Here is a 144,179-nt window from a genome sequence, read left to right as displayed (position 1 = left end):
AGACGGTTGTGCTAACCACTAGGCCACCGTGCTGCCCCTACTCCTGCTCCTAATTGATATGTTTTAAAAAATAATTAATTGGCCATAAACGCTTTGGAGCATTCTGAAGCCTTGTCATTGACGGGATGTCAAAGGCTTCACTTGCTAGGCCAGCATTTATTGCCCATCCCCAACTGCCCATGAGAAGATGGTGGTGAGCCGCCCTCTTGATCTGCTGTAGTCCGTAGTGTAGGATCCCGGCGAGATAAAAGGAATGGTCATATATTTTCAAGTCAAGATGGTGAGTGGCTTGGAGGGCAACCTGCTGCCCTAGCCCTTCTAGATGGTAGCAGTCCTGGGTTTGGCAGGTGCTGTCTAAGGAGCCTTGGTGAGTTCTTGCAGTGCATTTTGTAGCTGCTGCCACTGTGCAGTTGGTGGAGGGAGCAAATGTTTGTGGATTGAGTGCCAACAAAGGTGCTATACAGATCTGAGCTTCTTGAACACTGCAGCAGTTTCCATTTAAAGAGACATAGCATTGCTTCACAGAGGCTTGAGGGAAAATAACACTGCAGAGCAGTAGCACTTCAACTTTGTGTCCAGCCTCCTGAATTGATTCAGTCAGATTAGTATTACAAGTTTACACAGGCAGTGTAATCACAAAAACATACATAGGAATTTATTTATGGATTTTTTTTAAAAAGGAGAGAATACATGAATTTAAAATGGGAAATTAAATTATGTCTGCATCCCCAGGTCCAGTCAGCCCCTGCTCTCTCTCTCGAGACTACACTGGTTTAGACTTCCCATGTCTGACACCACAGGATAGGGATTCAGAACACATTATATCAGCTGCCCTGACTATTCTTCTGTTACTACCAGCCTTACGTCCTGATTCCCTGATAGGTTTTGTATGTTAATTTGAACAGGTTGAAATGCCCTAATTATTTTACTGGAAGTTACTGGGACTCTAGTACTGCAAACTCAATCCACCAGCTCAGCTGCATCTTTCTTTTTCAATAAACACATGCTTAACTGTGATGACCAGATAGGAGAGATAACTAACTCATAAATCACCAGGTTGAAATCCAACAGGTTTGTTTCGAATCACTAGATTGCGGAGTGCTGCTCCTTCCTCAGGTGAGCTGCTCTCCGAAAGCTAATAATTCGAAAGAAACCTGTTGGACTTTAACTTGGTGCCCACCCCAGTCCAATGCCGGCATCTCCACATCATAACTCATAAAAGTAGAGGATATTTTTGGAACTTACTAAAATTCCTAAATATTTAACCGATGCAAGAACAAAATGTCTGTTCTGCATGAAGGACCAGCTATGAATTTAAATTGATAATTGGTCTATCTTGGAAGCTCAGGAGACCCAAGAAAGTTGAATCAAAAGGGCAGTTTATTTTCAGCCAAAAAGGAAAGGCTGCATTGCAGCATACAGCACACAGGTCCCAACTGGGACATACCGATCGTGCTGGTCCCAATCCAAGCCAGCTTTTAAGGGTTGAATCTATGAGCCCCAACTGATGCCCATCAGCAGGTGAGCTCATATTCCACAAGCCCCACAAGGAGATTAATCGGGTCATCCCCATGGATCTCATGAAAAGGTTCTTCAACAGAAACGCCATCACTGTGAAACCTCAAAATAGTAGCAGATACATCTGCTTCAACTGCAAGCACCATTCTATCAAACTTGAGCAGTTACACTAATTATCCTGTAAACCTCTCCTGTATCCCTGTTCCACTGCCTGTGTCCTCCCATTCCCTCCCCCTGCCCACCTACTCCTGTTCTTTACATATCACCCCTGCTGGATCGGTCCCAGAAATGGAAGGCCATTCATTGCGGGCTGGTCTTGCTGAAGTGTAGTGTCAGTAAGTGGGAGAATAGGGGGCTGGGAGCGGGCTCCAACGCCGGAGTGAAACACTTCGTTTTTCACTCCGGCATCGGCACTTAGACTCCCGTTGGGAGAATTGCGCCCAGTAGTCCTGATCTAAGTGAGCACAATGGGGGCGGGTGGAGGGCGGGTGGGGGGTATTTCAACCTCCTGCGAAGTCTGGGGAATTCAGAAAAAACTGGCATCGGAAATGGATGGTGAAACTGTGGAGATATTGCAGGGTCATTTCTCAACTAAACCTTTGGTCATTGCCGAGAGGTTCAAAGGTAACTGTGGTGATGTGCATCACTGTAGATGCACAAGGGGTTAATGTAAGTACACGTAGACTAGCTAGACACTAGAGGGAGCACCAGAGACATGACACACAGACACTCAACCAATAGGTCAGTAAGATAGGACACGACCAATGGGCATTCATGATACACACAGAGGTGACACTACCACAGGGGGGCATTACACCAACCCATATAAAAAGGACACAGCACACATGATCTTCCTCTTTCCAGTGGAGACACTCAGTGAGTACAGACACAGGGTTGATTCAATATCACACCCACCACGTGGATTGTAGCAGACTGGTTTGTCAGTCTGAGTAGCTATAGAGGGATTAATAGTAGTGGCGAACCCGAGTAGGAGAATTGTAGATAGTTCAATAAACGTGTTGAAGTTATCTCCACGTCTGAACCTTCCTTTGTCAGAGTGAACATCAAGGAAGCCGCTTATGCTACGTCAAGAGCATAAAAAGACATTACATTAACCCCTTGTGTATCTACAGTGATGCATATCACCACAGTAACCAATAAGATTGTGAATCAACCACATAATTTGAAGCTATTTTCAAGAAATGAGCAGAATACTGTGAATTTAGAGATGTCTTGAGAGAGACAGTCTTCTGTGGGCTAAGAAGCAAAGTTATCCAGAAAAGGCTGTTAGCAGAAAACAACTTGGACCTAAAGGTGGCTTTAGAAGTCACAATCTCAATGGAACTAGCAGCTAAGGAGGCGCAACAATTAAGCTCAAGCACTACAGAAATCCAAATACTGACACAGGTTCAAAATTGCCATTGATATGCAAAAACTGGGCACACAGCAACTGATTGCTGAAGGAATGATGCAAAACGCAAGAATTGTGGGAAAATGGACATGTCAAACGTGCTTCTTGGAGAAAGAAACAAAAATAATAAAAAGTGCTGTCCAAAGTTGTAGAAAGTTTGGAGGCCGGTTTTCCTCACCATGTCGGCGAATCAGCACGTGGATTTTCAGCCCAGTTCCCTGGGAGCCATATTTGGGCTGTGGGACTTTGTGGAGTTACAGACAGGACCGGGCAGAGGTTTTAGCCTTCGCCTTGCTGATTGCTCGCAGGCGGGTACTGTTGGGGTGCAGGTCAGCTTCTCAAATGAAAAACTGAATAGATAGAAAAGCATCCTCGTGATACAGAAAGGACGTAAACAGTGGCCAGAGTTACAGTCAGATGACGAACTGTCATTGAACGTACTGGCCATTGCGGACACAACGAATCATTACTGGGCAACTCCTTTACTGGATGGAAAACTGGTGAAAATGGAGGAGGACACTTACGCAGCCGTTTCATTGGTACCAGGAGCTGTTTACCAAGAGAATCTACGACATATGGCATCAAAACCCTCAAAGATAACACTTAAAAACTATACCGTGGAAGGTGTGGCTGGATTGATGTAAATGTAAACAGACTACAGACTTGTCCCTGTACGTTGTTAAACATAGCTATCCGACCCTAATGGGGAGAACCTGGCTGGAGAGAATCAAGCTAAACTGTGCTGAGGTAAATCTCATATCAGATGCCGAAGCAGGACCGAAAGGAACAGAAAAAGCTCTAAATACAGATGTGGTCAAGGTTCAGACTAGTAGTGCTGGGAACAAGACAACAAAGGCTCAGCATGCTGTAACAAATGTGGTTCAGGATCGAGAAACAAAGGGGTTTCTCTCGGGGTTTGGGGTTTCTCTCTCTCTCTCTGGGTTTGGGGTCTCTCTCTCTCGGGGTTTGGGGTCTGTCTCTCTCTTGGGGTTTGGGGTCTCTCTCTCTCTCGGGGTTTGGGGTTTCTCTCTCTCGGGGTTTGGGGTTTCTCTCTCTCTCGGGGTGATTATTTGGGGTTTCTCTCTCTCTCTCTCTCTCTCTCTCTCTCCCTCTCTCTCTCTCTCTCTCTCTCGGTTTGGGGTTTCTCTCTCTTGGGGTTTGGGGGTCTCTCTCTCTCGGGGTTTGGTGTCTTTCTCGGGGTTTGGGGTTTCTCTCTCTCGGGGTTTGGGGTCTCTCTCTCGGGGTTTGGGGTCTCTCTCTCGGGGTTTGGGGTCTCTCTCTCTCGGGGTTTGGGGTTTCTCTCTCTCGGGGTTTGGGGTCTCTCTCTCTCGGGGTTTGGGGTTTCTCTCTCGGGGTTTGGGGTTTCTCTCTCTCTTGGGATTTGGGGTTTCTCTCTCGGGGTTTGGGGTTTCTCTCTCTCTTGGGGTTTGGGGTTTCTCTCTCTCGGGGTTTGGGGTTTCTCTCTCTCGGGATTTGGTGTTTCTCTCTCGGGGTTTGGGGTCTCTCTCTCTCTCGGGGTTTGGGGTCTCTCTCGGGGTTTGGGGTTTCTCTCTCGGGGTTTGGGGTTTCTCTCTCTCTCTCGGGGTTTGGGGTTTCTCTCTTGGGGTTTGGGGTTTCTCTCTCTCGGGGTTTGGGGTTTCTCTCTCGGGGTTTGGGGTTTCTCTCTCTCGGGGTTTGGGGTCTCTCTCTCGGGGTTTGGGGTCTCTCTCTCTCGGGGTTTGGGGTTTCTCTCTCTCGGGGTTTGGGGTCTCTCTCTCTCGGGGTTTGGGGTTTCTCTCTCGGGTTTGGGGTCTCTCTCTCTCGGGGTTTGGGGTTTCTCTCTCTCTTGGGATTTGGGGTTTCTCTCTCGGGGTTTGGGGTTTCTCTCTCTCTCGGGGTTTGGGGTTTCTCTCTCTCGGGGTTTGGGGTTTCTCTCTCTCGGGATTTGGTGTTTCTCTCTCGGGGTTTGGGGTCTCTCTCTCTCTCGGGGTTTGGGGTCTCTCTCGGGGTTTGGGGTTTCTCTCTCGGGGTTTGGGGTTTCTCTCTCTCTCTCGGGGTTTGGGGTTTCTCTCTCGGGGTTTGGGGTTTCTCTCTCTTGGGGTTTGGGGTTTCTCCCTCGGGGTTTGGGGTTTCTCTCTCTCGGCGTTTGGGGTCTCTCTCTCGGGGTTTCGTGTTTCTCTCTCTCGGGGTTTGGGGTTTCTCTCTCTCGGGGTTTGGGGTTTCTCTCTCGGGGTTTGGGGTCTCTCTCTCTTTCGGGGTTTGGGGTCTCTCTCGGGGTTTGGGGTTTCTCTCTCTCTCTCGGGGTTTGGGGTCTCTCTCTCTCTCGGGGTTTGGGGTCTCTCTCGGGGTTTGGGGTTTCTCTCTCGGGGTTTGGGGTTTCTCTCTCTCTCTCGGGGTTAGGGGTTTCTCTCTCGGGGTTTGGGGTTTCTCTCTCTCGGGGTTTGGGGTTTTCCCTCGGGGTTTGGGGTTTCTCTCTCTCGGGGTTTGGGGTCTCTCTCTCTCGGGGTTTGGGGTCTCTCTCTCTCGGGGTTTGGGGTCTCTCTCCCTCGGGGTTTGGGGTTTCTCTCTCTCAGGGTTTGGGGTCTCTCTCTCTCGGGGTTTGGGGTTTCTCTCTCTCGGGGTTTGGGGTTTCTCTCTCTCGGGGTTTGGGGTTTCTCTCTCTCGGGGTTTGGGGTTTCTCTCTCTCGGGGTTTGGGGTTTCTCTCTCTCGGGGTTTGGGGTTTCTCTCTCTCGGGGTTTGGGGTTTCTCTCTCTCTCGGGGTTTGGGGTCTCTCTCTCTCGGGGTTTGAGGTTTCTCTCTCTCGGGGTTTGGGGTCTCTCTCTCGGGGTTTGGGGTTTCTCTCTCTCTCGGGGTTTGTGGTTTCTCTCTCTCGGGGTTTGGGGTTTCTCTCTCTCGGGGTTTGGGTTTCTCTCTCGGGGTTTGGGGTTTCTCTCCCTCGGGGTTCAGGGTTTCTCTCTCTCTCGGGGTTTGGGGTTTCTCTCTCTCTGAGTTTGGGGTCTCTCTCTCGGGGTTTGGCGTTTCTCTCTCGGGGTTTGGGGTTTCTCTTGGGATTTGGGGTTTCTCTCCCTCGGGGTTTGGGGTTTCTCTCTCTCGGGGTTTGGGGTTTGTCTCTCGGGGGTTTGGGGTTTCTCTCTCAGGGTTTGGGGTTTCTCTGTATCTCGGGGTTTGGGGTTTCTCTCTCGGGGTTTGGGGTCTCTCTCTCTATCTGGGTTTGTGGTTTCTCTCTCTCCGGGTTTGTGGTTTCTCTCTCTCGGGGTTTGGGGTCTCTCTCTCTCGGGGTTTGGGGTCTCTCTCTCTCGGGGTTTGGGGTCTCTCTCTCTCGGCGTTTGGGGTTTCTCTCTCTCGTGGTCTTTGGTTTCTCTATCTCGGGGTTTTGAGGTTTTCTCTCTCTCAGGGTTTGAGGTTTCTCTCTCGGGGTTTTGTGTTTCTCTCTCTGTCGGGGTTTTGTAGCCACCGAAGTCGGACATTCCCTAAATACTAAATGGAGGAACGCAAAGCTTGCAGGTTAAAATGGACAATGTTTGCAGCACAAGCAGGCTGCACCAAGCCAATGTGTATTCTGTCTGCTAAGAGAGCAGACAGCACCAAAACAAACATTCCGCATACTAATGAGGCAATCTCCGGGATAGTTAACATAGTAATGGAACGCGCCCAGGGACAATGGACACAAATAGAGAAGTGATTGCAACATTGTATGGGAAACCAGACACCCCGGCACCAGCGGGGTTCGAAAACAAAGCACCTGAAGGCCCGCCCAGTAGCCGAGGGACAGCCTCAGTATTGGGGGGATTGAAACAAATCAATTGGGAAGAGACCCAATCGATTCCCAGAAGGAAAAGGGTCCGCCCAAAAGGGCGCGAAGCCCTAGGACCTATAAAAGACAGGTCCCACACTTAGTTCATTCTTCTTAACCAGCCCTCCTCTCTGGACCAGCATCTCGACCAGCTTTTGCCAAAGAAGACCTGGAACGAGAAAGAGGAGAGGTTTGGGACAGCAGCCGCCAGCAAGTAAATGTCTCACAACAATCGCTACCAGAGATAGACACTCCTGACCCCTTTTAACCCGTACCAACCTGAAGTCTGCAGACCAGAGCAGAGCAAGAGGCCTTGTCCCCTGATCAGGCAGTTCCCTTTGAGATAAGTATTGGTTTATTTAGTGGTAGGAATAGTTTAATCATCTTAGCGTGTGCATGAGTAGTTTATAATTGTATTATAATAAACTCATTTGTTTGAACTTACTAATTGGTGTAAGGTTTTATTGCTTTGAACTTGACCTTGAAACTTGTGGCGGTATCTTAACGATACCTGGCAACTCCAGAGCTAAGTAACGAAACAGAGCCAAATTGAGTGTTAAGCACACTCACCCAGAACGAGCAACATTTAGTGCCGACTCCGCCGGGACTCGATTAGAAGTCCGAGAGAACCCAGAAATTTGAATCAGAAATCCAATTGGGAAAAGGAAAAGGAAAAACTACAAGTGTTCAAGGAGTTCAAATCAATAATCATAATCATGTTTTTGCATGCGTAACTAACAGGGTTGTAAGGTTAAACCAAGAGATTTTTGTTGCGACAAACTGTCGGGAGTTTTATAAGTTGGAACATAGCGAAAGCCGTACCCGTATTTTAGAAGCATTGCCTTATCATCCCTCGTTCGAAATTAAAGAGAGCATAGAGAAAAGGAAATGGCCATGCAGGCAATGGAACGCCTCATGAACCCAGAGCAGTTCGTGGTCGCAGCGACCAACAGTAGCAGAGTAGGCCAGTGTCCCGTATGGGAGCTGGAACTCAGGAAGTACCTCAAAGGGAAAGGATGGCCCCTTTGGAGTGAGTTTTGTTTGAATGAGGAGACAGGTCCCAGGAGTATAGGACATACTTGGTGGGAGAACCTATCTCAAATTCATAAAAAGAGTTTATGTAAAGCACGCAAGCCGATGGCAATTGTGTCCTGCTTGGCACAATTGCGAGGCACAGAGGAGGTCGTTCGGACGCTCCGCAAAGAATTAGAAGAGAGGAATAGGATGAGCAAAGTGGATGTCAGGGAGATCGAAAAGAAGAATCTAGGTTTAAGGCAACGACTGGCAGAGAAGGATAGAGAGGTGGATGATGCCCAAGAGGGCACATCAGTCTTGTCTAGCCCATCTGAACAGTTCCCAAGCCTATCAGGATGTGCAGCGCGCTGTTCTGATAAGGGAAGATTCAGAGAAGCAGGTAGAGGCACTGCAAAGGCAATGCTCTGACCTAAAGGCAGCTTTAAGAGCACTCCATGCTGCCATCACTGAGCAACAGCAAAGCACAGTGGATCATGCTAAATGTAGGAAGCAGATTGCGCAGCTGCAATCTCTGCTTTCTGTACAGAATGGGTTCCATGAGACATTTGGAACCCAGTTAGATGAGGAAAATGCCCCAGATTGGCAGGAATTAAGCGAGACAGCGCAGCGCTATGTTCAGGGAACATGTGCGCCAGCAGCGCAACAGAAACGGAAAGCACCCCAACCCCCCACAGATCAGATAGCACCCGCACCTATTAACCCAGTCACCACCCAAAGAAAGGCAACCACATAAGGCGCACCCGACATCACCTACACCACCCCCTTAACCGTAACACAACTCAGGGACGCGTGTGAGAAAATCACCCCGTTCCTCCCCACTGCAGACCCCCACGAATTCTTCGCAAGAGTGAAGCAACAGGCTACCATGTAGGGCCTGGATGAGCGAGAGCAGGTAAAGCTCACAGTGTTGAGTTTAGATTCATCGGTTGTAGCAGCCCTCCCCGACCCACAGAACGTTGGCGGAGGCACCCTCGAAGAGATGCATACAGCTATTTTAGACGCGATAGGGTACAACAGAGGAGACCCAGTCGAAAGCCTAAATAAGTGTAGGCAGAAGAGGACAGAGCACCCCACAGCATTCGCAGGAAGGCTGTGGATTCATTTCATTGCCGTTTTTGGCGATTTAGACCGCGCTCATTTAACCCGCGATAATATGGTTAAATGGACCCGCACCATCATCTCCCACGCCACAGATGCAGGACAGAATGACTGCAGCAGTTATGACCCCGCCCATAATGAAAAATGGGTTTTGAAAAGATTGTCCCATGCTTGGGAACAATCTGTCCAAGGCAAGGTTAAAGTAAAGACCCCAGAAGAAGCTCAGGCTGCAGCAGATATACAGGCAGTAAGAGCGCACCAAAACCCCGCATGGGTAAATGAAGGAAAGAACAGCCCCCCACAGAAGTTGCAGGAATGTTACAACTGCGGACAGTTAGGGCATTTCGCAAGGGAATGCAACGGCCCGCAGAAATCTCAGAGAGGCCAGCAGACAGGCACTCTGACCAGGAACAAAGCAAAGCCAATCCACAGTTTAGAGACGCAGTCAGGACAGACCAATGTGGACGGAACGGACTGACGGTGTTCGGGCTCCCCCATTTGGGTCTGTGACACCCTCTGGGACCGATCCGGAAGACCGGTGGTCACAGCAAAAATTAGAGGGAAGCCCATAGAATTACTTTGGGACACAGGAGGGTCCCGCACTACCATTAATTCCTCCACTACACCACAGGCAGACACGTGGCCCACTACAGCTTCAATTACACTCAGCGGATTTACAGGTCACTCACAGCAGGGACACATTACAGCCCCTGTATCAATTCAGACACCCCGTTGTTTTAGTTAATCTGCCCCGCACAGCAGAACACATACTGGGTATTGACTTCATGAATGCCCACAGCCTGTCGTTCGATCCAGTAAATCAGTGCGTCTGGCGAATGGAAAAATCTGACAGAGCACCCGCAACTCTCATAGTAGGAGAGTATGCGAACAGGATTAGCGCAGTAGGCAAATGGATTAGCAAAATTTCCCGACCCAAATGTCTGGTACAGTATGTGGACGACCTATTACTGCAGACAGACACCAAGGCAGAGCACATCACTCTTCTGTCCGAGCTCCTGGAACTTTTGCAAAGTATTGGATGTAAAGTTAACCCCAGAAAGGCCCAAATATTGGAGAATCAAGTGATGTATTTGGGTACAGTCATCACGCACGGCAAACGCGAGATCGAGTTCAAAAGAATTGAATCGATCGTCAAATTGCCCCTTCCCCAAGATGTTTCAGCCCTCCGGTCGTTTTTAGGACTGGTTGGGTATTGTCAGAACCATATCGATGGTTTTGCGACCAAGGCAGCCCCAATTAAGGCACCTCCTTAAGAAAGGAGCCCCATGGGAATGGCTTCCGCAGCATACAGAGGCTGTGGAAGAATTAAAGAAAGCCGTCAACGCAGCACCCGCGCTACAAGTTCCAGGCCCGCTCTCCCCCTATGCAATAGAGGTAGCTAGCACCGATCTGACCCTCTCGGCCGTGCTCCTTCAGGAACGGCACGAGCAGCTACGACCAGTGGCTTATGCCTCCAGACTGTTAGACCCCGTAGAACAAGGATTTCTAGCCTGTGAGAGGCACATACTAGCAGTATTTTGGGCAGTTCAGTACTTCTCGTACATTACCGGACTCAATCCCATCACCATTTTGACCGAACACACCCCCACACAGTTACTTTTAGACGATCGACTGAAGGACGGTTCAGTGAGCCAGATAAGAGCAGCTAGATGGACACTTCTGTTACAAGGACGGGACATAACAGTTAAACGAACCAAGACACACACATTTTTAGCGGACAACCTACAGTATCCAGGACAACCCCTGATTGCGAGATAGTAGCCCCCCTACACAACAGAGGACCCTTCATTGCCAAAACGCCCCCCAGGAAGATAGGGAATTCAAGCCAGAGCCCCCAGCACACAGGCACGTGTGCCCATTGAAAATATATGTGGACGGTTCATCCACAGTTTTAGATGGAGAACGCATCACTGGATGCGGGATTTATGTTGAGGATGCGCAGGGATGCGCTTTAGAGGAGATATCTCTAAAATTACCAGGTCACTTAGGCGCGCAGGCAGCAGAGCTCGCGGCCATTGCATATATAGTGGATCACCCAGATTCGTTCCCCAGCCCAGCAAACATTTATTCGGACAGTTTATATGTCTGCAACAGCCTCACAGACTTTCTACTCCTGTGGAGGACAAGAGGTTTTGTCTCCGCGGACGGGAAACCCCTTCCATCAGCCCCATTGCTCCGCCATATCCTAGAGAAGGCAAAGGATAGGACGTATGGCATTATCAAAGTTAGAAGCCACCATAGGTCATCCCCCCCGGAAATGTAAAAGCCGACGCACTGGCTAAAGCAGGTTCCAGGCGAGGTCATTTTTGGACACCCCCAGCTAGAGCACCAGCTAGCGCCCCTGTGAGTGCAGTTCAGGTCTCACAGACAGAAATAGAAGATTTAGTACAGACGCAGAAGCAGGACGAAAATCTCCGGGAGATTTTAAAAGGAAACTTTGTGGCCCAGTACGATAAATTCAAACACGCTTTGATTACACATGAGGGTGTGATCATTAAAGATAAATTGTATGTGGTTCCTGAAAAGGACAGGAATCAAATGATTGCCTTATTCCATGATGGTCATGGACACCAAGGGATCGACCCTACCACTACACACCTTAGACAACTCTGTTGGTGGCCCAACCTAAGACAAGATGTTACCCACTATATAGAGAATTGTTAAATTTGTGCACAGAATAACCCGGAGAGGTATTCAAAGAAGGCACAACTCAGCCACACTCGCCCCGTTAATGGCCCCTGGACAAACCTCCAGATCAATTTTATAGGCCCATTGCCCCCTTGCAGGAATGGCTATAAATATGTTCTGGTGGTCATAGATACCTTTACCAAATGGGTAGAGGCATTCCCTTCACGCACCAACACAGTAAAGACAGCTGCAAAGATCCTGACCCACCACATCTTTACGAGATGGGGACTCCCCAGAAGTATAGAATCAGATCAGGGATCTCATTTTACAGGACGGGTCATGAAGAACGTCCTGACCATATTCGGAATCAAACAGAATTTTTACATTGCGTATCACTCCCAGTCAAGCGGGATAGTGGAAAGCATGAATCGGACTCTAAAATCGACCCTTAGAAAGATGGTGCAGGAGAACAATTCGACTTGGGATTCAGTGCTCCCATTCACTCTTATGTTTATAAGAAACACTTTCATCATCTACAGGTTTCACCCCACACACACTCATGACCGGACGCCCTATGAAAGGATCAGAATTCCTTTTAGGACTCGACATGACCAGCCCAGAAGTGACGGCCCTCACACACGAAAAAGCAGTTAAACAATTAATTGAGACTGTAAGGTCTGCTCAGCTAGCAGCACAGTAAAATTGGGTAAAAGGAGGAAACAGAGCAAGGCCTGTTTCAACAAAAATGTCCACCCCACAGAATTTCAGGTTGGGCAACAAGTAATGTTATCTGTTTACAACCCCAGCATGTTTTTGGCACCAAATTTTCCGGCCCGTACTCAATTTCGGACAAAATCAGCCCCTCAGTATACACAGTTCGGTGGACCCCTGCCCCGCGCGCCCCCCCCCCCCTCACCGTCTGTAGCCTCGCGACTGTTGCTCTGTTTACTTGCTATAAATATAGCAATCAATATGGTCGCCTTCCTTAATCCGAATTATGTTTACAGTTAGAGTCGCCAGGTATCTCTCGATACCGCCACAAGGTTCAACCCAAATACTGATCAAAGAGCCAATGCCCCAGTTAGTTAGTTCAAAGTCAATACTATTTAATTACACACACAATAATATCTACTCATGCACAAAGTACTACAAACTAAACTATCTTGTTATAACCTGCCTGCTTACCATTGGCTGGGGATTAATGACAATCCCACAATCCTATGTAAGTATGAGCTTCCCCAATGAGGGGGGGCGGAGAAATCATTAGCAGACTCACTGCATAAATAGAGCTGGTCAGTTTGGAACCAGCAGAGAGAGAGGAGTGAGCAGCAAGGGAAGTTGCTGCTGCTGTTGTGTGTATATCTATGTTATTGTAAATAAATGTTATTTCTTTCTATCCTTCAACTCATGCTGGATTCTTTGTGGCCCTCACAAAACTGGCGACGAGGATTAAAGTGGATACCTGTCTACGCTGCTGAAGCCACCTCCCTGGATTTTTGTTGGATACAGGTTGGAAGTTGTTTTCTATTACACCATGCCTCTGTATGGACGTTTGGATGTTTTCGATGCTGCGCTGGAAAGCTGGAACCAGTACGCACAAAGGATGTGTTACTATTTCCGGGCAAACAACATCACTGAAAACAGCGCAAGGTGGTCATATTGCTCACCGCCTGCGTCCTGCATACATCTGGGGTGATTAGGAGCTGGGGTGTTTATTTGGGGTTTGGGGTATTTATCTCTTGGTTTGGGGTGTTTATTTAGGCTGGGGTGTTTATCTCGGGGTTTGGGGTGTTTATCACGGGGTTGGGGTGTTTATCTCGGAATTTGGGGTGTTTATTTGGGTTGGGGTGTCTATCCCGGGGTTTGGGGTGTTTCTTCGGGGGTTGGGGTGTTTATATCGGGGTTTGGGGTGTTTATTTGGGGTCGGGGTGTTTATTTGGGTTGGAGTGTTTATCTCGGGGTTGGGGTGTTTATCTCGGGATTTGGGGTGTTTATCTCGGGGTTTGGGGTGTTTATTTGGGGTTGGGGTGTTTATTTGGGTTGAGGTGTTTATTTGGGTTGGGTGTTTATTTGGGGTGTGGGTGTGTGTTTGGGTTTGGGTGAGTATTTGGGTTGGGGTGTTTATTTGGGTTGGGTGTTTATTTGGGGTGTGGGTGTTTGTTTGGGTGTCTATTTGGGGTATGGGTGTTTATTTGGAGTTGGGTTGGGGCGTTTATTTGGGGTTGGGTTAGGGCGTTTATTTGGTGTTTGGGTGTTTATTTGGGTTTGGGTGTGTATTTGGGTCGGGGTGTTTATTTGGGTTGAGTGTTTATTTGGGGTTGGGGTGTTTATTTGGTGTTTGGGTGTTTATTTGGGCTGGGATGTTTATTTGGGGTGTTTATTTGGTGTTTGGGTGTTTATTTGGGGTTTGGGTGTTTATTTGGGTTTGGGGTGTTTATGTTTTCCCGCTCTTAACGGTTGCCTCATCCGGGTCTTCTCCCCATGTGCGCATGCGTCGCCGCTAAGTCTCCTGGGAGTTGGTGTTCTCCGCAGAGACGGCCGGTAAAATAAACTGGGAATGGGGGCGGCCCTGGGGCCCGGGGCGGTGGTAGGCGGGCGCCGGGCTGGAGGCCGCACAGCCGGTATTTCTGGGTGTTGTGAGTCGGTGTTTGGCTGATTGAGGTTTGAGCGCTACCTTTCTGTGTCCGCAGGTTTCCGGGATGCTGCTGAGTTCCGGAGGCTACAGGTCATGTTGGAGGCTGCTGGCCGGTGGAGGCCTCCTGAAGCCACTGCCAGCCTGCTGGAGCGGGGATGGTGGCGCGGCCCTGAGCTCTGCCAGCTGCCCGACTAAAGGGGAGAGATGGCGTTTCCAGTCCACATCTGTAATCACTGATTGCAGCCAAAAGATGTTGGATCCCCTGGGCACTAACCAACTATATTGTTCCCCTAGCAGTGGAGAGCGATTGATTACTCAGAGTTTATCAATCCTGGCATCTCAGATCACAGCAACTCGACCAAACTGCCCACTGGAAAGTGTGCAATGTATCCCGCAACTAACACTCTGCAAAGCACCAAGTCAGCACACAAGAAAAATGCCGCAGTTCCAAACTGAGGGAAGGCTAATGACGAATCGCAGTTTACTCAGCAATTACTACCTGGCTCCCAGAATTGTGCACATTAGTCCCGGCAGTTCCACACTCCTGACCCACAGACCATTCTCACAGTCCAAATCAAATAGAAGCTCAAGGAGCCAAGTCGTGAGACCTCGGATCAGACTGCGGACTAAGTTCATGGTGATATGCCTCTTTGGGGCTGCAGTAATGGGATTGTGGTTCTATGTCCACTTGGAAAAAGAGCAGCAGCAAAAGATAAGACGCCAGGAGCAGTTAAAGAAGTTAGCACTTGGTCAAGGCGATTTCAATTTGTTGGATCAGACTGGAAAATCGAGAACTAAGAAGGACTTCTTTGGCCAGTGGGTGCTGCTATACTTTGGGTTCACCCACTGCCCCGACATCTGCCCTGATGAGCTGGATAAGATATCCAGCGTTGTGCAGATCTTGGATAAGGATGGAGCACTATCTCCAGTCCAGCCCATCTTCATCACAGTGGATCCAGAGAGAGATGGGGTCGAAGAGATGGCACGGTACATCAAGGATTTCCACTCTCGCATGGTGGGCCTGACGGGGACCGCCGAACAGATTAAAGATCTGGGGAAGGCGTTCCGGGTATATTACAGTGCCGGTCCCAAGGATGAAGACAATGATTACATTGTGGACCACACCATCATTATCTACCTTCTAAATCCAGATGGGCTTTTCACTGATTACTACAATAGGAACAAAAGTGATCAGGAAATTGCTGAGAGTATCCGCAGTCACATGAAAACCTATGTTCATCTCTTCAATTGATGGCAAATAAGAGGTTCTTGGAGAATGTTTGTGCCAGCATCTGTTACAGGAATGGAATTTGTTAAAGGCTGCTCACCCACCTCACCTTGCCAGACATATGTTTGGCCTTTTCATTCTATTGTGGCTTACAACCTGTTGCATTATGCTCTAATACCCAACCGCAACTCAACTGAATGGAAGACTTTGGCAGCAATTATAACTTAACAAGTTTAATTAACTGATTGATTAGAATATCAGACTATGCAAGGTAATGCTTGTACAAAATTTGGATGTTGACTTGCAGTTCGGTGCAGGATAAATTTAGTTACCAGAAATTTGAATGTCGGACAATGCTGCTCACACATTGCTGGACAAGTGAATGTGGGGGAAGGGGGAGTACTCCCTTAATAAATTCCACTGTAACTGTTTGGAATAGCCCTGTGCCAAAGCCTAATTTTAATATGGCAATTTAGTCACAAATTAACCACCAAGAATAATGTGAGGAGAAAGACTTGCATTTATACAGTAACTTGCATGACTTCAGATCGTCCCAAAGTGCGTTATGAGTGATGAAGTACTATTCAAGTGTTGTAAGAAATGCAGCAACCGATTTGCTTGCATTAAGCTTCCAAAAATAATAATGTGATGATAATCAGAAACTTGTTTATTGTGATGTTGATTGAGGAATAAATATCGTTCAGGACATACTCTTTTGCTCTTCTATGAAATAATCCACCTGAGAAGGCAATAGAGGCCTGGGTTTTATGTCTAATCAGAAAGATGGCACAGGAAGGCATACATTTCTAATCCCAAGCTGTAATTTGCCATCAAACTCTACTCTTGACTATCTTGGAGGACTGGATTCGAAATGGAACAATTTCAGGAGGTTCTGATGTACAGTTTATGCAGGTTTACCTATGTTCCCTAAGAGATAGAATGTCCAGGTATCTGCATCTTTTGACATTCCAATAAATTATATTATTAAATGTCAATTGAATTCTGAATGTAACTAATCTACCATTGACAATGTGAATTTAACCAACTGGTATATGAGGCATTTATATAATGGCTGTTTTCATCCAGGGTCTGTACACAGAATAAATTGAGAATAGATTAAAATAACACAAAGTAAAATGGTGAATTATGTTTCATAATGCTGATGTGCTGATCATTGCTCGGCACAACATCGAGGGCCGAAGGGCCTGTTCTGTGCTGTACTGTTCTATGTTCTATGTAAAAGGTCAGGGGTTGAGATAACAGGTAACGTTGCTAGTGCCAGGAATGTGACAGAATTTCTACCACCTTCTTACCCAGGATGGTCTAAAAACAAAGAACAAGGCATATTCGGTGAGAGAAATTGATCCAAAAAAATTATTCAGAGCAAATATATGTCTTGAGGATGTTTCGACTCATGGGAGAGACTAGAACCAGGGGGCACTGTGTTCTCTCTTTTAAGTCTCGAAATGAGAATTTATTTTCTCTGAACGTTGTTAGTATGTGGAGTTCTCTTCCCCAGAAAGCAGTGGAGGCTGGGTCATGGAGTTTATTCAAGGCAGAGTTGGGTGGCACGGTAGCACAGTGGTTAGCGTTGTTGCTTCACAGCGCCAGGGTCCCAGGTTTGATTCCCAGCTTGGGTCACTGTGCGGAGTCTGCACGTTCTCCCCGTCTCTGCATGGGGTTCCGGTTTCCTCCCACAAGTCCTGAAGGACGTGCTGTTAGGAAAATTGGACATTCTGAATTTTCCCTCACAGTAACTTAATTGCAGTGTTAATGTAAGCCTACTTGTGACAATAATAAAGATAAAAATATTTTTGATAGTCCAAGGGAGTCACGGTTATGGGACACAGACAGGAAAATGGAGTTGAGAGAGTTGAATGGTGGATCTTATTGAATGGTGGAGCAGGCTAAAGGGGCCGATTGCCTACTCTTGCTCTTGAATCCTATGTTATTGTGTTCTAATACCGCTACATTTCTGAATTTTTACCCACCAGTAGGTCAACTTTTTTGCAGCTGGAAGTTCTAAATGAAACCAAATTATTGAAACAAATTTCATAAAATCAGATGACAGGCAGGCACTAACTAGACTCTGGGATTAACGCAACTTTGCCTTCGGAGCGGTCTATACCAATCTTGCTCCCCTGCCCATTCCTCTTACAGTTTTTCAAATACTTGTCTAGCTGGAGTATTGCATTTAATTCTGGGCAGTTCACTTTAGGAACGATGCTAGAGAGGGCGTGTAGGTGATTTACTAGAATGGTATTGGGGTGAGCGACTTCAGTTATGTGGAGAGACTAGAGGACATGAGGTTGTTCTCCTTAGAACAGTGAAAATTAATAATACAGTAGCAAGAGCAGAACCTTCAGAGGTCATCAAAAAAAAAGTAAATGAGGGAAAAAATAAAATGAGAATAGATTAACAACTAATATAAAGCATATAAATAATATAAATAGTAATCGAGTGAAGGGCAGGCAGGTTAGCCTCCAAAAAGCAAATCTTCTTGAGGCAAAAGGCATGAATGAGGTACTTAATCAATACTTCACATTTGTCTTCACTAATGAAGAGGATGTTGCTAATGTAGTCGTAAAATACGATGCAGTAGTGATATTGAATAGGATAAACTAGGTGAAGAGGGTGTATTCAAAAGGTTAGCAGTCCTGAAACTACTAAAGTCACCTGGTTTGGATGGGATACTGAAGGAAGTGAGAATGTAAATTACAGAGGGTCTGACCATGATCAATAACCACTTGCATTTCTATGAACAAGGAGCAGGAGTAAGCCATTCACTCTCTCAAGCCTGCTCCACCATTTAATAAGATCATGGCTGATCTGTTAACCTTAAATCTGCATTCCGCTTACATATGACAACCTATCACCCACTTGCTTACCAAGAATTTATCCACCTCCATCTTAAAAATAGTTAAAGACTCTGCTTCCACCTTTGCAGGAAGAGAGTTCAAAAGACTGATGATACTCTGAGTGAAAAAAATTATCTTAATCTCCGTTTTAAATAGGCGGCCTTTTATTTTTTAGTGGATTCTCCCTCAAGAGGAAACAGCCTCTCCACAACTACCCTTTAAAACGTGTGGAGCATGATGTGCTATCTGTGTTGGTCGAACATCGACTGCAACTGGATGCAGTAAAATGAGAAACAGGCTTCCGGCACAGGAGATGGTCCAACACTGTTTTATTGAACCTGCTGATTGCTGTACATAATCTGCTGTGGGTTGACACTCTATTAACCTAACTGATAACCTCCTACTGGCTTGACCAGACTAGCTCTCTATCACATGGTGATGATGTTCATTGGCCTGTGCACTGCGACTATCTCCCTGGCCGTGTCCTGTGAGAGAGAGAGAGCCTTAATGTCCTGTGAGCTTTATAGTGGTGGTGTCCTGTCTGGTGATTGGTTGTTCTGTGTCGTGGGTGTTCATTGGTTATCCTGTGTGTCAATCACTGCCTGTCTGCATCTCATGATATACATGAGTAGATATTATGACATCTCCCCCTTTTAAAATAAATTTTGGAACGTGGCTGTATATGCATGCATACCTATGTACAAGTGGGGAATGAATGAACATATGTACATGGGAAGGTGTGTATCGTGCGGATACAGAACAAACTGAACAAAATGTACAAGATTTAAGTCTATAGATTCAGTCTTTGTGGTGGGCGACGGATTTGTGTCGATCGCCACAGAGGTGGAGGGGGGGATACCGTGTGCACCTAGACAGGCGGGATGGCTTCCATCTCTGTGGCCTTGTGGACAGGTGGGATCGCTGCCAGATCGGTGGCCTCGTGGTGCAAGACGTCCTGAGGAGGCATGATGACATGCGGAGAAGTGCAGTCGGATGATGGGCAGGGAACTTTACGCAGCGCCCTCCTGTTGCGCTGTAAAATGGAGCCATCAGCCATTTGGACAACAAAAGACCTGGGAACAGCCTGTCTGACAACAACAGCTGGGGCTGACCAACCTCCCTCAGGCAGCTGAACGCAAACAACATTGTCTGAAGCCAGCGCAGGCAGATTCGTGGCATGAGCATCATACGTGTTCTTTTGCTGGTCCCTGGATCGCTGCACCTTCTGCAGCACCGTGAGGTGGTCAAGGTCTGGAACATGGATGGCTGGAACAGTCGTCCTCAGGTTGCGGTTCATGAGCAACTGCGCCGGAGACAAACCAGTTGACAGAGCGGTTGCCCTGTATGTCAATAGATCCAGGTTGAAATCCGAGGCTGAGTCTGCAGCCTTGCACAGCAACCGCTTGACAATGTGGGCCCCTTTCTTGGCCTTCCCGTTTGATTGCGGGTAATGGGCACTGGATGTGATGTGACTAAAGTGGAAGGATCGTGCAAAGTCGGACCACTCTTGGCTGTAGAAATATGGACCGTTGTCACTCATTACCGTGAGTGGTATCCCATGCCTGGCAAACGTCTATTTGCAGGCTTTGATGATGGACTTTGACGTGAGGTCCAACAGTTTCACCACTTCCAGGTAGCTGGAGAAGTAGTCGACCAGGAGCACGTAATCACGCCCATTGGCGCGAAAGAGGTCTATCCCCACCTTGGACCACGGAGAGGTCACAATCTTATGCTGTTGCAGCGTTTCCTTTGGCTGAGCTGGTTGAAACTTCCGGCATGTTGTGCAGTTGAGGACTGTGTTGGCAATGTCCTGGCTGATGCCAGGCCAGTAAACTGCCTGCCGAGCTCTGCGTCGACATTTATCGACCCCCAGGTGACCCTCATGGATCTGTCTGAGCACCATGTTTTGCATGCTTTAGGGAATGACGATTCTATCTAGTTTAAGAAGGATCCCCTCAACAACCGTCAGCTCATCCTTAACGTTGAAGAACTGGGGGCACTGCCCCTTTTGCCAGCCGTAGGCGAGGTGCTGCATCACGCACTGCAGAAGGGGATCTTTGGCAGTTTCTTCGCATATTTGTATAACTCGTTCATCAGTGGCTGGGAGGTTGCTTGCACACAGCTGCACCTGTGCTTCAATGTGGCGAATGAAGTCGCTCTGTTCACATGGCATGGTGATGGACCTGGATAGGGCATCCGCGATGATCAGCTCCTTGCCCGGAGTGTAGACGAGTTCAAAATCACATCGGCGAAGACAAAGAAGAATTAGCTGCAGCCGAGGTGTCATGTCATTTAAATCCTTTTGGATTATATGGACTAAAGACCTGTGGCCTGTTTCCAACGTGAACTTTGGCAGGCCGTATACATAGTCATGAAACTTGACTATTCCTGTCAGGAGACCCAAGCACTCCTTTTCGATCTGGGCATACCGTTGTTCGGTAGGAGTCATGGCCCTGGAGGCGTATGCCACTGGAGCCCAGGATGAGGAGTCGTCTCGCTGGAGGAACACCGCCCCAATGCCGTCCTGGCTTTCGTCTGTGGATATCTTGGTATCCTTGGTTGGGTCAAAGAATGCCAGTACTGGAGCTGTGGTGAGCTACACCTTCAGCTCAAGCCACTCCGCTTGATGTGCGGGAAGCCATTGGAACACTGTCGACTTTTTTACGCGATGCCGAAGGTCTGTGGTATGGGATGCCATGTTCGGAATGAATTTCCCGAGAAAATTGACCATCCCGAGGAAACGGACGACCGCTCTTTTGTCCTCTGGGGTCTTCATGGCATTGATTGCCAGCACCTTGTCAGCATCAGGTTGCACACCCTGCTGTGAAATGTGGTCACCCAGAAACTTGATAGCGGACCTACCAAATGAGCCCTGTTGAGCTGGAGGCCGTTTTCATGAATCCTCTGGGAAACATGTTTGAGGCGAGCGATGTGATCCTTGGGCGTCGTGGACCAGATGATCACGTCGTCCACATAGACTCGCACCCCCTCGATGCCCTCCATCATTTGCTCCATATGTGATTAAATACTTCAGAAGCTGATATGATACCAAAAGGCATGCGGTTGTAGCAATACCTGCTGAACGGAGTGTTAAACGTGCACAGCTTCCAACTGGACTCATCCAGCTGTATCTGCCAGAACCCACGGGAGGTGTCCAGCTTGGTAAAGAATTTGGCATGAACCATCTCAGAGATTAATTCTTCACGCTTTGGGATCGGGTAGTGCTCGCGCATGATGCTGTGATTCAGGTCTTTGGGATCAATGCAAATGCGGAGTTCACCAGAGGGCTTCTTGACGGAGACCATGAAGCTGACCCAGTCTGTTGGTTCCGTGACCTTTGAGATGATACCCTGGTCTTGGAGCTCTCGTAGCTGCGTTTTCAGACCATTCTTGAGAGGAGCCGGCACCCGGCGCGGTGCATGGATGACTGGGATGGCATTCGGTTTGAGCAATATCTTGTAACAATATGGGAGAGTGCCAATTCCATTAAACACGTTGTGGTATTGTGTGAGAATGTCATCTATCTCAGCCTGGAGATTTACATTGGGTGAGGCAGTCGCCGGTGTCGAGGACATGGCATGGATGCGCTGGACCAGATTTAGGAGTTTGCATGCGTGAGCACCGGGCAGGGATGTCTTATCAGGTCGGACGATCTCGAATCGTAACGTCACTTTGATTTCCTTGTGAGATACACCTAGCTGACACAATCCACTAGCAGCTATGGCATTGCCATTGTAGTCAAGGAGCTGGCAGGTTGGTGGAAGAATGCTAGGTTGGTCTCGGATGCTGTCGAGGTCCGACTGTGATATGAGGTTTGCAGATGCGCCAGTGTCCAATTTAAATCGAATGCGAGACTGGTTAACTGTGACGACAGCACACCACTCAGTGCGGATTGAAAGGCGGTTTGCAGGCACGGTGGAGGCCAGCTCGTGTGTGATTATACCCACCTGATATGGAGACTCGAGGCAGTCAGCATCGGGGTCCGTTGGGCTGTCGGGATCTGAATTCTGCATGCCTTGTACGCAGCGGACACGTCTGTGCCGCAGCTGGGATCGCTGGCTGTTGGTCGGTGGAGCGGACCTGCATAAGGCCGCGTAATGCCCAGGCTTTCCACACTGTAGACATCGCCTTCCTTTGGCTGGACATTGCTGCTTTAAATGGGCGGAGCCACAATTTGGACACATCATGACGCTGACGTCAGCGCGTTCCGTGCGCCATCGCGCATGAGCAGTGCAGTCGGCTGACTTTCGTGCATGCGATCGGGGTCTTCGGCCTCGTCGTCCACCCGGTCGTGGTGCGCATGCGTAGGGACCTGGGAAAAGCACGCAAAACGGCCACTCTCCTCGATGCTCAGGCCTTGCATTTTTGTGATGGCCTGCACCCTTTCTGCCTCGTGGGAGACTAGTTTTGCATTTTTGCAGCCCTGATGCGGGCGTAATGATTCCTGGCATGCCCATGGACAACGCACGTTTCAATGGCGACGGGGAGAGTCAACTGTTTGATTTTGAGGAGCTGCTCCCGCAGGGAGTCGGACTAGACCCCGAAAACGATCTGATCCCGGATCATGGAATAAGCCGTCGAGTCATAATTACATGACTGCGCTAGGCTGCGGGTCAAGAAGGACTGAAAAGATTCATCCTTACCCTGAAGCCTCTTTTGGAAGATGTACCGTTCAAAGCTCTCATTCACCTCAGTGTCACAGTGGTTGTCGAATTTCAGCAGAACCGTCTTGAACTGCGTCTTGTCTTCGCCATCGGCAAACATGAGCGAGTTATAGGTGTGGATGGCGTGGTCCCCCACAGTCAACAGGAACAGCGCGATATTTCGGGCATCCGATGCTGCCTCGAGGTCGGAGGTCTCGGTATATAAGAGGAACTTTTGTTTGAAGACTTTCCAGTTGGCGCCAAGGTTGCCGGAGATCCGGAGTTGCGGAGGAGGTTGGATCTTTTCCATGCCGCTGGATGGCTGCGTGCTGTTCGTTGCAGATTCACGCGAGGTAGATTCGTTAGAGTTAATAGCTCTCTGGTACCATGAACATTTGCAATAAACTGGATGAATTAATCACGCAAATAGATGTAAACGGGTATGATATAGTCGGGATTATGGTGACATGGCTGCAAGGTGACCAGGGATGGAATTGAACATCCAGGAGTATGCAGTATTTAGAAAGGATCAACTAAATAGAACAGGCAGTGGAGTTACATTGCTGATTAAAGAAGGTATTAACGCAATAGTGAGGAAAGATATCAGCTCCGACGATATGGAATCTGTAACGATAGAGCTGAGAAATAGTAAGGAGCCAGAAATGCTAGTGCGGGTTGTATATAGACCCCAAACTGTAATGGTGATGTTGGGAATGGCATTAAACAGGAAATTAGAGACGCGTATAATAAAGGAACATCTGTAATTATGGGTGACTTTAATCTGCATATAGATTGGGGAAACCAAATTAATCACAATACCATTTGTGGAGGAAGAATTCCTGGACTGCAGATCGGATGGTTTTCTGGGCCAATACGTTGAGCAACTAGAGAATAGGCCATCCTAGACTGGGTATTGTGTAATGAAATAGGAATAATTGGCATTCTAGTTGTGCTAGGCCCCTTGGGGATGAGCAACCATAATATGATAGAATTTTTCTACGAGATGGAGAGTGAAGTCGTTGATTCTAAGACTAGGGTCCTGGATCTTAATAAAGGAATCTATGATGGAATGAGGCACAAATTGGCTATGATGGATTGGGAAAAATTACTTAAATGGATGGCGGTGGGTAGGTAATGGCAAACATTCAAAGAACGCATGGAGGAACTGCAACAATTGTTTATTCCTGTCGATTTGTCAAACAGTTGATTTTAAGAGCGGCACAGTGGTTAGCACTGCTGCCTCACAGCGCAATAGACCCGGGTCGTCACCAGGGAAATCGCCTCCTCCACCAGCACACTCAAAACCTCCCTCATCTCCTTCCTCATTGTCTCCATGTATTCTGTAAACTGCCTTTCGAATTCTGCAGCCATTACCTTAGTTGTTTCTTCAGCCCTAAGCAATGCAGCCTCCCCTGGTGCTCCAGCTTCCATGGTGACCCCACAGTGACCTTTCTACTCCCCGACGAACTTTCAGCTGTTTTCACAGCCGTTTTTTTACTGAACCTCGACATATTCCTTCCCTGTGCTTTCTCCTGGCCTTCACCGCCTTCGCTGCCTCTAGGGCTGGGCGTCAATCCCCGACAATGCCGTTCCCGAACGGAGCCCTCCAACGCGCACCTGCCTCCCGCCCACCATCAACGGAAGTCAGCCGTCACCGCTTCTTCAATGGCCTTGGTGAGATCTTTTCACAGTTCCCTCTGCTGCTAGAATTCCGCTTTCATAAAGGCCCTCAAGTCAGCTTGAGGCCTTTAAGCTCGCCCTTCCCCCGCCTGCATGCTGGAAGAGGCTTTTGTCTTTGCTGCAGCTTCAGCCAAATTTTCACTGTTTCTGCGGGTCTGGTAACCAAGAAACATACCATTCCTGGGGGAAAAGTACTCCTCCAACATTCACCTACGCCTTTTCATCAAAATTCCACCCCGTATTGATTAAAAAAAGAGCTCTTTTCTGTAACCTTGGGCAAGAGCTGCCTTTTGTGTGACCACTTACTCCATGGTGCACCGTGATTCCATGACTCAAACTTTCTTTGCGAGATTAACAATGTGTATGATTCAACCAAATTAACTTTATTTAACAAGCAATAAAAGTTACCCTGCCAGACATGTCCTGGCAGCTTGTCTGAGTTCAAATTCCCATCAGGGTATTGATGGAGCTGGCTGCGGCTTGATTCAAAATGTGCAATTCTTAATTTAAAGTGTCTGATTTTGTTGGGCTTAAAATCAAGCTGCTATCCATTTTACAACAGGGTGTTCATTGGAGTTCAGAAGAATGCGAGGGGATCTTATAGAAACCTTTAAAATTCTCAGAGGACTAGACAGGGTAAATGCAGGAAGGATGTTTCCGATGGTCAGGGTGTCCAGAACCAGGGTTCAGTCGAACGATAACAGGGTAAACCTTTTTGGACTGAGATGAGAAGTTTCTTCACCCAGAGTGGTAAGCCTGTGAATTTGCTACAAGCTGTTGAGGCCAAAACATTGTGTGTTTTCAAGGAGTTAGATATAGTTCTTGGGGCTAAAGGGAATCAAAGGATATGGGGAAAGCAGGAACAGGTTACTGAGTTGGATGATCAGCCATGATCATATTGGATGGTAGAACAGACTCGAAGGGCTGAATGGCCTGCCCCTCCTATTTTCTTTGTTTTATGCCAATGACGTGGAGGGGAATCTCCAGGTGGTGGTCCCAGTTGTCTGCTGCCCTGCTCCTTCTGGTGGAACCAGTTTGGAAGGTGCTGTCTAAGGAGCCTTGTTCTTGCAGTGCATCTTGTAAATGGTACACACTGCTACCACGGTTTGTTCATGGTGGAGGGATTGAATGTTTGTGGAAGGGGTAACAATCAAACAGGTTCTCGGAGATGATTAAGGAGATTGGACAATGTTCAAAATTGTAAATGGTTTTGATACAATATCTTTATTCACTATCTGGTGGCAGTGGGGTCAGTAACCAGAGCTTATGGGTTTAAGGTCATTCGCAAAAGGACAGAAATCAAGTGAGAATATGTTTGCCAGCCAGTTATGCTCTGGAATGCAGTGCGTGAAAGTTTTGCGGAAACAGATTCAATAGCTTTGACAGAGTCATCGGACTCAAAACGTTTGCTCTTTTCTCTCCCTACACATGCTGCCAGACTTGCTGAGATTTTCCAGCATTTTCTCAGCCATTTCATTACCCTGCTTTTAGTTCTCCAATGGGAGTGTCGATGGTAAGGTCAGCATGTATTGGGCATCTCCAATTTGTCCTTGTTGGGAGTGGTGAACTGCCTTGTTGAACTGTTGCTGTTCACCTGTCATTACCACACTGCTGATAGGAAGGGAATTCCAGGATTTTGACCCAGGGACTGAAAAAAACGATGTAATTCCAAGATGGGATGGTGGGTGGTTTGGAGGGGAATATGCAGGTAGTGGTATTTCCATGCATTTGTTGCCCTTGTCCTAAGTGAGAGAAGTCAAGTTTGGAAGGTGCAGTTGAAGGAGCCTTGTTGAGTTTCTGCAGTGCATCTTGTAGATGGTTATACTGCTGTCACTGCGTCAGTGGTGGAGGGACTAGACTTCAAGATGGATGGGGAATTGATCATGCCTCGATTGTTGCAAGCTTCTTCATTGTTGTGGGAGCTGTACACATCCAGGCAAGTGAAGAGTATTCCATCACACTGCTGACTGCCTTGTAGATGGTGGCCAGGCTTTGGGTAGGTGAGTGCAGTCTAGCAGATTGGCTGGACTGATATTTGATGATGGGGACCACAGAGGTGATAGATAATACACTTTCCCCTGCAGATTAAAGAAAGCCGTGAACAGTTCAACCGGGTTTCTTGCATTCACATGCTGGGGTGACCATGGAGCCACTTTCTTAAGTAGTTGCTTAATTGTCCTCCACCATTCATAACACGATGCTGACTTTGATCAGACACTGCGTTGATTGTGGGATTGCTTATCACTATCTATAACATGCTGCTTCTGCTGTTCAGCACATATGTATTCCATCTTTCTCAGAACTTGTTTCCCTCTAATCAGGTTTCCACCCTAACCCAAGACTGCAGTTAGCAAAAGTCAAATGACATCCCTAATTGACTGTGATTATGTTAAACTACCCCATCTCAACATATCTTTGATACAGTTGACATTTTACCCTAACTTCTCTCAATTGTTATTTGGCTTGGCCATACTGTATATAGCTGGTTTAATTAATTTCTATCTTATTACAGCCAGAAAATCACCTGCAATGGCTTATTTTCTTACTCTGGCATTGCTATGTATGGGGTCCTCCAAGGACCTAATTTCCTTCTGGCAGTGAACCAGGATGTTCGTAACCTTGCTGTTATTTTTGACCAGGAGTGTTTCTTGCCCCACATCTGCACCATCACCAAGATCTATTTCCAACTTTGAAACATACCCGACTTCAAAATTACCTCAGCTGATCTGCTGCTGAAACCCTCATCCATGCTAAACTTGATTATTCCAACGTTCTCCTGGCCAGTCTGCATTCTGCAAGTTTTAGATCATTCAAAGCACTACTAACGGTAAAGTCGCCTTTGTCCCAGATGACCATAGGCTGCTTACCCCTTTGAGGAGGAGTGCTGACTGATGGTGATTTAGCCGAAAGATCACCACACCCCATACGAGGGGCGACACTGAGAAGACAGGCCTTCATAAATAACCTCAGCCGGTATGGGAGTTGAACCTACGCTGCTGGCTTATTCTGCATTACAAACCAGCTGTCTAGCCAAGTGAGCTAAACCGGCCATGGCAAAACACTACTGCCCATATCCTGACAGACACCAACTGCCACTCACCCATCACTCCTGTTCCAACTGACTTAAATTGGCACCAGATTGAGCAACACCTCCATATTAAAATTCTCATCCTTGTTTTCAAATCACTTCATACAAGACCTTCCCCATGGAGGTCTTGTGGCTCAGTGTTACATCAGTAAACCCACTCAATTTTAATAAATTGCGTTTTTTTATTTGAGTAGTAAGCTGTGCAGCTTAGCTACACAGCATGAAAGGAAGATATTGCCTCGTAATGATCCTCAGATGTAAAGGGAGAAGGCAAAAGGTTCACTTACGCTGCATTGATCAGAAGGGAAAATCTGGCTCCTTCAACATATTTTGATCTGTTTCTCTATTTATTATAACATTGCCAATTCCGTCCTTGGTCCATCCATAAAGGTGCCAACTCCCAGCTGTAATTATCTCAATGACCAGGAACCCTGTGGCTCCTCCCTCAGAGGCCCCATTTGAAACAGATTTATCAGAATATTCTATCCTGTACACACAATTTCAATTCTAATGACTCATTTTCTCAGATCTGCCAATCCCAAATTAATTTTTAAAAGTTTCAAACACGCCATGCAAGCAGTTACACAAAATTTTGGTTTGTACATTTTAAAAATCCTGCACTTTATACAAATGTAATTTTCTTCATTTGATGGCACACACAATTATTCCCAAACATGGAGCACAATTCATGGCTATCTAAATGAACCCCAACCTGTGGCACATTCCTGGCTCCTCACCTTCCCACTCAGGAGAGTGGAGCCAAGGAGGAGGAGGTGGTTCGGAAAGAAAATTGGAATTAATTTTTTTTTCTATACATGAAATTGGAAGATTTTCTTGAAGATGATGGGCTGGAGGGAGGGAAATATTCCACAAGAAACCTACACCAAAAAAAATACAAAAGGACAAGCTCCACACATTACAAAAGTTACACCTGTCACCAGGTCAGATGTGACATTTGTTTGGAGAGATTCCCCTTATCTTAAATCTGGTGAATCTCTCAAACAGCAAAAAAAACAACAAATTGACTCATTGGGAACATTTTCTTTCTGTCATGAGGTCGTGAAATTTGTAAAACAACATTGTAGAGGGTGCAGCCCAATAAATTGTACTCCATGCTGTCATTAGGCACGTTGTATAATAAAAGACAGTCTAGGGGAGCAGCACAGAACACATCAGAATATATTAACATAAATACAGGGAAAAATCACAATTCAAGAATTGTTTTTGGGAGGGGTTGTGGGAGACGGGCCAGGCAATTTCCACCAAAACATAATACTGGTCAGTGCCTCTTTCTGTCGTACAAGCAAAGAGATATGAGCACAGCTGTCTCCAAATACAGTTTATGGATAAGAGGTTGAACTCGCAATTCCAGGACTGCAAAAGTTGAATGAAGGTTTATGAATCTTATTTGTTGGAGATGGATGGAGCCATGTATGTCTGGAATCGATCATGAGCTCTTAGTTTGCTCAACAGGGTGAGTTCCATCGTGTCGACTGATTCGTACAGCCCGTTTTTCTGCCATATGTCCACCGTGTAGTCATTGGCCTGTTGAGAAAGGGGACAGACCTCATTGTGAGCAGGTGAGAAACAGCAAATAACCCCAGCTTGCAGCTAAACCCACAACTATATACTGTGCAGCAGCCATTCAGAGTCAGCACTGAAATAGTTCTGGCAAGGTGAGGTGAGAACTGGAGAAACTGCACTCAGCAGGGCAGCATTGAAAACACTGTACAGGGGCTCACCTGAGGCTCCAACGGTAGAAGTTATCACAGGTAGGTTCAATCCTCGACAAGAACCCAGCAAGTCAATGACTTTCAGCAGAGGAGAGAAAGCAGGTAAATCAAAAGTGACTGAAGCAACAAAAAAATCTACTTCAGACAAGGCGTGCCCCAAGGGGTCTAATGCATCCGTCTCAGATGATTGACAGGCAAACTCCTTGTTCATCTTTAAAAAGAGTGGAGTAAAATCTGAAACCGCACAAGCTCCAAAGTTCATAGAATCCTTAGCGCAGAAGGAGGCCATTCGGCCCATCGGGTCTGCACCAACCCTTGCAAAGAGCACCCTACCTGCCCTCCCCCCAACCTATCCCATAACCCAGTAACCGCACCTAACCTTTCTGTTTGGGCACTGGAGGGCATTTTATCATGGCCAATCCACCTAACCGGCATACCGTTGGACTGTGGGAGGAAACCGGAGGAAGCTCACACAGACACGTGGAGAAAGTGCACACTCCACACAGTTATTCATCTGAGGCCGATTGAACCTGGCACATGAGACAGCAGTGCTAACCACCGTGCCACCCTGTTCTCACTCGCCAACAGTGCAAAAGTACTCTCTCGGGGCTACCCCACAGATAGTACAGCCCTTCAGCGTCTGTTTGAATTATATGTTCAAAAGTCTGGTGTGGGTCTTGAACCCTCAACATTCTGATTCCATTGAGCCAAGGTGGCACTCAAATGGTCCCTCAAGGGAATCAATAAAATAACCTATCTTCTATGGAGTGATAACTAATACAGCCAATTATTGCCAGGACTCATTTAAAAAGTCACTCGTGGGAAATTCTCTTCTAACCGTTGTCAGGTCACAACATGTTTCTCTGTGTTTGTGTGGCAAGTCACTTCAGCTGGATCTGCACTCACATCTGCCTAGTTTATGGGATATGTTCTCAAGCTCTTTGGTTCTGTCTAATCCCATTACCCCTTGAAGAACACACTCACCAGCTGTAGTGTGGCCAACATATATCGACACACTTCGAACGCCTCCTTCCCAGCCACAATGCTCGCGAATGAACGCCTTTGTCTAATGCAGTCAAATGTATCCATAATTCTAACCCCATAATCGTGGATGTCAAAGGCATTTCGCTCATCCTGCAGGAGATCAGAAATATTTATGAACATGTTACAACTGGTCAGAATGTGCATAGGAAGGAGTTTAGAATAGAACCATTTGGCCCATCATGCATGTCCCGGCTCTTTGAAGGGGATGTTCAATTAGACCTATTCCCCTGCAATTTCTCCCTTTAAAAGTATTTAATCAATTTATTTTTGAACATTACTATTGAATTTGCTTCTGCCACCATCGCAGACAGTAAGTTCCAAATTGTAAACATCTCATCTGGCCCCTGGTTCTTTGACAATTATCTCAAGTCTGTGTTTTCTGGTTATATAGAACATACAGCACAGAAACAGACCTAACAGTTTATGTCGGCATTTATGTTGCACTCAGGCTTCCACCCATCCTTCCTGTTCAAACCCAATGAGTGTAATCTTATTTCCTGCTCCCTCATATGGATAATAATAATAATCACTTACTGTCACAAGTAGGCTTCAATGAAGTTACTGTGAAAAGCCCCTAGTCGCCACATTCCGGCACCTGTTCGGGAGGCCGGTACGGGAATTGAACCCGCGCTGCTGGCGTTGTTCTGCATTACAAGCCAGCTGTTTAGCCCACTGTGCTAAACCAGCCCCTACCTAGTCCTTAAATGCATCTATATTCTTCACTTAATTACTCCCTGCGGTACAAAGTTCCACAATCTCACCGCTCTAGTTAAAAACATTGCTTCTGAATTCCCCAGTTGATTTTCCTGGGTGACTACTTATGCTGATGGCCTCTAGTTTTGCTCTTCCACACAAGAGAAAACATTCTTTCTGTATTCATTTGACCAAACTCTTTTATATTTTAAAGGCTTCTATAGGTTACCCCTCAGTCTTCTCTTTTCAAGAGACGAATCATCCTATCCCGATGGGTATAACCTCGCAGTGCTGGTACCATCCGTGTAAATCATCTCTGCTTCCTCTCCAGTGGGTATATATCCTTTTCTTTAATATGCCAACTTGAACTGTTCAAAATTCAATACTAGTAAGCATAACTTCTCTACTCCAATTCTATGCCTCCAGAAATAAAACCCAACGCTTGTGTTACGTTTGTCCTCCTCTTGTTTTTGAACAAAATTATCCCTGCAATATTTAGGTCCTAGTTTTGATCTTTCAGTTGCCATGTCTCAGTAATTCCTACTGTATATTGCCTACAGTTTCCCTGTTTTGTTATGGACAACGAGTACTGTTTGTTGTACAGACAGTTAAAAATGGGTTACTCGCAGTTTATTTTTTAACCACCTTTCAACACTTTTGTTCTAAAAGTCTTTAATTCCTCGTCATTATGGCCTCCTTTAATTTATTTTAAAATTTAAAGTACCCAATTAATTTTTTCCAATTAAGGGGCAATTTAGTGTGGCCAATCCACCTACCCGGCACATCTTTGGGTTGTGGGGGGGCGAAACCCACGCAAACACGGGGAGAATGTGCAAACTCCACACAGACAGTGACCCAGAGCCGGGATCGAACCTGGGACCTCAGCGCCTTGAGGCTGCAGTGCTAACCCACTGCGCCACCGTGCTGCCCTGGCCTCCGAGAATCTCCTTTCCTGTTTCCACTATATCAAGTTCAATTTCATTTCTTGTACATACCCTCCACTCAAAACCCCCACCTACAGTCTTACTAGTTGCTGACCCTCCAGCCTGCCCTTTGAAGAACAATCACAATGGAAAAGAGAACAAGGTTTCAGAGAGGAAAACCTGCAGCAAATGAAAATCTGGGGGGGCGGTGGGGGAAGCTGAAAATGCTGTAAACACTCAGCAGCAGACTGAATGTATTTTCAGTCTGGTCCATCAGAAATGCTAAGCATTCTTCCATCACCACAACACCCCAGAACATTGCTCCCTACATTATACCCAATTAAATCACTCTTACCTGTTCCTCCAGTCTTGGACCAATCTTCTCCTCCCAGTCCCTCACACGGAGGGAGAGCGCGGTCTCCTGGGCATACTGCTGCGAGTTAGCAATAAACAGCTCCTGGAATACAGGAATGTGTCAATCTGAAACAGTTTAATCCATCAACCAATGCACTAGGTAGAACTGCCATGATTTCAAGATTAGTGAACACTAGCCTCATGTATATCTTTTATTTAGACTACACAAATTAATTGGAACAGCAAAAGCAACTTGTACCCCATAAAACACTGTGCCCTCTATAGGAAGTACATAGTGGGTGTATATTACCCCATTATTCCCAATGGCGCTGTCCTTACACATTAGTTAGCCGATTAACATTTTACATCCAATAACACTATCCTTGAATATTGGTGAGCAGTATATCACCACTATAACACTGCTCTTGTACATTTAAAGAAGGTGCCCCTTTACTCTAAATCACTATAACACTGCTCTTGTACATTACAGTAAGGGCTACATTACCCCTGCTATGAGTATTTTAACTACCCTCTGAAGTGGGCAAGAAAGTCTCTCAATTATATCAAACTGATACAATGAATTTCAGTTCAGGGGAAGGTCTACCATCACATTGGCAATAAGTGCCAGCCTTGTCAGTGTCGTTCTCATTCCTAAAATTAATTGCAAAATGTTTAGGTACTGGATCTATTCTGTGCATCGCTACAGGAATCCATGCTGTGCTGAAAATTGCACCCTGTGCAGCTCAAGTCCCTCAGAATTATAGGTCAAGGCTTCCTAGATTAGAACTATTGGCTAATTTAACACGTGATCATATAACATGTATTAGTGCAGAACTCTGAAACGGACTGCCCTCCAAACATTTGCACTAATTTTAACAGAGATTTTAAATATAGCTGAATATTTTAGTTTAAATATAGCTGAATTGTTTCCTGTACAGTGACAGGATAAAAAGGATGCTGAAATAAGACACACATTTAATTAACAGCAGCTTTACATACCACATTCCTTCTAACAAGCTCCTCATAACTCACGCTTCCAGATGCCCCAAGAGGTTCTGCAATTACAGATGAAAAATTGAATTACTAACAGGGATCTGCAGTTACGGAGGGTTTACCCAGAGCTAGAGGAGGGGTGGGGTATTAATCAGGGTTACAGGGGTGAGATTCATCCATAGTTAGAGGAAGAGATGGGGATTACCCATCGTTGGAGGAAGGAGTATTACCCAGATTGAAGGGTCTGTGGATGTCCTGAGCTGCATCAGCTTCTAGATCCAAATTAATGTCATAATCATCTAAAATAAAATAAACACAGATCACAAACATTTTCCAGCTACTCACAATGTTTTAATCAGTAATGTCAATTTAATTTGTCAGAGGATGCAAACTCAATTTTCATTCTCAAGAGGTTCCGAATTGATCTCAAGTCGCGAAAGGCAGGTTCATGAACCTGACCCAGACCAGAGAACCATTACCATTAATTCCATAAGCATCAGTGTCTTTTTGAATAGGTATATCTCAATGCTGTTAGAAGGGGATAGGAAGGATGGACCAGATGGTCTTTACCCATCTGTCATTGTTCCTATGTTCCCAGAGCAATGGGACTGTGACTGTGAGCAGGAACATTGCTCACTTTCTCCCAGTACCCAAAAGCCAATCTGCCAGAACTGCTGTGTCGCAAATAAGATCAGGTGAGTCATCATATATGCCAGAAATCTTTCCTGGATTATTTGAGTGTGGGTATTTCAGTGCTACATGAGAAGCCACTCCTGAATGATTAAAATATGCGTATCTCAGTGATGGACGCAACATGACTAATCCAAATAACCAGCAACATCTTTAAAGGACTGCAGCGGCTCAAGAAGGCACCACCTTCTGAAGGGCAACTAAGGATGGGTAATAAATGCTGGCCTAACCAGCGACGTCTACATCCCAGAAATTAATTTAGAAAAAGGGAAGTCTCGGGCGCTGGACACCTAGTTGTCAGAGATGCTGCAATAGAATTGTGGCCATTTACAGTCTGAATTCATCAGGGATTTAATTTCTCACTCCCATTTTCTTTTCATACTACTTGTAATATGGTAGCACAGTGGTTAGCACTGTTGCTTCAGTGTCAGGTACCCAGGTTCGACTCCCAGCTTGGGTAACTGTCTGTGCGGAGTTTGCACATTCTCCCCATGTCTGCGTCGGTTTCCTTCAGGTGCTCCGATTTCCTCCCACAAGTCCCGAAAGGCATGCTCGTTAGGTGAATTGGACATTCTGAATTCTCCCTCTGTGTACCCGAACAGGCGCTGGAATGTGGCAACTAAGGGAATTTTTACAGTAACTTCATTGCAGTGTTAATGTAAGCCTACTTGTGATACTAATAAAGATTATTAATTAATGAAAAATCCCGTAGTTAATTAAGGAAGAATCCCATTCATTCTATTTAGGGCGCTCACTACCACCAACTAGTGCTAACTATCAGTAACCAGAGTATGTTTCTGACTTGTACCTTCTTCCCACACTCCAATTAATTTGTGTTTAGAATTCCAGCAAGTCACTTATTTGCCCCCCAATCCTGGCAGAATATTGATGCTCCGTTTCTGCCGCCTTTCTGGGGCCGAGTGGGGGAGGAAATTAATCCCACCTCCTACACAAATAAAATGATGCAAAAAAGACAAATGGCAAACATCAAAGTATGCGATGGTTGATCTGAAGTCCCATGAGTGAGCTGAGTGTCACTAGCGGAATATTAAGAAGAATTTGTGCAGTGAGTGGGAGGATTTACCTGCAAGATAATTAGGCTGAACAGGACCGGCAGGTGTTGTTCTGGGCACCACCCTGACACAGTAACTGATCACAGTCTCACTCACACAAATATAGCTGACGCTAGTCATAAGGGACCACACGAGGAGAAGTGTAATCTATTCCTGCTCATATTCTTGTACTTATTAAACACAGGACAGCCATTGTTGAAATGTTTTCAGTATTAGCACTTTCAATGTATTAATGTTTGCAGCAGAGTCCTGCTGTGAAAGGATATCAGATGGAGCACATTTGACACCCTCCCCCCCTTCATTATACAGAGCAGATTGTTTTATCCCATCATTTTTTAGGCAGCACGGTAGCATTGTGGATAGCACAATCGTTTCACAGCTCCAGGGTCCCAGGTTCGATTCCGGTTTGGGTCACTGTCTGTGCGGAGTCTGCACATCCTCCCCATGTGTGCGTGGGTTTCCTCCGGGTGCTCCGGTTTCCTCCCACAGTCCAAAGAAGGTTAGGTGGATTGGCCATGATAAATTGCCCTTAGTGTCCAAAATTGCCCTTACTGTTGGGTGGGGTTACTGCGTTATGGGGATAGGGTGGAGGTGTTGACCGTGGGTAGGGTGCTCTTTCCAAGAGCCGGTGCAGACTCGATGGGCCGAATGGCCTTCTTCTGCACTGTAAATTCTATGATAATCTATGCACTATGATACTGAGACAAAGGTATATTACCCCTTTATTCTGGATAGGAGTTCAGATGTTCAGTCCAGGAGTATATTCATCCTTTACAGGAGGAGTGCTTATGTAACTTGGACTGATTGCTGTTTGGATGCCAAAGGATCTAGATAATATTGCCCAAGACAAACTGTTTCAGCTCAACCAGAATAATAAAGACTTGGCCTTCGCTTGGAAGAGTAAGTTCCAAGCAATTTTATGGGAACAATATTTCAGGGAATGCAGTTAAACTGTTGATTACATTGGAAGGCAGCAAATGTAAATCCACAACACAAGAAAGGAAGGAAAGAGAGACAAAAGTCTAAGATCAGTAGTAGTGAAACGCTAGAAATGTTATAATGGTCCAAGTTGGTGTTACAACTGGACAGGAAGATTCCAGAATGGAACCCTGGCTCAAAAGACCAGGGGCGCGAATCTCTGCTCTGACAGCAGAGTGTTGGCACCGGCGGCAAAACGGGAGTGTTTCACTCCACAGTTGGCACCCATCCGGGATCCCATTCTGCGCAGTACAAGGGGAGCAGGGGCTCTAGCAGGGGCGCGGCAGGAGGCGCCACGCGATCGACGCGGCGCTGCGTCGCACATAAGGCAACACGAGCGCACAGGCTGCCGATGAAGCAACATGGCGCCATGCCGTGCAGCGCCCCGGTTCAGCGACCACGACCTGGAGACGCTCCTGGACGCCCTAGAGGAGAGGAGGGGGCGTCCGTATCCTGGACCCGGCCAGAGGGTCCCACCCAACGTAGCCCGGCGTCTGTAGAGGGAGGTGGGCGCAGCCGTCAGTGCCATTGCGTTGACACCCAGGACTGGCGAACAGTGTCGCAAAAAGCTCAATGACCTACTGAGGGCAGCCAGGGTGAGTACCCAGCAATGTGCCCATGGCACCAACCCCCTACCCCCACGTGTGACACCCACCCCCTCCAAAGACGGTACAACCACAGCCGTGATCCGCATGGCTGCAGCCACCCATGCAAGCCGCGTTGGCCTTGTGCCCTGTGCACCCATGCCAACATAGATCCAACCACCTGCATCGGACTGCCTAACAATGCTGTCATTTCCACCCCCCCCCAGGAGAAGAGCTCCCATAACCAACGACAACAACGTGCCTAAACTGAAGGGGGTGAACCTGACTTGCGGACCTCAACGTGCACGAGCAGAGGGCACTGGACATAGCTGGTGCACCCAAGGATGGGGAGATTGTCCATGCCGAGATCGGGGGCGCGCCACAAAGTGAGATTGCCCCTCTGCCTGGCCACTCTCCCCTCGGCCCGCACCCCTCGGCCCACACCGCGACCCATGCCCCCCTCCACATGCCTAACCATGATGGTGTATTGTGTGGCGCATAGCCATGCGGTGACCGACCCGGAGCACCTGGTAGACACCGCCCGCATCCAGCGCCTGGACGGCCAGCCGACGCAAATCAACCAGGTGCATCAGGCTTACAGTGCCCCCGGCCTGCGCCAGGACGACCAGTCCACAGGGACTCCAGTAGCGATGAGGAGGGCAGCTCCAACAACAGCCCTCCGGCCCAGTCCAGTGACGACACGACGACCCAGGACACCAGCACACAGGGGACAGACGGACACAACACGACGACAGAGGACACAAGCACACAGACATGAAAGAACACAACACGACACCACCATGGAGGGGACGGACATGGCACCCCAGGGGACCCCCGATCGCAGGTCTGATGAAGACACAGCTGTACCCTGCACCCACCGCCACTGCAGATACTCTCACCTTGGTTGGCCATTTTAGTTGTGAGGCTTCTGAGACACTAACTGGTGCGCACCACACAGCCGCTCTGGTACAACAGGTGGAGGGAGGAACAGCCGAGGGGCCGAACGGTCATAGGGCAGCCCAGCCCCGGCAAACACCCACCCACACATACACCCGATGCAGTCAGGAACCCAGGAGCTTGAGAATGTGACGACCGGTTTCCAGCACCTGCAGACGTGCATCCGCGTTCAGGAGCAGGAAATGGTGCCGGCCATGACTGCCACACAGGCCAACACCGCACGGGTGGCGTTCGCGGTGGAGACAATGGTGGCAACGGTGTCGGGCACGGGACTGAGTTTGCAGGGCCTGGGGCTATCTGTGCACGATGCCTCCGCGGCACAGGACAGGGCTGCCGTCTCACAGACAGCCATGAGCCAGAGCCAGCTGAACATTGCAGAGGCGCTCAACAACCTGGCGCGGTCTCAGCAGGCCATGGCCCAGTCCCAGCAGGCCATCGCTGAGAGGATCAGCGTCATTGCCCGGGTGATGGACGGCGTTGAACAGAGCCAGACAGTGATGGCGAACTTCCGGAGTTCCATGGCTGCAAACGTCCAGACCCTAGTTGATACCAGCGCGGGCCTCCAGAACTGGCAGTGCTACGTGATGGTGGTGCCCCGGGTGCTGGGGCACCCCTGTCCCATGGAGAGCCCCGGGGGCCACCGGGCAACCCAAGGGAGGATGAGGCGCTGGGGCCCGTTCCGGCTCCCCCTGCAGGGGGGAGTGCCGGAACCCCGCACCACCTCGGACTCTCTCTCCTTCGCCCCCCCCCCCCCCCCCCCCCCCCCCCGGTGGGCAGCGGGCAGTACAGGGTGGCACCACGCTATCCCAATTGCCCGAGGTGCAGCCTGACCCATCCAGGCCGCGCTGCCCCAGGAAACGGTCGCCAAAGGGCACCCTAGTTAGAGGGCAGTAATCACAGGAGTCCACCTCCAGTTCTGCTTTACCGTCTGGGGGAACACCGAGACGTAGCCATAGGGCCCGTAAGGCCAGAAAAAAGGTGATGAGTAAGTTGGCACGGATGCAGGGCACAGAATAGTTAAATGGGCTAGGGCACATGTACAGGATATCTGTTATTAAACGCATTCCACACCTATGTGAGCTGCCTCTGTACTCTGTTCCGATGCGTGCGGGCGGGGACTGTGTGCCAGTGTGTGTGAGGGGTGCTGTGATAGAAGTTGAGCTCCGGTGCATGTGCCCCGAGACCTGTCAGCCGTCCCCCCTACCAGGGCCACCATCTGATGGCACTGCCCTCACCGGAGGGGCTGCCGTGTGTGCCGCCCTGGATCTACCTGCTGGTGGGGGCGGGTCTGGCACACGTCAGGAAGGCCAGGCTGCCTGCGCCGCGACAGCGAATGGGTGGGGTGGACAGTCGGGTGTTCGCCGTCATGGGGTCTGCCCGTTAGATCCGCCCTGCCATGGTGGGCCGTGGACGCCTGCAGCCTTTGTCGCCCCCACCGCTCCTTCCCCACCCTCACCCCCGGATGTGTAGGATCACCCCCCACCTCCACATGTGTGGGGGCCCCCTCCTGGGCTCCACACCCCCATCAACAACCCCACCACCCCCACACTTCGGCCCATCCGGCCTGGAGAATCCCAGCTCCATCAGCGAATCGCCGCTATGCCCATTTTCGGCGATTCTCCGTGCGGCCAGGCGCTCGTTTTGGCACAAGAAAAATAATTTCTTGAACATGAAAAAGTGAATTACTCCCCCATTAACTCAATAACTGCACACAGATTTTAGGATTAACATGGATTACAAAGAGTATTTTAAACCACAACGGTCTCATTAACACACAATCCATTTTAAGCAGACCAGATGACTGCAGTAAGACTCACACCTCCCTGAACCAAAGGGAATGTCTGTGGATTTCTATTTAAAATCCCCTCAGATGATCTTTATACCGTGAACCACCTTATATAGAACATAGAACAGTACAGCACAGAACAGGCCCTTCGGCCCTCAATGTTGTGCCGAGCCATGATCACCCTACTCAAACCCACGTATCCACCCTATACCCGTAACCCAACCCCCCCCCTTAACCTTACTTTTTTAGGACACTACGGGCAATTTAGCATGGCCAATCCACCTAACCTGCACATCTTTGGACTGTGGGAGGAAACCGGAGCACCCGGAGGAAACCCACGCACACACGGGGAGGACGTGCAGACTCCGCACAGACAGTGACCCAGCCGGGAATCGAACCTGGGACCCTGGAGCTGTGAAGCATTTATGCTAACCTTGTCTCACTGAACACTGGCTTCCACAGCAATGATTTAAATTGCACTTTCGAAAGTTACACTTTCAAAGTGTTTTCCCTCTGCTGCTTAACATCTCTCCCTTCAGGTTTCCTCTGACTTAAAGACATTTACTCAAGGCGACATGGTGGCACAGTGGTTAGCATTGCTGCCTCACAGCGCCGAGGACCCAAGTTCGATCCTGGCTCTGGGCCACTGTGTGTAGAATTTGGGCATTCTCCCCATGTCTGCGTGGGTCTCACCTCCCACAACCCAAAGATGTGCAGGGTAGGTGGATTGGCCACGCTAAATTGCCCCTTAATTGGAAAAAAAAATTGGTTACTCTAAATTTAAAAATAAAATAAAATAAACTTTTTTTATTTGTGTGTTTTTAAAAAAATATAGAGTACCCAATTTCATTTCCCCATTGAGGGGCAATTTAACGTGGCCAATCCACCTAAACTGCACATCTTTGGGTTGAGGGGGTGAAACCCACTCAGATACGGGGATTATGTGAAAACTCCACACAGACAGGGAACCGGGGCCGGGATCGAACCCAGGTCCCGTTCAGCTACCGATTTCCACAATTATTTCAAATTATATCTCCCAAACTGTAGTAATTTCTCACAAACCTCAGCACTACTGCAGATATCTTTCAGCTTCTCACAATCCAATGACTTTTCACCTCTCTTGTAATTTTACTGAACAGTAAACGGTTCCCATTCCCCGTTTCCTCTGTTCCATTAACTCCAGACTTCTTGGAAACTTCTCTTCATTTCTGTAGTTTCCTTAACAGCTGGACTTTAGGTTACCAGCATCTGTTTTCATAACCATTACTCTATAGTATGACGTTTCTTCCAGCAAGGCTGAGAGATGTTGCCTCTTTAGCCTTCTAAAACAAACTGCTTCTAGCACATCTGTGATAGTTGCCTTCTCTCTCATTATCTATCTCTAACTGCAATCAAATTAGCTAAACTAAAACTTAGTTTCACCTCAAAGCTCCAAGTGTTAAGCAACCATTCCTGGTTTATTCAATCTGCATGCCATAGCCCTCTCTATGCACAATAGAAAAACAGTTGGAATTGAAACAATCCCTCACACATTTAAACACTTTTGTCCAGCATGAATTTAACTATAGGTTTTACCCTTCCAGGTATAAAAACATTAAATTAAACCCACTTAAAACTATACCTTATTTCTAATGTTTACCACTAGCCACTTAAAATACCTTTGTTTTCTTAACATTATAAACAATGTCATAACGGGACACTTAGAAAACAGTGGTAGGATTGGGCACAGTAAACATGGATTTATGAAACAGGAATAATGTCTGACAAACCTGCTGGGAGATCTTGGAGGATGTACCTCCTTGCAGAATAGATAAGGGGAAACCAGTGGATGGGTGTACTTGGATTTTCAGAAGGCATTTTGATAAGGTCCCACCCAAAATTAAAACACATGGGAATGGGGGTAATATTCTGGCATGGATTCAGAACTGGTTAACAAACAGAAAACAGATGGGTCATTCTCAGGTTGGCAGGCTAAGACTAGTGGGGTACTGCAGGATCAGTGCTCAGGCCCAAGCTATTCAGAATCTATATAATTCATTTGAATGTGGGGACCAAATGTAATATTTTCACGTTTGCTGATGTTATAAAACTAGGTGGAAATGTAAGTTGTGAGGAAGATGCAAAGAGGCTTCACAGAGATTTAGTCAGGCGTAGTGAATGGGCAAGAACATGACAGATAGAATACAATGTGGAAGAAATATTCTACATTTTGTTTTTTTCCTAAATGGTGAGAGATTGGAAGGGTTGATCTCCAAAGGGACTTGTGTTCCCTTGCCCATGTGACACTGAAATCTAGCAGGTACAGCAAGCAATTAGGAAGGTAAATGGAATTTTGGGCCTTTGTTGCAAAAGAATTGAGTGCAGGAGTAAAGAAGTCTTGCTGAAATTGTTCAGGGCCTTGGTGAGACTACACATGGAGTAGTGTGTACAATTTTGGTCTCTTTATCCAAGGAAGGATACAAGTGCAACAAAGATTCACCAGTGTCACCCCTGGAATGGCGGAAATGTCCAACGGAGGAGAATAGAGGACACTGGGCCTGTGTTCTCTAGAGTTTAGAAGAATGAGGGGTGATCTCATTGAAGCATATAAAATTCTTACAGGGCTCGACAGGGAAGGATGTTTTCCCTGGTCGGGGGCTGGCAGGGTTTCTAAAACCAGGGGGCACAGTCTCGGAGTAAGAGGTAAGCCATTTAGGATGAATACAGAGGAAGATGAATCTTTGAAATTCTCTACCCAGCGGGCTGTGGAAGCTCAGTCATCGAGTATGTCTTAGAGATCCATATATTTCTAGATATTAAACATATCAAGGGATATGGGGATAGTGCGAGTAAATGGCGTTGAGGTAGACGATCAGACATGATCTCGTCGAATGACAGAGCAGGCTCGAGGGGCCAAATGGCCTACTCCTATTTCCTATGTTCCTAGAACAGTCTTGCTTGGAAGAAGACGAAAGCAATTGGTCAGTTGATCCTTTAAAGGGGTCATCAACCTGAAACGTTAACTCTGTTTCTCTCCACTGATGCCTCCCGACTCACTAAGTATTTCCAACATTTTCTGTTTTCATGTGGTAAATGGTGTACACCTGTGGCAGTGGATTGGGCTCATCATCCTGGCATACATACCATTATCCATCATTCAGTCAAACTACTGAAACCCACCAATACAGGCTGGTCGCGCGGGGGGGGGGGGGGGGGGGGGGGGGGGCAGCTGATGGTCCGCTGACAGGGGCTTCTGCAAACCCACGCACACACGGGGAGGACGTGCAGACTCTGCACAGACAGTGACCCAGCCGGGAATCGAACCTGGGACCCTGGAGCTGTGAAGCATTTATGCTAACCACCATGCTACCGTGCTGCCCTGCAGGAGGGTATCCATCTCTGGGGGCTGAAATATATGGCAAGTGTAAAATTTATGTTCTTTCATTACCCTCTACTCCATCGTTATCCAGATGGTCTTCAGCTCTCTCTTCCAAGTCATTTACTTCTTCTTCCATGTTTCCCGCTTCTATCTCTAACTCCTCTATTTCCTGCCCACGCAGAGCAATCTGCAGAGGAAAGACTTCATTAGCATAATCATATACACGAACAGCAGGAGCTCTGACACAAACCAGAATACATCAACGAACACAACACTTGAATCAGACTCTATATTAATCAACTCTCCTTCAAACCTGGTGTACCAGCCATTTCAATTGGCCATTTTGTATACCACAAAATCATACTGTTGACCTCTCCATCTCAGATTGGTGAGTAAAGCCCACGTTTCACCTCTCTGTCATGTGTTACAACATTTCTGTACTCCTGTGCCCCAAGGCAACCATTTTCCCAACCCCCCGCCAACCTGCATGCATACAGGCGCCGCAACATATGCACACAACCCCAGCACCCACACCCTCAACCACACTTACACTAATTTGATCTGTCACCTCTTCCATCACACAGCAAGAATTCATTATTCCTCATGCTCCACTAGAAATAGAATTTGAATCACAGAGCTATCTTCCAAATGCACCTATCCACTCCTATTCTGTACTTTCCCAATCCCTATCCAATACCCCATTAAACGGACGTAACTCCCAGTGCGGAGGACCAGGGTTCGATGCCGGCCACGGTCCGTTTGTGCACCGTCTGTTTCTACATTCTCCCCATGTCTGCGTGGACCCCACAACCCAAAGATGTGCAGGTTAGGTGGATTGACCATGTTAAATTGCCCTTTAATTGGAAAAGATAATTGGGTACTTCAAAAAAATTTTTTTAATGGGTGTAACTTTACAGAAAAATTATTAATCTCTTCCTCAATAGCTCCTCGAGGTGTATAATAACCCCCTATGAAAACCGAACTTCCCTCTTCATTCTCCTCATTGTAATCCAATTACTAATTCACTGATCTGTGGGGATGATCTTTCTCAAACATTGCCAGAAATATTCACTGGGTAATGATCAGGAGCAGCAGCCCTGGCTGTTTTATCTGTTTACCCAGGTTTGCATCAGATTGCAGTACCCTGCTGCCACCTGAGAACAGATAATTTAACTCAGACTTGGCTAGATGGCTCACTCCCACTGATCCAGGCAGAAATCCTGAAGTTAATATTTCTCAATTTGTGCAGATTGATTTTTGATTTAAATTGATCTGCAGACTGTCCGAGTTTCCCCATAATCTGCTGGCCTTTCCCTCCCTAATTTGTGGCTCTAGTCAAAAACTCACCATCCTTTGCTGTTGTTTCCTCTGTGCTCCAAGTCTCTCCTTCATGTGCTGCCAGTACAGAACTTCCATATCTGCAAAGGAAAGAGGCCATCTTAAACGTCAGTCAGCAGCATACAAACAAGCCAAACTCACAAAATGGCAACGCTCAAGAAAATCAGTTGTTTACTTGGTGAGGCTCCTCCTCGCTACCAGCCACTCTGCTTAGAGACCTATCCTGCCAGGAGCACCTGACAGTGGAGGAGGGAGTAATGGAGGGGTGGGGGAAAAGAGGGTAAAGGAGGCCACCTTCTTAAACCCCTCTGCATGTCCCCCCAATCCTCATCTCCAACTGCAAATGTGGGGAGCTCATGGATTTCTTTGTCACAAAGATTAAACCCATTGCTTAACTTCCTCTGCTACTTCCTACTCACCTTAGAGTTCACCACACTCGGCTTCCTCTAACGATACCCCAAAATATGCATTTCTCTCTAATTTCCCACCCACATTCCATCCTGACTCAAGACCCAACTCCGCCTCCCTCAACCCTGTTCCAACCAAACTACTGACCTCCCAACTTCCCTTTCTGGCTTCCAGGTTAGGCGATATTATTATAGGTCCCTCTCCGAGAGTACTGTCTCCACTCCCCCTTCAAATCGTCATCACTCTTCTCAAAAACTCATCCTTGTTTCGCAATGCACAGTCAATTAATTTAAGTGTGCAGGTCCCTTAAACGGTCGCACGTCTGGTATTTTAAAGTGGACAGCCTGTGCGTGGGAACATTTGGGTTGCTGCAAGACCTAAAGACACATTGCCCTTGGCCCTCCTGCTCTTGCAGATACCACCCAGTCGCTAACCTCCCTTTCCTCGCCAATGTCCATGAGCATGTCCATATCATAGCTATTTCCTCCAGAATTCTATGTTTGAATCCCTCCAATTTAGTTTACACCCATATCACAGCAGTGAAACAGCCCTTACCAAAGTCACAAATGGGACTGTGGTAAATTATGCTTTCTCATCATTCTCAAATCGGTCTTATTGAGATGGTTGGCCACACCATCCCCTGCCATCACCCACCAGTCACCATTCTCAATCATAGCCAGATAAATCTCATGCAATGGTTTCTCTTTCCACTGTCACGCGATTACATCTGAAGTTCCCCAAGGATCTATGCATTTCCCTCTAGCCCTTCTTATCTACGTGCCACTCCTCAATCACATCATCCAAAAACAAATCTCAAACTCCATTGTAGGCGGATGACAATTAACTCCATCTCACAACAATCTCTCAATTCCTCCACTGTCTCGGAGCTGGCACACTGCTTGGCCCAAGATCCAATTCCCGTACCAGCCTCCCCGAACAGGCGCCGGAATGTGGCGACTTGGGGCTTTTCACAGTAAATTCATTTGAAGCCTACTTGTGACAATAAGCGACTTTCATTTCATTGGAGCAGAAATTTTCTCTACTTAAAGCCATCGTCTCTTGTCCTCTACATGAATGCTATTCCTGAGTCACTGATTCTACCTTTTCCTAGTCAATGTCTCAGGCTGAATCAGGCTGTTGTATCCCATGGAAGGATACAGAGCAGGTGACTGTTGGAGGAATAAGTAATCGGAAGAGGAAATAATTTCCTTAGTGAAAGATTAGGACTGGTCAGGATATGGGCAATACGCACACTGCAATGAATTCACTCCAGATCTTATATCTTGTAAATCAGAAAAACCTTTTAAATGGACCCCTTGATGAAAGAATGCAGGCTGATTTCAGATGCCCTGCACTGCCTCTCACCTGCAAATGTTGGGCCTCTTCTCCTGTTCTTCGCCTCACTCCATCCACCATAATCTGGGGAGAGGAAAACAAAAGAGTTTGAGAGGTGGAGTCAGACAGAGAGGATGTAGAGCAGTGTTTTTCTAACTTTTGTCCCTCAGGACACACTTGCCAACTGGCCAACCTTCAAGACTCACGCCGGCTGACCTTCCGGACCCATGCCGCGTTTGCTAACCCAGTATATCCTGACTCAAGGCAGTGTTTGAGACACTAAAAGTTTCTTGTTCAAGGCAAGGGAGGGAAAGTAAATTCATCTAGTTTTCCTGTACTTAATCACTATCCAGTCGCCCCTGGTACATTGAATTTATGTCAACATTGAGTGAGGACAGGATCGTATATGCTTGTGATGTTTTCCCGTCTATAAAAGTTCACTGTCCGGGGTCACATATGATGGATAGTTACTCATGGGAGAGACTGGAGAGCCGCCAACAATTGTGAACCTGAATCAATCGTTGGACACTGTCTCGAGAAAACAAAGAAGTGAAGGAAGAAGACCGAGGAGAGGAGAACAGATAAGAATGCTGACAACACTAAAACTGGCCCAGACAATTGACAAACTAACTGTTCTGGTGGTCATTAATTAGACAAAATGGACATTGAAAACGGTTTTCTCAGATATTCATTATTTTCTCAGATATTCAATTGTGGCACTGCGGTGTGCTCGCGTCTCCCCAACCAGAAGACATTGCAATCATTTTGTGGAGACTGTTGTCTCCAATAACATTGCTCTTGCTGCAATGGCAGCTGATTCCCTATACGCATGCACGGGGCCCATGTCCAGAATGATGGAAGGGCAGATGGAGCAAACTCCTGGGCCGCAGCTTTGGCCATGAGAAGTAGAGGAATCCTCCCAACGGTTCACGGACAAGGTTTTCGAAGCGGAGCTGCCGCTGGGCAAGGGTTGGTGGTGGTGGGTTGGGCGGGAACTGCGAGGCTTACATGAAATCTGTCAAATAATTGCTCCCTCTAGAGGACAGAATTGATATTTTAAGCAGTAATTTCCCTGAAGACTTCTGAACGCTGACATTGCGGGTTGATGAATGCAGAACACTATGACCTGTAGCTCGACGACACTTCTGAAATTCACCTCCAACTTGCCATTTGAAAAACCCTGATGTAGAGCACCATACATAATGATAGCAATGAATGTCATGGTGTATGACTCACTAACGGTGAGCCATACAATACAAGAATGTACCTGCATCGAATGAAAGGAGCGGGAGGGCTGTGTCGTATGTGCAGTGTTATCCACACTCGGACACGGAGCCAACTTCACGGATTCAACAAACCCAGGAAGGAACTGATCAGTAGCTACTCACATGTTACAGAGAACCACTTCCCAAACTCTTTCAATTTCATACAGGTTTTCCTTTTCCGCTTGTTTCCTGTGACGTCGACACATGATGGGATGACAAAGTGCTTTCCTGCAAAATATAAAATCACCGCGCTAAGTGTAAGACCAGAACACTATAATGAGGGGAATAATAACACAAAACAGTTTATCAAACAATTCGCAACCCACCCAGTCACTCCCTCCATTATTCGATGATTTATCAGATGGTCAGTGTGCTGTTCAGTTTGTTGGGTGGCAAGTGTATCAGTGGGCTCTACCGATTTGGTAAGGTGATCATTGTGGTACTAGGTTGTGCAGGCCAGGATTTCAGGGCAGAACTACAACTCGAGATGAGTGACCCCAGGCAAGACAGACATTACTTTTGGCTCATATCGATCAATCTAGGTTATGAAAGCTTCAATTGTCCCCAGCATTTTGGGAGGAAAAGTTCCAGATTTCCACTATCCTGTGTGTACACAAAGTGCTTCTTGGCATCACCACTGAATGACATAGCTCTCATTTTGAGACTATGGTCAACTTCCAACCACTGTTCTGCTGGAAGGTTCTTGCGATAAGGCAGACGCAACTGTAACATTCTCCCTGCTTCAACAGAGCACCAATCTCAGCCCAGGTTCCCACGCAAAAACTGTCCGGGCGAGATAGCAGCCAGCAACAGGGGAACTACTGCAAACACCCTGCAATAAGGAGCAAACTATCCTCTCTCAATCTGATAGTTCTCACCTCCTTAAACTGTTCAGCCACACCTCCCCATAGGCAACACGCAACTGCACTGTCACAGCGCAGATATACTGCAAACTGCGACTCTCGCTCTGCAATATTCCGCCAATGTGGGCAACAATTGATTTTGCTAAAAATTGAGATACAGGGTTAGAAACAGATGTGCTGAAATCTCGATCATGACATTCTTTGAAGTAGGTATCAATAGGTTACCTCGGGGGGGGGGGGGGGGGGGGGGGGGGGGGGGGGGGTTATACACAGAACGATAGGACAATCGGACAGGCCCAAAATTATCAGACAGCTGCTACTCAGTCATGACCCCCACCCTGCCCCTTGATAAGGTTATCAATATTCCTTGTTGAATCCAAGAAACATTGCTTGAGTTTATGCCTGAGTTTCTTCTCTTAATAGAGATGGAAGCTGGACATATTCACAGAGATACCTTTCTTGAACGGCTTGTCTTCTTGGGTGGCTTCAAAAGGGTCCAGGCTCCTCCAGGGGTCGAGTACGTCCTACAATGTAAACAAGAACAGCAAGCAGAGAGAGTGAACTTGCATTTATATAGTTCTATTTGACGTGGCAGCTATTTGCAGACAGCAATACCTATAAACACCAATGAGATACATGGCCAAATTAGCTGGGTTTGCTGTTGATTGAAGGATTAAGAGACACATCCCGCCAGTGCAGCACTCCACGAGTACTGGCCCTCCTGTGCCTCAGCGATATCCCAAAACATCAGTCTGAATTACGTGCTTACGTTTCCGGGGTGGTGCTCGACTCCACCAAATTCCTCCTCCTCCACTCCCTGAGCATCTCACCCAATGCTTACTTGGGTTGAATTCAACAACAGCTTTCCTGGTCGTCTCAATCACACAATCCACTGCTGAGTCCAAGGCCCCACCAGCACATCTTTCTTCAGCGCTTGCTTCCATATTTTCCTCCAAAATGTCTTCTCACTAACCCTGGGCATAGTGTTGATAGGGAGCAACTGCCAGAAAACGCAATGAATTCTTAAAAACTTTCTGCCTTTATTGTAAATGAGCCAGCTTTCTGAACTTCAGCTCCTGAGGAAATCACTTATTTCAGGACAGGAGATTAACAGCAAATGAGTTCCCCCATCCCCTCCAAAACATACAAGTCAATCTAAGAAGGGTTCAAGAACCCTCTGGGATTGTTGTGCGCAGACCTTTGAAGATGGGACAGGTTAATTAAGCAATTAATGAAATTTATTGGGATCCTGAGCTTTATGAACAGAAATAGAGAGTATAAAAAACAGGAAGTCAAGTTAAAACTTTATTAAACACCTATTTTGGGCACAGCTGGAATTGTATCCACCTTTGGACACTACATTTTATGAAGAACATGAAGGCTTTGGACAAGTAAAGAAGAGATTTATGAGAATGATTCTGGGAATTGTTCTGGGGTAAAGGATTAGTTACGTGGATAGGCTGGAAAAGCTGGAGTTTTTCTTTCCGTAAGGGTTTAGATGAGTAAAAAAACAAAACCATTTCCAGTGGCTGAAGTACCTCACCAGTGATTGGCAATAGAACTAGAAGCAGCAAACAAATGAGAAAACAAACGATTAGGATTTGGACAATGCTGCCTGATAAGGGACTGAAAACAGATTTGGGAATTGGGGAAAATCCTGCAGGGACATGGGGGAAAAAATGGCAGGAGAGTGGGACTAACTGGATTGCTCTTTGGCCCATCTAGTGCCATCTTCTATATTATATTGCCGTTACATTTCATGTTACCGCAGTACACCCAACGCACAGACCTGCCCTTGTTGATGGTGTTGATCACATCTTCAGTCACTTTGCTAATGATCAAGAGTGGACTGATGTGATGGTAATTGGCTGGAATGGATTTGTCCTGCTTTTTGTGGACAGAACATGCCTGGGCAATTTTCCACTTTGCTGGTAGATGCAGTGTTACAGCTGTACTGAAACCTTGGCTAGAGGTCCGTCTAGTTCCAAAGTACAAGGCTTCAGCACCATAGGCGGGATGTTGTCAGAGCTCATAGCCTTTGCTGCATGCTGTACATTCAGCTGTTTCTTAATATTACATGGATCGAATCAACTGGCTGAAGACTGACATGTGATGATGGGGACTTCAGGAGCAAGCTAACATTGATCTCTACTCTGTACTTTTGGTTGATAGCTGCACATGCTTAAAAGTTATCTTTGGCAACCATGTGCTGGGCTCTTGCCGTTGCTGAGGAAAGGGATATCACGTCCTTATTTTATTATCCATCACCATTCGCAACTGGATATGCCTTTGAACTGCTCGGTACATTGTGGTATTACATAGAACATAGAACAGTACAGCACAGAACAGGCCCTTCGGCCCTCAATGTTGTGCCGAGCCATGATCACCCTACTCAAACCCACATATCCACCCCATACCCGCAACCCAACAACCCCCCCCCCCTTAACCTTACTTATTAGGACACTACGGGCAATTTAGCATGGCCAATCCACCTAACCCGCACATCTTTGGACTGTGGGAGGAAACCGGAGCACCCGCAGGAAACCCACGCACACAGGGGGAGGACGTGCAGACTCCACACAGACAGTGACCCAGCCGGGAATCGAACCTGGGACCCTGGAGCTGTGAAGCATTTATGCTAACCACCATGCTACCCTGCTGCCCTGATTGCTAGCTTTGTTTATTGCATGCTACTTAGCATATATCTAGTCCTGTGTGCACCAAGTAGAAGCCTAATCAATCGGTGCACTTGGTGCTGCTCTTGCCGATTCTTCCCTGAATTGACTGATGATGATGGTAGGCTGAGAGATACGCCAAGTCATTAGGTTCCAGATTGGGGTGGATATCAGTCCTACCAACATCATCATGAACAGGGCACGGTCAATAAGTCTTACCCTCACACAGGCCTAATCTCACAGCTGTTCCCTTCAGAACTCAACCAGCTCAGTCAGTGGGGGTGCTACCAAACCATTCTTGAAGTCCCCCAGAATACACTCTGTGCCTTGCTACCCTCAATGCTTTTTCAAAGTGCTGTCCAACATGAGGAATCCGTAGACTCCCTGCAGAGCGGGAAGCGGCCATTCAACCCAGCAAGTCTGCACCGACCTTCCGAAAAAGTACCCTGCACCACTCCAGTGCCTTATCCCTGTAACCCTGCACATCGATCATGGCCAATCCAGCTAACCTGCACAATTTTGGACTGCATCAGAAAACCCATAGACATGGGAATAACATGCAAACTCCACACAGACAGACACCCAAGGTCGGAATTGAACCCAGGTCCCTGGCGCTGTATGGCAGCAGTGCTAACCACTGTGCCACTTCAATCAGCTGAGAGAGGGGGGGCTCAGTGGTAATCAGCAGGACATTTCCTCAGGAACGAGTGTAGCAGAAAACAAAAAGGTTTGAAATTTTTGACAAAGAGCCATGTAATAATATCATTTTTAATGCTCTGCAGTGAAATACCAATGCTTCCACTTCAACTTGGCGAAATTATTCGAGTCAAGTGGATCAAAACTTGAGTTTTCCCTTTGTTTACCTTCTGTTACTATCACGACTGTGGACCAAAACATGGAAGATCACCAAAGTGACCTCAGCATTCAGTGCAATTAGTGAGTGTAAAATACAAGCCCATATTTGTTATTTACCGTACTGGTTTATGTACATTTAAAACAAAGCAAACAACTGCAACAGTGCTCCACTAGCTACTTTCCAAGGTGAATCCATTTTAACTCACCACCTTTTCAAGGGCAATTCATGATGGACAACAAATTCTGACCATACCAGAGATGACCACATCCCATATTTTTGAAACTCTAAAATTAACATGATCCCAGACACCATTGAAACAAAAAGCAATACGGTATTTAGTATGTAATTATTAAAGTGTGTGTATTATAGATCAACACACATCCAATAAATATGAAACGCTGTTTTTTTTAATGTACTTTGCACACACACACCAACAGTGTGCGCACGCACAGTACCAACCCACCCCCCCTACAGTAATCAACCTGTCCCTAACATACAGTAATCAGCCCTTCCCTCCCCCAGCACAGTAATCAGCCCTCCCCCCCACAATGCACAGTAATCAGCCCTTCCCCCAATACAGTAATCAGCCCTCCTCCCCCCCAAATACACAGTAATCAGCCCTCCCCCCCCCCAATACACAGTAATCAGCCATCCCCCCCCCCCCCAATGCACAGTAATCAGCCCTTCCCCCCAACGCACAGTAATCAGCCCCCTCCCCCCAATACACAGTAATCAGCCCTTCCCCCCCCAATACACAGTAATCAGCCCTTTCCCCAATACAGTAATCAGCCCTCCTCCCCCCCAATACACAGTAATCAGCCCTTCTCCCCCCCCCCCAATGCACAGTAATCAGCCCTCCTCCCCCCCCAACACACAGTAATCAGCCCTTCCCCCCCAATACACAGTAATCAGCCCTCCCTCCCCCCAATGCACAGTAATCAGCCCCTCCCCCAATGCACAGTAATCAGCCCTTCCCCCAATACACAGTAATCAGCCCTTCCCTCCCCCAGCACACAGTAATCAGCCCTTCCCTCCCCCAGCACACAGTAATCAGCCCTTCCCTCCCCCCAGCACACAGTAATCAGCCCTTCCCTCCCCCCAGCACACAGTAATCAGCCCTTCCCTCCCCCCAGCACACAGTAATCAGCCCTTCCCTCCCCCCAGCACACAGTAATCAGCCCTTCCCCCCAATGCACAGTAATCAGCCCTTCCCTCCCCCAGCACACAGTAATCAGCCCTTCCCTCCCCCAGCACACAGTAATCAGCCCTTCCCTCCCCCAGCACACAGTAATCAGCCCTTCCCTCCCCCAGCACACAGTAATCAGCCCTTCCCTCCCCCCAGCACACAGTAATCAGCCCTTCCCCCAAATGCACAGTAATCAGCCCTTCCCTCCCCCAATGCACAGTAATCAGCCCTTCCCTCCCCCCAGCACACAGTAATCAGCCCTTCCCCCCAATGCACAGTAATCAGCCCTTCCCTCCCCCCAATGCACAGTAATCAGCCCTCCCCCCCCACCAATACACAGTAATCAGCCCTCCCCCCCCAATACACAGTAATCAGCCCTTCCCCCCAATGCACAATAATCAGCCCTCCCTCCCGCCCCCAATGCACAGTAATCAGCCCTTCCCCCCCCCAATGCACAGTAATCAACCCTCCCCCCCCCAATGCACAGTAATCAGCCCTTCCCCCCCCCAATGCACAGTAATCAGCCCTTCCCCCCCAATGCAGTAATCAGCCCTCCCCCCCCCAATGCACAGTAATCAGCCCTCCCCCCATGCAGTAATCAGCCCCCCCCCAAACGCACAGTAATCAGCCCCCCCCCAACGCACAGTAATCAGCCCCCCCAATGCACAGTAATACGCCCTTCCCTTCTCCCAATGCACAGTAATCAGCCCTCCCCCCCCCCCAAACGCAGTAATCAGCCCCCCCCCCCAATTCCCAGTAATCAGCCCCCCCCGCCCCCAATGCACAGTAATCAGCCCTCCCGCCCCCCAATGCACAGTAATCAACCCTCCTCCCCCCCAATGCAGTAATCAGACCTTCCCCCCCCAATGCACAGTAATCAGCCCCCCCCAACGCACAGTAATCAGGCCCCCCCAATTCCCAATAAGCAGCCCCCCCGCCCCCAATGCACAGTAATCAGCCCTTCCCCCCCCCATGCAGTAATCAGCCCTTCCCCCCCAATGCACAGTAATCAGCCCCCCCCCAAACGCACAGTAATCAGCCCCCCCAATGCACAGTAATCAGCCCTTCCCTTCTCCCAATGCACAGTAATCAGCCCTCCCCCCCCCAACGCACAGTAATCAGCCCCCCCCCAATGCACAGTAATCAGCCCTTCCCTTCTCCCAATGCACAGTAATTAGCTCTTCCCTTCCCCCAATGCACAGTAATCAGCCCCCCCCCCCACCAAATGCACGGTAATCAGCCTTTCCCCCCCAATGCACAGTAATCAGCCCTCCCCCCCAACGCACAGTAATCACCCCCCCCCCAAATGCACAGTAATCAGCCCTTCCCCCCCCAATGCACAGTAATCAGACCCTCCCCTCCACCCAAACGCACAGTAATCAGCCCCCCCCCACCCAAATGCACAGTAATAAGCCCTCCCCTCCCCCAATGCACAGTAATCAGCCCTTCCCCCCCCAATGCACAGTAATCAGCCCTCTCCCCCCCCCAATGCACAGTAATCAGCCCTTCTCCCCCCCCACCCAAACGCACAGTAATCAGCCCTTCCTTCTCCACGCACATAGTAATCCACCCACACTCACATACAGAGACTGTAATCAGTCCTCGCCCACATAAACACGGTAATAAGCCCTTTCCCCAAATCCCCTCCACTCCCTCACTCAGCAGTTCCTCTTTCCAAACCCTCCACCACTCACTCACATGGCCGCCAGGGCTGCACAGCCGTCTCCAACAATGTGCCGTCCTGCAACCCCTTCATGGACACGAGTGTCATGAATTTCACCAAACCGTGGAAAATTCTCATCTTGGTTTCCTTCGCCACAGTTAACCCATGGAGACGGGAGTCAATGTTGAGGATTCCTGGTGACTATGTCACCCCCTCCGATTGGTCTGTCCTGCCAGTGTGAAAGGTATGTGGTCCACCAGCTGGTGGATATGTTTCAAACAGCCAGATTATCTTGCTCATCTCGTCAATAAGACAGCTCTACTAATTTTGGTACAAGTACGCAGACGTTAGCGAGGGGGATTTTGCAGGCTGACCTTTTCTGTTGTGACTTCAGAATTTCCTTTGTTCGCTTTTTAAATGAAGCACAGTAAAACAGTTACCTTGGCTTGCCCTGTGTCAGGCACTGTCTTCACCCTCTCACGGAGCATGTAACCTCGATCTTCACCCACAGCCTGCAGGGACAGGAAGTGGGAATTACACCGAGAGCTGACACAGTTTAGGACTGTACACACTCGCCGTTCTTCAAACCCCATCCCAAACCAGCACTCACTTTCTGATGTGTAATATGCTCCCGAACCACCTCATCCTCTGCTAACAGTGGAAGAAAACCGCCATCAGCGTCACCGTCATCATCACCATCATCTCCTGCGGGACCTGAGGTAAGAGCATACACTGAAGGTGTTTTGTCGAGATTATGTGTGTGGAAAGAAAGAAAGAAAGAAAGAAAGATAGAGAGATAGATAGATAACGCACCCACCTACTTATTCAAAACAAGAATAGTTGCCAGAATTGGGTAGAGCCCCACCCACCACCTCAGCCACCCTTGGCCCCAGACACACCCCAACTCTCTGCCCCAAGCCCTAAACCCACTCCAATCCTCGGTCTACTTGCAACTGTATTCAGGCACACAGTGCAAGGGCCCAAATGTGATTCCTGGCTTGAGCACAACGAGATGCCCAAAGTCAGGCTGCCACAACCAGCCTCCATCATCTTAAGCCACAGAGGGTGACCAAAGTCTTGGATGCTGCTCCTCACCATCCAGTACCTCCTCCTGCTGCAGTGTGATCGTGTCAATACGGTTATGATCCCAGTTGGTGTTATAACTAGATGGGAAGATTCCAGAATGGAATCCTGCCTCAAAAGACCGTGACTTTTACTTTGTTTTATAAAATGTGGAGGAAGAGTCACAGGACCGCTAATTAGTTTTAACAACAGGGAAAAAAAAAACATTTTTTAAACATGAAAAAAATGGATGTTGGTACAATACTCCTTCAACGCCCTCCTTATCTTAACAATTACAGATTTTAAGATTAACGCAGATTACAAACTACATCTTAAGCTACGATGGTCTCATTAACAGACAAAGTCCCTTTTAAGCACACAAGATGAGTGTGGAAAGAGACACTCCTCTCTGAATCAAATTGAATGTCTGGATTCCTCCTCAAAAGCCCCCCAGCTGATTCTTATACCCTGAGCCGTCTTGTCTCACTGAACTCTGGCTTCCACACAAGTGATTTAAATTATGCTTTCCCTCCACTGCTTCCATCAAGGTTTCGCATTCAGGTTTTACACCTCTCCCTTCATCTTTTCTTTGTCTGAAAGGCTTTTACATAAACTCCAAGGACCAGTCACGAATTTCCACAATTATTTTAAATAATGCCCGAACTGTAATAATTTCTCACAAACCTTAGCACTACTGCAGCTATCTTTCTTGCTTCTCACGATCCAATGTCTTTTCACCTCTGTGACTTGACTGAACAGTTATCTATTCTGGTTCCCAGTTTTCTCTGTTCCCTTAACTCCAGTCTTCTTGGAAACTTCTAATTTCTCTATTTTCCTTAGCTAGCTAGCCTTTAGGTTTATGGAAATTGTTTTCTTAACCAGTAATCCACAGCATGGCTTTTCTTCTAGCAAGGCTGAGAGAGGTGTTCTTTAGCTTTCTAAAACAACTGCTACGAGCACAGCTGGGAGAGCTGCCTTCTCTCTCACTATCTATCTCCAACTGCAATCAAATTAGCTAAACTAAAACTTAAAAGCTTCAGCAAGGCTCCAGTTGCCAAGCAACTACTACTGGTTTATTTGATCTGCACGCCGTGGCCCCATTAAGCACAACAGGATCACAGTTGGAATTGAAACCAATCCCCACACATACAAACACCGTTGTCCAGCATGAATCTAACTATAGGTTTTACACTTTCTGGCACAGAAACAACAAATTCAGCCCACTTAAAACAATACCCTTATTTCTAATGTTTACCAATACAAATCCCTCAAGACTACCTTTATTTTCTTAATAATACCTGTTGTCCACAGTACAAGTGATACTGAGGCAAATATCCATTGACACTCAGTGAACCATTACTGTAGTTTTACCAGCTTCCACAACCTAAATTCAAGAAAGTCGTTCGAGGGATTTTTTTTGGGGGGGGGTAAAAAAAAGGGATATCATGGGTCTGGAGGATTAGTCTTGTTTCAAATTAGAACGTCTACATTCTGCTTATTTAATTGGTAGCTTGGTTGTGCTGTAGAAACGTAGAGAGAGGAAATCCATATCCCATTGTTGGCTACAATGGAGACTACTTGGGAGGTGGAAATTCAAGACGCTCAGAAAATGTGCAAATTGGAGTCAGGGCAGTGACTGAGACCTGTTGACAAGACGCCCAGCTGGAGAGTTGTGGACCGGGTATCTGACCAATGAGAACTTGATCCAATAGAAGGGCCTTCTGTATCAGGTATCGCACAGTGGGTTTGCTGTGATTGATAATGAACTGTATCGATCTTATCAGGGGTCTACCGACGAGAAAGCAGGTACCCTGCTATTGTGCTTATCCTGCATATCATAGGTCTCAGCATCCCTGAGCTGGGTAGGTTGGACAGAGTAGAATTTTTCAAGCATCTTGTTCTTAATCACTGGGCTGTGAAAGTTAAACAAAGATAAACAAAGCTCAGCTGTGATTCTCCCTTCCATATGCAAGGATCAGCAGGTGGCTGGTACCTACAGAGCAGCAGGAAGCAGCACTTTCCAGGCCACACAATTGACAATCTAAATTTGTGTGAAAATAACCACTGAGATCTCTGTGACACGCACCTGGTGAAATGTGCCACTTGGTTATTTTGCATGAATTAGTATGAAATACCAGATTGGTTGTCAACCCAAAATATGCTCAATATAAAGAGGTAACGCAACAACAACCTTTGCAAAGAATTTATCCAGTCCTCATCCTAAATCACACTGCTTAAACTTGAAAAAGAAGCTACATAAAGTTTTCCAGAGTTTTACTTACCCCTTTCATCCAAAAAGTTCAAGACTGGAATAGGAGCCTGACAGTCACTGCTATCCATCCCCACATCTTCTGGAAAATTCTCTCGGCCTGTAAACAATGCAAGGCACAGTGTAATAATCACATTCCTGCTGTGTAACCTGACTGTGCCCATATCACAAGCTCCACACAGCCTTCTGTGCACTCAGCAAGCATTAATCCCAGGAGACATCTGCCCTCCTTATAATTACTGACTTCCTAGGACTGATGCAGCACAGGAGACCATTCGGCCTGTAGTACCAATGCTAGCTCTTTAAAAAAGCTATGGGCGCACGGTGGCCAAGTGGTTAACACTGCTGCCTCACAGCACCAAGGACTCCGGTTCAATTCCGGCCTTGGGTGACTGCGTAGAGTTTGCACATTCCCTCTGTGTCTGCGTGGATTTCCTCCAGGTGTTCAGTTTACTCCCCCTGTCCAAAAATGGGGATTGGCCATGATAAAATTGTCCTTGTGTCGCAAGATATGCAGGTTAGGTGGGGCTGCGAGGTCGAGCATGGGAGCGGACTTCTGTAGGGTACTCTTTCAGAGGGTTGGTGCAGTTCGGTGGGCCAAATGACCTTCTCTGCACTGTAGGGATTCTATGATTATATCCAATTAGTACCACATCCCTGCTCTTTTCCCTTAACCCTGCAATTTTTCTCTCTTCAATTATTATTTCAATTCCCTTTTGCGGTACTGAATTTACTTCTATTCGCCCTTTCAGACGGAGCATTCAAGATTACAGCACTGTAAAATAAATTATAATCTCCCCTTGTTTTTTTGCCAATTACCATCACAGGAGGAATTCCAAAGCTTAGAGTCTAGGCAGCTGAAAGTACGGCTGCAAACCTGCTGTAATTAAAACCAGAGACCTGGAATGCTAGAATTGAAGCAGTGCAGAGGGCACAGGGTTGGGCAGGAGGAGGCTACAGAGATAGGAGAGACGAGGTCATGCAGGGATCTGAAAACATGCATGAGAATTTTAAAATTGAGACACTGCCAGACTGGAAGTCAGTGTAGGTCAGTGAGCAGAAAGGGTAATGGTCGCGAAGAACTGGATGCAAGTTAAGATACAACAGAACTGTTCTGGGTGACCACAAGATAACAGGGTGGAAAATAAGAGGCCATCCAGGAGAGAATTAAAATAGTGAAGTTTAGAAATAAATAAAGACCCGATGAGGGTTTCAGCAGATAAAGCGCAGCTAGGGGTCAGATTGGGGTGATGTGACAAGGTTGGTAGTAGGCAGTTTTGTTTAAGTGGACACGTAGTTAGAAATTGATCTGAAACAAAGTACCATGGTTCAAATGGTGTGGTTCAGCTTCAGATAGTTGTCAGGGAGAGGAATGGTGGCCAGGGAACAAGCTACAGTGACCAATGACTTGCCAATATATAGGTGGCGGAAATTTTTGCTCACCTAATACTAAATGCTGGACAAGCAATCTGACAAATCAGGGGCAGTGCAGGCGTCTAGAATTCTAAATGTGAGAAAGTCAGGCTGGATTCCACTTGTGGTAACTTTAAATGATCGATCTGAAGTTTCTAAAAATCATCACAAAACTGTTAATGCTTAGCAGCACAGGCCAATTGTGCCTATTCTGGATCTCTGCTAGATAAATCAGGAACTAATTCCACTGCCCGTTCTCTTCCACAAAACCTTCTTTTAATCCCAAACTAATCCTCTTCCTTGCTCTCTCCCCAAAATCCTGTGTTAATCCTAAATTAAACCCTCATCCCCACTCGTACTCTCCATAGCCTTGTATCAATCTCAAACCTATCCATTGTTCCACTCACCCCTTAGCTCTGCAACTTCCTTTGCTGAAAAAAATGTAATCCACTTTTCCTTCAAGATATGTCTCAGCGAATCCCTGCAGAAAACCGCTCCATTCTCTTACAACCCTCAAGGTGTTCAGCATGATCCACATTTCAAATCACAGGTGATCATTTGAATAAAGAAGGGGATTATTGCGTCTAAACACAATAAATGATATTCAATTCAGCAGCAAGCCATACAGTCATGGAACAGGAGCTGTCCAATCAGACAATTATCAAGCTACAGAAGTATAGAACAATACTAGAATCTGTGACACACTCAGGCTCACTCTCAGTCAGAGCCTGCAATATGACAAAGGGTAAACTGTTCATAGGCACAGTTAATTACCGTTTCTGTTGTGCTCGGCATTGTCCTGCTGTTGCCTGTTCAGATAGCTCATCGGTGACACATTGGCCAGTTCTAACATGAAGGCACCTGTGGCGTGAGGAGTACAAGTATTCATTCGAAAATCCTTGCGGCTGCCCAGAATCTCTCCTCTTCGGCTACAGTGAAATGGAAAACCTGTTAGGTTGGTAACTGAGGATTGTTTTCTTTGGTTTCCTGAGCATCATTCATTTGGTCTTCAAACATTTCATGCATTAAATTGTATCAAATTTGGAGGTGCGGCAGTGAGCGAGGACGATACCAGTTGACTGCAATATGACACAGGTGAACAGAAAGCAGACAAGTGGCAGATAGAATTTAATGCGGATAAGTGTGAGGTGTGCATTTTTGCAAAAGTGATAAGGAGGGGGAATAAAGACATAATGGCACACTTCTAAAGTGTGTGCAAGAACAGAGGAACCCTGGGGGTACATGTGTATACATCTTTGAAGATGGCAGAACATAATGAGAGATTAGTTAGCAAAGCCTCATATAGAGACATTGGGTATAAAAGCAGGAAATTTATTCTGAACCGTAATAATGTTTGGTTAGACCATAATTCACAGTATTGTGAACAGCTCTTGGCATCACACTTTAGGACAGATGAGAGGGTGCAAAGGAGATTTACTAGAATGGTCCTGGATGCAAGGGATCTCAGCGATAAAGTTAGATTGAAGAAGCTGGCACTGTTCTCCTTGGAATAAAGGAGAAAACTGGTAGGGGTGTACAGGGTTATGGCAAGTTCATACGGTTGAGAAAGAAAAGCTGTTCCTATTAGCTGATGGTACAAGGACTGGGGGACACTGATTTAAGGTTTTGGGGAGGATAAAGTGGGGATACAAGGAAGAATTTTTTTAAAACACTGAGTGACGCAAGTTTGTGTTTTCTTCAAATCCTCCACACTGCCGTCCTCCCCCTCCCTTCCCAGGCCCCTTGCCACCATGCCCGCTGAGGTCTTATTCCTTGGCTCTCTACCTCTGGAATGGAGGGGAAGGCAAGATAGTGTCGACACTATGACCAAATGTGGAAGGATAACACTTAAGCCCAATCATCAGCCTTCCCTCACACAACATCCAGGCACAAGCTTTCAACAACAGATCATCAGGTGGGCAAGCTGTTTTTGCTCCTTCTAATTAACTTATAGAGACAGAGATCAGAACAGAAGATAACCTGCAACCTTCCCAAGCCCTGTGATTCAACATTACACCAGTCAGCAGGTGGTCACTTGCCTCTAACACCTGAAATTCAGCCCCAGAGCTCCTCAGTAACTACACCTCACCTGGCTACGGAGCATTCAACCAGGAAATTTATTGTTCTCATCAAACTGTAAGGTGTCAATGCTGGTAAACAAGGGAAGCTTAAACTTGGACCCAATACCAGCATCAAACATTCCGAGGTCAGGTACAGACAGGTTGGATGCAAAGTCAGCTATCTCATTAAACAAGTGTGAGGCAGGTCTAGCATGGGTTAGATGCAAAGTGAAGTCCCAAATCACTAATTCCAGACTCAGAAGCGCACTGTATTGTAGGAACGTGACACCTCCATTTTTCCAGTCAGTCAATTCTAATTTAGTGTCTACATTATTCAGTTTGTTGCAGTGAACTAACCTCCACCAGCAACTGGAATAAAGCTGCCTGAAACATTGAGAAGCATTATGGCTGGCAGCTTGAAACACTTTCACACTATCACTTTGGGGCGCACTGATTGGATCTCCCAAAGTCTGCCTAGGACCCACTGACTGGCTGTCTACCTTAATTTACTGTACACTGGAGTTTGCACATTCTCCCCATGTCTTTGTGGGTTTTACTCCCACAACCCAAAGATGTGCAAGTTAGGTGGATTGGCCACACTAAATTGCCCCTTAATTGGAGAAAAAAAAATAATTGGGTACACTAAATTTATACATATAAAAAAATTTAAATTTGCTGCACACAGGGCAAAATATTCCATACCTGAAAAGTGGATTGTTCTTTTTCTCAATTTCCTCTAGTGGTATTAGTGCCATCGGAGTTAGTGGGATAATCGTCACAACCTGGAGAGAAGAAAGCACAGGGTAGTCAGGTTCCACCTCTCCCATCTTAATTCTCTATAACCCTGCACTTCAGTCCAATGCGACCTCTCAAATCTAATTTCTTTCCAGAGCTTAATCATCTTTTAATACCACTCTGTTACTTTTCAAATGCCCAAAGCCATCTTTTTTCATTTCACCTCGCTCCTGCTCCCAGCCTTCACTACTCACTCTAACCCATCAGTTGATCACCGATTATAGGCTCCTACTTTCTTTTGCCGATTTGTTGGGCCTCTCCTTGATGCCTGGTCTTGCTCCAGGGCTTTGGCCTCTTGTCAGCTCCACGTTTTATTCACAGGCAAATTGTCCATCCTGCTATAGATCAGGTTCCCCCCTTCCTTTATTTGTAATCTCCACTACTCTGGTCCATATCCACCACTCGCCCAGCCTTGGATCTCCCTGTGGGGAAATCTGGTGTTGAACTCCAGCCCTCACCCAGGGTAGTGAAGATTGCAGTGAGATGTGCTGGATGGGGTGGTGATAACCTCTTATGCACGGTAGCACAGTGGTTGGCACTGTTGCTTCGCAGCACCAGGGTCCCAGGTTCGAATCCGGCTTGGGTCGCTGTCTATGCGGAGTCTGCACGTTTTCCCCGTGTCTGCGTGGGTTTCCTCCGGGTGCTCCGATTTCCTCCCATAAGTCCCGAAAGACGTGCTGTTAGGTAATTTGGACATTCCGAATTCTCCCTGTGTACCCAAACAGGTGCCGGAATGTGGCGACTAGGGGATTTTCACATTAACTTCATTGCAGTGTTAATGTAAGCCTAATTGTGACCATTTTAAAAAAAAATTAACAGGGTACCACAGTGCACAGTGGAAAATCTGAGGGATCACAAGTAAGGATTACTTACATTTGAAATGTGATTCTTCTGTAAATCAATGTTGGTTTTTGTAGGACACTCAATATCATCAAGTGACAAAAACTAGAAAGCAAGGATTTCAGAGTTAGTGACATCTGACATAGAAAGATAGAAGGTCTCAACTGGCCAGATTTTACAACAGATAATAGAGGCATTCAGCAGAGCAGTGACTGTTACGTGCTGGAACCTGAAGACACATCAAGCATGAACAGTATGACACATAAGAGCTATGTAGCCCATGGAGCGTAGCTTCATGGAGTATAGACCAGCACAGTTCTCAAAGAGATACATTTACAAACCTTTGCTTATTTTGACCATTAGTACACCCTGGTTTCCGGTATATTTTAATGGCACCGTATATATCCGATTCCACCCCTCCCTCTCAGCTCCTCACCCGCGCATGCACACGTACACAGACACACTGGTGTTCAATATCAGAATAACTGCTTCAATCTCACAAAAAAGCTTGCTGTAACAGTTACAGCACTTGGATATTTTAAATTGTTGGCGATATGCAAATGCAAGATTTTTTATTATTTTACTTCAGTCACTTACATCTAATTAATTTCATAGTGGTAGTGAACAGTAAATTCTCAGTTAATGCTCCTTACCTCCCAATCAGCCTTGTCATTAGCCAAAGACACATCACTATCTGTACCATCAGCCCTAACAGATGTAACCTTTTGAATCCGCCTAAAATAGCAAAACACAAAAATAACATTTCAAGCAGTTTCTGCAGACAGAGTACCGTTGTAAAGAAAGTATTTTCCATTCGGGAGAGAAGAGTAATCCTCTCCTATTTAACAAACCTTCCACATCTGATGACATCACAGACTGTTACTCAATGTTAAAAGTCCCACAGTAACACAGACTGTATTGGGTGTCATAGACCCATCTATGCAGAGTGTTACTGAGTATTACAGCCTCACAGAATAATACAGTGCAGAAGTGGCCCTTCGGCCCATCAAGTCTACACCGACAATGTCCATTGCAGACAGACTGTTACTTGGTGTAATGCTCCTGGTATAGCACACATTGCATTACCACTTATCACACTCCTGTAATAATGCAGCCTGCTTGGGCAGCACAGTGGCTGTTACTGAGTGCAACACTTTTGTAATTACATTATTGGAGTGTGTAATGTTTCTGTATTTACACAGCACTTTATTTGATGTGATGATCCTGCATTAACAGTGTTTAGTTGATACTCCTCCAATGAAACAATGTGCTGCTGGGTATAGTATATGCATATATAACCCGCATATATAGAAATATCACTAAACACTGTTCCACTGACATTACTCTGAAATCAACATAAACAATTTTGCATAACATAATATACCATCCAGTACTGATTATAGGACCCTTGTGTTTGCAGGGTGCTTGGTATAAACTTCCTGAAAGCATTGACCCATGGTTGGTACTGCTTAGTTATTACAAGTACTCTACTTTTTGTTGGAGATCAAGTCCAGCGCCTGGAACACCAGAGAATGCAGATATTCCACCTGTGAAGAAAAGAAAAACATCCTTACATCCAATTCAATCTCAGGGCAGGAAGCAGCAACTTGGGAGAATTCTTGAGCTGACATATCTAGACCAGATACCTTTCCAAACTTTGCATTAAATGTCTTCATTTTGAAAGTTTTGCACTGCCCCTTATCAAGCATACTTCACCACTTTAATAACTATTCATGGACTAAGAATGAAGGACAATAAGCTCCCAGAACCCCACCCGAACTAAACCAAGCCAGCCCTACACCCACCCACCCTGTCCCAATCTCCCTACCCAACATAAGCATGTCCCTCCGACCGAGCCAGGTCCACCCGTCTTTGCACCCAGCCCACCCTGCACATTCCAAACAATACCCCTCCCCACCAGGAGAATGATAACATGAACAGACCTTCCTGCTGTAAATACATGCTGAGCCTTGGATCAAAAGTGCAGCTTCTGCAAAGTTCATTGTCGTCTTCCCATCGTCAAAGGAAATACAGATCTGGTCCAACTGGAAGAGAGAGAGAGAGATTGGGCTGAATGTTACACACTACAATTGCAGCCACATGGACAGAAAGTCAACTGGCAGACAGGAAACAAGATTGGATTAAATAGATGATGCTCAGACTGGTCAAGGGTTAGAATTGGGGTATCCCAGGGCTACTCCACAGGACAGAAGTTGTGAGGGGGATATCCCAGGGGGTCCATTCCACAGGCAGAGATTTAGAGGATTAGATACGAAAGAGGAGCAGACGTTAGTCATTTGGCCCCTCGAGCCTGCTCCGCCATTTGATAAGATCATGGCTGATCGGTTTGTTTCAAGTCCCATCTACCCAGATAACTTTAGACTACCTTGTCCAACAAGAACCTCAACAGCATATCGCCATCTACCCCCAATAACCCTTTACCTCCTTGCTTATCAAGCAACTAGCTACCCCTGCCTTAAAAATGATCCCGCTTCTACCGCCTTCCGCAACAGTTTTCCAAAGTCGGCAACCCTCGGAGAGGAAGAAATTCTCAACTCTGTCCCGTCGGGGTAACACCTAATTTTAAGAGTGCCCCCTAGTTCTGGACTCGCCTGCAAGAAACACCCTTTTCAAATCCACCTTGCCAAAGACCATTCAGGATTTTATATCCTCACTCTTCCAAACTCCAGTGGACAGAAGCTCAGCTTCTCCAACCTATCCTCATAAGATTCACTGAACTTGGGTAAATGCAGCACAAATTTGCAGACGACACAAAGTGAGAAATTTGGCCAACAGCAAGAGGAGCTGGTCACTGAATGAAATGAAATTGCCAGCGTTCAAAATCCAATTCAAAATTGTTACAGAAGTCTGTGTTTTTGATACTTTCTCCCAGAACTATTTGTTGAAGAATACGCGCGGCTAACCCATTCAATCTTAAATTAACTTCATATAAATAATCAGGGTGTGATAGGTACACCTAAAGGCTCCAGACTGGTAGACAGAAACTTTGGAAGGTTAAAGTTTAGAAGTGCATTTTGAACCCACCTATGAATTAATTAATTGTTTCACAGGCTATTTGATTTGGAAGTGACTCGTCACTCAAGGGGTGAAAGAATGAAGTGTGGGAATGTTAGATTTGTGATCTTATATATTTGATGGATAATGTCCAGAGAAGGAGACAGGTAAAAAGGGGAGGGAAAGGTTGACAGGAAAAATTGAGGATAGGGAGATAAACAAGGGGCAGTGAAACATGTCATAATAGAACAAGTAATCTTCCAACAATACAAAGACCATACCTCTTCCAGATATTCCCCCAACTGAGCTGCCACATCAATTTCCCAGTTCTTTGTCAACTCTCTAATGGGTTGAAGGAGATGTGTGAATCGAGACTCAATGTCCTCCATTGTCAACTTAGCACAGAACCTTTTAAAGACAAGGAATTAAGACAGAAATACTCAATAGGTCAGGCAGCCATATGTGGAGTGAAAAACAGAATTAATGTTTCAGGTCAATTACGTTCATCAGAACACTGGAAACAAGGGCACATCGGCAACCAGGGCACAGGATTGGGGTGATGTTGTTACTAGAACGTAACTCCAGGATTTCTGGTGGCGGCTATAAAATGCGTGATCGCATACAGAGCAGTTCCGGCTCGAAGGCATTGGTTTGGGCACTTTGTATCTGTTAGTGGGGTGGCTCCAGCAGGAAAGTGGGGCAGAAGGTGCCAAGTATCCAACAGTTAAAGACCTGGCTAGAATTGGAGGGGACCTATGGTGCAGCAACATTGCAAAGATGGCAGAGGAGGAAAGAGTCATCACCAGTGGGAAAAGCCCAGTTGATGGCCTTCAAAGATGAATTTCGCCAAAGGAAGGAGATGCACAGAGACTGGTCGAAGGCCATTGAGGGAGCAGTAACAACTCTGCAAGGATCGATGGACCATGTAGAGAAAGGCTTTGAGATACAAGAGGTGGAGACAGTGGTGTCCAACCAGAGGGATCAAATCGCGTCCTTCAAGGCCGAGGTGGGTCTCCTGGGGTACCTGTGCAAGTTGTTGAAGGTGAAGGTGGAGCAGGAAAATAGGTCCACACGGCAGAACCTGTGGATTGTGGGGCTGCCAGAGGCTGTGGAAGGAACGAGCGCCACGCAACGTGTGTTCAGGATGTTGGCCGTGCTGGATAAGGCTCTAGCGGTGGACAGGGCCAACAGCTCTTTACGGCAGAGGCCGTGATCAGGGGAGCCGATGTGGGCGGTGATTGTGTGGTTGTACAAATTCATTCAGAAGGAAAAGATCCGATGATGGGCAGGGAGAAACAAGAGTGTGAATGGAGGGGAATAATGTCTGAATATAACAAGATAAAGGTGCGGACTGGCGAAGAGGCGGAATGGTTTGAACAGGGCCACAGCGGTGTTGCACCGAAGGAAGATTCGGTTTGGGGTGCTCAACCGGCGAAACCGTGGGTTGCATTTGATGGCTGGGAGTACTATTTTGAAACGCTAGAAGACATCAGTGACTTTCTAAGGAACCATAAGTTGGGGAGAACTGAGAGTTGGTGCGAGATTGAGAAGGTGCATCTGTAAAGGTTGGAGGTTGTGGTTATTGTATGTTGCCAGAGGGTGTTATTTTTTATTTGTTGTTCTAGGCTAGACCTGGTTTGTTGGCGGATAAGGGGTTCTGCGAAAAGGAAGTGTCGGCAATAGAGATTCATCAGAACGGAGAGATGTCGGCGGCCACATTCTGGGAGGCGTTGAAGACAGTGGTCGAAGATGAGATTATCTCATACAAGGCATGGGACAGGAGGAGGGAAGAAGGAGCATGGACGGTTGCTGGAGGAGATATTCGAGGTGGACAGAAGATATGCAGGGCCCCCCGCTCTGGCAGAGAAAAAGAGGCTGCAGGGGCGGTTTGATAGGTTGACGACGAGAAGGGTGGTGTGGCATCTATGGAGGACAAGGGGGGGATGGAATACAGGGAGAAGGTGAGCCGAATGCTGGCCCATCAGCTGCGGAGGCAGGCTACATCCAGGGAAATCTGAAGGTGTGAACAGAGGAAAGGGAGGAAGTGTCAGAGCCGGGGAGGATAAATGAGGTATTTAGGGGGTACTACGAGAAGCTGTACAGGGCGGAGCAGAAGGGGATATAGGACAGTTCCTGGACGGATTGAAGTTTTCAGGGTTGGAGGAAGAGAGGAGACAGGCATTGGAGGAGCTGCTGGGACGAGGAAGGTGACTGACAGTATTGGGGGATGAAGTCAGGGAAGACTCCAGGGTCAGATGGCTTTCCAGCAGAGTTTTATAAAGCATTTGCGACGGGGTTTGCATAGCATTTGTTGGGAATGTTTAAGAAGGGGAAGGATCCAGAGCCCATTTCGCTGTTGAAACGGACATGAAAGTGCTGGCTAAGTTGGTGTCGGGGAGGATGGAGGGATGCGTGCCAGGGTTAGTTGTTGATGATCATATGGGTTTCATAAAGGGCAGACAGCTCTCCAACATCAGGAGACTGTTGAATGTAGTTATGACTCCGTCAGTGGGGCGGGTGCCGGAGGCCATTTGAATGCAGAGTAGGCTTTTGATTGGGTGGAGTGGGGGTATTTATTTGAGAACTTGGGTATGTTTGTGTTTGGCCCGAAGTTTGTGACGTGGGTGGGTTTGTTATAAATAGCTCCGGTGGCAAGTGTATGTACAAATGGGATGAGTTCACGGAGTTTTGGGCTGCATAGAGGTACGTGACAGGGGCGTTCATTGTTGCCGTTGTTCGCGTGTTGATTGAGCTCTTGCCGATGACCCTTAGGGGGTCTGTGGAGTGGTAGGGGATTGTGATGGGAGTAGGGAGCACCGGGTGTGGTGGTTCGCAGACGACCTGTTGTTTTCAATGTCGGACCTGTTGGAGAGTATATGTAGGATTATGGGGATATTGGAGGGGTTTGGGGCCTTCTCAGAGTGTAAGTTAAATGTTGGGAAGAGCAAGGCATTTCCGGTGAATGTGGTGGGGTTGGTTTGCCAACTTGGGGATGTTGCCATTTAAGGTAGCTAGGGAAAGGTTCACGTACTTGGGAATTCAGGAGATGAAGAAATGGGCTACGATGCACAGGTGAAATTTGACGACGTTGGTGGAGGGAGGAGATATGGATTTGTTTCTTAAAGAGATGGGAAACATTGCAAGGAGGGTGCAGGTTGTAAAATTGGATGTGCTGCCAAGATTCTTGTTCGTTTCACACCCACCCCAATTGCCTTCTTCCAGATAATGGTGGTGGAGGATCCTGTAGGGCAGTGCTTCTCAAAGTGTGGTACGCGTACCGGTGCCGGTACGCGAGCCATCGTCTGCCGGTACTTGGAGTGTTTCCAGAAAAGAAAGAGACAGTAATCCTGGATTGGCTTGTTTCGCTCACCGGTCCCTGGCACATTGGGAAAAAAAACTGCCGGTATGCCACATCAGATAGTTTGAGATGCACTGCTGTAGGGGATCCAGTCTGAGGGCTCTGGTGACAGCTCCACCGCCATTAGCTCTGGGGAAATATACGGGGAGCCTGGAGGTACAGTCAATGGGTTAGGGTGTGGAATCAGCTGTGGAGACAATTAAGTTGGAGGGGATGTCGGTGTTGACACCACTGTGTGGGAACCACAGGTTTAGTCCCAGGGAGATGGATAGAATGTTTGGGACGTGGAGAGAGGCAGGACTGATGAGGGACTTGTATCTGGAAGGAGTACTTTGCAGGTCTGGGTGGGTTGTGGAGGTTTGAGTTGCCGAGGGGGAGTGAATGTAGGTAAATGCAGGTGAGGAACTTTGCAAGAAAAGTGTGGAGGACATTCCCCAAGTTGATGGAGTATACCCTATTGAGCAACCGCTGCTCCCAGATGAGTCGGAGGGAGAGTAGGATTGGGGATATATATAGGTGGTTGAGGGAATGGTGAGGATCAAGAGCAAATGGGAGGAGGAGTTGGAGGGGGAAAATAGTTTGGGGATTCTGGTGCAAGGTGATGCATAGGGAAACCTCCTCTTGTGTACGGATGAGGTTCAGTTCAACTTGATTCAGTTCAAGGTGGTATACAGGGTACATATGACCCGGGCAAGGATGAGTCGGTTATTTAATGCACACGTTTTGGGGTTATCAGTAGCTGGACAGATACTGGGAAGTGGTGTTTGCGACGTTTTCTAAAATTGTTGGGGTGGAAGTCAGGCTGGACCCAATGGTGGCGAACTTTGGAGTATCGAAATTGCCGGAGCTGCTAGAAGGGAAGGGGGCCGATGTTGTGGCCTTCGTCTCTCTAATTTCCCGCCAAAAATCTTGCGAATTGCAGGTTGGATGTGCTGCCGACAGTGGCCACCTGGCTGGGGGATCTGTATGATTTTCTTCAGTTAGAAAAGATCAAATTTGAGTTGAGGGGTTCAGCGGAGGGCTTAGAGACACGGTGGGGGTTGTTCATGACAATGTTTGAGGAACTGTTCGTCGCAGGGATGGGGAAAACTTGCACAAACTGTGGACTGTGAGGATGTGGAGTGTGTTGTTGTATAGGTTACTGTGTTTTTTTTTTACATGTTTGGAATAAAATACATTTTGTAAGAAAAAGAATGTAACTCCAGATTTACTGAAACCCTTCTTCATGCACAGGTTCCCTTTTGATCTGTCACTCTCCTCACATAAAATGAAAGGAATGTTGCTTTCAGTGTAGGAGGAAATCAAGTAAAAGAACAGACACTGATCGCATCACACATTAAAATATACTGCAGGTGGCATAGTGATTAGCACTGCTGCCTCTCAGCTCCGGGTCGATCTCGGTCCCAGGGCAGTGGAGTTTGCACATTCTCCCCATGTCTGCGTGGGTCTCACCCCCACAACCCAAAGATGAGCCGGGTAGGTGGATTTGGCACGCTAAATTGCCACTTAATTGGGGGAAAAAATGTTTTAAATTCTCTCTCCCACAAGAATGTAGGAAAGTACCAGACGTTGATCCCACAAACTGTAAAATATACATAATAACGCAGATTATTCCACCCAAACAGTTTTGATGGTGTTTAGACTCCACACGAGTAGTATCCAGTTGCAATTTCATGAGGGAACTCTACATCCAGGGATTTTTCACAAGCCGCCATGTCCTCCTTCTTCCCCAGATGAATCATCAATGTTGTGTCTCAAATAGTTGGTGGCATTAGATCAGTGTCCAGGTACAGGTTGCAAATTATAGATGGTGCATATTGGACCAGAAATCACACATTTTTAGCGCCAGAGTGCTGAGTTCCAAGTCACATTGTCACAGACTGCTGGAGTTTTAGCGTGAGCAGCAAGATCAGCGTGGCAGCCACTGGTCCAAACACTAGGTCTCAGCAAATGTCAGAGACAGATTCGCTCCCGTTCTGATCTTGGGACAAAGTATCAATCCACAAACAAAATGATACGAGCCACAACCTTCTCATTTTCGAGATTTCAGCCACTGAGGTAAGAAAATCTCCCCCTGGATGAGCAAATCCTACACGTTAGCCCCAGAACTGTAAACAACCTGTTCACAAAAACCATCAACATAACATTTCAAACAACTTCTAAATGGGTTTATAAAGAATTGAAACAAACCAAGAAATTGATTTCACTGAAGGATGAGCAGCTGGTGTGTGTAGGGGGTGGTGGTGGTTTTTGGGGGGGGGCGGCGCTTTGAGCAATGTTAAATAACTGGTCATGATTGAAGCTTGAATGTGTTGTCGAGGTGCAAGTTTATTACTTGACATCAAAAGTATACTAACTATTACAATTAGGATAGATTCATACAACAGATCGTCGGTGATGAAAGCTCCTGACCTCATTACAGCCTGAGTTCAAACATGGACAAAAGAGCCGAATGCCAGAGGTGAGGAGAGACTGACTGCACTCGACATCAAGGCAGTATTTGACCAAGTAGAATCGAGGGGCCCTAGCCAAACTGGAGTCAATGGGAATTAGGGGGAAAACTCTCTGCTGGTTGAGTCATACCTGGCACAAAGGAAGATGGTGGTTGGAGGTCAATCATCTCAGCTCTATTCTGCAGTTTCTTCTTCCTTCCTTATGTATGGTATGCATCGTTTGTACAGCATGCAAGAAAGAATACTTTTCACTGTATACTAATGCATGTGACAATAATAAATCAAATCAAAGATAACACCATCTATCAGACTCGTTGAAATGACCCACAAAGTGAATGATCAGCTAATAGTGGGAATACAAATAAGTTTATTTTATGCACTTCAACTGGATAAATTGACATTGCAAACCTTTCAAACCTGCTCACCTATGTACGGTATGAACATAATAGAAAGATACACGAGGACTTTCTTTTTTGTGAATTGTTGCCCACACCCTCAACTGCAAAGGCTATTTTTGACATGTTGAACACTTTCAAGGGTCGTACAGTGCCACAGTGGTTAGCACTGCTGCCTATGGCGTTAAGGACCTTGGTTCGATCCCAGCCTTGGTCATTGTCCGTGTGGAGTTTGCACATTCTTTCCATGTCTGCATGGGTTTCACCCCCACAATTGTGCATGGTTGGTGGATTGGCCACGCTAAATTGCCCCTTAATTGGAAAAAAATAATTGGGAGTCTAAATTTATTTTCAAAAATAGTTGAACACTTTCACAATTCAAAATGGAATTGATTTTATTACCCTAGTGTACCTCTGTTTGGTTTCAATCTGCTTCTATTTCCACGCTCAACCTTTTATTGTCTATCCCAAGGAGAAGGAAAATGAATGGAGCGCATTACATGAGGAAAATAAAAGAAGAAACAAACCAGGTTATGCCGGAGGATACAAAAGTACAGTGGAGGGGTTGGCTATTAGCCAGGCTTCTTGGATTTGATTTATTGTCACATGTACCAAAGTACAGTGAAAAGTATTTTACTGTGACCAAGGGAACATACACAGTACGTACATAGTAGACAAAAATAATAAATCGACAGAGTACATTGACAAATATTACATCAACAATTAGTGATTGGTTACAGTGCGGAACAAGGGCCAAACAAAACAAATACATGAGCAAGAGTAGCATAGGACGTCGTGAATAGTGTTCTTACAGGGAATAGATCAGTCCGAGGGAGAGTCGTTGAGGAGTCTAGTAGCTGTGGGGAAGAAGCTGTTCCTATGTCTGGATGTACGGATCTTCAGACTTCTGCATCTTCAGCCTGATGGAAGCGTCTGGAAGAGGGTAAAGCCTGGGTGTGAGGGTTTCTGACAATGCAGTCTGCCTTTCTGATGCAGCGGAAGGGTGTAGACAGAATCAATGGGAGGGTGGCAAGCTTGTGTGACGTATTGGGCTGAGTTCACCACACTCTGCAGTTTCTTGCGGCAGTTGCCATACCAAGCTGTTATGCAGCCGGATAAGATGCTCTCTACGGCACATCTGTAGAGGTTTGAGAGAGACGATGCAGACATGCCAAATTTCTTTAGCTTCCGTAGGAAATAGACATTGGTGGGCTTTCTTGACTGTTGCATCAGCGTGACTGGACCAGGACAGACTGTTGGTGATGGTGACTCCCAGGAACTTAAAGCTAGCGACCATCTCCACTTCGGAGCCATTGATGCAGACGGCAATGTGAGTCGTGCTATGCTTCCTGAAATCGACGATCAGTTCCTTGGTCTTTCCGATATTTAGACAGAGATTGTTTTCGGTACACAATGCGACCAAGTGATTTTATCTCCCTTCTATAGTCTGATATGTCCTTGTTTTCGAGGTGTTCGGGTGTTAATTGTACGGCCAGGGAGAGAGCATCTGCTGTAGACCAGTTGCGGCAATAGGCGAACTGCAATGGATCGAGACCGTCTTGGAGGCTGCCGTTGCTCAGTCTCATGACTGATGTACTCAGCATTTTCACACATTTGTTAAAATCCTTCCTTGTATTTGTGAAACATACATATCAATGTACACTTTTTTTAGCACAGTGATTTTCTCCCTGGACCCACTTTTGCCAACCAGCCAACCTTTACGGCCCATGCCACATTTGCTTATCTTTAATGTGAAAGGGGAGCCTGCTTGCTCCTAATAATCTTTTTCCAATCAAGTTCACAGGAGGGGGGGGGGCAACACGCATGTCAGGTGCAGAGTTCAGCCAATTCCTTTGTGCCGTCTTCAACTTTGTGAGAATGGAAAATCCAGCCTCACACATGTAGGCCATTATGAAGGACAATAGCAACAAAATGCTTGTTTTAGTCCGAACCGGATACTCCTGGGTGATGCTACTCCAGAATGCTGACAGCCTCATGGGATTTTGGCATGTTTTCAATGTGCTGTCACAAATCAGGTACAGCAGCTCAGTATTTGTATTTGGAGTCAGCTCTAAGTTAATAACTGACTCTGGGGTCTCAAACTCAAAGGAACTTTTCCACGTACCACTTCTCGTTCAAAATCTGAAACCTCTTCTCTCACTTGCCAGTACTTCCTGGCATAGAAAACACAAGGGCCTTGCATCGGCACAATTGATAAACTCATACCTCAAGAAATAATCTTTATACTGCTTTGTTCCTGATTGAAGTTTTTCTATGTTGGCTGTTCACCAGAGGCCCTGGAGCTTTTGTAGAGTCAACACAAGCACTGCTCTGCCCTGGATTCTCCTAAGCAGCTATCTCAATCAGATTCAGATGAGAGATCCTGGCCAGTAGATACCTTTTATTGGACTGCTTATTTGTGTCTCTTGCGTCTCTTCCTTGTGACAAAACAATCCACCTTCTCAGTCCCCTTGTCTTGCTTGCTAGCAGCTAGGAAATGGAAGCGCTCCTCTGTGATTTCGTGCCAAAAGCACATCAGGGTACCAGGGTGCTTGATTCAAGTGTGTGTAACCTGCGTCGACCTGCTCACTGCTGCTGGTTACGGCTGGAGGACTGCACACAGCCTCATTTTGTTCTCATTTTAAAGGCAGTAGCAGCCGCCATTCTCAATTTAAATGTTGGTAGCAGCCATTGGGCACTTCTCCCATGACCGGAGCCACTGCTGGAACGCTGTGCACGATCTCTCCACGACCCTAAGGATAGTAACCCACACTTTGAAAAACCCTGGTTTAACGTGCGCTCGGTGCAGGAAAATCACCAAGAATAATTAAGATTCAATGGTAGCATCAATACAAAATATTTCCATTCTGGGCCTAAATAACAAGAGGAGAGCGAAAAAGCAGCTTTAAGAATTGCTTTTAAATTAACTTTTTTTTAAAATTTAGAGTACCCAATTCATTTTTTCCAATTAAGGGGCAATTTAGTGTGGCCAATCCACCTAACCTGCACATCTTTGGGTTGTGGGGAAGGAACCCACGCAAACATGGGGAGAATGTGCAAACTCCACACGGACAGTGACCCAGAGCCGGGATCGAACCTGGGACCTTGGCGCCGTGAGTCTGCAGGGCTAACCGGCTGTGCCACCATGCTGCCCGCTTTTAAATTAATTTAGCTCCTTGGTTTTTATAGTTAAGACCTGCTGTTTAATAACAATAAATTTCAACAATAAAATTACAACAAAATAAGGAGTATTAACAATCAAGCTAGTTTGCCAGCATTTATTCCCTACATCTAGCTACACTAGATATTAAAAGTCAACCATGGAATGTGCCACTAGAGTCAGGTGTGGATAGGATTGGCCAAATGATTTCCCTACCTGTAAGACATTAATTAACCTATAGTAGGACAGTGATGAGTACGGTCAACTAAGACAGATCATCATCAGAACCCTTTGAAAACTGCAGGTTTGTGTTCAGACACTGACACTCTAGGTAGGGATGGGGTGGGAGAGTAGGGTGCTCTTTTGGACTTGATGGACTCCTTCACTGTAGGGGTTCTGTGTATCCAGGTTTATAACAAAAATCTCGACTTTTCACAGATTATCTCTGGAATTTTGAAAGGCTAGGACTGGGCAACACTGCAAAAAACAAACGAGGAAATAGGGGGTAATAATACTGCAGAAATTAAAGCGTTTTCTGCTTTTAGTTCCAGGTTCCGCAGCATTCTGCATTTCAAAGTGCCACAGACGCTGGAAGCAAACCAGAAGCTACAGTAAAAACACAAGTGGATCAATCTGCCGCTCGAGGGAGCAAAGTTAACGTTTGGGGTGAGCCCTCTTTCAGAACCAGAAGACAGGAGGCTGCCGAGCATATTAATACAATGAGCACAATATAGGGAGAAATAAAAACATATTTAACAACGGATAGGGGTCGGAGAGATGGGGTGGAGAAATCACACAGACCACTCAGGGCTCAGATGTCAGGACAACACTCACCCCACCGAACGCCCCAGTCCAGCTACGCCCCACTCTCCCAAAGTCCGAGCCTCCCAAGTCCGGTTGTCAGGCTGTCCGCCTCTTCTCTCCGGTTATAATTTTGAGGCCGGGGCCATTTTTTTGTTTTTCCCGCTCAGGGACCCACCCCGGACTGCGCATGTGCGGCATAGACTCACCCACCCGACGATGAGGGGGGGAAAGGAGGAGAAGGAGTTGGAACGAATTTTGAGACGATTGTGCATCAGGTAAAACCTAACATATCGAATTTTTACTCTGAAATAATCGGTACCAGCTCAAATAACCTATCGGATTCGCCGAGTTTAATAAAATAAATATCCAGAGATGATTTCCCCTCCCGCCCTGATGGTACAGGCGCCAAACCAATGAGAGATGCGGGAGGGTTAGAGCAATCCATTTTAAGAATGGGGGACAAATTCTAAAGAGTCCTTAAATAGGAAAGCAAGTTGAAGCCCACTGTCGATTTCATAAATGGTCCACTCCTTTCAGCGTTGATCAGTGGCTCGGGGTGACCTGTATTGTGGGTGGATTTGAGTTGGTGGCATTGGCAGGCTCACTCCCCCCTCTCTCCCTGTTGAGTGGTTGTGTCTGGGTCCAGGCCTGCAGCTGCAGGATGGGGGAGATCGGCGCTGCTCGCGGGGCTTTCCTTTGGGGCACCGCCGCTGTTTACCTGTGCGCCTTCGCCTCACTCTATACACAGATCCCAGGTAACCGCAGCCAGCTGACATGTTGCGTGCCGGCTGTGAAGGGTTCGGGCCGGGTAGTCCGGCAGGCCAGAGAGCAGCCACATGCCGCAAGGTCTGGTCTGACTGTCAGTCAGTGGGGAGGGCGGCGGTGGGAACGTGCCGGCAGTCCTTTAGTTTTGAAATGAAATGAAAATTGCTTATTGTCACGAGTAGGCTTCTGTGAAGTTACTGTGAAAAGCCCCTAGTCACCACATTCCGGCGCCTGTTCGGGGAGGCTGTTACGGGAATGGAACCGTGCTGCTGGCCTGCTTGGTCTGCTTTCAAAGCCTGCGATTTAGCCCTGTGCTAAACAGCCCCTGCGCCAGGAGTGGGCTGGGAGTGTGCAAGGGAACACGGGTGTTAATTCTGAACTGGTGCCGAGCAAGAGTCCCCTCGATCGGGACACTTGGTGGTGTGGCACAACCACCCCTGGTTATCTTTATTAGGGCAGCACGGTGGCACAAGTGGCTTCACAGAGCCAGGGTCCCAGGTTCGATTCCCGGCTTGGGTCACTGTCAGTGCGGAGTCTGCACGTTCTCCCCGGGTCTGCGTGGGTTTGCTCCGGGTGCTCCGGTTTCCTCCCACAAATCCCGAAAGATGTGCTGTTAGGTGGATTGGCCATGATAAATTGCCCTTAGTGACCAAAAAAGGTTAGTTGGAGTTATTGGGTTACGGGGGTAGGGTGGAAGTGAGGGCTTAAGTGGGTCGGTGCAGACTCGATGGGCCGAATGGCCTCCTTCTGCACTGTATATTCTATGTGTCTTGGTGCCAGGCTCCAGTTGCAGAGGCACTCACAGGTGGCATGTTTAAACAACGGCCATCAGACTCCACTTAAATCACCTCGCTTCATGCACACTGCTCCCCATATCCTCACATCCCTCCTCCGCACAAGGCACAGTTATCCCTCAGTCCCATCTAGAACACATCCGATGACCTTTTAACCCTGTTTGTATGCAGTGACCATGTTTGCCTGCGGTGATTTTTTTTCCCCCTAACAGGAGTAAATTCTACTTTGTTCCCCGTTGTACGGAAATCTTCCACAACCTCACTCCAGTTTCTTATTTTAAACTTTTGTTTTTTTCTTAAATTTAGAGTACCTAATTTTTTTCTCTAATTAAGAGGCAATTTAGCATGGCCAATCTGCCTACCCTGCACATAGAACATAGAACACTACAGCGCAGTACGGGCCCTTCGGCCCTCGATGTTGCGCCTTTGGGTTGTGGGGACGAGACCCATGCAGACACTGGGAGAATGTGCAAACTCCACACGGACAGTGACCCGGGCCCGGGATCAAACCCGGGTCCTCGGTGCCGTGAGGCAGCAGTGCAAACTACCATGCCGCCGCAACCTCCTTTGGTTTCTAACTGTGATTTGAAGTTTCCTTCTTCAAGGGGCAGTCAGCTATCAGTGGGGACAGCAGGTCAGCATTGGGAATGTTACACTTCTCACCATCTGTGAAGAGTGATATTCTGAATCGTGGGATCAACTGGATTCTGTTCTGATAAGTTGGAAGCTGTAATCGGGAGGGAGCCGCCTGTCAGTAGGAGACTGATTGGATGAAAGCTGTCAGTTGGGGCTGTGCACCTTTCCCATCATCAGGACATCCTAAAGCATGCTACAGCTAATGATATACTTTTGCAACATGGTCATTATTGTAAAGGAAACATGGCAGCTAAATGGTGCACAAGTTCCTCTAAATAGTAATTTTCCTTTCTTTTGCTCTCCTTTCCCCTTTCTTGTGCCTTTTGTTTGTCACTCTATAGCATTTCCAGGAATGACCTTATTCTGAGGCCAATTTTATTAAGCTGAAATGTGATTTGACAAAAGATCAGAAATAGCTACTCGACGATGAATCAATATTTAGAGCAGTGGCCTGCATTCACGGAGAAGATAGAGGGGGTTCAGAACCCACAAAGAAATGGGGATTGAACTGCCAAATCTAAAATGGCCTTTCAAAGTACTTATAGGGTAGGATAATGCAAAAAGTGTTTATGTGCAATATCAAGGGCTCAATAACGAGAAAGCCGGGGAGAATATAGAAAGTGCAGGGATGAACTTGGAAAGTAATGTGTGTGGGGCAGAAGAGAGGGCATGGTTCTCAACTGATACTTTGCGTTAGCCTTCACAAAAAGGGAAGTGATGCAAATATTATGGTGCGGAAGAGTGTGAAATATTGGATGGGATAAGCACAGCGAAAGAAGAAATATTAAGGGTTTAGCATCTTTGGACATTGATAAACTATTGGGCCCAGATTAAATTTACCCGAGCTGTTGAAATAAGCTGCAGAGGGAATAGCTGTGACTCTGACCATCGTTTCCAATTTTCTCTGGCTACAAATATGGGGCAAAGGATGGACAGATGAGGGACAATTCTGATAGTCAATTGAGAAAGGCACAGGTTAATCAAGGGCATCTAGCAGAGATATGTTAAAAGAAGGACGGTTGATGAGAGTGCCTCAACTGGTGAATTTTGGCAAGGCTTTTGCCAGGTTTCCATATACAGATTGGTCAGAAAAGTAAAAACCCACATGATCCATGTGGCAAGTTGTGTCCAAAATTGGCTCAGGGCAGGAAGCAAAGGTTAATGTGCTCCAAAGAAGAGTCAGACGGATTTGAAATTTAGAATACGCAATTAATATTTTCCAATTAAGGGGCAATTTAGTGTGGCCAATCCATCTACCCTGCACACCTTAGGGTTGTGGGGATGAAACTCACGCAAACATGGGGAGAATGTGCAAACTCCACACGGAAATTACCCAGAGCCGGAATTGAATTTAAGGGTTTAGCATTTTTGGACGTTGATAAACTATTGGGCTCAGATTAAATTTACCCGAGCTGCTGAAATAAGCTGTATATAGAGGGAATAGCTGTGACTCTGACCATCGTTTCCAATTTTCTCTGGCTACAAGTATGGGGCAAAGGATGGATGGAATTGAACCTGGGACCTCGGCGCCATGAGAGTGCTAACCACTGCACCACCCTGCTCCCCCGGATTTGAAATGTTAACTCTGTTTCTCTCCACACAGAATCTGCAGACATGATGAGTTTAAACACATTTTTCTGTTCTTATTAAGATAATGATCGGTTGTTGTTTTTGTGACTGGAAGCCACTCCCAGCTAGGTTCCACAGGGCTCAGTGCCAAGTTTCTTGCTTTTTGTGTTATATATCAATGACATTCGACTTAAATGCAGGGAGCATGATTAAAAAGTTTGCAGCTGATACAAAGAACTGACCATGTTGTTAATAGTCAGCTGTAAACTGCAGGAATATATCAAAACTGGGTAGAAAAGTGGCAGGTGCAATTCAGCCTGCTGAGGTAATGCATTTGGGGAAGGCTAACAAGGCAAGGGAATACACCATATATGGTCGGTTGCTAAGAATACCAAAATCCTGGCCACAGTTCTCTGAAGGTAGCAGGGCAGGTATTAAAGGTAGTTAAGAAGCCATATGGGATACTTTCCTTAATTAGAGAATAGAGGGGGAAGGTATGCTGGAACAGTATGAAACATGGGTTAAACCACAGCAAGAGTACAGTATACAGTTCTGGTCACTGCGTTTCACGAACGAAGTGATTGCACTGGAGAGGTTACAGAGGTGATTTGCAAGGAGATTGTCAGGAATGGAAAATCTTAGCTATGTGTAAGGATTTAACAGGTCGCATTACGTAGGAACAGAAGTAGGCCATTCAATCCCTCGAGCCTGTCCCATCATTCAATGAGATCATGGCTGATCTGTGGCCTAACTACATTTGGCCCATATCCCTTAATATCTTTTTAAAATGTATTTTATTACAAACGTGCATCAAAAAAGGTACAATACATAAGCACCCCAGGAAACATGCTTCCAAACAGTCAACTATACAGCTTGTACAACCGTTTTGCCCTTTTTCACCCCTCCGCGCACGACAAACAACTCCTCAAACACGGTCACGAACAGCCCCCACCTTGCCTCAAAACCCTCTGCTGAGCCCCTTAGCTCATATTTTATCTTTTCCAGCCACAGGAAGTCATACAGGTCGCCCAACCAGGCCGCTACCCCCGGTGGTGATGCCGTCAGGCAATCCGAGAGGCGAAGGCCACGACATCGGCCTTTCTCCTCTCCATGAGCTCCGACTTCTCCAAAACCCCAAATATCAGCACCAAATGATTCAGGTCCACCTACTCTCCCACTATCCTTGCTGAGACCACGAACACTCCGCGCAGAATCTCTCCAACTTTTCACAGCCCCAGAACATATGCGCATGATTTGCTGGCCCCAGCCCACACTTCTCACACTCATCCGCCACCATTTATTCTTGCCCTGTGTACGATCTTGAACTGTATCAGGCTCATCCTTGCGCATGAGGAGGTCATGTTTACTCTGCGCAGTGCCTCGCTCCATACTCCCCAATTGATCTCCCCTTCCCATTTTTCCTTGATCTTCAACATCCGTTCGCCTCGCTGCTCTCCCAGCCACCTGTATATATCTCCTGTGTAATTCAAAGCTCCGTGAACTCAGATCATTCATCCGCACACTCACCCTTGGTACCACACATAGTAAGCGTACCCGTGCCACGAACCTCGACCCAAACCTTCCCAGAACCTTGAACAAGTACCGCCACTCCACCCGGTCGAATGCTTTCTCCGCGTCCATGGATACCACTACCTCCGGTACCTGCGCTCCTGATGGATTCATGACTACATTTAACAACCTTCTCATATTGCTCGAGAGCTACCTGCCTTTTACGATGCCTGTTTGGTCCTCCTGTAAACACCCCCGGGGCACAACCCTCCACCTTTCCCGCCAACAACTTAGCCAGCACTTTCACATCAGTATTCAACAGTGAAATGGGCCTATATGGCCCACATTCCACCAGTCCTTCTCCTTTTTTTGGATTAATGTAATCACTGCCTGCGTCATCGTCTCCGGCATCTCTCCCTTCTCTAATGCGTCATTCAACGCCCCCAAAAGATGCGGTGTCCGGCTCTGGCACCTTCCCCGACTTCATACCCCGATACTATCCAGCGCCTCTCTCAGCCCCAGGGGCTCCCCTAGCACCTGACTCTTTACTTCCTCCAGCTGAGGAAACTCCAGCTCATTCAAAAACCCTCCCATGTCCCCCTCTTCACCTCCCCGGGTCCGCCTTGTACAGTCCCTGGTAATACTCTCTCAATTCCTCATTTATCTTCCCTGGCTCCGATGCCATATCCCCTGCCCCAGTCCATATCCTCAATATTTCTCTAGATGCGGCCTGTCTATGCAGCTGATGCACCAGCATGCGACTTGCCTTCTCCCCATAAGCATACTGCACTCCTCTAGCCCTACATAACTGACCTACCGCCCTCCCGTTGTCAACCTATTGAATTGCCCCTGTAACTTTTTCCTCCTCGCCAATCCCTGCATGGTGGGCACCCCCGAATACTCCCTATCCACCTACACTATCTCGCTCATTAGACGGTCATATTCCTCTCTTCTTTCCCAAACTGCGTGAGCCTTACATGAGATAATCCCACCCCCCCCCCCCATCAGTGCCTTTAGCGCTTCCCAAAAAATGGCCGCCGACACCTCCTCATTCTCATTCAACTCCACATAATCCTTAATCGCTGCCCGCACCTTGTCACAAAAGCCTCGAACCGCCAATAACCCTGAATCAAATCTCCACCTGGCCTCTGCTCTCGTCCCAGTCTAAACCAAATCTCCAGCCAGTGATGCGCATGGTCCGAAATTCTATCGCCGCATACTCTGCCCCTTCCACCCCGACCAAAATCTCCCAGCTGACCACAAAATAACCAATCCTCGAATATACCTTATAAACATGTGAAAAAAAGGAATACTTGAATACTCCCTTCTCCCCCGGGTTCTTAAAGCGCCATGGATCCACCATACCCATCCTTTCCATAAATCCACTTGGCTCCTTTGCCATTCATACACTACCTATCGACCCGGGGCTCGACCGATCCACCTTCAGTTCTGGGGCACAGTTAAAATCTCCTCCCATAATCAACTGGTGTGTGGACAAGTCCAGGATTGTTGCCTGCAGCCCCCTCATAAAACCCACATCATCCCAATTTGGTGCATACTCATGTACCAACATCACCGGCGTCCCTTCCAATACCACACTCACAATCACGTATCTCCCACCCGGATCCGTCACTTCCTTCACACTCACAAACCCAGTTTTCTTGCTCCTTAAAATTGCCACTCCCCACAATTTTGAATCAGATCCCAAGTGGGAAACCTGCCCGACCCACCCCTTCTTTAACCTATCCAGGACCTTCACACAGAGGTGAGTCTCCTGCAGAAAGACCATCTCCGCTTTCAAGCTCCTGAGGTGCGCAAACACCCACAATCTTTTAACTGGTTCATTAAGCCCCCGGACGTACCTCGTTACCAGCCTTACCGGAGGCATACGCCTCCATTCCCGTCTACCATCCATCACCCTCCCCACTTAATTCCAGCCCTGTTAATTCCATCATGTACCTAGCCCATCCCAAATGGCCCCATTCCCACTCCTGACCATGTCATTTCTCTCAGCCATCTCCCCCACCTCACTTCCGCTCACCAGCATTATTTGCTAGCATGGCAGCCCCTGCCCAAAGGCACCTCCCAATGACCTCCCCTCCTCCCTCCATTCCTCTGCTCAGGGAAGAAAGCTCCCTGCTGACCTTACCCTCCCCCACCTAAACAAAGACTCATCCTGAACTCCAGGTCACCTCCCCCCCCTAGAGCAAACAAACAAACGATAAACACAAACAACTCCATGAAACAAGAAGCACGGGGGGGGGGGGGGGGGGGGGGGGGTCTGGGAACATCCATCCCCAGATAAACTTTTCACCCCTGCCACCCCTTACCAACCCAACAAACCCAAAATAGAACTCCCTCCAAACCGGAGGGAATGGAAAAAAACAATCCCTACCCCCACTTCAACCATATTCCCAACATTATGAAGTGTCAGTTCCCCAGCATTGATCAAATCAGTTCTCTCCCAGATTATGCTCCTTGTGAAGTCCGTGGCCACTTCTGAGGTCTCAAAGTAATATTCCCGGCCTTCAGACGTTACCCATAACTTCACCCGGTAGAGCACCCCGTTCCGTATCGCCTTGGCCTTGTTGAACCCTGCCCACCGTTTCGCCAACTCCGCTCCAATGTCCTGATATATTCATGATGTGGAGATGCCGGCGTTGGACTGGGGTGAGCACAGTAAGAAGTCTTACAACACCAGGTTAAAGTCCCAACAGGTTTGATTCAAACACGAGCTTTCGGAGCGCAGCTCCTTCCTCAGGTGAATGGCGAGGTATGTTCCTCGCCATTCACCTGAGGAAGGAGCTGCGCTCCGAAAGCTCGTGTTTGAATCAAACCTGTTGGACTTTAACTTGGTGTTGTAAGACTTCTTACTGATATATTCAGACCTTGTTCCCCTCCCATTCGCAGGTGCGTTCCTCCCTGGCCTAACGCAAGATCTTTTCTTTCTCCACAAATTTGCGGAGGCTCACGATCACCGCCTGCCCAGCTCTAGGCTTCTGCCTCAGCGCTCTGTCCCATTCAGGGGCCTTATCTAGCACCCCTTCTGCCACCAACCCCGCCAGCATCTTTGAGATGTACTTCATGGCACTCACACCTTCCACTCCTTTAGATGTTCTCCTGCCCCTCTACCTTTGCCCTCAACGTCTTGCAACGGTGTCCTAAGAGCCCCACCTCCACCTCCAGGGCCACCATCTGATTGCTGTGGTCCCAAATCACCCACCTCATGGATCTGCGACCCCTACACTTCTCCACCCGCTCCAACAAACTCTTCAGGGGTACCGCAGCTCCTTCGATGGCCTTCGAGCGGTCCTCCCGCATCTTCTTCCTCTGCTGGCGGAACTCATCCTTAATAAAAGCCATCGACTGCTCCATCTGGGGCTTTCCGACTTGCACCAGCCCTTCCCCCTCCGCCATTCTTCCACTGGCTGCTGCGCCACAGGTTTCCTTCAACTCCTTGGCCAGGGCTCACCGTCTTCTGCCAGGTTTGGTAACCAGCCGACATACCACTCCCGGAGGAATCTACACCTTCAACTGCACCTTTTTTGTTGAAATTACACCCTATAATCGGATAAAAGGAGCTCTTTTCTATGTTTTCGAGCAGGAGCTTCCCTGTGTGCGATCACTCACACCATGGCCACCACCGGAAGTATCTCTTAATATCTTTTTAAAAATCAGTTTAACAACTGTTCTAGCTTTGAGGCTGAGAGGGGATTTAATTCAGATGGAAAAACCTATGAAGGCTTAGATAGAGTAGATAGGATTTTCCTTCACCGTGGAATCCATAACCAGGGAGCTTAGAACATAGAACAGTACAGCACAGAACAGGCCCTTCGGCCCTCGATGTAGTGCCGAGCAATGATCACCCTACTTAAACCCACGTAATCCGTATACCCATAACCCAACAATCCCCCCATTAACCTTACACTACGGGCAATTTAGCATGGCCAATCCACCTAACCCGCACATCTTTGGACTGTGGGAGGAAACCGGAGCACCCGGAGGAAACCCACGCGCACACGGGGAGGACGTGCAGACTCCACACAGACAGTGACCCAGCCGGGAATCGAACCTGGGACCCTGGAGCTGTGAAGCATTGATGCTAACCACCATGCTACCGTGAGGCCCCTAAGATGCAGTCTCAGAACAGATAGTGACCCAAGCCGGGATTCGAACCTGGGACCCTGAAGCTGTGAAGCATCAGTGCTAACTACTGTGCCACCGTGCCGCCTTAAATTTTCAGCTTCAATTTAAAGTAATGGGCTGGAGGAATTGAAAAATTCTTTGAGCCAGAGGATGCTGGAGATCTGGAACTATTGCCTGAGGCGGTGAAAGAGGAAAAAACCCTCCTTGCGCTTCAACAAAAAAATGTATATGCATTTGAAGTGCTGTTATCCACAGTGTTGCTGACCAAGAGCGAGAAAGTGGTGTTAGACTGGCTAACTCACTTTCAGCCAGCACGCGCACAATGGGTCGGATGACTCCTCTGCCGTAAACATTGTGTTTCTATTGTTAGTGGTCTTGTGACCTTTTACTTTTTTGACAGGCCTCTATGGAAGGGAAGGAATTCTGCCAGTCCGCAGGATGCTGCCCTTCACTGGAAAGCCACTGCTGGACCAGCTGACAGACTCTCCAACGTTACTGTGGTTATGTCCCTGGCTCGGACTTGACACTGAGCAGGGCATGGAGCTCATCTGCTTGTTGGGCATTGGCCTGTCGATCACCGCACTGTTGGTAAAGCCTCTCCGAGACTGTTTTATCTTCGCATGTCTCTGGTTCCTCTACCTGTCCCTCTATCAGGTGAGTGCTTGTGTTATGTATCTTTCCCATCCAAGTGTGTATGCCTTTTTCACACAAGTGCATGCGTATGTTGTCAGCTTCAAGAGGGGAGTGGTTCTGGCATGATGGAGAAGTAGAGTATGTAATGTGGTTCAGATTAGGGGCCAATTATGTTTTGGGGGAGATTTCCGCCTGGATCCCAAGGTGAGGTGATTGCAAAATGCACAACAGCAAGAGCTGAATACCCAGTTAGAGGCAGTACGTAGTGGGTGGGGTGGGAGGAACTGAGCTGTTGAGGGAAAGGAGCACGATCTCTGGGTGAGTGTTAATGATTCATGTTTTATTTCCTCCAGGTTGGACAAGTCTTCCTGTACTTCCAGTGGTAAGTCCATCTCATCCCCGTTATCCTCCCCCAGAATGCTTGCCAGGGTGTTGGTAATGGGCATTGTGTGGGGAGTGAACAGTATGCAAGGGGCACAAGGGGGCATTGTGTGACGCAGAGAACAAAGTGTGAGGAGAGTAAGCAGGGGGCAGACTGCAAACGGGTTAACAGTATGTGAGGGATAAGTGGGGATAGCGTGCAAAGAGTGAACAGTGTACGAGGGGTAAGTATGGGACAGCATGTGAAGGGGTGAAAAGTCAGGAATAAGCAGGGGCAGCATGCAAAGGGGTAAACAATGTGAGGGTTAAGTAGGAGATGAACAGTGTGAAGGGATGACCAGTGTATGTGTGTGAGGGGTAAGCAGGGGATGAACAGTGTATGTGTGTGAGGGGTAAGCAGGGGATGAACAGTGTGTGTGAGGGGTAAGCAGGGGATGAACAGTGTGTGTGTGTGAGGGGTAAGCAGGGGATGAACAGTGAGAGTGTGAGGGGTAAGCAAGGGATGGACAGTGTGAGTGTGAGGGGTTAGCAGGGGATGAACAGTGTATGTGTGAGGGGTAAGCAAGGGATGGACAGTGTGTGAGGGGTAAGCAGTGGATGAACAGTGTGAGTGTGAGGGGTAAGCAAGGGATGGACAGTATGTGTGTGAGGGGTTAGCAGGGGATGAACAAGATGTATGTGAGGGGTAAGCAGTGGATGAACAAGATATGTGTGAGGGGTAAGCAGGGGATGAACAAGATGTGTGTGAGGGGTAAGCAGGGGATGAACAAGATATGTGTGAGGGGTAAGCAGTGAATGAACAAGATATGTGTGAGGGGTAAGCAGGGGATGAACAAGATGTGTGTGAGGGGTAAGCAGGGGATGAACAAGATGTGTGTGAGGGGTAAGCAGGGGATGAACAGTGTGTGTGAGGGGTAAGCAGGGGATGAACAAGATGTGTGTGAGGGGTAAGCAGGGGATGAACAGTGTGTGTGGAGTAAGCAGGGGATGAACAAGATGTGTGTGAGGGGTAAGCAGGGGATGAACAAGATGTGTGTGAGGGGTAAGCAGGGGATGAACAGTATGTGTGTGAGGGGTTAGCAGGGGATGAACAGTGTATGTGTGTGAGGGGTAAGCAGGGGATGAACAGTATGTGTGTGAGGGGTTAGCAGGGGATGAACAGTGTATGTGTGTGAGGGGTAAGCAGTGGATGAACAGTGTATGTGTGAGGGGTTAGCAGTGGATGAACAGTATGTGTGAGGGGTAAGCAGTGGATGAATAGTGTGTGTGTGAGGGGTAAGCAGGGGATGAACAGTGTGTGTGAGGGGTAAGCAGGGGATGAACAAGATATGTGTGAGGGGTAAGCAGTGAATGAACAAGATATGTGTGAGGGGTAAGCGGGATGAACAGTGTGTGTGTGAGGGGTTAGCAGTGGATGAACAGTGTATGTGTGAGGGGTAAGCAGTGGATGAATAGTGTGTGTGAGGGGTAAGCAGGGGATGAACAGTGTGTGTGTGAGGGGTAAGCAGGGGATGAACAGTGTGTGTGTGTGAGGGGTTAGCAGGGGATGAACAGTGTGTGTGAGGGATAAGCAGGGGATGAACAGTGTATGTGTGTGAGGGGTTAGCAGGGGATGAACAGTGAGAGTGTGAGGGGTAAGCAAGGGATGGACAGTGTGAGTGTGAGGGGTAAGCAAGAGATGGACAGTGTGTGTGAGGGGTTAGCAGGGGATGAACAAGATGTATGTGAGGGGTAAGCAGTGGATGAACAAGATATGTGTGAGGGGTAAGCAGGGGATGAACAAGATGTGTGTGAGGGGTAAGCAGGGGATGAACAAGATATGTGTGAGGGGTAAGCAGTGAATGAACAAGATATGTGTGAGGGGTAAGCAGGGGATGAACAAGATGTGTGTGAGGGGTAAGCAGGGGATGAACAAGATGTGTGTGAGGGGTAAGCAGGGGATGAACAGTGTGTGTGAGGAGTAAGCAGGGGATGAACAAGATGTGTGTGAGGGGTAAGCAGGGGATGAACAAGATGTGTGTGAGGGGTAAGCAGGGGATGAACAAGATGTGTGTGAGGGGTAAGCAGGGGATGAACAGTGTGTGTGAGGAGTAAGCAGGGGATGAACAAGATGTGTGTGAGGGGTAAGCAGGGGATGAACAAGATGTGTGTGAGGGGTAAGCAGGGGATGAACATTGTGTGTGAGGGGTAAGCAGGGGATGAACAGTGTGTGTGAGGGGTAAGCAGTGGATGAACAGTATGTGTGTGAGGGGTTAGCAGTGGATGAACAGTGTATGTGTGTGAGGGGTAAGCAGGGGATGAACAGTGTGTGTGAGGGGTTAGCAGGGGATGAACAGTATATGTGTGTATGGGGTAAGCAGGGGATGAACAGTGTATGTGTGTGAGGGGTAAGCAGTGGATGAACAGTGTATGTGTGAGGGGTTAGCAGTGGATGAACAGTGTATGTGTGTGAGGGATAAGCAGGGGATGAACAGTATGTGTGTGAGGGGTTAGCAGGGGATGAACAGTGTGTGTGTGAGGGGTAAGCAGGGGATGAACAGTGTGTGTGAGGGGTTAGCAGGGGATGAACAGTGTATGTGTGTGAGGGGTTAGCAGGGGATGAACAGTGTGTGAGGGGTTAGCAGGGGATGAACAGTGTGTGTGAGGGATAAGCAGGGGATGAACAGTGTATGTGTGTGAGGGGTAAGCAGGGGATGAACAGTGTGTGTGTGAGGGGTTAGCAGGGGATGAACAGTGTGTGTGAGGGGTAAGCAGGGGATGAACAGTGTGTGTGTGAGGGGTTAGCAGGGGATGAACAGTGTATGTGTGTGAGGGGTTAGCAGGGGATGAACAGTGTGTGTGAGGGATAAGCAGGGGGCAGTGTCCAAAGGGATGATCAATGTAAGGCATGAGTAACGAGTACCTCACTGATTCTGCAGGGACAGTTTGCTACTGGAGACTGGATTCTTGGCAATCCTAGTCGCGCCACTACACCTGCAGAAATGGCGGGCAGCCCCTACCCGGCTCCATGACGGCGTCACTTTCTGGCTGGTCCGCTGGCTGTTCTTCAGGTTGATGTTTGCCTCGGGCGTGGTGAAACTGACCAGCCGTTGCCCCACATGGTGGGGGCTGACAGGTGAGAAATAGTTACTGTAGTTAGATGTACACCAACCCCACCGCCAACCAGTTGCACAGACCCCTCTCCACCCCACTGACTAGATGCAACACTCCTCACACTTCCAGCTAGCAGAAGATTGACTTATAAAAGTGCATCATCCTGGGTTTGGAAGTGTTTGTGCCGTTTGATATCTTTAGTGCTGCGAGAAGCAGTGGAAATTGGGTAAGTTTGATAGAAGATTGAATATTGTTCAGTCCTGCATTTTGAGTAAAATGAACCAGATTGTTAGTTTCCATGCAACATCTTCTTGCAAGTGTTTGCAGTTGATCTTCAGAAAATCAAAGATACACACGTTGGAGATTAGTGGCCAGCTTACATGACACAAAATTATATTCACTAATGTTGCACTATAGACTGCACAGTAACCATAATGACAGTGAACCTGGACAGTGTTCTGTGCAAACATTATTATGATTATTGTGGATGCTGTAAATCTGAAACTAATAAAGAAAATGCACAGTCGGCCTTGCCAGCATCTGTGAAGACAGGAAGAAAGTTAATGTTTCAGATCAGATGATCTTTCATCAGAATTCACTAAATTTCTGCTTCTGGCCTCCCTACAGCTCTGACTTATCACTACGAGACTCAGTGCATCCCTACTGCTGCTTCCTGGTTTGCACACCAGGTGCCAGCTTGGCTTCACAAGTTCAGCGTGGTTATCGTCTTTGTGCTGGAGACTGTGGTTCCTCTGTTATTCTTTGCTCCAACCCGTCGCCTCCGGCTATTTGCGTTTTACACTCAGGTAAGTCTGCATTCTGCAGATCATTAATATGCCGAGATATAAACAGTCAAAGGATGGAGTGGACAAAATAGGGCCCCCAAGACCTGGATATTGGGAATACTCAATTTACTCACTCCCTCAACTGAAAAGGAGGTGAGGTTGCAAAGGGGAGGTGGATGTGGGGGACACAAGTACGTATCCTGAGAAAGGTGACATTTGCTGGTCCACATCATCCTTGCAGACTATCAGGTCCCCACTTATGAAGGCAGGATCTCGGCTCACTCTCTGTTTCTCTGATTAAATTTTCTTTGGCTCTGCAGGTTCTGCTCCAGATATTAATTATCATCACCGGTAATTATAATTTCTTCAATCTGCTCACAATTGTCCTGGGGTTCTCACTACTGGATGATCGGCATTTTCACTATTGGTCAAGACGAGGCAAGAAGCAAATCCCTGAGAGTGAGTATCAGACAGTTTAGGGGTCTGTGGGGGGTACACTGACTGATAACATGTCCAGGGTCGGGTACCGGTGGCTGGTGGTGTGTCCGGGGTCGGGTACCTGTGGCTGGTGGTGTGTCCGGGGCTGGCTAGCTGTGGCTGGTGGCGTGTCCGGGGTCGGGTACCCGTGGCTGGCGTGTCCGTGGATGGGTACCGGTGGCTGGTGGTGTGTCCGGGGTCAGGTACCCGTGGCTAACGTGTCCGGGGTCGGGTACCCGTGGCTGGCGTGTCCGGGGTCGGGTACCCGTGGCTAGCGTGTCCGGGGTCGGGTTCCCGTGGCTGGCGTGTCCAGGGTCGGGTACCCGTGGCTGGCGTGTCCGGGATCGGGTACCCGTGGCTGGCGTGTCCGGGGTCGGGTTCCCGTGGCTGGCGTGTCCGGGGTCGGGTACCCGTGGCTGGCGTGTCCGGGGTCGGGTACCCGTGGCTGGCGTGTCCGGGGTCGGGTACCCGTGGCTGGCGTGTCCGGGGTCGGGTACCCGTGGCTGGCGTGTCCGGGGTCGGGTACCCGTGGCTGGCGTGTCCGGGGTCGGGTACCCGTGGCTGGCGTGTCCGGGGTCGGGTACCTGTGGCTGGTGGTGTGTCCGGGGTCTGGTACCCCTAGCTGGCGTGTCCGGGGTCGGGTACCCGTGGCTGGCGTGTCCAGGGTCGGGTACCCGTGGCTGGCGTGTCTGGGGTCGGGTACCCGTGGCTGGCGTGTCCGGGGTCGGGTACCCGTGGCTGGTGGTGTGTCCGGGGTCGGGTACCCGTGGCTGGCGTGTCTGGGGTCGGGTACCCGTGGCTGGCGTGTCCGGGGTCGGGTACCCGTGGCTGGCGTGTCCGGGGTCGGGTACCCGTGGCTGGCGTGTCCGGGGTCGGGTACCCGTGGCTGGCGTGTCCGGGGTCGGGTACCTGTGGCTGGTGGTGTGTCCGGGGTCGGGTACCCCTTGCTGGTGGTGTGTCCGGGGCTGGGTACCTGTTGCTGGCGTGTTCGGGTCGGGTATCTGTGATGTGCGTCCAGGGAGAAAGTGATTGGCCTCTAACATTTGCGTTTTTATTGTTTCTTCTTTTTCCTATTGGCCCAGGTTGGTCGCGGACACTACAAGCATGGATTATTGGCCTCACTGAGTTAGCAGTTTTTGTAACACTCGTTTATGGGACTATTCACTACTTTGGACTAAGTGTCAACTGGGAGAAAAGGATGATAGAATCAAAAATAGGTATGAGCAGTAACAGCTTCAGATCCTTTCCCTGTCTGGCACTCGTCATCCAATATAAAACCAAGCAGCAGGCTCAGCTCTTCAGACATTATTCTCCAGAAATCTAAATGCTTCATTACTAAGCATTCCTTGCATTTCCAAGTTGTTGTTGCATTTGTCCCTTTGTAAAATATATTTGCATTGGTGGAGATTGGTACAATAATACACATAAATAGTAAAACAGCTGTCTTGGAAGGGCAGGAATGATAGGAAAATGGCTGAGGTACTACAGTCTGAGGAGCTGTCTTGACTAAAGATTCACCTGAGGAAGGAGCAGTGCTCCAAAAGCTCGTGTTTGAAACAAACCTGTTGGACTTTAACCTGGTGTTGTAAGACTTCTTACTGTGCTCAGCCCAGTCCAACGCCGGCATCTCCACACCATTCACTAAAGAATAAAGCACAGCCAGTATCACAGTAGCCTAACATTAGCGAGAAAACGTTTTCATGATCAACGATCCAGGACAAAATTGATTGGCATCTGGAAAAATATGGGCTCATAAATCCAAGATATATATCACAGATATATTTTTAAGGAAAAATCATATTTGATTCACTTGTTTGAGTTCTTTGAGGCAACTGAAAGGGGTTAACTAGGGTAGTATAGCCTGTGTAATGTGCATACAAAAATTGTCAGAATAATAACAATCAATTGTTTTTCAGATTGGAGGGAAGTGTTCAGTGCTGGCCCATGGGTCAGTATTATCCTTTTAGTATACACTGTAGTCCCTCCAGTCTGTAAATCTATCGATCGGAAATACCAGATGTCTGGAATTTCTTTGAGCAAACCCAAGCATCGTTGGCATAATTTCAATTCAGTACTTTTTTAAAATCTTTATCAGTGTCACAAGTAGGCTTACCATAACACTGCAATGAGGTTACTGTGAAAATCCCCTAGTCGCCACACTCCGGCGCCTGTTCGGGCACACTGAGGGAGAATTCAGAATGTCCAATTCACCCAACAAGCACGTCTTTCGGGACTGAGGGAGGAAACCAGAGCGCCCAGAGGAAACCCGCAGACACTGGGAGACCCGGGCAGACTCCGCACAGACAGTGACCCAAGCTGGGAATCAAACCCAGGTCCCTGGTGCTGTGAAGCAACAGTGCTAACCACTGTGCTAACGTGCCACCCACTTTGGGTGCGGAGACATGGAAGATCCAGTATTTGATTAAGTACAGCAATTTTTATGACTGCTTTATAATGTTTTAATGTTTCAAGATAAATATTTATACCTACAGTGTTTCCCAGCTCACATACTTGTGGTTAGGCATTCTGATGGGGCTGGTTTAGCTCACTGGGCTAAATCACGGGCTTATAAAGCAGACCAAGCAGGCCAGCAGCACGGTTCGATTCCCGTACCAGCCTCCCAGGACAGGCGCCGGAATGTGGCGACTAGGGGATTTTCACAGTAACTTCATTGAAGCCTACTCGTGACAATAAGCGAGTTTCATTTCATTTCATTTTTCATGATGTCTGTCAACAATCCAGACAATTCCAAAATCTAGAAATGACTTGGACATTGGCATTACAGACTGGAGAGATTACAGTGTATATATTAATGACTATACAGGGCAGATGATAGGAAACTTGAAAATTAAAATTTGAAAGTGATACAATTTGATAGGAAGAATGAAGAGAGGCAATATGAAATAAAGGAGATACGGGAGCAGAGACACTGGTGTGTACGTACACAACTCTTTGATGGCGCCAGGACAAGTCGAGAAGGTTGTGAAAAAGTTTCGCTTTATTAGCAGAAGAAAAAAATGCAAAATTAGAGAACTGTGCCAAACTTTACAAAACATTGGTTAGGCCCCAACTGGAGTATTTATTTACATTTTTTTTTAAAACTCTATATGCTCAAGGGGCTCAAGACTGTAAAAAAATCAAGGGTTTTTTAAAATCTGCAACAGCTAAGCTTCAATTTGTCACGAGGAAAGCTGAAAGGTTGGGCCTATCCTCGTTGGAATTTAGAAGAACGAGAGATGAACGATTGAAATCAAAGATTCTGAAGGGGCTTGTCAAGATGAAATCCCAGGTGGATGTTTCTACTCATGGGGAAAATCTAGAACTAGGGTGCATGTTTCAAAATAAGGAGCTGTCCCATTTGAGAGGGAGGTGTAAAATTCCTTCTTGGAGGGTCATTGGTGTTTTGAATTCTCTTCCCCAGGGAGTCGTGGAGGCTAAGTCATTGAATATATTCATTGCTGAGTTAAACTGTATTACTGGAGGTAGGCAGAAAAGGGGAGTTAAGGCCAAAATTAGTTCAGCTATGACTTTTATTGAATGGCGGCACAGGGCCGAGAGGCCAAGTGGCCTATTCATGCTCCTATTTCTGATGTTTCCACCATAGGAAATGTATCAAGGCTTTGAAGAGAGTCCAGACGAACTGGTACCAGGGATGCGGGACTTGTGTTATGTGAAGAGATTTGAGAAGCTGGGATTGTTTTTATTCATAAAATCATCTTTCTCCTTTGGTCAAAAAAGGTTAAAAGGAACTTTGATAGAGGTATTCAAACTTATGAAAGGTTTATTCACAGTGACAGAATGGTTGGTAACTGGTGCACACAGATTTTAGGTAATTAACAAAAGAACCAGAAATGACATGAGAAAACATTTTTTATTAAATAGGGCCAGTCATGATCTGAAATGCACTGCCTCGGGCGGCACGGTGGCGCAGTGGTTAGCACTGCTGCCTCACTTTGTCGAGGACCCGGGTTCGATCCTAGCCCGGCGCACTGCCCATGTGGAGTTTGCACATTCTTCCTGTGTCTGCATGGGTCTCACCCCCACAACCCAAAAAATGTGCAGGGTAGGGGGATCAGCCATGCTAAATTGCCCCTCATAATTGGGGGGAGGGGGTTTAAATATAAAAACAAAAGCATTGCCTCAGAGGGTGGTGAAAGCAGATTCTTAGAGGAGAAGGAAAGAGCAGCAGAGTGGGTTTAATTAGCTAGCAAAGGCATGATGGGCTGAATGGCCTCCAGTGCCGTATGATTTATTGAATAAAACTCATTACAATTTGAGGCATCCAGTATTAACATCAAACACTCCCTGGACAGGTACAACACACGTCATATAAAGCTCCCTCTACATATCCCCTCAAACACTCCCAGGGCAGCTACAGCACTGGCTCTCTAACCACTCTCTTTGCTTGTTTCATAGTTTTCACTTTCCATGAGTTTACAAGGTGGCTGAAGATCGTGACCCCACTCACTATGTGGATCGGTGTGCTGTCCCTCGGCTGGGAAATATTCACATCCCTGCTCAGGTGCGTCTCTGTGGAGATATACAGATTCTTCTCGCTTCCTTCATATCTGCTGTTCCTGAAGGCAGGTCCTTGGTTGATTTCTGCTGATGCTTCGTTGGAGAATTTTTTTGTTGGTTGTTTTTGTTAGTGGTGTTCTTCCACTACCTTCCATTCTCAGGAGCATGGTGAGGAGAAAAATCCCAAGTCTCCCTCAGACAGAATAGGAATTGAACACAACTACACTGGCCATCTAGCCACTTGAGCTAACCGGTCTCCAATGAGGGTTTCCTTGTGTGGAAAGTGAGCCAGTCACTTTGCATCCCGCAAGCTCCCACAAACAGCAAGGATGTAAATGAGCAGATAATCTGTTTTTTTGGCAATGTTGCCAGATCACTCTGATCCACTTCAGCCAGTGTCCTCTAAGCTGTATGGGTGCACACAGCAAAGAAAAATTGGAAGAGAACATTGTTTGTGCCCCTACCTGTTCTATTTGTTCTCATTCCTGGTTTGTGACATTGCCCAGTTTACAGGGTTTCGTGTTGCAGGCCCCTCTGCTGATTTACTTACTGTACGCCCGAGTTGTGGGATCCTGTTGCCCAAACTCCAGCCCCCATTTGCTTGATTCTTTACCCACATCCACCCCCACACACACAGTTGCACTGTCCCCTCGCCCCCTGGGTTAACGCTGACTCTGTTTCTCTCTTGCAGCTCTCTGATGGTGAAAGGCTTTATCGCCAAGTTCTGGGCTACCTCTCAATGGGCCCTGTTTGCTGTTGCTGCTGCTGCAATGTTTGCCATTAGTCTGGTGAGTCAGGGCTGCTGGCTGGAGATGGGACACCCCCACTCGAAAATGTTGGTTCTCCATTAAAGAAAAAAAAAAGACTGAATTTCTGTCGTACCTTTCACCACCTCAAGGTGTCTCCGAGTTCTTAACAGCCAAGAGAGTACTTTTCAAGCATAGTCACTGTTGTACTGTAGGGAACACAGCAGCTAAGATCCTACAGACAATAAGATAAATGACCTGATCATTTTTTCTGATGTCGAATGAGGGCTAAATATTGGCCAGGCACTGGGGATAACTCCCAGGTTCCTCTTCAAAATTGTACCGTGGTATCTTTGTCTGCCTGAGAGAGGACCTCAGTTCAATGTCTCATCTATATGACGGCACCGCCTACAGTGCAGCGTTCCCTCTACCACCCTTGAGTGTCAGCTTAGATTTTCGAGCTAATATCTCTGGTGTGCAACTCTAACCCATAGACTTCAGAGATTCAGCGGTGACGGTGCTACCAACTGAACCACAGCTGACACAGTTTAACAACAGCCTTGAATTAGTGAGGTCAGTTCCCCACAACACGCCTGGCTTCGGCATACCTGTTACCACCCCATTTATGTTCTAACTGAACGGGAAGATACCAGATTGGAACCCTGGCTCAAAAAACACTAGCGCTTACTTTGATCATCCACGTTTTATGAAAAAAAGAGTCACAGGGCCATTAATTAGTTTTAACATCTCGGAAAAAACATTTATTAAGCATGAATAGTTGGATTATGATACAATACTCCTTTACTCCCTACACTGTCCCTTAGCTTAACAAATAAACAGATTTTAAAGTCAACACGGATTACAAAATTCATCTAAAGCTACAGTGATCCCATTAACACAGTCCCCTTTAAGCACACATGATAACTGTGGTCAGATAACACGCACTCCGCTCTGAACATAAGTTAGTGTCTACGGTTTTCTCCTCCAGATCCCCCCAGATGATCGTCAAATGAGAGTATCCAAACTCTACTCCCAAAATAACACTTTAAAATCTTCTCTGCAGGCACAGTGGGTAGCACTGCTGCCTCACGGCGCTGAGGACCCGGGTTCGATCCTGGCCCCGGGTCACTGTCCATGTGGAGTTTGCACATTCTCCCCGTGTTTGCGTGAGCCTCACCTCCACAACCCAAAGATGTGCTGGGTAGATGGATTGGCCACATTAAATTGCTCCTTAATTGGGGGGGAAAAAATGGATACTCTAAATTTATAAAAAACAAAAAAGAAAAAATATTTTCTCACAATAATGTTTTTCTTTAGAGGTTTGCATTCCGAATTCCAGTTTAGGTTTTACAAATGGTGCTTTTAAACAGAGTGTCAACACTAGTTTTAACAGTAAATCTAGTCCAGGATTTACACCAACCCCTTTAGTATTCCTTTGTCTTAACTGTTCACGATTGCTTTAACCCTCAATTCCTAGACTGTATTAAAATAGCATTCCCAATTTCCTGGTTAACTGGATTGTATCATGTTTCTTGGGAAGCTTGCATCTTTGCAACTCCCTTGTCGGGTCCAGCTTCTCCCAGCAGAGTTGAGTTGATCGCTCCCCAGTTTCCTGTCTCCAACTGCTCTGCTTTTCCAGTTAAAGCTAAGAACGAAGGATAGTCCTTCCTGCTGGAAAGTACCCTTAACAACTTACTTATATTTACTCTTCACACCATAACTCTCTCAGCACAATAGAACCACAGTTGGAACTTAGCCAACCCCCACACATACAAACACCTGTTGTCCAGCATGGATCTAACTATAGGTTTTACCCTTCCAGGCACAGAAACATTAAATTAAGCCCAATTAAAACTATGCCTTATTCCTAATGTTTACCAATAGAAATATAAATCCCTTAAAACTACCTTTATTTTCCAAACACACCTATTGTCCTTGACATATTATCGACCCAGCTTACTCTTGAGAAAGTGAAGAGTTGAGATTGGTTATTTTCTAGTGGGTGAAGAATCATAATTTGATTACTCAGAGAGAAGGTGACTAGATCGGATCTGTTGCTCCGAAGGAGGGTGGCAGGCTGGCATTGGGTAAGAGTAGTGAAATTGGAACAGTTGGTTAATCCAATGAGAATCTGGAAGGAATGGATGAACCTAGACAACATGCTCAAAGTTGGAACAAATTCCAGAAGTAGTGACTGGTTCAGGTACTGGCCTAGACTCAGCTCTTTCATAAAAGATGGTGAATGTGGAATGGATGACCCAAAGAGTGAGAGAGACTGGAAATATTTAAGGAGAATTGGATGAATACTCAAGGGATCAATTTATGGGACTCAAACCACAGTTTACTGATGATTTTCAAATTTCTGAGAAGTTAAAGTCAATACAACAGCTCTCCTACTATGCCACAGTGAAGATTCTGCCTACTGGTCACCACTTCATAGGAAAGGTGTGATCACACTCGAGGGGGACAGAGGATGCTTACAAGAATGTTGTCAAGAATAGAGCATTTGAGCTAAGAGGAAGATTGGAAAGACTGTGATTGGGGTTTTATTTTGGATTATAGGAGGATGAGGAAGATGAGAGGGGATTTAATTGAGTTGTATAAAATTAAAGGATCTAGTTTGAGTGGGATATTGAGCACTTGCTTCCCTTAGCAGAAGAGGTAAATAACCAGGGAAGGTAGATATCGACTATTAGCTCTGTCTCATCCTATGGCTCCTTGACTTCCTTCCTAGCCATTTACATGATGTAATTGGTAGAAGGTTTAGAGAGGAGTTGAGAATTTTTTTCACCCAGTGTGTGGTAGAGATCTGGTATTCTGCTTGAAAGGATTATGGAGAAGAAACATTCAGCTTATTTTTTTTAAAGTATTTGGATATAAACTTACTGCCATAACCAACAGAGCTACAGATCAAGAGAACCCTCCCCAATCCAGCTTTACTGTGTTGTGTCTCTCCCACCTTCTTAGTATGGTATGTTGCCGATTGATTGCTGAGAGTTCAGGGTGCTGATGGTCTAACCTCCTGCCTTCTTCCAGGTCCCATACACCTTCATCGAGTATGAAGCCAGCTCCAATTTGAGGCCTGAGATCCGGCGGCTTTATGATATGGTTGATCGTTACCAGCTGGTCAACTCCTATGGGCTGTTCCGGCGAATGACAGGAGTTGGAGGCCGTCTGGAGGTTGTGGTGGAAGGAAGCTATGATGGCCAGAGGTGGACGGTAGGATTCATGCCAGTGAAGAAAGGAATGGGAACAGTGTGACGGGACAGATTTCAATTTAGCGCGAGAAGTCATTACAAAGTCGTACAGTGACTCAGCACGCACCCCACCATCCTTGCCCTGAGAGAGGGGTACAGCCCCCCTCAATCCTCACCATGAATGAGTACAACCCTGCTCAACCCTTGTGCTGTATGTGGAATACAACCCCACCAATTCACATCCTATCAGTGGGCACAGTCCCCCAAATCCTTGGCATGTAAGTGGGGTGATTCAGTTGCTCTAAGCCAAGTCACTTGAGTGTCTTTAAGACAGAGATAGATAGGTTCTTGATTAATAAGGGGATCAAGGTTACGGGGAGAAGGCAGGAGAATTGGCATGAGAAATATCAGCCATGATTGAACAGTGGAGCAGACTCGATGGATTGAATGGCCTAATTCTGCTCCTATATCTTGTGGTCTTATCCCTTACCCTGCTGCTCCCAATATTGTGCTGTAAGTGTGGTAGAATCATAGAATTTTACAGTGCAGAGGAGGTCATTCAGTCCATTGATTCTGCACCGGCCCTTGGAAAGGGCCCGCTACCCAAGCCCATGCCTCCACCCTAACCCCATAACTCAGTAACTCGGACTGGTATTGGCCCCTCCTCTTGTCTGATCCCATATTCCGGATGTTTTCCTTTTCTCAGGAAATTGAATTCATGTACAAGCCAGGGAACCTCAGCGTGCCCCCTCCTCTGGTGGCCCCGCACCAGCCCCGACTCGATTGGCAGATGTGGTTTGCTGCCCTTGGTGACCACAGACACAGCCCCTGGTTCACCAGCTTCATCCATCGGCTTCTCCAGGGAAAGAAAAATGGTGAGTGCAGAGTATCTTGCACCCTGTTACACTGCCCTGCTTGTGAGATACTCGCTGTTACACTGCCCTGCTTGTGAGTTACAGTAACTCTCCCTGTTACACTGCGCTGCTTGTGGTATCCCTCACTGTCACTCACAGTAACTCCCTGTTACACTGCCCTGCTTGTGGTATTCCTCACTGTCACTCACAGTAACTCTCCCTGTTACACTGCGCTGCTTGTGGTATTCCTCACTGTCACTCACAGTAACTCTCCCTGTTACACTGCGCTGCTTGTGGTATTCCTCACTGTGTCACTCACAGTAACTCCCTGTTACACTGCCCTGCTTGTGGTATTCCTCACTGTCACTCACAGTAACTCCCTGTTACACAGCGCTGCTTGTGGTATTCCTCACTGTGTCACTCACAGTAACTCCCTGTTACACTGCCCTGCTTGTGAGTTACAGTCACTCCCTGTTACACTGCGCTGCTTGTGGTATTCCTCACTGTGTCACTCACAGTAACTCTCCCTGTTACACTGCCCTGCTTGTGGTATTCCTCACTGTGTCACTCACAGTAACTCCCTGTTACACTGCTCTGCTTGTGGTATCCCTCACTGTCACTCACAGTAACTCTCCCTGTTACACTGCCCTGCTTGTGGTATCCCTCACTGTCACTCACAGTAACTCTCCCTGTTACACTGCCCTGCTTGTGGTATTCCTCACTGTCACTCACAGTAAGTCCCTGTTACGCTGCCCTGCTTGTGGTATTCCTCACTGTCACTCACAGTAACTCCCTGTTACACTGCCCTGCTTGTGGTATTCCTCACTGTGTCACTCACAGTAACTCCCTGTTACACTGCCCTGCTTGTGGTATCCCTCACTGTGTCACTCACAGTAACTCTCTGTTACACTGCCCTGCTTGTGGTATCCCTCACTGTGTCACTCACAGTAACTCCCTGTTACACTGCCCTGCTTGTGGTATACATCACTGTGTCACTCACAGTAACTCCCTGTTACACTGCCCTGCTTGTGGTATACATCACTGTGTCACTCACAGTAACTCCCTGTTACACTGCCCTGCTTGTGGTATACATCACTGTGTCACTCACAGTAACTCCCTGTTACACTGCCCTGCTTGTGGTATCCCTCACTGTCACTCACAGTAACTCCCTGTTACACTGCCCTGCTTGTGGTATACATCACTGTGTCACTCACAGTAACACCCTGTTACACTGCCCTGCTTGTGGTATACATCACTGTGTCACTCACAGTAACTCCCTGTTACACTGCCCTGCTTGTGGTATCCCTCACTGTGTCACTCACAGTAACTCCCTGTTACACTGCGCTGCTTGCGGTATCCCTCACTGTGTCACTCACAGTCACTCCCCCTGTTACACTGCCCTGCTTGTGGTATCCCTCACTGTGCTACTCACAGTAACTCCCTGTTACACTGCGCTGCTTGTGGTATCCCTCACTGTCACTCACAGTAACTCCCTGTTACACTGCCCTACTTGTGGTATCCCTCACTGTCACTCACAGTAACTCCCTGTTACACTGCCCTGCTTGTGGTATCCCTCACTGTCACTCACAGTAACTCCCTGTTACACTGCCCTGCTTGTGGTATACATCACTGTGTCACTCACAGTAACTCCCTGTTACACTGCCCTGCTTGTGGTATACATCACTGTGTCACTCACAGTAACTCCCTGTTACACTGCGCTGCTTGTGGTATCCCTCACTGTGTCACTCACAGTAACTCCCTGTTACACTGCGCTGCTTGCGGTATCCCTCACTGTGTCACTCACAGTCACTCCCCCTGTTACACTGCCCTGCTTGTGGTATTCCTCACTGTGTCACTCACAGTAACTCTCTGTTACACTGCCCTGCTTGTGGTATTCCTCACTGTGTCACTCACAGTAACTCTCCCTGTTACACTGCCCTGCTTGTGGTATTCCTCACTGTGCTACTCTTGCTGTTACACTGTGCTGGTCCAGTAGCTCTTGCTGTTAAACTGCTCCGATATCACACAATTTTAAAGTATCCCCCTGTCAGCTCTTCATTTTCTAATTGTTTCCTATTTTCAGTTGTTCGATTGGTGCAAGTGGATGAGACCAAATATGCCTTCAGCAACAAACCCCCCACTTACATCCGGGCCCAGCTCTACAAGTACTGGTATACCATACATAAGACCGGCAGGTGAGTGATTAGGCTAGTGCAACATACAGCTGCCAAGGTGAATGAGTGTGCTTTGTTCTGAGAGAGAGTTTGAAAGTAGACACATAGTCTCAAGAAGAGGAGAGAACAGGTGGGGAAAGAAAAAAATCATTTGGTGATCCTGAGGTTTGGGGCTGAAAGCAAGAATGTGCTGACAGCACCATGGCAATGGGGGAATGGGAAGGAATGAGAGTGTGTGTAGTGTATGTGTGGGGAGAGCACATGTAGTGCTGGAGTTGAGAGGGAGAAAATGGATGCATTGCTGGGGTACGGAATGACAATTTGCCAGAGAGAGAGAGTATGATGTCAGTGAGGAAGATAATGCAGTGTTGGGGGAGGGAAAGAGAAATTTCTCATTCAGGTTTGGATAAAGGGCTGTGGGAATATGGTGCGGAAAATGTTTGGGACACACACGAGGGAAAAACCCAACGTGGATTGATTGGGCCAGATGACCTGTTTACATATCGCTAATATGATTCTCCATCTCATCTCGCTCCGCCCTTACACCCTGCCTGCTCCGTCCTTGCGTCTCTCCCTGCTCTCTGCCCTCGCTCCCTGCCTTCTCTGCCCTTGCTGATTTGTGCCAACTTCCCCTTTCTCACTGTCCAACCTTTCTTCCCACAGCACCCTCAATGATTGGTGGACTCGTGAACACGGGGGCGAATTCTTCCCCTCGGTGACTTTAGGAGATCCCAACTTGGAATCGCTGCTACGTGAACATGGCTTCAAGGTGAGGACTGCAAAGCACACACTAGCTGACTGCCAAAACTGTCCAGACAAACACTCCCAGCGAGGAGCAGCATGGGTTAGATACAGAGTAAAGTTCCCTGGGACCTCCGGTGGCAGCCATGTGCTGATCGGTTGCACACAGGCTACGGATGGCTGGTGGGCACAGGGAAAGCGCCAATTGAGGAGGTAAAGCGGAAGTGGTAGGAGGAGCTGGGCATGTAGGTGGGATGAGGGGGCTGTGAAGTGAGATTAGGCACTTGGTCAATGTAACACCATCCTGTGCCAGGGTGAGCTTGGTACAGTTGAGGGTGAGTGCATAGGGCCCATATGACACGTGGGAGAAGATAGGTGTGAGACATGTGGAGAGGAACCGGCAAAGAGTAAAGTACCTTCTGTACTGGAACTGGAGGACACCAGACTCCCATTGTGCTACTGGAGGGAAATGAATAGACTAGAAGAGAACAGATAGGCAAGAAACGCAGCAGGCGGGGTATGGAGCCCTGCCAACCACGGTGAAGTGGAGTCTTTGCTTGAAGAAAAGGGAAGGTATATTGGAAGCATTAATGTAAAAGGTGGCAGAACAGATGTGATTGAAAACTGGTAGAATAAAATAAGTCCTGACTGAAAGTGGGATGGGAAGATTCCTGATGAAGGTAACTGTGGGACTCAGTGGGTTTCTATTTATTGATTGATTGCCTCTCCCCAGAAATGGAGATAGAGAAATCAAGGAAAGGAAGAGTTGGAGATGGACCACGTGAGGGAGAAAGGAGGGAATGAAGGAATTTCATTCCCTCCGCGTGGGAGAATCGCGGGAGGGCCCCCCGACAAAATTCGCACGGCCCCCGCGATTCTTCTCTCCCCCCCCCCCCCCCCCCCTGCTCCGCCGCTCGGAAGAATCGCCGCTTGCTGTTTTTCACGGCGACCGGCGATTCTCCGACCCGTATGGGCCGAGCGGCCTGCCGTTCGCGACCGTTTCACGACGGCGGCAACCACACCTGGTCGCTGCCGTCGTGAAACGGGTGTGGAGATGCCCGCTTGGGGCTTGTAGGGGGCCTGGTGGGGAATGAGCACCACGACTGTGCTCGGGAGGGGATAGGCCCGCGATCAGTGCCCACCGATCGTCGGGCCGGCGTCTCAATCGGACGTACTATTTCCCCTCCGTCGCCCCGCAAGATCAGGCCGCCACATCTTGCCTGGCGGCTGAGGGGAAAGACGGCCACCGCGCATGCGCGGGTTCGAGCTGTCAGCATCGTGACGTCAGCCGCGCATGCGCGGGTTGGAGCCGGCCAACCTGCGCATGCGCGGCTGATGTCATTAGGCGCGCTGGCCGCGTCATTCTCGGCGCGACGACCCTGCGGCCGAGATTTACGGAGCGCCGCTCCTAGCCCCGTCGGGAGGGGAGAATAAGGGGCGAGGAGCGGCCTCCGAGGCCATCGCGAAACTCGGCCGAGTTCACGACGGCCCTCCCGATTTTTCCCGGGAGCGGAGAATTCCGCCCATGATGTTTTCCATTTCGGGGAGCGAACTGAAACTGACAGCGATGCAGTCATCAAAGTACAAGAGTGAGGGGGAAGGAGTTGACTAGGACTGGAACAAAGAATATTCCACATTCCCCATTAAAAGGGTTAGCCTGGATCTACATTAGTTCCCATAATGGCGACTCTTACCTGAAAGAAACTGGTTGTAGTCAAAGGTGAAGTTGTCCAATGTAAGAACAAGTTCAGCTCGGTATAGCAGAGTAGGAGTGGATAGGGACTCTTTCAGTGAAAAGTTGGTATTCCTGCAGGATGCCTAGAAAATTGTTGGGGGGCAGTGGGAGAGAGAGAGACAGATAGAGGAGCTAAAGGGACTGGAGGCCATTGTTCAAAAGGTAACAATTAGGCCCTGGAAATTGTTGCCAAAATGGTGGAAGCAATAAAGAGTTGTGACAGGAAGAATGTTTGTGGGGAAAGAACAGACTAAAATGTGGGTCGAACAGAGCAGCCTGTTTGTAGATCTTAGATGCACAGTAAAGCTCTCTCTACTCTTGTATCTAACCCACGTGGTCCTGTGCTGTACCTGTCTGTCTGTGTCATACCTGCCACACATTCCCGTCACTAACTATTGTTTCTCTCACAGGACAAAGTGCCTCCGAAACGGACTGTGAAAGATGTCTTGCCATCCATCCTGAAACTGAGCCGGGAACATGTGGAACCCTACTCTGGGGAGCAGGTGGTCTGGGGCCTGTACTTTGCTGTGTTGTTCATCTCTCTGCTCAAGGCCCTAATAAACCGCAAAGCCAAGGGGAGCCAATTGAAACCTGGTTCGAAGAGACCGGAGGGCAAGGATGTGAGTAGTGGCGGGGAGGTGGATGCTGATGGGAGGAGGAAGGAATTTCGACGGTCAGAGGGAAAAGTGCGTCTTCCCACTGAGGAACAGTCACCAGAGAACGTTCGCAGAAGAAAGTAATCATCAGTCTTTTTTTTTTTAACTGATTTATATTTTTCTATTATATCTAACTCTCTCCCTCCCATTTCTGCTGCTCTTCATTTGAGAATGAAAGAGGTTCTCTTGCCAGACTGCGTGTCAGAACTACCAAATGATGGATGTGATCCCATCTGATCCTAGGCTGCCGTTTACTTGGGATCTAATGTGGGACGTAGAAGCAGATGGTTATTTAAAAAAAAAACACCTTTATTAAATCTCCTCTTAACCTTCTGTGCTCTTTTGGGAACAGTTGTGATATCTTTATCCCCTCAAATCTATAGCTTCTATTCCTGGAATCAATGATGAAATTACACTGAGCGTATTGTGGCTTTAATGTATTTTCTATAATGGAGATCCAGAACTGCACACAGTTTTGAACTGTGGGCTAACTAAGTGCTTTGTATAACTTTATTACCTCTTTTTACACTAAGTTGTGTATCTGATTGAAGGATTTAACTTGATGACCAAATTGGAATGGTTCAGTGGTTCTTGAATCAGAATTTTGTTCAATGCTTTGGTTGGTGTTTGCTTTTTGTATATTGAGTGGGTTTGAGGGTGGCTCCCTTTTGAAGACCATCTAAAATCTTCCACTGACCAGGATCATGTTGTTATATATTCCGGTGTTATGCCGTTGTCATTCTTGGCCCTTCTCGTCCCCTCTCCCAATTGAATCAGGTGTGATTCGTTAGGTTGCCCACATCTGCACCAACGTGACGTCAAACTCTGACTCTAAACATCCTGTAAACAGTCAGTGTTGACAGCCTGGTCAGGAAAGGTGCTGCAGTGTTGCAGTTCTGCCTCCAGGTGTCAGTAACCTACCAGGAAATCCATCTGGTTCCATTGTGTTCCAGTCGTGGATTGTAGCTCGATTCTGATTGGACTTGCAAGTTTCTCATAGTTAATTCTAGCCATATTTCTCCCTGCACGCACTCAGTCAGCATGTTCCAGATTTTGGTGCTGATTTCTGGGGAAATTGTCTTGTGTGCCATTTAATGGGCGCTTGCTGCTCTCCTGATCCAATTTAATTTGAGAATTGTCCGTGATACTCTTGTGCTAAAGATAAATGTCAAAATTCTCCTGCAATTAAAAAAATCCCTGCTCTAAAGTATTCCAGTGGTGTTGGAACTGTTTGGATTCTGGTTTTGTACAGTTTTATATACAATTTTTTTCAGGTGCAGGGTCTGAATGCAAGGTCCCGGAGTACTTGGGGGATGTTTGGAATCCTAGCGTGTGTCAAAGTGAGAAGCTCAGGCTGAATGAGACAATGTCTGAGGCGCGAATCACAGAAATGTACAGTATCTCTGCATCAACACTTCAATTATAAACTTCTCATTTCCTCACACTCCTGGATCCCTTGTCTATAAGATGATACAATATTGGCTCACTCCTCCAGCAGGCATTGTTTCCTGAGTTGGGTAACTTCCTCTGGTTTTCATGGTGAATGAAGAAATGGCATAGCCCCCCATTTCTCTGATACCTTTTGAGCAGCGATCAAAACTTTGGTGCACGCACTTAAAGCAATTCTGTGCCCTGAAAGGGAGAACTGCAAGTGACCCTACTTTCAGTGATGTATTATTCACTGTTACAACAGATGTACTGGTTTCCAGTACCCATACTAACGACAAGACTGGGGTGAAGGCTTTTCTCTCTAATTGCATCTGCTGTTTAGCAAATTGTTTTTTTTCCCTCCTGTTCTGAATTACTCTTCTTCTTCACCATCTCACCCACTGTTGATTATTCTGTTCTAAAGCTTGGTCCCCGACTGTTTGCACCTTATTCTCACTGACACCTCATTATTACACTGAAAGAGACCAAAAGCCCCCTCCCAACCTTCCTGAAAGTACTTATTTCTGTCTTAAGTCATTCACTGAGTTTGCATTCCCCTGGGCACAGGACAGACTTCAAACAGCCGTTCCTGAAACAGTCCATTACTCAGATGTAACCCCACTGTCTGAATGGTTGGCATAGTGTCAACAGGAGCAATTTCCTACCCTGTCTATTTAAACTATTTAAAGCTGGGGTATTTGTGTGAGGCATAGGAGAGTATGTTTCCCCCAGTTTACCCAACTCCTTCACTGCAACCAGTAAAATCCTGATTTTAAAGAAATAATCAAAAAAATTCACATTTTCTGAAACAATATATGATGTTTTTACTTCAAGCTCTTGACTTCTTCCAAAAAGCCTGTGTCAGATTTGATAGTGGAACAGTGATGTCTAGAAAGATAGCATTGCCGTTATTGGATGTAAGTAATTTTGGTACAGCAGTAGTGAACGACCGTCCAAGCTGGATCGCAGGTGCACAGAATGAGATGGGAAAAGATCAAGAAATATAAGGAGCTGGAACATGCGTCTAATCCATGATACTCGCACTCAGACTAACCCAATAGATCCTGTTCTTGTGGATGTTTAGTATCCAGAGCTGATACACCAAGTTCCACGTAGTGTTTTATTGAGTGGAAGCAACTGTTTGTCGGAAAGTCACCAATTTTGAACAATTTGCGTACAATTGTTCCAATTCTGAAGGATGATGTGGATCTGAGACAACGTTTTATTGTGTTCCTTTGGTTACCAGCAGAGTTTCCCTGGACAATACTTTTCAATCAGTTGCTGATAGTAGGGCTGCAGCTCCTTCAGATCAGGCAGGTCATTACACTTGGTGTACAGGTCAAACTTGCTGCAAGCACAGAAGGGCTTGGTTAGGTTAGCAGAAGGCATTGCAAACATGGAAAATCCATTTCTTCCACTGGCAATCTGTCCCATCATGGGCTCTCCCCAGCCGACCTGCCCCATCACGGACCCTCCCCACCTGATCTGTCCCGTCACGAACCCTCCGCACTTGATCTGCCCAAGTTAAGTTTATTTTCCTGCTGTTTATCTCTACTCTCTTGTCTCATTGGCCTTGAAGTTTTCCACTTTAAACAGCTGATGAAAATTGCTGCGCCATCCTCAAATGATGTGTCAATCCCTTTGCGTGTAGTTTGAGTGATATCATTCCTATATTGATCCCAGCCCCGGCTCCGACCCCAGAGCCCTGACTTCAGTCACAACGGCACTGACCCTGGGGACATTCCCTAATGGCCTCCGTGCTCTTCCCATTGACCCCTTGTGTTGGCACAGCTCTTGTTTCATTCAGCTAATTTTCAATGTTTCTTCTCTTCCCTATTCTACCGTTCCAGAGCATTAATTGTACAGCATAGGATTGATAGCCTTGCTGAAACTTCAAAAGGATCCGATTCACAAAATATCAATTAGATTAGTTCTTGGATTTTTAATGAACTTACTTGAATTCTTTAACCCACCGAAGCATATTCAGATCTTTGCTGCTACAGAGATGCATGTAATCTCCCTCAGTGTGCCAGGGGTAGAACGAATGGAAGCGGATCATGTATAGTCCCTGCATCAGATACACAAACATGGACAATGACACAAAATAGACACAATAATAATAATCTTTATTAATGTCACAAGCAGGCTTACATTAACACTGCAATGAAGTTACTGTGAAAGTCAAACACACAGCACACGGACATATATATATATATATATATATATATAGACACAAACATGCATGCACAGACACAAACAACACTATTAGACACCAAACGTTTTTCAGATATTTTATTCTTTAACATCCTCCCTGTAATTTGCTCTCCTCAGTTGAGAGGACAAAGGCTCTGTCCCCTTAATTGGTGCTCCCACAGTACTGCCTGCGTGACATTGCAGTGCTCAGGCATTACTGCCCACCGACGGTGTGTTATCCCACAGTACCACCCTTGAAAAACTGCAACGCTCAGGCAGTGATGCCCTTCTGATGTGGTGGGCCCACAGTCCTGCCTTTCTGGCAGTACAGCACTCCCTGACTGCAGCTCTGGAACGTCAGTCTGGATTATTTGTTCAAGTTCCTGGAGTGAGACTTGAACCCGTGGCTTACTCGGTGAGAAAGGTGTGGTACCCAGTGAAGGCCTGGCATCGTCATTGCTGGTTGTGCGGTTCATGGAGAACACTGACCATCTGACTCATTGACCTCGACTTTCAGCCCAGAGAAGAAATACAAAATTCACTCAAAATTACCTCTTGAGGGAGTTTACACCCATTAGTTTTCAACACGTTGTAAAGATATTCTACAAGAGAAAGGTCAAAGTTAAATCTGTAAGTAGCCCCATAGCTAGGTTCAGATCATCATATTCAACAAGGTTTAAAAAAAATTTTTTTGTTTCATTTGTTTTTTTCCAACTTTCTCAGTCTCCTGCAGACACTGTACTGCACATTAACCAAGCGATTTGTGACAGTATGACACCACTGGGTTGCTGAGAGAGGTTTCAGAGCCAAACCTCAACTTGTCTGTTCAGTCTTAAGGCCTTAGGTGAAACAGGATCTGTCCAAAATGTTCCTCCATTTGGATTCTTACAGCAGTAACCAGCCCCTGCCAGGTGGTAATGGTTACCTTCTGACCTGTTCAAGTTAACAAATTTACAGCTGCGTAAGCTCCTTTCGGCCACGTGCTTGTGAAACTCGTCCCCAACTGAAGCAATTTTCTTCTTCGGTTCTCTGCCTGAAGATGTGTCTGACCCACAGCGTCACAGTTGCCACCACAGTTGGGGAAAGGAACCAGGTCCTAAATCCACTCCTGCCGGAATGGCAATTTACCCCCCAAGCTGTGGGCACCAACCTGAGCCACACTGACCAACTGGCTCCCGAAGGAGTCCAGGTTGCTATGGCTACATGTGTTTTTACATGGTGCTATGAATAGTGATAATCGAGGCTCCTGCAATGTATATTTTTCGAGAGATGCACCATTAGTTTGGAATGTGGCTAAACCAGCATTTATTGCCAATCCCTATTTGCCCTTGGGAAGATAGCAGTGAGTCACCTTCTTGAACATCTGCAGTCCGTGTGATGTAGATGCACCCACAAGCGCTGTTAGGAGGTTCCAGGATTTTGATCCAACGCCAGTGAAGGAATGGCAATATAGTTCTCGGCCAGGATAGTGTGTGAAGGGGAATTTGCAGGTGGTAGTGGTGTTCCCATGCATCTGCCTCCCTTGTCCTTTGAGATGGTAGAGGTTTCAGATTTGGAAGATGTCAAAGGAAAGTGACAACACAAGTGGACAAGGCAGTCAAGAAAGCATATGGAAAGCTTGCCTTCATTGGACGGGACATAGAGTATAAAAACTGGCAAGTCATGCTGGAGTTGTTTTTTATTATATAAATTTAGAGCATCCAATTCATTTCTTCCAATTAAGGGCCAATTTAGCATAGCTAATCAACCTACCCTGCACATCTTTGGGTTGTGGGGGCGAAACCCACGCAAACACGGGGAGAATGTATAAACTCCACATGGACAGTGACCCAGAGCTAGGATCGAACCTGGGACCTCAGCGCCATGAGACAGCAGTGCTACTACTGTACCAGCTTGCTGCCCCATCATGCTACAGTTGTATATAATGTTGGTACGGCCGCACTTGGAATATTGCACACAATTCTGGTCACCACACTACCAGAAGGATGTGGACGCTTTGGAGAGGAGGTTTACCAGAATGTTGCCTGGTCAGAAGGGTGTTAGCTATGAGGAGAGGCTGAATAGACTTGGACTGTTTTCATTAGAACGGCAGAGGTTGAGGGGCGACGTCATAGAGGTCTACAAGATTATGAGAGGCATGGATAGAGTGGATGACAGGGACTCTTTCCCAGGGTGGAAGGGCCAGCCATTAGGGGGAATAGGTTTAAGGTCCGTTGGGCGAAGTTTAGAGGAGATGTGCAAGGCAGGTTTTTTTTACACAAAGGGTGGCGAGTGCCTGGAACGCACTGCCAGGGGAGGATGTGGAAGCCGATACATTAACAGCGTTCAAAAGGCATCTCGACAATTACATGGATAGGATGGGTATAGAGGGATACAGCACTAGGAAATGCTAAGGGTTTTGGCCAAAGATGGTATCATGACCAGTATAGGTGCAGAGGGCCAAAGGGCCTGTTCCTGTGCTGTATTGTTCTTTGAACCTTGGTGAGTCACTGATGTGCTTCTAGTTGGTACATACTGCTGTCACTGTGCATTGGTGATGGAGGGAGTGTGTGTTTAACGTGGTGTGCCAATCAAGTGGGCTGCTTTGTCCTGGAAGGTGTCAAGTTTCTTGAGTATTGGAACAGCACCCTTCCAAGCAAATGAAGACTATTTCATCAGACTCCTGACTTGATCCTTGGAGATGGTGGTCAGGCTTTGTTGGGGGGTAAGAAAGTAAGATTCTTTCTGCAGAATCCCCAGTCACTGACCTGCTCTTGTAGCTACAATATTTATATGGTTGGTCCAGTTCAGTTTCTGGTCAATGGTAACTCCCCGGGTGTTGATAATAATAATAATCTTTTATTGTCACAAGTATGAAGTTACTGTGAAAAGAGATTCAGCAATGGTAATGCCATTGAATGTCAAGGGGAGATGGTTAAATTCTTTCTTATTGGAGATGGTCACTTCCTACCACGTGTGTCCAGGTTTTGCTGCATATGAATACAGACTGCTTCAATACCTGATGAGTCATGAATAGTGCAATCATCAGCCAACATCCACGCCTCAGACTCTGAACTCTGCAACCATACTGTAGAGAGCTAGCATGAACACAGTGAACTAATTGGGTTTTCTTTGCATTCAGTTTTTATAAGGTAGAGCAGGCACTTTGTTCCCTTACAGATCTCCCCACTTCAGCCGCAGTATTGGATTCCCTACCAGTGCTTACCATCATGTCCCCACGACATCAATACTTTGTCCAGCCCACAGTTAGGCTCATACATCCCATAAAGTGAGCTGCAAAATACATAATAAAGTAATTAGGGAAACATTGTACACTGGGCACCATCTGAGACCCTTCCACCACCCTGTATTTCCATCTGGATGTGATGACAGGTGCTTAATATGTTGTCGAAAAAGAGCAGAAATCTCATGAAGATGTCTCACTTTCTCATTTCCTGTCATTTTTCTTGCAACAGCAACCTTGGGACTTTGGTGCAGAGTGCATTCCTAAATAGCAGTCCTACTGCTATATACAGAGAGCATTGGGAGGCTTTATTCATCCTATCCTCTCCCAAAGTGTGTATTTTCAATCAATGCCCCACCCTGGGACCAGTTTTATTAATTTGTTCTTTAGCTACATGGGAGCCACTTGAGATATTAGGAAACATAACCAAACCATGGTCAAAGAGGTCAGGTTTAAGGAGCATTTTAAATGGTGGAGAGGCTTGGGGAAAGAATTCCTAAAGGGGCAGCACGGTAGCATGGTGGATAGCACAAATGCTTCACAGTTCCAGGGTCCCAGGTTCAATTTCCGGCTTGGGTCACTGTCTGTGCGGAGTCTGCACGTTCTCCCCATGTGTGCGTGGGTTTCCTCCGGGTGCTCCGGTTTCCTCCCACAGTCCAAAGATGTGCAGGTTAGGTGGATTGGCCATGCTAAATTGCCCTTAGTGTCCAAAATTGCCCTGAGTGTTGGGTGGGGTTACTGGGGATAGGGTGGCGGTGTGGGCTTGGGTAGGGTGCTCTTTTCAAGAGCTAGTGCAGACCCGATGGGCCGAATGGCCTCCTTCTGCACTGTAAATTCTATGAATTCTTACAGTTGTAAGCTAGAGATTGTGGGCTAAATAAGGACCAGGAAGGGGAGATACACAAACAGATGACCTGTGATCCCAGGAAATGCTTGGAACAAAAGGTCAATGTGGGTGCCGCAGACAAGGCCAGCATTTGTTGCCCACCCCTAACTGTCCTTGAGAAGGTGGTGACGCGCCTCCTCCTCGAACTACGCCACTCTGTGGTTTTGACTTTTCTGCAGTGGTTTTTGGTGCAACTGAGTGGCTCATTTGGCCAGTTGTTATGCCAATTAGAGGCAACCACACTGCTGTGCATAGATTCTCATAACCTCTTGCACACTGCAACAGGTCAGAGGGTGAAACCATTCCAGATGTGATCCCTCCCATGCAACTAAAGAACAAATGAACAAAAATGGTCCCAGAGAGAAGCAGCGATTGAAAACAATCGTGGGGAGAGGGTGGGGTGAATAACACCTCCCAAGACTTGTTTGGTTCATTTTAATGGCAAGGATGTTTCAAACTGAGAGACTTCACAGAGAGCGAGCGTAATGATCAGTCTCTTACCTGTACCTAGGGTCCTTGAGGTCTGGATTATCTGAGAATGTAGAGTCCCTGTAAACAATGGAATCCTGAAACCTGCACCCAACTGGGTAGGTGTCTCCGACGACACACCACTGAAGAGAGACAATGATCACAGTGAGTTAGAACGTGAACAGCATCCCACAGTCTAACAAGCGGTCTTGCCTCAACACAGAGTCCTTACTCAGTGTCAGATCATCATTGCTCAGTGTCACATCATCATTGCTTAATGACCATGAAAATTGATGGTGTGGTAAATAATGAGAATGAAAGCCTTAGATTACAGGATGATAGAGATGGGCTGGTCAAATGGGCAGAACAGTGGCAAACAGGGGCTGGTTTAGCTCACTCAGCTAAATCACTGGCTTTTAAAGAAGACCAAGCAGGCCAGTAGCACGGTTCGTTTCCCGTACCAGCCTCCCCGGACAGGCGCCGGAATGTGGCGACTAGGGGCTTTTCACAGTAACTTCATTGAAGCCTACTCGTGACAAGCAATTTTCATTTATTCATTCATTTCATTTGAAATGGAAGTTAACCCTGTAAAGTGTCAGATGGTGCATTTTGGGAGAACTAATCGGGCAAGAGGATACACACAGAATGGTAGGACGCCAGAAGTACAAAAGACTAGAGGGTCCTTGGGGTGCATGCAAAAAGATCTCTGATGGCAGCAGGACAGGTAGATAAGATGGTTAAGAAGGCATATGGGAATGGGCAGCATGGTGGTGGAGTGGTTAGCACTGCTGCCTCATGGCGCCGAGGTGCCAGGATCGATCCCAGCTCTGGGTCACTGTCCGTGTGGAGTTAGCACATTCTCCCCGTGTTTGCGTGGGTTTCGCCCCCACAACTCAAAAGATGCGCAGATTAGGTGAATTGGCCACGCTAAATTGCCACTTAATTGGAAAAAATGATTTGGGTACTCTAAATTTAAAAAAAAGAAGGCATATGTGATATTTGCCTTTATTAACCGAGGCATAGAATCTAAGAGCAGGGAGGAAATGATGGAGCTGTGTAAAGCACTTGTTAGGTCACATCTGGAGTACAGCGTGCGGTCGCCAAACTTTACGAAGGATTTGATTGCACTGGAAAGTGTGCAGAGGACATTCACCAAGATGTTGCCTGAGCTGGAACACTTCAGCAATGAAGAGAGGCTGGATAGGCTGAGGGCTAACCTGATTACGGTGTACAAAATTAAGAGTGATATAGTTGGGATGAAATGTTTCCCCTTAGTAGAGAGATCAATAACCATGGGGCATAGATTTACAGTAAGGTGCAGGAGATTTGTAGGGGATTTGAGGAAAAACATTTTCACCCAGAGGGTGGTGGAAATCCGGAACTCACTGCTAGAAAGGGGGGTGGTCGAGGCGGGAACCCTCACAACATTTAAGGAGCATTTAGATGAGCACTTGAAATGCCAGAGCATACGAGGCTAAGGACCAAGTGCTGGAAAATAGGATTACAGTAGGTAGGTGCTTGGTGGCTGGCACAGAGTCAAATGGCCACTTAATGTGTTGTAAAGCTCTATGACTCCAGGGGGAAGTCAGGGTGTGTCGGGGGTGGTTTTGGGGTCTGGGTGGGTGGTGGGGGTGGGAGGCTGAAGAAATGGGGTGGGACCGAGGTCTGAATGTGTGTCCGAGGCTTGGCATCTGAATCTGGGGTCAGGATCTGAGTCAGGGAAGAGGGATGATGGGTGAATGTAACATGATGCAAGTTAGGACATGGGCATCAGAATTGTGGGAGAGTTGAGTGGATGATTATGGGATGACTTGAATTTAGCTGTTTAAGATAATCAAAATAGTTAATAGGGTAGATAAGAGAGAAACTATTGCCTCGAAAGGGATTCCAGAACAAGGGGGCATAACCTTAAAATTGGAGCATTTAGGGGTGGTAGTAAGAACCTCTTCACACAAAGTGTAGTGGACATCTGGAACTTGCTCCCCAACAGGTTATGAATGCTAGAGGACAGATGAAAATTTCAAGATGTCGATTGATAAATTCTTGTTCATCAAGGATATTGAGGGCCATGGAACTAATAGGGGTAAACCAAAGATCTGCCTTGACCTAGTTGAAAGGTTAACCAGACCCCTGAATGGCATCCTCCTTTTCCAATGGTTGTGACCCCCTGTGGGTGGCAGCTATAGTCTGGAGGGGCTACACACAATGATCCTCCTCAAAATTTCCTCCATCTCCTCAAGATACTCTTCGCCCTCAGGATTCCTGTCCTTACCTGCGGCTCCCCCCAGAGAGAGAGGATTTTCCCGACATCATGCAGCAGCCCAACCAGCTGGAGCCAGTCTATAAAACACAAAAAAAATAAACAATTGACTTCACAACTCCCTGACTCTCATCAACCAAGACTACCTTCTGCCCCCCCCCCCCCCCCCCCCCCCCCACCCACATTTACTCTCCAACACCCAGACCCCCAATGAGCCTGTTGGAAGGGCAGTACTGACGGAATGCTGAATTGTCAGAGGGGCAGTATTGAGGGGGAAGTGCAATAAGCCATAAGAACTCTAAACTTCAACTTTGTTTTTCTCTCCACTGATGCTGCCAGACTAGCTGAATTTTTCCAGCATTTTCTGTTTTTATTTTACTCATTCATTTCTATGTGTTTGTGTCTATCTGTGTCCTAATTTTTCACAGTCAATGTATGTATCTCCCTGAGTTTGTCCATTTGTCTGTCTGTGTCTCTGTCTGGCTGTGTATGTCCCCTGTCTTTTTGTGTTCCCCTGTATGTGTGTGTTTCTGTATGCATATGTCTCTGTTTATATATGTTCATGTCTGTCTGTGTTCAACATTCATTACTGGAAGCCACCTCTAACGTATGATTACATAGATTACCCAAGCCAGGATAGACCTTCCTGATTTCCTCTGCTGTTTGGTAGGCGTGGAAAGAGTTTGGAAAATCCACGTCGGGGTCAGATTCGTCCACTATTTGGTCAAGCGCCTGAAGAGCCTCCATCACCGTCATCTGAGCCTGTGCACATGAGGACCACTGATAGATCTGCAACCAAAGACACAGGGACCAGTTATTCAACCCACTAGCTCAATTGGTCACTCAAGCACCAGCGGAACAGGTCATTCAAGCACCTATATTGACCTGGCAGGGCATCCACAATACCACCGCATCCAATCCTTCATCTGCCCAAATGCCCCTTGGGCTGAATATCATTCCTCAGTACTATCCACCGATCAAAAGCAAATGTGAAACAAATACTCAATGTGAGGAGGGCTCATTTCAATGGTTTAATAAAGGATCTGAATTGGGATCAAACTTTGCGGAATAAAACACCAAATGAGCAATGGGAGGACATCAAAGAGGTGATCGTTTGGGTACAAGGTGATAGTTTGGGTACAGATTAGACATGTTAAGAGGGGCGCAGAGAGAGCATGAGGATAGGTTAGTAACATAAAAGAGAATCTAAAACTCTTAGAAACTTATAAATAGTAAAACGGTAGTCAAAGGAACGATGGAACTGATCGGAATCATAGAATCTCTACAGTGCAGAAGAAGGCCATTCAGCCCATCATGACTGCACTACCCTCTGAAAGAGCTCACTAACTAGGCCCACTTCCCCCCACTCTTTCCCCGTAAACCTACCTAACCTGTACATCCCTGGACACAAAGGGGCAATTTTTATCATGTCCAATCCACCTAACCCGCACATCTTTGGGCTGTGGCGGGGTAGCACGGTGATGTAGTGGATAGCACTGCTACCTCGTGGCGCTGAGGTCCCAGGTTCGATCCCAGCTCTGGGTCACTGTCCGTGTGGAGTTTGTACATTCTGCCCGTGTTTGCGTGGGTTTTGCCCCCCACAACCCAAAGATGTGCAGGGTAGGAGGATTGGCCACGCTAAATTGCCCTTTAATTGGAAAAAAAAATTGGGTACTCTAAATTTAAAAAAATAAAAATCTTTGGGCTGTGGGAGGAAACCAGAGCACCCGGAGGAAACCCACACAGACACGGGGAGAAAGTGCAAATTCCACACAGTCACCCAAGGCCGGAATTGAACCTGGGTCCCTGGAGCTGTGATGCAGTAGTGCTAATCATTGTGCCGCCATGCCACCCCTAAGGTGGGTCGAAAAGATTGTTTTGTGGAGGAGGAGAATGTGATTGTGGTAGTAATTGATTGCATTTGTCTTCACTAAAGCGGATGTTGCTAATACAGCAGTAAAGGAGAAGGCAGCAGCGATATTGGGTTGGAGATGTCCTGGCAATGCTTTAAAGATTGGCTCCGCTCAAAGTAGAAAAGTCACCTGATCTGGATAGGGTACTGAGGGGAGTAAAGATGAAAATTGTAGTGGCACTTGTGACATTATCATAAATGTAAAGAACTGCAAGGGTTAATGTAATGTCTAAATCAACAACTAGAGGGAGCTGGATGTACAACTCATAGAATTTACAGTGCAGAAGGAGGCCATTCGGCCCATCGAGTCTGCACAGGCACTTGGAAAGGGCACTCTACACAAGCCTAACTCAGTAACCCCATCCCACCTTTTTGGACACTAAGAGCAATTTAGCATAGCCAATCCACCTAAACTAAACATTTTTGGATTGTGGGAGGAAACCGGAGCACCCAGAGGAAACCTACACAGACGCAGGAAGAACGTGCAGACTCCGCACAGACAGTGACCCAAGCCGGGAATCAAACCTGGGACCCTGGAGCTGTGAAGAAACTGTGCTAACCACTGTGCTACCGTGCTGCCCATATAAGGCATCAATGCTAAGCCTTGCTAAGGAGAGGTTGAGGAGAAAGCTAGAGGACAGACTGAAGTAAAGATAGTGTGAGTGAGTGAAAGCAGATCATAGTTAATATAATAGTGTAGAGATTAGTAGATGAGTATAGATTATATGTTTATTATCAACTATTATATAGCAGTAAGTGTAGAATCCAATTTAGTAGTGTTAATACATTTAGAACTTTGTTCAATTTAAAAGATATTTGTGAACACTACGCCAACCAGAATTTCGCAACACTAAGAACTCCAAATGGTACCAGGAGTATATTTCTACAAATAATAAGCAGTTAGATTAAATAGGTTAGCTTTAAGAAGATTGAAGAAAATAATTACGCCTCGACAACGATCAGAAAATCTACACAGAAGAAAAATCGTAATGTGGAAAGTCGAAAGAAGCCTGATTACTTCAGAACAAATGGTAAACTATGTCAAAACTGGGCTTTCTGCAAACAGCAGTTTGAAGTTTTCCTATCTGCCCCCGCGCTTGCAAATGCTTTCGATCAGAGAAAAATGGTGCTTCTTAATTTGGCTGTAACACAAGCATTAGAGCTTTTTAACTCCTTTGAATTTGCTGAAAATGAGGACAAAATGAAGTATAACATAGTGCTACAGAAATTTGATGCTCATTGCAAAAAGCAGGTGAACGAGACCTATGAACGTTACATGTTCAGAAAAAGGCTGCAGCTGAAAGGGGAATCGGTAGATTCTTTCATTACTGCTTCAAAGATAAGAGTGCAGTTGTGTAACCTCTCCTCCATTGCTGATTCAATGCTTCGTGATCAAGTTGTATTTGGGATTAATGACAAACGTTTGCGAGAAAAAATGCTAAAACGACTGATTTTGCCGCTTGATGAATCGATTAATATGTGCAAAGCCAGTGAACAAGCATCCTCTGAATATGCGGAGTTCAGTGCAAACGAAAAAGGCGCAAAGTCGGAAAACGGGGCTGACGCCATGAATGCTGTGTCGCAGCACAGAAAACTGTGTACAATGGCTGGTGGCCATTTTGAGAGTGACGTCACGAGCGTGATGACCACGTGTCGTGGCCACGCCCACAGTAAAAAAAATTGTTCAGCAAAAGGCAAACAATGTTCCAATTGTTGCAAGTTTAATCCTCGTAGCACAGTGTTGTTTCTCAATAGCTTCTCCAGCAAACAAATTTTAAAACCATTTCAAACCATGACTATAGAAAGATCCAAAGTGTACTAAGTGAAGAAAAAAGACAAAATATTTGAACTGATAATGAAGATTCCTCACTATACACACTAAAGGATACTGTCATGGTTGATGCAATTACTCAGATTAATGCACTGCATTGTAATAATAAACCAGTATAACAGCTCTTGAAGATTATTATAAAGTGGACTTTATTACTTGAAATAAATGGCTCAGAAATTCCATTTAAGATAGATGCACATAAATTTAATAACCAAAAAGAATTGAAGACAAGCATACAGTACACTGCAAATACAGAAATCTACCTGTCGATTGACCGACTATAATGGAAATACCATAGCCACAAAAGGTTCTTGCTGTCTCATTGTTCGGAAAGGCGACATCAAAATGCTAATCGACTTTGAGGTAGTGGAAGATGATAAATCATCGCTACTTGGGGTGGATGCTTGCGATAAATTAAACCTAATTGAAAGGATACACACAACCAAGACTTCGAATGACCAGTATAAAGAGCCAGGAAAACACTTGGTTGTTGCTGATACCCTAACAAGAGCTACAAATGATACTGATACCACGGTTTCCAATATAGTGCACAGTGTGGAAGCACAAGCTTTATTTGTTGCTGAGATGCTACCAGTGTCTGACAACAAGCTACGAATCATAAAAGAAGAAACAGAAAAGGACTTGACACTCCAAAGAGTAATCAAATATCTCAAAGAAGGAAGGCCCAATGGATGTTGCTCTGCTTTTCGCAGATGACCTCACAGTAATTAACGGATTCCTACTCAAAGGAGGCAGAATAGTTATTCCCTCCTGCCTCTGACAGGGTATCTTCGATACACAAGCCTCACCAAGGTATTGAAAAGTGCCATAGACAAGCAAGACAATCACTACTGGCCTGGAATCAACAAGGATGTGGACAATCATGTGCAGGAATGCAGCATTTGTCAGATGCATCAATCTGCGCAATGCAAAGAAAGCTTGGAAGAAATTGAACTCATCAACAATCCATGGATCAAAGTAGGTATGGATCTGTTCTACTTTAAAGGTTGTGACTATCTAGTAATAATCAACTATTATTCCAACTATCCCCAGGTGATTACGCTGAATGATTCAACGAGATCTGCAATACGAGCAGCAAAATCTGTTTTTGCTCGACATGGAATTCCAAGGCAATGGTCCTTGCTTCACCAGCTGGGAGTGGACACAATTTGCAGACCTTTATAATCCTAATCACATCATATCAAGCCCATTATGCCCTCAATCAAATGGCAAAATAGAGAAAGGCGTAGGAATAGTCAAAAAAACTATTCAGTAAAGCAATTGATGACAACAAAGATTTATCTTTGGCACTGTTGACATACAGATTTGTTGCCTGCTCAGATGTTGATGGTAAGAAAAATTCGCACCACGTTACCAGAGATCACGGTTCAAAATATGGATCATCAAGAAATATACAACTGCCTAAGGTTACGAAAACAAAAACAGAAAGAATGCTGCAACAAGCACACAAAACCTTTATTAAAGTTAAAAGAAGGAGATTACGTTCGTGGATGGCAACACATAGCTAAAGTTTTAAGACAAGTTGCACCCCCTGTACTTGTTGTACTTGGTTCAGACTGAACAAGGTTCAATGTTTAAGAGAAATAGAAGAGCCTTACTGCAATAAAGAAACATGTTCCATCTCAAACACAAAGCATCATAGTTCAGGGTGCCATCTTCAAAGACATTGGCTTTCCTAATCCTTCATTATCACCAATGCATCAAGACAATTTGGAAGATAATTTGCATACTTTGACAAAACCACTGAAAAGATCAACTAGAATGAGGAGACCACCGATCAGATTACATTTGTAATGACTGTGATAACTATTCATTTGTCACCACCAATGTGATTTAACAGTTATTTTTTGCAACTGAATGTAAAAACAAGTTAATGATTCATGCTCGCTACTGTAAGTTCAAAGAAAAAATATTACAAACAAAGGTTTTTTAAAATATAAATTTAGAGTACCCAATTCATTTTTTTCCAATTAAGGGACAATGTAGCGTGGCCAATCTACATCTGCACATCTTTGGGTTGTGGGGGCAAAACCCTCACAACACGGGGAGAATGTGCACACTCCACACGACAGTGATGCAGAGCCGGGATCAAATCTGCGACCTCGGCGCCACGAAGCAGCAGTGCTGTCCACTGTGCCACCTTGCTGCCCCTCTCCGATCACTCATGGCACCTTCCCATGCAATTGCAGAAGTTTATAACCTTTTCTTTCAAAGAAAGGGGGATGTGACATTATCATAAATGCAAAGAACTGCAAGGGTTAATGTAATGTCTAATCAACGACTAGAGGGAGCTAGATGTACAACTGTATAAGGCATCAATGCTAAGTCTTGTGGTGAGAGGTTGAGGAGAAAGCGAGGGGACAGACTGAAGGAAAGATAGTGTGAGTGCGAGAATATCATAGTTAACGTAATAATGTAGAGATTAGTCGTAGATGAGTGTAGTCAACTGTATTACATAGGAGTAAGTGTCAAATCCAGTTAAGTAGTGTTAATAAATTTATAGCTTTGTTCCATTTAAAAGCTATTTGTGGTCTTTGTGAACACTACGCCAACCATCCTGACTTTAGTAACGCAAAGAACACCACAGCACTGAGCACAATCCTCCTTGGATATGGAGTTAGTGTCAGAGGATTGAAGAATTGCAAATATTACACTTTTGTTCGAAAGGAGGAAGTGGGATAAAACCCAGCAACAACAGACCAGTCTGCCTAACATTAACAGTGAGGAGCTGTTATAACCTTCCTGCTTACCACTGGCTGGGGACTAATGGCAATCCCACAATCCTTAGGGAGTATGAGCTTCCCCAATGAGGGGGGGGGCGGAGAAATCATTAGCAGAGACCCTGCATAAATAGAGCTGGCCAGTATGGAACCAGCTAGAGAGGAGTGAGCAGCAAGGGAGTACTGCTGCTGTTGTGTGTATATATGTAATTGCAAATAAATGTTATTTCTTTCTAGTCTACAAACTCGTGCTGGATTCTTCGTGGCCCTCACAAAAGGAGACAAACCTTGCAGATGACACAAACTCAGAAATGTAGTAAACAAACAGGAAAATAGTAAGAGTTCAGGAGGTCATAAGCTAGTGGAATAAGCAGACACGTGGATGAAATTTAATTCACAGAATTGTGAAATTATACATTTTAAGAATGAGGAGAGGCAATGTGTGTTCCATGCAGGATAGTATAATTTTAAAAGGGGTCCAAACACAGGGAGACCTGGAGGACTAGGAGACCTATATGTACACAAATCACTGATGCTGACAGTTAAGATTGTTTAAAAAAAAACAAATGGGATCATCGATGTTATTTATTTTTTAAATTTAGAGTACCTTGGTTTAGCACACTGGGCTAAATCGCTGGCTTTTAAAGCAGACCAAGGCAGGCCAGCAGCACGGTTCAATTCCCGTACCAGCCTCCCCAAACAGGCGCCGGAATGTGGCAACTAGGGGTTTTTCACAGTAACTTCATTGAAGCCGACTTGTGACAATAAGCGATTTTCACTTCAGTTCATTTTCAATTAAGGGGCAATTTAGTGTGGCCAATCCACCCACCCTGCACATCTTTGGGTTGTGGAGGCGAAACCCACGCAAACACAGGGGGAACGTGCAAACTCCACACGGACAGTGACCCAGAGCCGGGATCGAACCTGGGACCGCGGCGCCGTGAGACAGCAGTGCTAACCACTGCGCCACCGTGCTGCCTGTTTGATGTTATTAATGGAAATCTAGAGTGCTAGCAGGGAAGTTACGCAAACCATTTATAAAACTCTGGGTTAGGCCCCAGCTGAAGGACTTTATTCAAATCTTGGCATCACTGGACGGATAGCAAAGATGATGGACTTCAGTTATGTGAAGAGAAGGAGATTAATAGGAGATTTTAAGGAGGTGTTCAAAGACATGAAGGATTCTAGTACAGTTTAGCAGGAGTAACTGTTTTCAGTGACAAGTAGATCGGTCACATAGATTTCAGGACAGATTTATCAAAGAATTGGCACAAGTATGATGCTTCAAATGCCTTCCTTCTGTGTTGTACTCTAAAACTATTGTATTCTAAAAAGGATTGACCAAGATCCCGGGATCATGAACCTGACTCTCTGGATAGATCACTCACCTTTCCCTTAACAAATTCCACAGTCTGGTAAGTGTGCATCAGCCGATATGTGTTCAATACCCGATGGTGGAGTGATCCAGACTGAGCAAAAAACAAACAGTATACTTATTAAATGTTTCCCTCCCAACCCTCTACGCATGGCAGAGGTATTCAAGTTTTTTTTTTATAATTTAGAGTACCCAATTAATTTTTTTAAATTAAGGGGCAATTTAGGCTGGCCAACCCACCGAGCCTGCACATCTTTGGGTTGTGGGGGCAAAACCCACGCAAACACGGGGAGAATGCGCAAACTCAACACGGACAGTGACCCAGAGCCGGGATCGAACCTGAGACTTCGGCGCCGTGTGGCAACAGGACTAACCCACTGCACCACCGTGCTGCCCTGGAGACATTCAAGTTAATCCCTACAGTGTATTTACATGTGTACATGAAACCTACCACTGCAACACCCTCCCCTTCCCATTTCTCACTTCTCCCCACCCATGGGTACTCCTGTACTGCTCTTCCCCCCCCCCCCCTCCCCCCATCCCCATTCCCCCAGCCAATATTCTTGCACCCCAACCCCTGTATTGATCTCTTCCCCCGGGTACTACTCTGCATCCTTGCTCCATTCCACCATGGGGAAGTACTTTTTTCCTCCTTTCCTTAACCCATTGGTACTGCTTTTCACTCGCCCAACCCTGTACTATTTTTTTTCAGGTGCTGTTCTTTCTCCAGGTGCTACTGCACCAGCACCCCCGTACTGGTCTCTGTCCCGATGCCATTCCTCCCTCCCCCATACTGGTCTCTGTCCCGATGCCACTCCTCCCTCCCCCATACAGGTCTCTGTCCCGATGCCACTCCCCCCTCCCCCATACTGGTCTCTGTCCCGATGCCACTCCCCCCTCCCCCATACTGGTCTCTGTCCCGATGCCACTCCCCCCTTCCCCATACTGGTCTCTGTCCCGGTGCCACTCCCCCCTCCCCCATACTGGTCTCTGTCCCGATGCCACTCCCCCCTTCCCCATACTGGTCTCTGTCCCGGTGCCACTCCCCCCTCCCCCATACTGGTCTCTGTCCCGGTGCCACTCCCCCCTCCCCCATACTAGTCTCTGTCCCAGTGCCACTCCTCCCTCCCCCATACTGGTCTCTGTCCCGGTGCCACTCCCCCCTCCCCCATACTGGTCTCTGTCCCGGTGCCACTCCCCCCTCCCCCGTACTGGTCTCTGTCCCAGTGCCACTTCTCATGATAATGTGACTCACCTGGAAGTTCCTGTACGTGACCTTGTCCTCAGTGTTGATTCGAGCCGCAGACTGGCCACACTCCTGCCCCAAAGGGTTGGCTGGCTTTACACTCTGAAATGAACAGCTTGTCAGTGGGCTCAAAAGAAAGATTTATTAACCTCACACCTGATCATGACTCTCAGGAAACAGCTAACATTCAAAGAATTTAGAAGATGAGTCACTTGTTAATGTGATAATAGGATCTCACAGACAACAGACAGATAAATGACCAGATAATCTGTTTTTAGTGATTTATTTGAGGGGTGAGTATTGTCCAGGAGATCCAGTCATGGCCAGTAAGTGGAATCTTTTACATTCATCTGGCCATCAGATAGGAACCAGTCTTAAAAAATCCCTGGTGTTTGTGACAATCTGAGATCTTGATTGATCCGATAACTTGGAACCATTCATTATCTGCCTCACATAGTCTGTGGAACAACATGGGCATTCATTTGTAAGGTAACACAAAGCGGGAGAATGAGTAGTCCAGAAGCTGGAAATAACTAGGATAAGAAGTCAAACTAAGAAAGACCCAAAAGGGGAGTCAGATATGAGAGAACGACATTCAATTGTTCTATTTATAGTCCCTTCCAAAGTTCTGTACTGTACCCTAGTCACAGAACAATAATAAAAGTCATGCGATGTGAGCCCAGAAAGTCAATTCCCTACCCAATCTTCGCTTGATTCCAGCCTCACTTGATTTCTGCCCAGTCTGTGCTTGATCCTCACTCGATCCTGCCTGATCCCAGCCTCACTCGATCCTGCCTGATCCCAGCCTCACTCGACACTGCCTGATCCCAGCCTCACTCGATCCTGCCTGATCCCAGCCTCACTCGATCCTGCCTGATCCCAGCCTCACTCGATCCTGCCTGATCCCAGCCTCACTCGATCCTGCCTGATCCCAGCCTCACTCGACTCCAGTTCAATGCTCACTCCAGTTTCTAGTCTCACTTGATACCAAGTGGCCAGAGAATCTGGTGAATTGGTGCAACGACAATAATCTCTCCCTCAATGTCAACAAAACAAAGGAGATTGTCATTGACTTCAGGAAGCGTAGTGGAGAACATGTACCTCCCTGTCTACATCAGGGGCATGTTCTCCACAGCTGGGGCTGGTTCAGCACAGGGCTAAATCGCTGGCTTTGAAAGCAGACCAAGGCAGGCCAGCAGCATGGTTCAATTCCTGTACCAGCCTCCCTGAACAGGCGCCGGAATGTGGCGACTAGGGGCTTTTCACAGTAACTTCAATTGAAGCCTACTTGTGACAATAAGCGATTTTCATTTCATTTCATTTCACATCAATGGGAACAAAGTAGAAAGGGTCTAGAGCTTCAAGTTTTTAGGTGTCCAGATCACCAACAACCTGTCCTGGTCCCCCCATGCCAACACTATAGTTAAGAAAGCCCACCAAAGACTCTACTTTCTCAGAAGACTAAGGAAATTTGGCATGTCACCTACGACTCTCACCAACTTTTACAGATGCACCAGAGAAAGCATTCTTTCTGGTTGGATCACAATTTGGTATGGATCCTGCTCTGCCTAAGACCGCAGGAAACTACAAAAGGTTGTGAATGTAGCCCAATCCATCACGCAAACCAGCCTCCTATCCATCGACTCTGTCTACAATTCCCACTGCCTTGGAAAGGCAGCCAGCATAATTAAGGACCCCACTCACCCTGGACATACACTCTTCCACCTTCTTCTGTCAGGAAAAATATACCAAAGTTTGAGGCCACGTACAAACCGACCCAGGAACAGCTTCTTCCCTACTGCCATCAGACTTTTGAATGGACCTACCTCGTATTAAGTTGATCTTCTCTCTACACCTTGCTATAACTGTAACATTATATTCTGCAGTCTCTTCTTCTTTCCATAAGTAAGGTATGCATTGTTTGTACAGCATGCAAGAAACAATACTTTTCACTGTATACTGATACATGTAACAATAATAAATCAAAAAAAATTAAATCAAAATCACAAAATTCTCAACACAATTCTGTAGCTAGTTCAAGGGCCAGAAACACAGAAATTATGAACAAGGAGACGAGGTAGGATGCAACCGAAATGGAGAGAATGAGAGAGAGACAGGGAGAATAAGAGAGACAGAATGAGAGGCAGCGGGTGTGACAGAACAAGAGATTGAGGAACAAGAGGGATAGGAAATAAGAGACAGTGAGAGCGAGAGAACTAGAGATGAGATGGAGAAAGAGGGGAGAATGCGAGATGGAGCAAGTGAATGAGAGACTTACAGGGAGAGTTAGAATTAAAAAGACACAGACCACTAGAGAAAGCACATAGAGTGACAGAGCCAGGACTCACCCTCAATCGCACACGGAGCTAGGACTCTTTTTTCCTCTACATTTCTATCTTCCTATCTCTCTCTCCCCCCATCCCTGTTTCACCCTCTGTCACACTTTCTTTCTCTGATTCCAGCTTTCCCTCTCTGTCAGTCTGTCTGTCCCTCTCTCTCTCTCCCTTTCTCTCCCCCAAACAGTGTCTTTACCATAAACTTCAAAGTTCTGTTTTCTTTGGATAGACTCACCATCTGGGGCTGCCTCACCGTCTGGGACACACTCATGGCACTGCTCATTGTGTGAGTGTCTCAGCTTGATCTCACGCAGTTAAGTAGCTCTCAGTTGGATGGGGAATGGTCAATGTTCAGGGTCAACAATGTGACCTTTTTACTCTTCATTAGACTACAGAGACATTGTGAGTTAATTATTCTAAGGGCAGTTTATTAATTATCTCCATACCACTTTCACCTCATAGCTCACTTACCTGATTAATGATCTCACCTCAAACCGCATTCTACACAAATACAGCCTTTAGCACCTAGACTTGTGTATCTGTGTCTGTATTTGTGTATGTGTCACTGCAGATCTGTGCCTGCCTGTGTGTGTGTGTGTGTGGTAAAAGGGTTTCAAATATGAACATTTCATGAAATTAGGAGACGAGAGTAAATTAAAAATATGTTTATTGGTGTGCAATGCATTCCCGTGTTTGCGTGGGTTTCCTCCGGGTGCTCCAGTTTCTTCCCACGGTCCAAAGATGTGCAAGTTAGGTGGATTGGATATGCTGAATTGCCCCTAAGTGGGGTGCTCTTTCAGAGGGTCGTTGCAGACGCAGTGGGCCGAATGGCATTCTTCTGCACTATAGGAATTCTATGGTTATGTGATTATTTATTGCAATGCATTCAGTTTACAGAGTTTGAAGATATAAGTATAAACAATCATGTGCAAAGAATACATACAGTAAATGCCTCTTTGGAGGCAATAATCTGTTACACAAGGAGTTAAATGTGCTTGGGATAACTGAGACATGATTTAGTGAAGAATAGGACTAGCTGTTAAATATTGCAGGCTATAACATTTTGAGAAAGGATAGAAGAAGAATAAGGTGGTGTTGGGTAGCTGTACTTATTACAGATGGCATTAGAAAAAGAAACATACCGAACATTAAGATAGGAACGTAAACTGTATAGATTGAGATAAAAGATAAGATGGGCTCAATCACACTTACTGGGGTAAACTGCCACCCAGCTAATTGTGGAAGGGAAGTGGAAGAAAGATCTGTAAGCAAATCTAAGAAATAAATAAACAACATAGAATAATAATTATGGGAGACTTCATCTAGATAACCGAGTCAAATGTAAAGAGGGTAAAACCCTATGTCTGGATGAATTACATTAACATACATTAAAATACGTTATTGAAGAGCTAACAAAGGCACTATTATCCATGTATAAAAATTAATCAGAAAAAGCTAAAGGGAGTTTAGGAAGCATAATGTTCCCCGTTGCTTTCTCCATGGCAAGGTCTTGGTCAATCAGACTTGGCTAGGGCAAAGGAGTCAATCCGCACCAATTTCTCCTGGAGTATGAATTGTTGCGATTGTTTGACATTTGGTATTCTTGCATTTATCCTGAAGTGTGCAAGACGAAAACGCTTTGGCAACATGTCTCTCTTTTCAGCAATATTTAGGGAAAGGGAATATACCAGAGGGCAGCTATTGCTATTCCTGCACATATAAAGAGGGATAGAACGAGTCCAGAGAACTACAGACCAATTAGTTTAATGTGGATGGCAGGAAAGGTAAGAGAATCCTTGATCAAAGAAACATCTCGGAACTGAAAATAAAATTAAGGAAAGGAAAGGTCACGCTTGACAAACACAATTGAATTATTTGAAGAAGTAACAGAAAATGTCACAGACATGGAATTTACAGTGTAGAAGGAGGCCATTTGGCCCATCGAGTCCGCAGCGGAAAGACCACCCACCTAACCTTTTTGAACATTATGGGCAATTTAGTATGGCCAATCCACCTAACCTGCACATCTCTGAACTGTGGGCGGCAGCACGGTGGCGCAGCGGTTAGCACTGCTGCCTCACGGCGCCGAGGTCCCAGGTTCGAACCCGGCTCTGGGTCACTGTCCGTGTAGTGTTTTCACATTCTCCCCGTGTTTGCCTGGGTTTTGTCCCCACAACCCAAAGATGCGCAGGCTAGGTGGATTGGCCACACTAAATTGCCCCTTAATTGGAAAAATTGAATTGGGTAATCTAAATTTAAAAAAAAAATCTTTGGACTGTGGGAGGAAACCGGAACACCCAGAGGAAACCCACGCAGACATGGGGAGAACATGCAGACTCCGCACGGACAGTGATCCAAGCCGGGAATCGAAACTGGGACCCTGGAGATGTGAAGCAACTTAATGATGTCATCAAGGGTAATGGAGTGGAGGTAATATATTTAGATTTTCTAAAGACCTTCAATAAGATACCACACAGGAGACTCATGTTACAGCACATGGAGTCAGGGGAACAGACAGTAGAATGCACTGTAAGCTGGTTACAAAAGAGAAACAGAGTGTAGAGATTGAAGGTATTTATTCATACTGACAAAATAATTCATACTGGGACCACTGTTGTGCACCATTTACATTAATCATTTGGACTCGGAATCAGAAGTATGATTTCAAAACTTCAATGACATCAAACTGGGGAACATAGGTAACACTGGGAAGAATACAATAAAATCCAGGAAGACATTAGTTTATTTTTTAAAATAAATTTAGAGTACCCAATTAATTTTTTCCAATTAAGGAGCAATTTAGCATGTTCAATCTACCTACCCTGCACATCTTTGGGTTGTGGGGGCGAAACCCACGCAAACTCGGGGAGAATGTTCAAACTCCACACGGACAGTGACCCAGGGCCGGGATCGAACCTGGGACCTCAGTGCCATGAGGCCGCAGTGCTAACCACTGTGCCACCATACTGCCCCTCAGGAAGACATTAATAACCTTAAGGAATAGGTGTATAGATTTTCAATATATATGTGTGAGATGGTAGGAAGATAAGATAAGGAGGCTAACTACAGTTTGGTAAAAATAGTCTAAATGGAGTACAGGAGCAGAAGGGTTTGGGCGGCAGATATACTAATCACTAAAAGCAGGTTAATGAGGCCATTTAAACGAAACAGGCGCAAGAGTCAATTTCCACCGGGATAGAATGGAAAAGCAGAGGTGTATAGAATCTTGGTTTGATCACACTTGGAAACCTGTGCACATTTCTGGTTTCCTTATCATTAAAAGGATATAAAGACATTGGAGAAGTTGCAAAACAGATTCACAAGGCTAATCCCAGAACTGAGAGGTTCTAACTATCAAGAAAAACTGAACAAGATGGGGCTCTTTTCTGTAGAAAACTGAAGATTGAGGGATGGCCTAATAACCACTTGTGCTACTGTGCTGTGCTGCCCATAAGATAGTGATTAATAAATCCAATAGGACTTTAACCAGAGTGTGGTGAGAATGTGGAACTCACGACTACAAGGATTAATTAAGTCAACTTTTAAGGGAAAGCTAGAAAAGGACATGATTTGTTGACGGGGTTCAATGAATGGAGTTGTGAAAAGACTTGTGTGGAACATAAATACCAGCACAGACTAGTTGGACCAAATGTACTGTAATCTCTATGGGCAGAGTTTTATGTCCTCAACCGCCAGTTGGATCATCTGTCAATGGAGTTCTGAATGGTTTGCCGCATTTTCCAGCCCCAAACCCAGCCCATCATGACGGGCCAGTAAAATTCTGGCCTCCCTAACTAACTATGCTATCTCATCAGGGGAGATCAATTGGGGAGTTATGGAGTGAGGCACTGCGTAGGGTAAACGGGACCTCCTTGTGTGCAAGGATGAGTCTGATTCGGTTTAAGGTGGTGCACAGGGTGCACATGACTCTGGCCAGAATGAGTGGGTTCTTTCAGGGGGTAGCAGATGAGTGTGAGAGATGTGAGTGGGGGCAAGCAAATCACGCGCACATGTTTTGGGGTTGCGGAAAATTGGGAAAATTCTGGGCGGGAGTGTTTGCTGCCTTAGCCAGGATGGTGGAGGAGGAGGTGGACCCGGGCCCTTTGGTGGCAATATTTGGTGTTTCAGAGATGCCGTAGCTCATGGGGAGGAGGAAGGCCAATGTCATGGCCTTTGCCTCTCTGATTGCGCAGTGGCAAATTTTGCTGGAGTGGCAGTCGGCATCGCCACCGGTGGTAACGGTATGATTAGGTGACCAGTACAACTTCCTGCGGTTGGAGAAGATAAAGTATGACTTTAGGGGCTCTTCAGGGGAGTTTGAGGTAAGGTGGGGGATGTTTGTGACCGTGTTTGAGGCGCGGGGGAGGGGGAGTTAAAAAAGGGAAAAATCTGTACAGACTGTATAGTTGATTGTTGGGAAGTATGTTTCCCGGGGTGTTTATTCCCTGTAACCTGTTTTGATACATGTTTGTAACAAAATACATTTTTTTTAAAAAGGAGTAAAGATTAGATCTGGAGTAAAGCTCCTTCTACACTCCCTCTACACAGTAAAGTTCCCTTCACACCTTCCCCAGGGCAGATGCAGCATTTAAAAAAAAATTAAGTACCCAATTCTTTTTTTCCCAATTATGAGGCAATTTAGCACGGCCAATTCACATACCCTGCACTTCTTTGGGTTGTGGGGGTGAAACCGACCAGACACGGGGAGAATGTGCGAACTCCACACGGACAGTCAGCCGGGGCCGGGTTCGAACCCAGGTCCTCAGTTGTAAGGCAACAGTGCGAACCACTGCACCACTGTGCCGCCCCGATGCAGCATATGTTAGACAGAGAGTGAACCTCCCTCTGCACTGTGAGAGATGTCGAAAGAATGAAAGATGCAGACAGACCGGAGAGAAAGCGATTATGCTGTCATTGTGTTTACCATCGATGGATGAAATGGTTGCAACCGGACATTTTATGGCAGGTAGTTGGAATCTGTTCCACAGCTATGAAGAACTCAAGGTTCAGTAAATTTCAGAAATGTTAATAGTTGAATCTTTCCCAAATCTCTTACTCTATTAACTGGGATTAGAAATAGTAACAGAAGATGGGAGAATACCCAGGTTTATCCAGCTGAAGCCTGTTAGAGCAGCCCTGGAAGGAAGGGACTTGGGTCAGTCCAACATAAAACTGCCTCTGTCAGCACCCGAGTTACCCAACACAAACTGGAAAATATTTTTTCTCCCACAGAGTGTGTAACGTCTGTCCTCTTCACGAACAACAATTAACTAATATCTCGGAGGAATCAATGATCCAAGCAACAAGTCCAAAACTGCAAAGATCACACATGCCCTAATTGGCCCCAGAAACAAAAACAGCCCACAGCCATTCTAATCTCTCGCCAGCTGCCTTAATGGTCATGTGAATGTTGAAGCCAGTGAAGTTGGCTGCTATTCCAAGATTCTGGTTACATTTGCAACAAATCTTAACCATTAAAAACTCAACGGCAGCAGCATGTGAAAACCAACTTATTGTGTCACACATGGAACATGCTTACCCACATGCTCTCACAAACATGCGTTCACACAAATGGCTGCACATACAACAACAATGACAACAATTTGCATTGATACTGTACCTTTAAAATAGTAACGTGCCCCTAGGCTCTTCACAGAAGCATTATCAAACAAAATTTGACATCAGGCCGCATGCGGTATTAGGAGAGGTGATCAGAAGCTTGGCCAAACAGATGGACTTTAAGGATCGTCTTAAAGGAAGAGAGAAGGGCAGATAAATTTCAGAAGAAAAGTCCAGGTCTTAAGTATCTAGGCAGCTAAAAGCTCAACTGCCACTTGTGGAGTGATTAAAATAAGGGAAGAGCAAGAGAGCAGACTTTGAGGGACGCAGAGACCTCGGTGAAGTGTGGGACTATAGGAGGTTACAGAAATAGGGAGGGATGTGGCCATGGGAGGTTTTGAAAACAAGTGAAAAGATTAAGAATGGAGCCAGCTGGATGACAGAGGAGAAACATTGAAGCGACCTGGTATGGTCAACCATATCCAAGGCTGCAAAAAGGGAAGATGAGGAGGGAAAGATGACCTCAATCACAGTCAACAGGATGTAATTTTGCAATTTGTGACAGATTTACATGTAGAAACACATAGGCACACATAGGTACACATGCTCCCACATGCTGATGCACACGATCTTGCACATATATACATATCATTATGGGCCAGGGCTTAGAAACTCCAAAGTGTATTATGAACTTCACCTGAACTACAACCTTCCTGTTGAATTTGGCTAGGATGAGCACAACAGCCTTCACTACAGGTGTGATTCATCAGACTTCCTGGACACTTTAATCAAAACAAGGTTTATTCTCAGAATTTAGTTAAGATATATAAATATATATTGTCATGTGAGAGTACCTTTAAGAAATGGGTGTTTATTACTGCAGTGATGTCAGAGATTGGGTGGAGCAGGGCTGTCTGTCAGCTTTTTACTTTCGCTTTAGGCCTTTTGCTGCAGGGTGGGTTTGGTTTCATTTTAGTTTTGCAATCACAGCAGGATGTGTGTAAACCTCTGCAAGCTAAAGAGTGTTCATTTGCTGATTTCAACATGATAACTGTTCTCAGTAGTGAAGTTAAACCTGATGTCTTTCTGTTTTAAAGGTTTTTAAGTCTTATGGATGTTAAAAGGACAGCTTAAGCATTACTTAGTGTTGTATTCTTTGGGGGTTGTATTTGAATTGATGGTTGCTAAAATGTTCACTGTATGTTTTAAAAAGGTTAACTTGAGTTCATAGAATAAACATTGTTTTGCTTTAAAAAATACTTTTCTATTTCTGCTGTACCACACCTGTAGAGTGGGCCATGTGCTCCCCATACCACAATCTATTAAAAGTTGTGGTCAGGTGAACTCCATGATACACTTTGGGGTTCTCTAAACCCTGGCCCATAACAATATATGAAGACAGCCAGCATTCTTATCAATTACCAACATAAAGACACCGCACAGCTCAGTAATCTATGTATAACACTCAATGATTTCCCCCTTAGCTGTTCCAATTCAAGAACAAAATCCAGTTAAAACAAAACCCCTTTTCAAGGTGTGGCCCAGCACAGTTAAAAATGAACAGAAAGTAAACGTGCCCCATTACCTGTGAATAAGGTCCATATGTTTGCGGCATATTCAATACCTGACTGCTCCCTGCTGTATTTAAGTTTGAATTTTGGGGTTAATATTGGAAGGGTAATTCTTGCTAACTCCCGGGTGTGAAGTCTGAACCTTCTGAGTTAACGAGAGCCCAGCACACTGTGTTCTCACATGAATGGGACAGATCCTTGAAATTCTGATCCAATTCCAACCAACAGATTCAATCTCCTTCCGGAAAGCAACTATATCTTTAAAGTTACCAAGACAGTTAGCCACAACCAATGGGCTTTTTACTGGAACAGCTTTGAAAATGAAAACAGAGAAAAACAGGGAAAACACTTCTTTCTCCTTCTGGATCCAAAGCAGTCAAACCGAAACTGAACCCCTCTCTCACCTCACAGCCACAGCCCAATGTGCTACAAGACATATGGTAAAAGAATAAACCTGTCTTAAAGGGACACTCACACTACAACATGGTTCCACATATGCTTGGAAACAGGCATGCACACTAACACACATGAGCATGTGCAAGAAATGCTGCTCCAGGCCTCACATGTGATCTTTTGGGCTCCCCAGCACCGGACTCCACCCCCGCACAGCTCAATCTTATAAAAAAAAAATTTAAAGTATCCAATTTGTTTTTCCAATTAAGGGGCAATTTAGTGTGGCCAATCCACCGAGCCTGCACATCTTTGGGTTGTGGGGGCGAAACCCACGCAAACACGGGGAGAATGTGCAAACTCCACACGGACAGTGACCCAGAGCCGGGATCAAACCTGGGACCTCGGCGCCGTGAGGCAGCAGCATTAATGACTGCGCCACCGTGCTGCCCTTATAGCTCAATCATGAGACATCTCAGAATATCAATCATTAAACGTATCCCAGACTCCAATTCCTGGTGATGTTAATTAATTTGTTGCAATCACGGGGCTCTCGTTAACTCAGAAGGTTCAGACTTCACACCCGGGTGTTAGCAAGCATTACTCCTCCAATATTAACTCCAAAATTCAAACTTAAATACAGCAGGGAGCAGTCAGGTATTGAATATGCCGCAAACATATGGACCTTATTCACAGGTAATGGGGCACGTTTACTTTCTGTTCGTTTTTAACTGAAATTATTTTCCAAGGGACATTGGAATTAGTTAATTTTAGTGTGACCCTCACACAGAGAGACAGAGAGACCAGCACAGAGGATCCGAGACAGAGAGACCAGCACAGATTCCGAGATAGAGAGACCAGCACAGAATCCGAGACAGAGAGACCAGCACAGAATCCGAGACAGAGAGACCAGCACAGAGGATCCGAGACAGAGAGACCAGCACAGATTCCGAGATAGAGAGACCAGCACAGAATCCGAGACAGAGAGACCAGCACAGAATCCGAGACAGAGAGACCAGCACAGAATCCGAGACAGAGGGACCAGCACAGAATCCAAAACAGAGAGACCAGCACAGAATCCGAGATAGAGAGACCAGCACAGAATCCGAGACAGAGAGACCAGCACAGAATCCGAGACAGAGGGACCAGCACAGAATCCGAGACAGAGGGACCAGCACAGAATCCGAGACAGAGAGACCAGCACAGAATCCGAGACAGAGAGACCAGCACAGAATCCGAGACAGAGAGACCAGCACAGAATCCGAGATAGAGAGACCAGCACAGAATCCGAGACAGAGAGACCAGCACAGAATCCGAGATAGAGGGACCAGCACAGAATCCGAGACAGAGAGACCAGCACAGAATCCGAGACAGAGAGACCAGCACAGAATCCGAGACAGAGGGACCAGCACAGAATCTGAGATAGAGGGACCAGCACAGAATCTGAGATAGAGGGACCAGCACAGAATCTGAGACAGAGGGACCAGCACAGAATCCGAGACAGAGAGACCAGCACAGAATCCGAGATAGAGGGACCAGCACAGAATCCGAGACAGAGAGACCAGCACAGAATCCGAGACAGAGAGACCAGCACAGAATCCGAGACAGAGGGACCAGCACAGAATCTGAGATAGAGGGACCAGCACAGAATCTGAGATAGAGGGACCAGCACAGAATCCGAGATAGAGGGACCAGCACAGAATCCGAGATAGAGGGACCAGCACAGAATCCGAGACAGAGAGACCAGCACAGAATCCGAGACAGAGAGACCAGCACAGAATCCGAGACAGAGAGAGACCAGCACAGAATCCGAGACAGAGAGACCAGCACAGAATCCGAGACAGAGGGACCAGCACAGAATCCGAGATAGAGAGACCAGCACAGATTCCGAGACAGAGAGACCAGCACAGAATCCGAGATAGAGGGACCAGCACAGAATCCGAGACAGAGGGACCAGCACAGAATCCGAGACAGAGAGACCAGCACAGAATCCGAGACAGAGAGACCAGCACATAGGATCTGAGATAGAGAGACCAGCACAGAATCCGAGATAGAGAGACCAGCACAGAATCCGAGACAGAGAGACCAGCACAGAATCCGAGACAGAGGGACCAGCACAGAATCCGAGATAGAGAGACCAGCACAGATTCCGAGACAGAGAGACCAGCACAGAATCCGAGATAGAGGGACCAGCACAGAATCCGAGACAGAGGGACCAGCACAGAATCCGAGACAGAGAGACCAGCACAGAATCCGAGACAGAGAGACCAGCACATAGGATCCGAGATAGAGAGACCAGCACAGAATCCGAGATAGAGAGACCAGCACAGAATCCGAGATAGAGAGACCAGCACAGAATCCGAGATAGAGGGACCAGCACAGAATCCGAGATAGAGGGACCAGCACAGAATCCGAGATAGAGGGATCAGCACAGAATCCGAGACAGAGAGACCAGCACAGAATCCGAGACAGAGGGACCAGCACAGAATCCGAGATCGAGGGACCAGCACAGAATCCGAGACAGAGGGACCAGCACAGAATCCGAGACAGAGGGACCAGCACAGAATCCGAGATCGAGGGACCAGCACAGAATCCGAGATAGAGGGACCAGCACAGAATCCGAGACAGAGAGACCAGCACAGAATCCGAGACAGAGGGACCAGCACAGAATCCGAGACAGAGAGACCAGCACAGAATCCGAGATAGAGGGACCAGCACAGAATCCGAGATAGAGGGACCAGCACAGAATCCGAGATAGAGAGACCAGCACAGATTCCGAGATAGAGGGACCAGCACAGAATCCGAGACAGAGAGACCAGCACAGAATCCGAGACAGAGAGACCAGCACAGAATCCGAGATAGAGAGACCAGCGCAGAATCCGAGATAGAGAGACCAGCACAGAATCCGAGATAGAGGGACCAGCACAGAATCCGAGACAGAGAGACCAGCACAGAATCCGAGACAGAGAGACCAGCACAGAATCCGAGACAGAGAGACCAGCACAGAATCCGAGATAGAGGGACCAGCACAGAATCCGAGATAGAGAGACCAGCACAGAATTCCGAGACAGAGGGACCAGCACAGAATCCGAGACAGAGAGACCAGCACAGAATCCGAGACAGAGAGACCAGCACAGAATCCGAGATAGAGGGACCAGCACAGAATCCGAGACAGAGAGACCAGCACAGAATCCGAGACAGAGAGACCAGCACAGAATCCGAGATAGAGGGACCAGCACAGAATCCGAGACAGAGGGACCAGCACAGAATCCGAGACAGAGGGACCAGCACAGAATCCGAGATAGAGGGACCAGCACAGAATCCGAGACAGAGGGACCAGCACAGAATCCGAGACAGAGAGACCAGCACAGAATCCGAGATAGAGGGACCAGCACAGAATCCGAGACAGAGGGACCAGCACAGAATCCAAGATAGAGAGACCAGCACAGAATCCGAGACAGAGGGACCAGCACAGAATCCGAGATAGAGGGACCAGCACAGAATCCGAGATAGAGAGACCAGCACAGAATCCGAGATAGAGGGACCAGCACAGAATCCGAGACAGAGAGACCAGCACAGAATCCGAGATAGAGGGACCAGCACAGAATCCGAGATAGAGGGACCAGCACAGAATCCGAGACAGAGAGACCAGCACAGAATCCGAGACAGAGAGACCAGCACAGAATCCGAGATAGAGGGACCAGCACAGAATCCGAGATAGAGGGACCAGCACAGAATCCGAGACAGAGAGACCAGCACAGAATCCGAGACAGAGGGACCAGCACAGAATCCGAGACAGAGAGACCAGCACAGAATCCGAGATAGAGAGACCAGCACAGAATCCAAGACAGAGGGACCAGCACAGAATCCGAGACAGAGGGACCAGCACAGAATCCGAGACAGAGAGACCAGCACAGAATCCAAGATAGAGAGACCAGCACAGAATCCGAGATAGAGGGACCAGCACAGAATCCGAGACAGAGAGACCAGCACAGAATCCGAGACAGAGAGACCAGCACAGAATCCGAGATAGAGGGACCAGCACAGAATCCGAGATAGAGAGACCAGCACAGAATCCGAGATAATGAGACCAGCACAGAATCCGAGACAGAGAGACCAGCACAGAATCCGAGATAGAGATACCAGCACAGAATCCGAGACAGAGAGACCAGCACAGAATCCGAGACAGAGAGACCAGCACAGAATCCGAGACAGAGAGACCAGCACAGAATCCGAGACAGAGGGACCAGCACAGAATCTGAGATAGAGGGACCAGCACAGAATCCGAGATAGAGAGACCAGCACAGAATCCGAGACAGAGAGACCGGCACAGAATCCGAGACAGAGAGACCAGCACAGAATCCGAGACAGAGAGACCAGCACAGAATCCGAGACAGAGAGACCAGCACAGAATCCGAGATAGAGAGACCAGCACAGAATCCGAGACAGAGGGACCAGCACAGAATCCGAGACAGAGAGACCAGCACAGAATCCGAGACAGAGAGACCAGCACAGAATCCAAGACAGAGAGACCAGCACAGAATCCGAGACAGAGAGACCAGCACAGAATCCGAGATAGAGAGACCAGCACAGAATCCGAGACAGAGAGACCAGCACAGAATCCGAGACAGAGGGACCAGCACAGAATCCGAGACAGAGAGACCAGCACAGAATCCGAGATAGAGAGACCAGCACAGAATCCAAGACAGAGGGACCAGCACAGAATCCGAGACAGAGGGACCAGCACAGAATCCGAGACAGAGAGACCAGCACAGAATCCAAGATAGAGAGACCAGCACAGAATCCGAGATAGAGGGACCAGCACAGAATCCGAGACAGAGAGACCAGCACAGAATCCGAGACAGAGAGACCAGCACAGAATCCGAGATAGAGGGACCAGCACAGAATCCGAGATAGAGAGACCAGCACAGAATCCGAGATAGAGAGACCAGCACAGAATCCGAGACAGAGAGACCAGCACAGAATCCGAGATAGAGATACCAGCACAGAATCCGAGACAGAGAGACCAGCACAGAATCCGAGACAGAGAGACCAGCACAGAATCCGAGACAGAGAGACCAGCACAGAATCCGAGACAGAGGGACCAGCACAGAATCTGAGATAGAGGGACCAGCACAGAATCCGAGATAGAGAGACCAGCACAGAATCCGAGACAGAGAGACCGGCACAGAATCCGAGACAGAGAGACCAGCACAGAATCCGAGACAGAGAGACCAGCACAGAATCCGAGATAGAGAGACCAGCACAGAATCCGAGACAGAGGGACCAGCACAGAATCCGAGACAGAGAGACCAGCACAGAATCCGAGACAGAGAGACCAGCACAGAATCCAAGACAGAGAGACCAGCACAGAATCCGAGACAGAGAGACCAGCACAGAATCCGAGATAGAGAGACCAGCACAGAATCCGAGACAGAGAGACCAGCACAGAATCCGAGACAGAGGGACCAGCACAGAATCCGAGACAGAGAGACCAGCACAGAATCCGAGATAGAGAGACCAGCACAGAATCCAAGACAGAGGGACCAGCACAGAATCCGAGACAGAGGGACCAGCACAGAATCCGAGACAGAGAGACCAGCACAGAATCCAAGATAGAGAGACCAGCACAGAATCCGAGATAGAGAGACCAGCACAGAATCCGAGACAGAGGGACCAGCACAGAATCCGAGACAGAGAGACCAGCACAGAATCCGAGATAGAGAGACCAGCACAGAATCCGAGACAGAGAGACCAGCACAGAATCCGAGATAGAGAGACCAGCACAGAATCCGAGACAGAGGGACCAGCACAGAATCCGAGACAGAGAGACCAGCACAGAATCCGAGACAGAGACCAGCACAGAATCCGAGATAGAGAGACCAGCACAGAATCCGAGATAGAGAGACCAGCACAGAATCCGAGACAGAGAGACCAGCACAGAATCCGAGACAGAGAGACCAGCACAGAATCCGAGACAGAGAGACCAGCACAGAATCCGAGACAGAGAGACCAGCACAGAATCCGAGACAGAGGGACCAGCACAGAATCCGAGACAGAGAGACCAGCACAGAATCCGAGATAGAGAGACCAGCACAGAATCCGAGACAGAGAGACCAGCACAGAATCCGAGACAGAGAGACCAGCACAGAATCCGAGATAGAGAGACCAGCACAGAATCCGAGACAGAGGGACCAGCACAGAATCCGAGACAGAGGGACCAGCACAGAATCTGAGACAGAGGGACCAGCACAGAATCCGAGACAGAGAGACCAGCACAGAATCCGAGATAGAGAGACCAGCACAGAATCCGAGATAGAGAGACCAGCACAGAATCCGAGATAGAGGGACCAGCACAGAATCCGAGATAGAGAGACCAGCACAGAATCCGAGATAGAGAGACCAGCACAGAATCCGAGACAGAGGGACCAGCACAGAATCTGAGACAGAGAGACCAGCACAGAATCCGAGATAGAGAGACCAGCACAGAATCCGAGACAGAGAGACCAGCACAGAATCCGAGACAGAGAGACCAGCACAGAATCCAAGACAGAGAGACCAGCACAGAATCCGAGACAGAGAGACCAGCACAGAATCCGAGACAGAGGGACCAGCACAGAATCCGAGACAGAGAGACCAGCACAGAATCCGAGACAGAGAGACCAGCACAGAATCCGAGACAGAGGGACCAGCACAGAATCCGAGACAGAGGGACCAGCACAGAATCCGAGATAGAGAGACCAGCACAGAATCCGAGATAGAGAGACCAGCACAGAATCCGAGACAGAGGGACCAGCACAGAATCCGAGATAGAGAGACCAGCACAGAATCCGAGATAGAGAGACCAGCACAGAATCCGAGACAGAGGGACCAGCACAGAATCCGAGACAGAGGGACCAGCACAGAATCCGAGACAGAGAGACCAGCACAGAATCCGAGATAGAGAGACCAGCACAGAATCCGAGACAGAGGGACCAGCACAGAATCCGAGACAGAGAGACCAGCACAGAATCCGAGACAGAGGGACCAGCACAGAGGATCAGGAATGGAAAAATATTCTATGTTAATTCGTTACAAACACCTGAGAGGTCAGGCGCAGACTTAATTTAACATCTCATGCAAAAGGTGATATTTGGAACAGTGCAGCATTCACTCAGTGCTGGCCGTTCAGCAGTGTAGGTTCCCTCAGTCCTGATCCTCTGACAGGGCAGCAGTCCCTTAGTACTGCCCCTTTGAGAATGTAGCACTCCCCCATAGAACATAGAACATTACAGCGTAGTACAGGCCCTTCGGCCCTCGATGTTGCACCGTCCTGTGAAACCCCTCTAAAGTCCCTCTACATTGTTCCCTTATCTCCATATGCTCATCCAATGACCATTTGAATGCGTTTAGTGTTGATGAGTCCACTACTGTTGCAGGCAGGGCATTCCACACCCTTACTACTCTCTGAGTAAAGAATCTACCTCTGACATCTGTCCTATATCTATCTCCCCTCAATTTAAAGCTATGTCCCCTCGTGCTGGACATCACCATCCAAGGAAAAAGGCTCTCGATGTCCACCCTATCTCATCCTCTGATCATCTTGTATGCCTCAATTAAGTCACCTCTTAACCTTCTTCTCTCTAACGAAAACAGCATCAAGTCCTGATGAGCCATCAATTGCACGAGAGACGAGTTGCTTTACAAAAGTTAGGCTTTAATAAGCTAGAACTTAGCCCTGCGGTTGTCTACAATAAAATGGACGACTGCCGGGCGCTTCGACTATTTATACTTCGGTAAGGAGGCGTGGTTAACTCAGCCTCTCAACCAATCGAAGAGTAGTCAAATGACTGGTCTCAACCAATCAGTCGGGAGGCACATGACCGACCAGGGCCAATGGTAAGCCGGTGTTCTGCACCAATGGCAGACAGCTATGCAAATCATATCACCACAAGTCCTTCAGCTTTTCCTCATAAGATCTTCCCTCCATACCAGGCACATCCTTGTAAATCTCCTCTGTACCCTTTCCAATGCTTCCACATTCTTCCTATAATGTGGCGACAAGAACTACACTCAATACTCCAAATGCGGCCGCACCAGAGTTTTGTACAACTGCAACATGACCTCATGGCTCCGAAACCCAATTCCTCTACCAATAAAAGCTAACACACCAGACGCCTTCTTAACAACCCTTTCAACCTGGGTGGCAACTTTCAGGGATCTATGGACATGGACACCGAGATCTCTCTGCTCATCCACACTACCAAGAATCTTACCATAGAACATAGAACGATACAGCGCAGTACAGGCCCTTCGGCCCTCGATGTTGCACCGACATGGAAAAAATCTAAAGGCCATCTAACCTACACTATGCCCTTATCATCCATATGCTTATCCAATAAATTTTTAAATGCCCTCAATGTTGGCGAGTTCACTACTGTTGCAGGTAGGGCATTCCACGGCCTCACCACTCTTTGCGTAAAAAACCCACCTCTGACCTCTGTCCTATATCTATTACCCCTCAATTTAAGGCTATGTCCCCTCGTGCTAGCCACCTCCATCCGCGGGAGAAGGCTCTCGCTGTCCACCCTATCTAACCCTCTGATCATTTTGTATGCCTCTATTAAGTCACCTCTTAACCTTCTTCTCTCTAACGAAAACAACCTCAAGTCCATCAGCCTTTCCTCATAAGATTTTCCCTCCATACCAGGCAACATCCTGGTAAATCTCCTCTGCACCCGTTCCAAAGCTTCCACGTCCTTCCTATAATGAGGCGACCAGAACTGTACGCAATACTCCAAATGCGGCCGTACTAGAGTTTTGTACAACTGCAACATGACCTCATGGCTCCGGAACTCAATCCCTCTACCAATAAAGGCCAACACACCATAGGCCTTCTTCACAACCCTATCAACCTGGGTGGCAACTTTCAGGGATCTATGTACATGGACACCGAGATCCCTCTGCTCATCCACACTACCAAGAATTTTACCATTAGCCAAATATTCCACATTTCTGTTATTCTTTCCAAAGTGAATCACCTCACACTTCTCCACATTAAACTCCATTTGCCACCTCTCAGCCCAGCTCTGCAGCTTATCTATGTCCCTCTGTAACCTGCAACATCCTTCCGCACTGTCTACAACTCCACCGACTTTAGTGTCGTCTGCAAATTTACTCACCCATCCTTCTGCGCCCTCCTCTAGGTCATTTATAAAAATGACAAACAGCAACGGCCCCAGAACAGATCCTTGTGGTACGCCACTCGTAACTGAACTCCATTCTGAACATTTCCCATCAACTACCACTCTCTGTCTTCTTTCAACTAGCCAATTTCTGATCCACATCTCTAAATCACCCTCAATCCCCAGCCTCCG

At 47.0% G+C, this 144,179-nt stretch overlaps 4 protein-coding genes across 6 annotated transcripts; 2 read left to right on the top strand and 2 right to left on the bottom strand.

The window, feature by feature from the left end:
* Window positions 1–13,978: 13,978 nt before the first annotated feature.
* On the top strand, window positions 13,979–16,484 carry LOC119973463 (protein SCO2 homolog, mitochondrial). The gene is made up of 2 exons (XM_038811650.1): window positions 13,979–14,025; window positions 14,175–16,484. The coding sequence occupies exon 2, from the start codon at window positions 14,184–14,186 to the stop codon at window positions 15,369–15,371; it is 1,188 nt and encodes a 395-aa protein (XP_038667578.1). The 5' UTR covers window positions 13,979–14,025; window positions 14,175–14,183; the 3' UTR covers window positions 15,372–16,484.
* An 11,294-nt stretch (window positions 16,485–27,778) lies between these two features.
* On the bottom strand, window positions 27,779–76,194 carry ncaph2 (non-SMC condensin II complex, subunit H2). 3 transcript variants are annotated; one of them, XM_038811648.1, is made up of 22 exons: window positions 76,026–76,186; window positions 71,767–71,835; window positions 66,107–66,233; window positions 64,754–64,855; window positions 64,302–64,357; window positions 63,464–63,545; window positions 62,844–62,915; window positions 61,878–61,957; window positions 59,890–60,044; window positions 57,716–57,802; window positions 54,982–55,103; window positions 54,812–54,883; window positions 48,446–48,515; window positions 47,252–47,356; window positions 45,894–45,947; window positions 44,130–44,200; window positions 42,852–42,969; window positions 33,587–33,655; window positions 33,363–33,418; window positions 32,365–32,466; window positions 30,334–30,483; window positions 27,779–29,161 (listed from the first exon to the last, which is right to left on the bottom strand). In XM_038811648.1, the coding sequence occupies exons 3-22, from the start codon at window positions 66,212–66,214 to the stop codon at window positions 29,021–29,023; spliced, it is 1,872 nt and encodes a 623-aa protein (XP_038667576.1). In that variant the 5' UTR covers window positions 66,215–66,233; window positions 71,767–71,835; window positions 76,026–76,186; the 3' UTR covers window positions 27,779–29,020. The 3 variants fall into 3 exon arrangements, with proteins under 3 accessions (XP_038667576.1, XP_038667575.1, XP_038667577.1); XM_038811647.1 differs by lacking the exon at window positions 71,767–71,835 and having other exon boundaries at window positions 76,026–76,194; XM_038811649.1 differs by lacking the exon at window positions 71,767–71,835 and having other exon boundaries at window positions 54,982–55,085; window positions 76,026–76,194.
* A 367-nt stretch (window positions 76,195–76,561) lies between these two features.
* On the top strand, window positions 76,562–106,614 carry lmf2a (lipase maturation factor 2a). Its single transcript, XM_038811645.1, has 14 exons — window positions 76,562–76,750; window positions 85,815–86,068; window positions 86,401–86,429; window positions 89,347–89,543; window positions 90,149–90,327; window positions 90,627–90,765; window positions 91,866–92,000; window positions 95,200–95,305; window positions 95,993–96,089; window positions 99,084–99,266; window positions 99,951–100,119; window positions 102,182–102,293; window positions 102,936–103,041; window positions 105,159–106,614. The coding sequence occupies exons 1-14, from the start codon at window positions 76,657–76,659 to the stop codon at window positions 105,486–105,488; spliced, it is 2,130 nt and encodes a 709-aa protein (XP_038667573.1). The 5' UTR covers window positions 76,562–76,656; the 3' UTR covers window positions 105,489–106,614.
* A 1,058-nt stretch (window positions 106,615–107,672) lies between these two features.
* Window positions 107,673–127,620, bottom strand: miox (myo-inositol oxygenase). Its single transcript, XM_038811646.1, has 10 exons — window positions 127,539–127,620; window positions 124,977–125,069; window positions 123,735–123,815; window positions 116,489–116,651; window positions 115,875–115,942; window positions 113,636–113,745; window positions 112,231–112,298; window positions 109,578–109,627; window positions 108,788–108,900; window positions 107,673–108,180 (listed from the first exon to the last, which is right to left on the bottom strand). The coding sequence occupies exons 1-10, from the start codon at window positions 127,584–127,586 to the stop codon at window positions 108,072–108,074; spliced, it is 903 nt and encodes a 300-aa protein (XP_038667574.1). The 5' UTR covers window positions 127,587–127,620; the 3' UTR covers window positions 107,673–108,071.
* Between the last annotated feature and the right edge of the window lie 16,559 nt (window positions 127,621–144,179).

This window comes from Scyliorhinus canicula, chromosome 11 (genome assembly GCF_902713615.1).
Source record: "Scyliorhinus canicula chromosome 11, sScyCan1.1, whole genome shotgun sequence".
Taxonomy (NCBI): Eukaryota; Metazoa; Chordata; class Chondrichthyes; order Carcharhiniformes; family Scyliorhinidae; genus Scyliorhinus; species Scyliorhinus canicula.
This window is presented reverse-complemented; position numbering and strand designations above follow the sequence as displayed.

Excerpts from the sequence above, each read along its gene's own strand:
- miox (XM_038811646.1), bottom strand. The coding sequence starts at position 127,586 with ATGAGCAGTGCCATGAGTGTGTCCCAGACGGTGAGGCAGCCCCAGATG. Across the intron at positions 123,816-124,976 it reads TCACGTACAGGAACTTCCAG|TCTGGATCACTCCACCATCG; the intron begins GTGAGTCACATT and ends TTTTTTGCTCAG. Across the intron at positions 109,628-112,230 it reads GATGTCGTGGGGACATGATG|AATATCTTTACAACGTGTTG; the intron begins GTAAGCACTGGT and ends TTTCTCTTGTAG.
- ncaph2 (XM_038811647.1), bottom strand. The coding sequence starts at position 66,214 with ATGGAGGACATTGAGTCTCGATTCACACATCTCCTTCAACCCATTAGA. Across the intron at positions 45,948-47,251 it reads GAAGTGGTTCTCTGTAACAT|ATTATGGTGGATGGAGTGAG; the intron begins GTGAGTAGCTAC and ends TCCTCTCCCCAG. Across the intron at positions 44,201-45,893 it reads AAGAGGCCCAACATTTGCAG|ATATGGAAGTTCTGTACTGG; the intron begins GTGAGAGGCAGT and ends TTTCCTTTGCAG.
- LOC119973463 (XM_038811650.1), top strand. The coding sequence starts at position 14,184 with ATGCTGCTGAGTTCCGGAGGCTACAGGTCATGTTGGAGGCTGCTGGCC.
- lmf2a (XM_038811645.1), top strand. The coding sequence starts at position 76,657 with ATGGGGGAGATCGGCGCTGCTCGCGGGGCTTTCCTTTGGGGCACCGCC. Across the intron at positions 86,430-89,346 it reads GTCTTCCTGTACTTCCAGTG|GGACAGTTTGCTACTGGAGA; the intron begins GTAAGTCCATCT and ends CTGATTCTGCAG. Across the intron at positions 95,306-95,992 it reads ATATTCACATCCCTGCTCAG|CTCTCTGATGGTGAAAGGCT; the intron begins GTGCGTCTCTGT and ends TCTCTCTTGCAG.